We start from the raw sequence: 144179 nt of genomic DNA on the forward strand, positions 1-144179 counted from the left end.
GTGTCTGTTCACACGAGCAGCAGAGTGATTCCCGGGTCATTCCCTAATGCCGGACGTTTACCGTCACCCGTTAATTACATGACCCTTCACAGGGCAGGATTAAGGCTTGTGGGGCTCCCAGGGCAACTAAGTTAGATGTACCCCCTTCAAGCCACACAGAGCCTCCCCCCCTTCCCAAGCCACAAAGAGCTTACCCACCCTTTCCCCAAGCCACACGGAGCCTACACCCTTACCTCCCCTCCCGATTCCAGCAGAGTTGCTCCCGAGTCCCAAATCCCTTCATCAGCATCACGGACGACATGTGTCGTCAATGAGGGGACCCGGGAGCTGCTCTGCGCTGCATGCAGAAAAACAAGCGGTGGGTTAGGATGAGAGCTTACACTCTATAGGGGAGGGGCAGACAGACAGGGGTGACACAGAGGCGAGACAGTGAGTGAGGAGCATAGAGCGGTGGGTTAGGATGAGAGGTTACACTGTATAGGGGAGGGGCAGACAGACAGGGGTGACACAGAGGGGAGAGACAGTGAGTGAGGAGCATAGAGCGGTGGGTTAGGATGAGAGCTTACACACTATAGGGGAGGGGCAGACAGACAGGAGTGACACAGAGGGGAGAGACAGTGAGTGAGGAGCAGGTTAGGATGAGAGCTTATACCATATGGGGGGGAGCAGAGAGACAGGGGTGACACATAGGAAAGAGACAGTAAGTGAGGAGTATAGAGAGCTGGGTTAAGATGAGAGAATACACTCTATAGTGGAGGGGTAGTATTTGGAATAAGGTGTGAAGTATGGAGGTGGAGAGTCTGATAAGAAAAGGGGGAGAGTTCCCGTGGTGGTGAGTAGCAAGGGCAAAATCCTGGGGTGGGAGTGGGAGGAGGCAATCACTAGGGAGGAGAGCTGGCAACCATTGACAAAGCAAAGTTGGAGGGAGATGAGGATGTATTAGCAGAGTGATCAAGGTTAGGACAATGAGTCCATAACCTATTAGTAGAGTTGGGGCTTTTAACAGTACTCTGATCCCTGATAGTGCGTCCTGGATTGGTGAAGTGCGCAGCAAAGGTGCTGGTGCCGGTTACGTAACATTTGTAACAACTTAACCAGTTCTTATGATAATTAACCAGACAGAAATGCAGGTGGCTGTAGACACAGGGATTAAGCAGGTAAAATATAACTGGGTATTAGATGCAGCCTGGAAATATTGGATATGCTGTGTGTTGTTGTACGCCAGGTGGAATCAAAGCATACACCCTAGTGTGTGTGGCGCTGTCCTCCACTAGACAACCAGTGGTAGTATAGGGTGTTTGGGATGGAATGGGTACGGGATCCTGGCGGTCGGGATGCCAGCGGTCAGAATACCACCAACGGCATCCCGACAGTTAGAATCCTGACACCTGCAGGTAAGTCCCCTTACCCCAACCCACCTATCCTGCAGCCTAACCCTAACCCACCTCCCCGCAGCCTAATCCTAACCCTCCCCCGCAGCCTAACCCGTCTCCCCACATCCGAATCCTAACCCTTCCCTGCAGCCAAACCCTAACCACCTCACCTTGCAGCCTAACCCTCCCCATAGTGCCTATCCCTAACCCCTAACCTAAATAGTTACTGTCGGGATGCCGGCAGTCAGGATTCTGGAGCCGGGATTCTAACTGCTGTCGGTATTCCGGTGCCGGTATTTTGAGCTTCGGCATCCCGACCGCCAGGATTGTAACTACATGCCGTTTGGGACACCTGTGTGGCTTTGTATGGCAGAAACACTGGGGAGAGTCTTAGGTCACATTCTCTTAACATGGACGGCGAGGAGAAAGAAGTGCAGACAATCTGCGCATGAACATTAACGCATGTCAGAGATCAGACCTCCTGCTAGAGCCGCGGTGAGTCCCAGAGACCGCCGGCTCCCACTAATGGCTGGAGGCAGCGCAGATCACTCCTTACCCAACAGATTGGAGATGTAGAAGGGAGAGGAATTGGTGAGGAAACTATAGGTGAGTGTGAGGAGTATTAATTAAGGTCTATAGAAGAAGGGGAGAAAGTGTAGGGCCTGGTGGAGAGGGGAGGCAGAAGCACAGGACTGTAGGGAGGTACCTGTTAGCTGTGCCAATCGGGCAGCTCTACACTTTCTCCTGCCCATAGCCTTGCCCTCTCGTGTTATGTTACAGGTTCAGGGGCGGCTTTAAGAGAGAACGATGAGCTGAGCATTGAGGATAGATTGATAAGAAGCGGGGGGAAGGCCAGAGAAGAGGAGGTTACAATAGTCAAATTGGTTGATTCATACCCAGATGCAGCACAGCCCAATCATCTATTAGACACCCTAGGCTCCTGCCTAGGGCCAAGTGGGCACTGAGGGGCTAGAATTCCTCTAACTTGATTTTATGAGTGTGTGACTAGGGGGCTCACACCAGTATCTTGCCTAGAGTCCTAGGGGACAGCAATCAGGCTCAGAGAGGCAGGGCCGCTGATGTCACAGCAACTCAGTCTAAGCTTTTTGACCTGTGTCATATCCATGTTCTTAGTGTAGGGTTAGGTCAGTCTGCAGTCATACCTCTCAATATTAGGAGTCCCGGCACTGAGACATGGAGGCGTAGCTGCAACTTAACTCAGCTGACTAGGGTGCTGACCTATACAGTAGTGGAATTAATTCTGGACACTTTTAATAAAAAAATGTTTTATTTGATATTTTTGCAGAAAATTCATATTCTGCTATACCAAATCAATACTGTAATGTTTTTATTTTAATCTATGATGTTTCTACTTAAATATTTTAACATGATTTGTCAGCGAGAGAGGAAACAGAGAGAAGGGGATGGAGAAATAGAGTGGGAGAAAGAAAAGAGAGAGAAGGTTTTGAAATACACTTACCAGCCTCAGTCAGTGGTGAAGATGCCGGCAGTCACTAGTCACAGCAGGCAGCATCCTGACGGGATCTGGGAGCAGGTCCCACACAGCATCCATGCAGGCTCATGTGCTTTGTTCAGCACTCAATTCATCCAGACTGTGGCAGCCTTTACAATCAATCCTAAAAGCTATTTGCAGCTCTGGTCAAAGTGTGAATAACGACTAAAATGGCTCTGAATACCTCAAAACGTGTTGACTGGTCGCCTGGGAAGAGAGGCAAAGCCATGACGCTTCGTGAGGAAGGGTATACCTATGCAGAAATTGCCAAGAGGTTGGGCAGTGGGGCAATGAAGTCAGGTGTAAGGAAACTCTCAGGGGCTGGCTGGCAACTTTTAGCCTGGGGGGCAAATGCATGCAGGCGGCCCTGGCAGAGGAGTAGTGTGCAGCCAGGGTGCCCGAAAGAACGTGCGTGCTACGGCGCCCCACCCCTCAGGAGAGGACACCCTTATGCAGGCCTCGTAGTGCCCCCAGTAGTGGTCTCCTCCTTATAGTGCCAGACCCCCCGCAGTAGACACACAATATATATATATAAAAAAAAAAAAAACACTTACCTGACACCCGCTCCTGCTCCTGGTCCCGCCGCCGAAATCAGCTCCTCTGTCCGACGCTTTGCATTATGGGAGTGACGTGTCATGGGAGTGACGCGTCACTCCCATTACCCACTGCGGGAGCCGGAAGATGTCCGGCTCTGGCAGTGGGAGCAGCAGCCGATGAGAGTCTGTCTGACTCTCATCAGCTGCTAAAGCAAACACACAGCTGCCGGCTCCGGCGGCTGTGTGTTTGTGCTGTGTAGCGCTGACCGAACTCCGTCCGGTCAGCGCTACACACGCGGTGCAGTCTGTGTCACAGTGACACAGACTGCCCGCGGCCCGCATGACGCTGCGGCCCAGGGGGCACATGGCACCCTGCCCCCCGGCCTAGCCCGCCACTGGAAACTCTGCATAAGGGTTGCGAGCAGTAGATCGACGAAATCAGCCACAAGAACAGGGAGAAAGCCCACGCTTACAAAACAAGATGAGCGCAGAATCTATGGCCTGGCCCTGCAGGACCGTCGAAGGTCTGCAAAAGCCATCAACAACATAATGAAAACATCTGGTGTCCATGTTTGTGACCAAACCATACGAAAAAAACTTTGTGACAATGGTTTGCGAGCTAGGACCCCGAGAAAGAAGCCGTATCTAAACCAGAAACAGATGCAGAAATGTATAGATTGGTTCTGATACACAATGAGTGGACAGTAGACTGGGACAAGATTATTTGGAGCGACAAGACCAAAATCAGCATCTTCGGGAGTGATGGAGTGAAATTTGTTCGGCGTTGGCCTGGGGAAGATCTTTTGCCCGAGTGCACCACAGCAACTAGGAAGCACACAGTGAGTGTGATGGTGTGGGGCAGCATGGCGAGCCATGGTGTGGGACGTTTGGCTGTCGTTGATGGCAATATCACTGATAAAAAGTATCATCAGTGCTGGAGGCGAAACTGTTGCCCACAATCGAGGATTTGTTCGAAGGTGACCCACGGAAGTGTATCTTTCAACAGGATAGAGCGTCATGCCACACCGCCAATAGTTCCATGAAGTGGTTCGGTGATCACCAAATCACTGTCTTGCCTTGGCCAGGAAATAGTCTGGATTTAAATCCGATAGAAAATGTTTGGTGAAGGCTTAAAGTGATGGTATAACAAAAAAATCCAAGTAACAAGAGAGAGCTGGTCGAGGCCATAATCCAGGCCTGGTGCCACGTGATTTCACCTAGAGGTCTAGTTCACTCGATGCCTTGACAAATCAAAGCTGTTCTTAAAAACAGAGGATATCCAATGAAATATTAATTTTGTGTATTGCTGAAATTGCATATTTGTTTTCCGTAATAACAGCATACCTGGAAAACTGTGGTTTTACTGAATTTTTTCAATGGATATTTGACAAATGACAACTTAAAAATAAATAGTAATGATTATACTCACATATACTTCGATTGGAATATAAATTATGAGTGATTATAATGTAAAAATAATGACTAAATGCAAAATTTTAAAAATTTCCTAAAATTGTCCAGAAATAATTCCACTAGTGTACGTTATGGCTGCCATGGAGTGGATAAGGAAAATGGAGTTGCTACCAGTGAAACCAAGGTCATTCCTGCCAGTAGTCTATACTAGCCAACACTCCCCGAACTTCCGTGAGACTGGCAAATTTGGGGAGTGGCTCCCAGTAAAGTGGACAGCCCTCCATGTTCACAGCAACATCTTGGGTGAGGTGGGCGCGGCAGGAGGCCATGAAGATGCAATATGATCTGCATCGTGTAACCATTGCCTGTCGCCATACGCAAAATATTGCGTGGGCTGCGATGATGCAATTCACGCCCCCCCCCCACACACTTGTACGTCTCTCTCACCGAACTTCAGAGAGATGAGTCATACAAAGGCGGTAAGTATGCTGTAAGCACTTAAGTAAAACCTTATCCCAGTCAACAGCCCTTCTTGGCCTTAACATTCTTTACTAAATACTCATGAAAGTCATGAAAGAAATATATATGGAGGTACAATAGAAATAATACATCACCACCGCCCGCACTCACTCTCTGCATCTATCACTTTATATAAGCCATAGATGCCTACTGTCCCGGACTCCCAGAACATAACGATAACCCCCCTGATGTGTGCTACAAGAAAATGGCTGCTGCTCCAGACAGGGCCCCAGGAGAAGTAGCCAGGATTACTGACCCTCCAACATGACCCCTTCCACCATGTACAAATTGCTCTGCTCCTGGACTTCCCACCTAATTTAGGATTGCAGACACCTGTGCTGAACTAGGTAATTGATGAGACAGATTTTTCAACACAGGTGTTTGCAATCATAATTTAAGAGGGAAGTCCAGAAGCAGAGTATTTTGTACCTGATAGAAGGGGTCATGTTGGAGGGTCTGGAAATAATGTTTACAAAGTAAACAAATACGGGCAAGTTAACGCTTTTCACCACCAATGGAGATGATATGGGAGGGTCAACAGGTCTCTCTAGAAGTTAACTTTGGGCAGAGCTACAAAAGCACGACAAAAAACACATGAGAGTATATATATATATATATATATATAATCCCAGGATGTAGTCAGAATACAGACGAACGGGCATCAAAATCCCGATTTAGATTTAAATCCTGACGCCTATCTTTAGCCCGATGCCGGAATCCTGACAGATGGCTTCCCAAATAAAGGCAAGCGGGGACAGGGTTAGGGTTACCCGCTGAGGGTGAGGGTTTGGTTTAGGCACCACTGGGGGAATTAGGGTTAAGCACCACCCTGGGGAGGGTTAGGGTTAAGCTAGGGGAAGGGGGCGTTAGGTGCCACCGAAGAGAGGTTAGGGTTAGGCAGCACCCCGGGAGGGTTAGGTAAAGGGTGCGGGAAGGGGGGGGTTAGGTTTAGGCACCACTGGGGGAGACATAGGGTTAGGTACCACTCCGGGAGTTGTAGGGTTAGGCACCCCTAAGGGAGGGTTAAGGGGGGGAGAGAGGTGGCATAGGGTACTTACCTTAGCCGTCGGGATTCTGATTGTTTGGGCTTCCGGCGTCGGCATTTCACCAGGTGGCTATAATTCCTACTGACGTGGAGGTAGCCATTGTGTAAGTGAAACCAGTACTCCTGAGAATGGCAGCGATGCCACGTGACACTAATTGAGCGTATAGCTCACTGCACAAAGTCTAAAAACTTGTAAAACATAATAAATTTACTCCATGTTGGTGCACTCAGAAGGAAAAACTGAAAATGATCATTATCCCTATGGTGCAATCATCACAACTATGAGCACATCCCAAAAAGAAGATGCATAACACATTGTATGGTAAATATATATTACAGCCAGATTACAGAGTACAACTAGAAAAAAACTACATTCTGAAAAATACATAGACCGTAAAGTATGGGCAGGCGTGCCAGTTACCATCATGGCGGATGCTGAATCACCAGCTGCCCTGATCCAGCATGGCTGCGTCCCGGTGACAGAGGGAAGAGAGTGACGTGACCTATGCGACGAGCATGTCCAATGAGGGGACCGGAGTAGGCGGGGTCAGGGCTGCCTGTGTCCCACGTGTGCGGCTGGTGAGGAGATGACGGGAAAACGGAGCCAGGTACTGGGGACGGGAACCGGGGACACCTGGAGCGGAGAGGGCGGAGCCTGGGTCCCGGCAACAGGATGCGCTGTACAGCTCATTTATACATGTTATCATTTTATATATATACATTATACTACAGCTCCACACTGTATCCTTCCCCTATATACTGTACTACAGCTCCACACTGTATCCTTCCCCTATATACTGTACTACAGCTCCACACTGTATCCTTCCCCTATATACTGTACTACAGCTCCACACTGTATCCTTCCCCTATGTACATTACTGCAGCTCCATACTGTATCCTTCCCCTATATACTGTACTACAGCTCCACACTGTATCCTTCCCCTATATACTGTACTACAGCTCCACACTGTATCCTTCCCCTATATACTGTACTACAGCTCCATACTGTATCCTTCCCCTATATACTGTACTACAGCTCCACACTGTATCCTTCCCCTATATACTGTACTACAGCTCCACACTGTATCCTTCCCCTATATACTGTACTACAGCTCCATACTGTATCCTTCCCCTATATACTATACTACAGCTCCATACTGTATCCTCCCCTATATACTGTACTACAGCTCCACACTGTATCCTTCCCCTATATACTGTACTACAGCTCCACACTGTATCCTTCCCCTATATACTGTACTACAGCTCCACACTGTATCCTTCCCCTATATACTGTACTACAGCTCCATACTGTATCCTTCCCCTATATACTATACTACAGCTCCATACTGTATCCTTCCCCTATATACTATACTACAGCTCCACACTGTATCCTTCCCCTATATACATTACTGCAGCTCCATACTGTATCCTTCCCCTATATACTGTACTACAGCTCCACACTGTATCCTTCCCCTATATACATTACTGCAGCTCCATACTGTATCCTTCCCCTATATACTGTACTACAGCTCCACACTGTATCCTTCCCCTATATACTGTACTACAGCTCCACACTGTATCCTTCCCCTATATACTGTACTACAGCTCCACACTGTATCCTTCCCCTATATACTGTACTACAGCTCCACACTGTATCCTTCCCCTATATACTGTACTACAGCTCCATACTGTATCCTTCCCCTATATACTATACTACAGCTCCACACTGTATCCTCCCCTATATACTATACTACAGCTCCATACTGTATCCTTCCCCTATATACTGTACTACAGCTCCACACTGTATCCTTCCCCTATATACTGTACTACAGCTCCACACTGTATCCTTCCCCTATATACTGTACTACAGCTCCATACTGTATCCTTCCCCTATATACTATACTACAGCTCCATACTGTATCCTTCCCCTATATACTATACTACAGCTCCACACTGTATCCTTCCCCTATATACATTACTGCAGCTCCATACTGTATCCTTCCCCTATATACTGTACTACAGCTCCACACTGTATCCTTCCCCTATATACATTACTGCAGCTCCATACTGTATCCTTCCCCTATATACTGTACTACAGCTCCACACTGTATCCTTCCCCTATATACTGTACTACAGCTCCACACTGTATCCTTCCCCTATATACTGTACTACAGCTCCACACTGTATCCTTCCCCTATATACTGTACTACAGCTCCACACTGTATCCTTCCCCTATATACTGTACTACAGCTCCATACTGTATCCTTCCCCTATATACTATACTACAGCTCCACACTGTATCCTCCCCTATATACTATACTACAGCTCCATACTGTATCCTTCCCCTATATACTGTACTACAGCTCCATACTGTAACCTTCCCCTATATACTGTACTACAGCTCCACACTGTATCCTTCCCCTATATACTGTACTACAGCTCCACACTGTATCCTTCCCCTATATACTGTACTACAGCTCCATACTGTATCCTTCCCCTATATACTATACTACAGCTCCATACTGTATCCTTCCCCTATATACTATACTACAGATCCACACTGTATCCTTCCCCTATATACATTACTGCAGCTCCATACTGTATCCTTCCCCTATATACTGTACTACAGCTCCACACTGTATCCTTCCCCTATATACATTACTGCAGCTCCATACTGTATCCTTCCCCTATATACTGTACTACAGCTCCACACTGTATCCTTCCCCTATATACTGTACTACAGCTCCACACTGTATCCTTCCCCTATATACTGTACTACAGCTCCACACTGTATCCTTCCCCTATATACTGTACTACAGCTCCACACTGTATCCTTCCCCTATATACTGTACTACAGCTCCATACTGTATCCTTCCCCTATATACTATACTACAGCTCCACACTGTATCCTCCCCTATATACTATACTACAGCTCCATACTGTATCCTTCCCCTATATACTGTACTACAGCTCCATACTGTAACCTTCCCCTATATACTGTACTACAGCTCCACACTGTATCCTTCCCCTATATACTGTACTACAGCTCCACACTGTATCCTTCCCCTATATACTGTACTACAGCTCCATACTGTATCCTTCCCCTATATACTATACTACAGCTCCATACTGTATCCTTCCCCTATATACTATACTACAGCTCCACACTGTATCCTTCCCCTATATACATTACTGCAGCTCCATACTGTATCCTTCCCCTATATACTGTACTACAGCTCCACACTGTATCCTTCCCCTATATACATTACTGCAGCTCCATACTGTATCCTTCCCCTATATACTGTACTACAGCTCCACACTGTATCCTTCCCCTATATACTGTACTACAGCTCCACACTGTATCCTTCCCCTATATACTGTACTACAGCTCCACACTGTATCCTTCCCCTATATACTGTACTACAGCTCCACACTGTATCCTTCCCCTATATACTGTACTACAGCTCCATACTGTATCCTTCCCCTATATACTATACTACAGCTCCACACTGTATCCTCCCCTATATACTATACTACAGCTCCATACTGTATCCTTCCCCTATATACTGTACTACAGCTCCATACTGTAACCTTCCCCTATATACTGTACTACAGCTCCACACTGTATCCTTCCCCTATATACTGTACTACAGCTCCACACTGTATCCTTCCCCTATATACTGTACTACAGCTCCATACTGTATCCTTCCCCTATATACTATACTACAGCTCCATACTGTATCCTCCCCTATATACTGTACTACAGCTCCACACTGTATCCTTCCCCTATATACTGTACTACAGCTCCACACTGTATCCTTCCCCTATATACTGTACTACAGCTCCACACTGTATCCTTCCCCTATATACTGTACTACAGCTCCACACTGTATCCTTCCCCTATATACTGTACTACAGCTCCATACTGTATCCTTCCCCTATATACTATACTACAGCTCCATACTGTATCCTTCCCCTATATACTATACTACAGCTCCACACTGTATCCTTCCCCTATATACATTACTGCAGCTCCATACTGTATCCTTCCCCTATATACTGTACTACAGCTCCACACTGTATCCTTCCCCTATATACATTACTGCAGCTCCATACTGTATCCTTCCCCTATATACTGTACTACAGCTCCACACTGTATCCTTCCCCTATATACTGTACTACAGCTCCACACTGTATCCTTCCCCTATATACTGTACTACAGCTCCACACTGTATCCTTCCCCTATATACTGTACTACAGCTCCACACTGTATCCTTCCCCTATATACTGTACTACAGCTCCATACTGTATCCTTCCCCTATATACTATACTACAGCTCCACACTGTATCCTCCCCTATATACTATACTACAGCTCCATACTGTATCCTTCCCCTATATACTGTACTACAGCTCCATACTGTATCCTTCCCCTATATACTGTACTACAGCTCCACACTGTATCCTTCCCCTATATACTGTACTACAGCTCCACACTGTATCCTTCCCCTATATACTGTACTACAGCTCCATACTGTATCCTTCCCCTATATACTATACTACAGCTCCATACTGTATCCTCCCCTATATACTGTACTACAGCTCCACACTGTATCCTTCCCCTATATACTGTACTACAGCTCCACACTGTATCCTTCCCCTATATACTGTACTACAGCTCCACACTGTATCCTTCCCCTATATACTGTACTACAGCTCCACACTGTATCCTTCCCCTATATACTGTACTACAGCTCCACACTGTATCCTTCCCCTATATACTGTACTACAGCTCCATACTGTATCCTTCCCCTATATACTGTACTACAGCTCCATACTGTATCCTTCCCCTATATACTGTACTACAGCTCCATACTGTATCCTTCCCCTATATACTGTACTACAGCTCCATACTGTATCCTTCCCCTATATACTGTACTACAGCTCCATACTGTATCCTTCCCCTATATACTGTACTACAGCTCCACACTGTATCCTTCCCCTATATACTGTACTACAGCTCCACACTGTATCCTTCCCCTATATACTATACAGCTCCACACTGTATCCTTCCCCTATATACTGTACTACAGCTCCATACTGTATCCTTCCCCTATATACTGTACTACAGCTCCACACTGTATCCTTCCCCTATATACTGTACTACAGCTCCACACTGTATCCTTCCCCTATATACTGTACTACAGCTCCACACTGTATCCTTCCCCTATATACTGTACTACAGCTCCACACTGTATCCTTCCCCTATATACTGTACTACAGCTCCACACTGTATCCTTCCCCTATATACTGTACTACAGCTCCATACTGTATCCTCCCCTATATACTGTACTACAGCTCCACACTGTATCCTTCCCCTATATACTGTACTACAGCTCCATACTGTATCCTCCCCTATATACTGTACTACAGCTCCACACTGTATCCTTCCCCTATATACTGTACTACAGCTCCATACTGTATCCTTCCCCTATATACTGTACTACAGCTCCATACTGTATCCTTCCCCTATATACTGTACTACAGCTCCATACTGTATCCTTCCCCTATATACTGTACTACAGCTCCATACTGTATCCTCCCCTATATACTGTACTACAGCTCCACACTGTATCCTTCCCCTATATACTGTACTACAGCTCCACACTGTATCCTTCCCCTATATACTGTACTACAGCTCCACACTGTATCCTTCCCCTATATACTGTACTACAGCTCCACACTGTATCCTTCCCCTATATACTGTACTGCAGCTCCATACTGTATCCTTCCCCTATATACTGTACTGCAGCTCCACACTGTATCCTTCCTCTATATACTGTACTACAGCTCCACACTGTATCCTTCCCCTATATACTGTACTACAGCTCCACACTGTATCCTTCCCCTATATACTGTACTACAGCTCCACACTGTATCCTTCCCCTATATACTGTACTACAGCTCCATACTGTATCCTTCCCCTATATACTATACTACAGCTCCACACTGTATCCTCCCCTATATACTATACTACAGCTCCATACTGTATCCTTCCCCTATATACTGTACTACAGCTCCATACTGTAACCTTCCCCTATATACTGTACTACAGCTCCACACTGTATCCTTCCCCTATATACTGTACTACAGCTCCACACTGTATCCTTCCCCTATATACTGTACTACAGCTCCACACTGTATCCTTCCCCTATATACTATACTACAGCTCCATACTATATCCTCCCCTATATACTGTACTACAGCTCCACACTGTATCCTTCCCCTATATACTGTACTACAGCTCCACACTGTATCCTTCCCCTATATACTGTACTACAGCTCCACACTGTATCCTTCCCCTATATACTGTACTACAGCTCCACACTGTATCCTTCCCCTATATACTGTACTACAGCTCCACACTGTATCCTTCCCCTATATACTGTACTACAGCTCCACACTGTATCCTTCCCCTATATACTGTACTACAGCTCCATACTGTATCCTTCCCCTATATACTGTACTACAGCTCCATACTGTATCCTTCCCCTATATACTGTACTACAGCTCCATACTGTATCCTTCCCCTATATACTGTACTACAGCTCCATACTGTATCCTTCCCCTATATACTGTACTACAGCTCCATACTGTATCCTTCCCCTATATACTGTACTACAGCTCCACACTGTATCCTTCCCCTATATACTGTACTACAGCTCCACACTGTATCCTTCCCCTATATACTGTACTACAGCTCCATACTGTATCCTTCCCCTATATACTGTACTACAGCTCCATACTGTATCCTTCCCCTATATACTGTACTACAGCTCCACACTGTATCCTTCCCCTATATACTGTACTACAGCTCCACACTGTATCCTTCCCCTATATACTGTACTACAGCTCCACACTGTATCCTTCCCCTATATACTGTACTACAGCTCCACACTGTATCCTTCCCCTATATACTGTACTACAGCTCCACACTGTATCCTTCCCCTATATACTGTACTACAGCTCCACACTGTATCCTTCCCCTATATACTGTACTACAGCTCCACACTGTATCCTTCCCCTATATACTGTACTACAGCTCCACACTGTATCCTTCCCCTATATACTGTACTACAGCTCCATACTGTATCCTTCCCCTATATACTGTACTACAGCTCCATACTGTATCCTTCCCCTATATACTGTACTACAGCTCCATACTGTATCCTTCCCCTATATACTGTACTACAGCTCCACACTGTATCCTTCCCCTATATACTGTACTACAGCTCCACACTGTATCCTTCCCCTATATACTGTACTACAGCTCCACACTGTATCCTTCCCCTATATACTGTACTACAGCTCCACACTGTATCCTTCCCCTATATACTGTACTACAGCTCCACACTGTATCCTTCCCCTATATACTGTACTACAGCTCCACACTGTATCCTTCCCCTATATACTGTACTACAGCTCCACACTGTATCCTTCCCCTATATACTGTACTACAGCTCCACACTGTATCCTTCCCCTATATACTGTACTACAGCTCCACACTGTATCCTTCCCCTATATACTGTACTACAGCTCCACACTGTATCCTCCCCTATATACTGTACTACAGCTCCACACTGTATCCTTCCCCTATATACTGTACTACAGCTCCATACTGTATCCTCCCCTATATACTGTACTACAGCTCCACACTGTATCCTTCCCCTATATACTGTACTACAGCTCCATACTGTATCCTTCCCCTATATACTGTACTACAGCTCCACACTGTATCCTTCCCCTATATACTGTACTACAGCTCCACACTGTATCCTTCCCCTATATACTGTACTACAGCTCCACACTGTATCCTTCCCCTATATACTGTACTACAGCTCCACACTGTATCCTTCCCCTATATACTGTACTACAGCTCCATACTGTATCCTTCCCCTATATACTGTACTACAGCTCCATACTGTATCCTTCCCCTATATACTGTACTACAGCTCCATACTGTATCCTTCCCCTATATACTGTACTACAGCTCCATACTGTATCCTTCCCCTATATACTGTACTACAGCTCCATACTGTATCCTTCCCCTATATACTGTACTACAGCTCCACACTGTATCCTTCCCCTATATACTGTACTACAGCTCCACACTGTATCCTTCCCCTATATACTGTACTACAGCTCCACACTGTATCCTTCCCCTATATACTGTACTACAGCTCCACACTGTATCCTTCCCCTATATACTGTACTACAGCTCCACACTGTATCCTTCCCCTATATACTGTACTACAGCTCCACACTGTATCCTTCCCCTATATACTGTACTACAGCTCCACACTGTATCCTTCCCCTATATACTGTACTACAGCTCCACACTGTATCCTTCCCCTATATACTGTACTACAGCTCCACACTGTATCCTTCCCCTATATACTGTACTACAGCTCCACACTGTATCCTTCCCCTATATACTGTACTACAGCTCCACACTGTATCCTTCCCCTATATACTGTACTACAGCTCCACACTGTATCCTTCCCCTATATACTGTACTACAGCTCCACACTGTATCCTTCCCCTATATACTGTACTACAGCTCCACACTGTATCCTTCCCCTATATACTGTACTACAGCTCCACACTGTATCCTTCCCCTATATACTGTACTACAGCTCCACACTGTATCCTTCCCCTATATACTGTACTACAGCTCCACACTGTATCCTTCCCCTATATACTGTACTACAGCTCCACACTGTATCCTTCCCCTATATACTGTACTACAGCTCCACACTGTATCCTTCCCCTATATACTGTACTACAGCTCCACACTGTATCCTTCCCCTATATACTGTACTACAGCTCCACACTGTATCCTTCCCCTATATACTGTACTACAGCTCCACACTGTATCCTTCCCCTATATACTGTACTACAGCTCCACACTGTATCCTTCCCCTATATACTGTACTACAGCTCCACACTGTATCCTTCCCCTATATACTGTACTACAGCTCCACACTGTATCCTTCCCCTATATACTGTACTACAGCTCCACACTGTATCCTTCCCCTATATACTGTACTACAGCTCCACACTGTATCCTTCCCCTATATACTGTACTACAGCTCCACACTGTATCCTCCCCTATATACTGTACTACAGCTCCACACTGTATCCTTCCCCTATATACTGTACTACAGCTCCACACTGTATCCTTCCCCTATATACTGTACTACAGCTCCACACTGTATCCTCCCCTATATACTGTACTACAGCTCCACACTGTATCCTTCCCCTATATACTGTACTACAGCTCCACACTGTATCCTCCCCTATATACTGTACTACAGCTCCACACTGTATCCTCCCCTATGTACATTACTGCAGCTCCACACTGTATCCTTCCCCTATATACTGTACTACAGCTCCACACTGTATCCTCCCCTATGTACATTACTGCAGCTCCACACTGTATCCTTCCCCTATATACTGTACTACAGCTCCACACTGTATCCTTCCCCTATATACTGTACTACAGCTCCACACTGTATCCTTCCCCTATATACTGTACTACAGCTCCACACTGTATCCTTCCCCTATATACTGTACTACAGCTCCACACTGTATCCTTCCCCTATATACTATACTACAGCTCCACACTGTATCCTTCCCCTATATACTATACTACAGCTCCACACTGTATCCTTCCCCTATATACTGTACTACAGCTCCACACTGTATCCTTCCCCTATATACATTACTGCAGCTCCATACTGTATCCTTCCCCTATATACTGTACTACAGCTCCACACTGTATCCTTCCCCTATATACTGTACTACAGCTCCACACTGTATCCTTCCCCTATATACTGTACTACAGCTCCACACTGTATCCTTCCCCTATATACTGTACTACAGCTCCACACTGTATCCTTCCCCTATATACTGTACTACAGCTCCACACTGTATCCTTCCCCTATATACTGTACTACAGCTCCACACTGTAACCTTCCCCTATATACTGTGGAGCTGTACTACAGCTCCACACTGTATCCTTCCCCTATATACTGTACTACAGCTCCACACTGTATCCTTCCCCTATATACTGTACTACAGCTCCACACTGTATCCTTCCCCTATATACTATACTACAGCTCCACACTGTATCCTCCCCTATATACTATACTACAGCTCCACACTGTATCCTTCCCCTATATACTGTACTACAGCTCCACACTGTAACCTTCCCCTATATACTGTACTACAGCACCACACTGTATCCTTCCCCTATATACTGTACTACAGCTCCACACTGTATCCTTCCCCTATATACTGTACTACAGCTCCACACTGTATCCTTCCCCTATATACTATACTACAGCTCCACACTGTATCCTCCCCTATATACTGTACTACAGCTCCACACTGTATCCTTCCCCTATATACTGTACTACAGCTCCACACTGTATCCTTCCCCTATATACTGTACTACAGCTCCACACTGTATCCTTCCCCTATATACTGTACTACAGCTCCACACTGTATCCTTCCCCTATATACTGTACTACAGCTCCACACTGGTTCCTTCCCCTATATACTGTACTACAGCTCCACACTGGTTCCTTCCCCTATATACTATACTACAGCTCCACACTGTATCCTTCCCCTATATACATTACTGCAGCTCCATACTGTATCCTTCCCCTATATACTGTACTACAGCTCCACACTGTATCCTTCCCCTATATACTGTACTACAGCTCCACACTGTATCCTCCCCTATATACTGTACTACAGCTCCACACTGTATCCTTCCCCTATATACTGTACTACAGCTCCACACTGTATCCTCCCCCTATATACTGTACTACAGCTCCACACTGTATCCTTCCCCTATATACTGTACTACAGCTCCACACTGTATCCTTCCCCTATATACTGTACTACAGCTCCACACTGTATCCTTCCCCTATATACTGTACTACAGCTCCACACTGTATCCTTCCCCTATATACTGTACTACAGCTCCACACTGTATCCTTCCCCTATATACTGTACTACAGCTCCACACTGTATCCTTCCCCTATATACTGTACTACAGCTCCACACTGTATCCTTCCCCTATATACTGTACTACAGCTCCACACTGTATCCTTCCCCTATATACTGTACTACAGCTCCACACTGTATCCTTCCCCTATATACTGTACTACAGCTCCATACTGTATCCTTCCCCTATATACTGTACTACAGCTCCATACTGTATCCTTCCCCTATATACTGTACTACAGCTCCATACTGTATCCTTCCCCTATATACTGTACTACAGCTCCATACTGTATCCTTCCCCTATATACTGTACTACAGCTCCACACTGTATCCTTCCCCTATATACTGTACTACAGCTCCACACTGTATCCTTCCCCTATATACTGTACTACAGCTCCACACTGTATCCTTCCCCTATATACTGTACTACAGCTCCACACTGTATCCTCCCCTATATACTGTACTACAGCTCCACACTGTATCCTTCCCCTATATACTGTACTACAGCTCCACACTGTATCCTTCCCCTATATACTGTACTACAGCTCCACACTGTATCCTTCCCCTATATACTGTACTACAGCTCCACACTGTATCCTTCCCCTATATACTGTACTACAGCTCCACACTGTATCCTTCCCCTATATACTGTACTACAGCTCCACACTGTATCCTTCCCCTATATACTGTACTACAGCTCCACACTGTATCCTTCCCCTATATACTGTACTACAGCTCCACACTGTATCCTTCCCCTATATACTGTACTACAGCTCCACACTGTATCCTTCCCCTATATACTGTACTACAGCTCCACACTGTATCCTTCCCCTATATACTGTACTACAGCTCCACACTGTATCCTTCCCCTATATACTGTACTACAGCTCCACACTGTATCCTTCCCCTATATACTGTACTACAGCTCCACACTGTATCCTTCCCCTATATACTGTACTACAGCTCCACACTGTATCCTTCCCCTATATACTGTACTACAGCTCCACACTGTATCCTTCCCCTATATACTGTACTACAGCTCCACACTGTATCCTTCCCCTATATACTGTACTACAGCTCCACACTGTATCCTTCCCCTATATACTGTACTACAGCTCCACACTGTATCCTTCCCCTATATTCTGTACTACAGCTCCACACTGTATCCTTCCCCTATATACTGTACTACAGCACCACACTGTATCCTTCCCCTATATACTGTACTACAGCTCCACACTGTATCCTTCCCCTATATACTGTACTACAGCTCCACACTGTATCCTTCCCCTATATACTGTACTACAGCTCCACACTGTATCCTTCCCCTATATACTGTACTACAGCTCCACACTGTATCCTTCCCCTATATACTGTACTACAGCTCCACACTGTATCCTCCCCTATATACTGTACTACAGCTCCACACTGTATCCTCCCCTATATACTGTACTACAGCTCCACACTGTATACTTCCCCTATATACTGTACTACAGCTCCACACTGTATCCTCCCCTATATACTGTACTACAGCTCCACACTGTATCCTTCCCCTATATACTGTACTACAGCTCCACACTAAATCCTTCCCCTATATACTGTACTACAGCTCCACACTGTATCCTCCCCTATGTACATTACTGCAGCTCCACACTGTATCCTTCCCCTATATACATTACTGCAGCTCCACACTGTATCCTTCCCCTATATACTGTACTACAGCTCCACACTGTATCCTTCCCCCTATATACTGTACTACAGCTCCACACTGTATCCTTCCCCTATATACTGTACTACAGCTCCACACTGTATCCATCCCCTATATACTGTACTACAGCTCCACACTGTATCCATCCCCTATATACTGTACTACAGCTCCATACTGTATCCATCCCCTATATACTGTACTACAGCTCCATACTGTATCCATCCCCTATATACTGTACTACAGCTCCACACTGTATCCTTCCCCTATATACTGTACTACAGCTCCACACTGTATCCTCCCCTATGTACATTACTGCAGCTCCACACTGTATCCTTTCCCTATATACTGTACTACAGCTCCACACTGTATCCTTCCCCCTATATACTGTACTACAGCTCCATACTGTATCCTTCCCCTATGTACATTACTGCAGCTCCATACTGTATCCTTTCCCTATATACTGTACTACAGCTCCATACTGTATCCATCCCCTATATACTGTACTACAGCTCCACACTGTACTACAGCTCCACACTGTATCCATCCCCTATATACTGTACTACAGCTCCACACTGTATCCTTCCCCTATATACTGTACTACAGCTCCACACTGTATCCTTCCCCTATATACTGTACTACAGCTCCACACTGTATCCTCCCCTATGTACATTACTGCAGCTCCACACTGTATCCTTTCCCTATATACTGTACTACAGCTCCACACTGTATCCTTCCCCCTATATACTGTACTACAGCTCCATACTGTATCCTTCCCTATATACTGTACTACAGCTCCATACTGTATCATTTCCCTATATACTGTACTACAGCTCCATACTGTATCCATCCCCTATATACTGTACTACAGCTCCACACTGTACTACAGCTCCACACTGTATCCATCCCCTATATACTGTACTACAGCTCCATACTGTATCCTTCCCCTATATACTGTACTACAGCTCCACACTGTATCCTTCCCCTATATACTATACTACAGCTCCATACTGTATCCTTCCCCTATATACTGTACTACAGCTCCATACTGTATCCTTCCCCTATATACTATACTACAGCTCCATACTGTATCCTTCCCCTATATACTGTACTACAGCTCCACACTGTATCCTTCCCCTATATACTGTACTACAGCTCCATACTGTATCCTTCCCCTATATACTGTACTACAGCTCCATACTGTATCCATCCCCTATATACTGTACTACAGCTCCACACTGTACTACAGCTCCACACTGTATCCATCCCCTATACACTGTACTACAGCTCCACACTGTATCCTTCCCCTATATACTGTACTACAGCTCCACACTGTATCCTTCCCCTATATACTGTACTACAGCTCCATACTGTATCCTTCCCCTATATACTGTACTACAGCTCCATACTGTATCCTTCCCCTATATACTGTACTACAGCTCCATACTGTATCCTTCCCCTATATACTGTACTACAGCTCCATACTGTATCCTTCCCCTATATACTGTACTACAGCTCCATACTGTATCCTTCCCCTATATACTGTACTACAGCTCCATACTGTATCCTTCCCCTATATACTGTACTACAGCTCCATACTGTATCCTTCCCCTATATACTGTACTACAGCTCCACACTGTATCCTTCCCCTATATACTGTACTACAGCTCCATACTGTATCCTTCCCCTATATACTGTACTACAGCTCCATACTGTATCCTTCCCCTATATACTGTACTACAGCTCCATACTGTATCCTTCCCCTATATACTGTACTACAGCTCCATACTGTATCCTTCCCCTATATACTGTACTACAGCTCCATACTGTATCCTCCCCTATATACTGTACTACAGCTCCACACTGTATCCTTCCCCTATATACTGTACTACAGCTCCACACTGTATCCTTCCCCTATATACTGTACTACAGCTCCACACTGTATCCTCCCCTATATACTGTACTACAGCTCCACACTGTATCCTTTCCCTATATACTGTACTACAGCTCCACACTGTATCCTTCCCCCTATATACTGTACTACAGCTCCACACTGTATCCTTCCCCTATATACTGTACTACAGCTCCATACTGTATCCATCCCCTATATACTGTACTACAGCTCCATACTGTATCCATCCCCTATATAATGTACTACAGCTCCATACTGTATCCATCCCCTATATACTGTACTACAGCTCCACACTGTATCCTTCCCCTATATACTGTACTACAGCTCCACACTGTATCCTCCCCTATGTACATTACTGCAGCTCCACACTGTATCCTTTCCCTATATACTGTACTACAGCTCCACACTGTATCCTTCCCCCTATATACTGTACTACAGCTCCATACTGTATCCTTCTCCTATGTACATTACTGCAGCTCCATACTGTATCCTTTCCCTATATACTGTACTACAGCTCCATACTGTATCCATCCCCTATATACTGTACTACAGCTCCACACTGTACTACAGCTCCACACTGTATCCATCCCCTATATACTGTACTACAGCTCCACACTGTATCCTTCCCCTATATACTGTACTACAGCTCCACACTGTATCCTTCCCCTATATACTGTACTACAGCTCCACACTGTATCCTCCCCTATGTACATTACTGCAGCTCCACACTGTATCCTTTCCCTATATACTGTACTACAGCTCCACACTGTATCCTTCCCCCTATATACTGTACTACAGCTCCATACTGTATCCTCCCCTATATACTGTACTACAGCTCCACACTGTATACTTCCCCTATATACTGTACTACAGCTCCACTCTATCCTTCCCCTATATACTGTACTACAGCTCCATACTGTATCCTTCCCCTATATACTGTAATACAGCTCCATACTGTATCCTCCCCTATATACATTATACTACAGCTCCACACTGTATCCTTCCCCTATATACTGTACTACAGCTCCATACTGTATCCTTCCCCTATATACTGTACTACAGCTCCACACTGTATCCTCCCCTATGTACATTACTGCAGCTCCACACTGTATCCTTTCCCTATATACTGTAATACAGCTCCATACTGTATCCTTCCCCTATATACTGTAATACAGCTCCATACTGTACCCATCCCCTATATACTGTACTACAGCTCCACACTGTATCCTTCCCCTATATACTGTACTACAGCTCCACACTGTATCCTTCCCCTATATACTGTACTACAGCTCCACACTGTATCCTTCCCCTATATGCTGTACTACAGCTCCATACTGTATCCATCCCCTATATACTGTACTACAGCTCCACACTGTATCCTTCCCCTATATACTGTACTACAGCTCCATACTGTATCCTTCCCCTATATACTGTACTACAGCTCCACACTGTATCCTCCCCTATGTACATTACTGCAGCTCCACACTGTATCCTTTCCCTATATACTGTACTACAGCTCCACACTGTATCCTTCCCCCTATATACTGTACTACAGCTCCATACTGTATCCTTCCCCTATATACTGTACTACAGCTCCATACTGTATCCTTTCCCTATATACTGTACTACAGCTCCATACTGTATCCATCCCCTTTATACTGTACTACAGCTCCACACTGTACTACAGCTCCACACTGTATCCTCCCCTATATACTGTACTACAGCTCCACACTGTATACTTCCCCTATTTACTGTACTACAGCTCCATACTGTATCCTCCCCTATATACTGTACTACAGCTCCACACTGTATCCTTCCCCTATATACTGTACTACAGCTCCACACTGTATCCTTCCCCCTATATACTGTACTACAGCTCCACACTGTATCCTCCCCTATGTACATTACTGCAGCTCCACACTGTATCCTTTCCCTATATACTGTACTACAGCTCCACACTGTATCCTTCCCCCTATATACTGTACTACAGCTCCACACTGTATCCTTCCCCTATATACTGTACTACAGCTCCATAATGTATCCATCCCCTATATACTGTACTACAGCTCCATACTGTATCCATCCCCTATATACTGTACTACAGCTCCATACTGTATCCATCCCCTATATACTGTACTACAGCTCCACACTGTACTACAGCTCCACACTGTATCCTCCCCTATATACTGTACTACAGCTCCACACTGTATCCTCCCCTATATACTGTACTACAGCTCCACACTGTATCCTTCCCCTATATACTGTACTACAGCTCCACACTGTATCCTTCCCCTATATACTGTACTACAGCTCCACACTGTATCCTCCCCTATGTACATTACTGCAGCTCCACACTGTATCCTTTCCCTATATACTGTACTACAGCTCCACACTGTATCCTTCCCCCTATATACTGTACTACAGCTCCATACTGTATCCTTCTCCTATGTACATTACTGCAGCTCCATACTGTATCCTTTCCCTATATACTGTACTACAGCTCCATACTGTATCCATCCCCTATATACTGTACTACAGCTCCACACTGTATCCATCCCCTATATACTGTACTACAGCTCCACACTTTATCCTTCCCCTATATACTGTACTACAGCTCCACACTGTATCCTTCCCCTATATACTGTACTACAGCTCCACACTGTATCCTCCCCTATGTACATTACTGCAGCTCCACACTGTATCCTTTCCCTATATACTGTACTACAGCTCCACACTGTATCCTTCCCCCTATATACTGTACTACAGCTCCATACTGTATCCTTCCCTATATACTGTACTACAGCTCCATACTGTCTCCTTCCCCTATATACTGTACTACAGCTCCATACTGTATCCATCCCCTATATACTGTACTACAGCTCCACACTGTACTACAGCTCCACACTGTATCCTCCCCTATATACTGTACTACAGCTCCACACTGTATCCTCCCCTATATACTGTACTACAGCTCCACACTGTATCCTTCCCCTATATACTGTACTACAGCTCCACACTGTATCCTTCCCCTATATACTGTACTACAGCTCCACACTGTATCCTCCCCTATGTACATTACTGCAGCTCCACACTGTATCCTTTCCCTATATACTGTACTACAGCTCCACACTGTATCCTTCCCCCTATATACTGTACTACAGCTCCATACTGTATCCTTCTCCTATGTACATTACTGCAGCTCCATACTGTATCCTTTCCCTATATACTGTACTACAGCTCCATACTGTATCCATCCCCTATATACTGTACTACAGCTCCACACTGTATCCATCCCCTATATACTGTACTACAGCTCCACACTTTATCCTTCCCCTATATACTGTACTACAGCTCCACACTGTATCCTTCCCCTATATACTGTACTACAGCTCCACACTGTATCCTCCCCTATGTACATTACTGCAGCTCCACACTGTATCCTTTCCCTATATACTGTACTACAGCTCCACACTGTATCCTTCCCCCTATATACTGTACTACAGCTCCATACTGTATCCTTCCCTATATACTGTACTACAGCTCCATACTGTATCCTTTCCCTATATACTGTACTACAGTTCCATACTGTATCCATCCCCTATATACTGTACTACAGCTCCACACTGTACTACAGCTCCACACTGTATCCATCCCCTATATACTGTACTACAGCTCCATACTGTATCCTTCCCCTATATACTGTACTACAGCTCCATACTGTATCCTCCCCTATATTCTGTACTACAGCTCCATACTGTATCCTTCCCTATATACTGTACTACAGCTCCATACTGTATCCTTTCCCTATATACTGTACTACAGCTCCATACTGTATCCATCCCCTATATACTGTACTACAGCTCCACACTGTACTACAGCTCCACACTGTATCCATCCCCTATATACTGTACTACAGCTCCATACTGTATCCTCCCCTATATTCTGTACTACAGCTCCATACTGTATCCTTCCCTATATACTGTACTACAGCTCCATACTGTATCCTTTCCCTATATACTGTACTACAGCTCCACACTGTATCCTTCCCCTATATACTGTACTACAGCTCCACACTGTATCCTCCCCTATGTACATTACTGCAGCTCCACACTGTATCCTTTCCCTATATACTGTACTACAGCTCCATACTGTATCCATCCCCTATATACTGTACTACAGCTCCACACTGTACTACAGCTCCACACTGTATCCATCCCCTATATACTGTACTACAGCTCCATACTGTATCCTTCCCCTATATACTGTACTACAGCTCCATACTGTATCCTCCCCTATATTCTGTACTACAGCTCCATACTGTATCCTTCCCCTATATATTGTACTACAGCTCCATACTGTATCCTCCCCTATATACATTACTGCAGCTCCACACTGTATCCTCCCCTATATACTGTACTACAGCTCCATACTGTATCCTCCCCTATATACTGTACTACAGCTCCACACTGTATACTTCCCCTATATACTGTACTACAGCTCCACTCTATCCTTCCCCTATATACTGTACTACAGCTCCATACTGTATCCTTCCCCTATATACTGTAATACAGCTCCATACTGTATCCTCCCCTATATACATTATACTACAGCTCCACACTGTATCCTTCCCCTATATACTGTACTACAGCTCCATACTGTATCCTTCCCCTATATACTGTACTACAGCTCCACACTGTATCCTCCCCTATGTACATTACTGCAGCTCCACACTGTATCCTTTCCCTATATACTGTACTACAGCTCCACACTGTATCCTTCCCCCTATATACTGTACTACAGCTCCATACTGTATCCTTCCCCTATATACTGTACTACAGCTCCATACTGTATCCTCCCCTATATACTGTACTACAGCTCCATACTGTATCCTACCCTATATACTGTACTACAGCTCCATACTGTATCCTTCCCCTATATACTGTAATACAGCTCCATACTGTACCCATCCCCTATATACTGTACTACAGCTCCACACTGTATCCTTCCCCTATATACTGTACTACAGCTCCACACTGTATCCTTTCCCTATATACTGTACTACAGCTCCACACTGTATCCTTCCCCCTATATACTGTACTACAGCTCCATACTGTATCCTTCCCCTATATACTGTACTACAGCTCCATACTGTATCCTTTCCCTATATACTGTACTACAGCTCCATACTGTATCCATCCCCTTTATACTGTACTACAGCTCCACACTGTACTACAGCTCCACACTGTATCCTCCCCTATATACTGTACTACAGCTCCACACTGTATCCTTCCCCTATATACTCTACTACAGCTCCACACTGTATCCTTCCCCTATATACTGTACTACAGCTCCACACTGTATCCTCCCCTATGTACATTACTGCAGCTCCACACTGTATTCTTTCCCTATATACTGTACTACAGCTCCACACTGTATCCTTCCCCCTATATACTGTACTACAGCTCCATACTGTATCCTTCCCCTATATACTGTACTACAGCTCCATACTGTATCCTTCCCCTATATACTGTACTACAGCTCCATACTGTATCCTTTCCCTATATACTGTACTACAGCTCCATACTGTATCCATCCCCTATATACTGTACTACAGCTCCACACTGTATCCTCCCCTATGTACATTACTGCAGCTCCACACTGTATCCTTTCCCTATATACTGTACTACAGCTCCACACTGTATCCTTCCCCCTATATACTGTACTACAGCTCCATACTGTATCCTTCCCCTATATACTGTACTACAGCTCCATACTGTATCCTTTCCCTATATACTGTACTACAGCTCCATACTGTATCCATCCCCTATATACTGTACTACAGCTCCACACTGTACTACAGCTCCACACTGTATCCATCCCCTATATACTGTACTACAGCTCCATACTGTATCCTTCCCCTATATACTGTACTACAGCTCCATACTGTATCCTCCCCTATATACTGTACTACAGCTCCATACTGTATCCTTCCCCTATATACTGTACTACAGCTCCATACTGTATCCTCCCCTATATACTGTAATACAGCTCCATACTGTATCCTCCCCTATATACATTATACTACAGCTCCACACTGTATCCTTCCCCTATATACTGTACTACAGCTCCATACTGTATCCTTCCCCTATATACTGTACTACAGCTCCACACTGTATCCTCCCCTATATACATTACTGCAGCTCCACACTGTATCCTTCCCCTATATACTGTACTGCAGCTCCACACTGTATCCTCCCCTATATACATTACTGCAGCTCCACACTGTATATTTCCCCTATATACTATACTACAGCTCCACACTGTATCCTCCCCTATATATTATACTACAGCTCCATACTGTATCCTCCCCTATGTACATTACTGCAGCTCCACACTGTCTCCTTCCCCTATATACTGTACTACAGCTCCATACTGTATCCTTCCCCTATATAATATACTACAGCTCCATACTGTATCCTTCCCCTATATACTGTACTACAGCTTCATACTGTATCCTTCCCTATATACTGTACTACAGCTCCACACTGTATCCTCCCCTATATACTGTACTACAGTTCCATACTGTATCCTTCCCCTATATACTGTACTACAGCTCCACACTGTATCCTTCCCCTATATACTGTACTACAGCTCCATACTGTATCCTTCCCCTATATACTGTACTACAGCTCCACACTGTATCCTCCCCTATATACATTACTGCAGCTCCACACTGTATCCTTCCCTATATACTGTACTACAGCTCCATACTGTATCCTCCCCTATATACTGTACTACAGCTCCATACTGTATCCTTCCCCTATATACTGTACTACAGCTCCATACTGTATCCTCCCCTATATACTGTAATACAGCTCCATACTGTATCCTCCCCTATATACTGTACTGCAGCTCCACACTGTATCCTCCCCTATATACTATACTACAGCTCCATACTGTATCCTCCCCTATATACATTACTGCAGCTCCACACTGTATCCTCCCCTATATACTGTACTACAGCTCCATACTGTATCCTCCCCTATATACTGTACTACAGCTCCACACCATCCTTCCCCTATATACTGTACTACAGCTCCACACTGTATCCTTCCCCTATATACTGTACTACAGCTCCACACTGTATCCTTCCCCTATATACTGTACTACAGCTCCACACTGTATCCTCCCCTATGTACATTACTGCAGCTCCACACTGTATCCTTCCCTTATATACTGTACTACAGCTCCACACTGTATCCTTCCCCTATATACTGTACTACAGCTCCATACTGTATCCTTCCCCTATATACTATACTACAGCTCCATACTGTATCCTTCCCCTATATACTGTACTACAGCTTCATACTGTATCCTTCCCTATATACTGTACTACAGCTCCACACTGTATCCTCCCCTATATACTGTACTACAGCTCCATACTGTATCCTTCCCCTATATACTGTACTACAGCTCCACACTGTATCCTTCCCCTATATACTGTACTACAGCTCCACACTGTATCCTTCCCCTATATACTGTACTACATCTCCATACTGTATCCTCCCCTATATACTGTACTGCAGCTCCACACTGTATCCTCCCCTATATACTGTACTACAGTTCCACACTGTATCCTTCCCCTATATACATTACTGCAGCTCCATACTGTATCGTTCCCCTATATACTGTACTACAGCTCCATACTGTATCCTTCCCCTATATACTGTACTACAGCTCCATACTGTATCATCCCCCTATATACTATTCTACAGCTCCACACTGTATCCTTCCCCTATATACATTACTACAGCTCCATACTGTATCCTCCCCTATATACAGTACTACAGCTCCACACTGCATCCTTCACCTATTTACATTAATACAGCTCCATACTGTATCCTCCCCTATATACTGTACTACAGCTCCACACTGTATCCTTCCCCTATATACTGTACTACAGCTCCACACTGTATCCTTCCCCTATATACATTACTGCAGCTCCACACTGTATCCTTCCCCTATATACATTACTGCAGCTCCACACTGTATCCTTCCCCTATATCCTGTACTACAGCTCCACACTGTATCCTTCCCCTATATACTGTACTACAGCTCCATACTGTATCCTTCCACTATATACTGTACTACAGCTCCACACTGTATCCTTCCCCTATATACATTACTGCAGCTCCATACTGTATCCTTCCCCTATATACTGTACTACAGCTCCATACTGTATCCTTCCCCTATATACTGTACTACAGCTCCACACTGTATCCTTCCCTTATATACTGTACTACAGCTCCACACTGTATCCTTCCCCTATATATTGTACTACAGCTCCACACTGTATCCTTCCCCCTATATACTGTACTACAGCTCCACACTGTATCCTTCCCCTATATACTGTACTACAGCTCCACACTGTATCCTCCCCTATATACTGTACTACAGCTCCACACTGTATCCTCCCCTATATACTGTACTACAGCTCCACAGTGTATCCTTCCCCTATATACTGTACTACAGCTTCACACTGTATCCTCCCCTATATACATTACTGCAGCTCCACACTGTATCCTTCCCCTATATACTGTACTACAGCTTCATACTGTATCCTTCCCTATATACTGTACTACAGCTCCACACTGTATCCTCCCCTATATACTGTACTACAGCTCCATACTGTATCCTTCCCCTATATACTGTACTACAGCTCCACTCTGTATCCTTCCCCTATATACTGTACTACAGCTCCATACTGTATCCTTCCCTATATACTGTACTGCAGCTCCACACTGTATCCTTCCCCTATATACATTACTGTTGCTCCATACTGTATCCTTCCCCTATATACTGTACTACAGCTCCATACTGTATCCTTCCCCTATATACTGTACTACAGCTCCATACTGTATCATCCCCCTATATACTATTCTACAGCTCCATACTGTATCCTTCCCCTATATACATTACTACAGCTCCATACTGTATCCTCCCCTATATACAGTACTACAGCTCCACACTGTATCCTTCCCCTATATACATTACTACAGCTCCATACTGTATCCTCCCCTATATACTGTACTACAGCTCCTTACTGTATCCTTCCCCTATATACTGTACTACAGCTCCACACTGTATCCTTCCCCTATATACTGTACTACAGCTCCACACTGTATCCTTCCCCTATATACATTACTGCAGCTCCATACTGTATCCTTCCTTTATATACTGTACTACAGCTCCATACTGTATCCTTCCCCTATATACTGTACTACAGCTCCATACTGTATCCTTCCCCTATATACTGTACTACAGCTCCATACTGTATCCTTCCCCTATATACTGTACTACAGCTCCACACCGTACTACAGCTCCACACTGTATCCTTCCCCTATATACTGTACTGCAGCTCCACACTGTATCCTTCCCCTATATACTGTACTACAGCTCCACACTGTATCCTTCCCCTATATACTGTACTACAGCTCCACACTGTATCCTTCCCCTATATACTGTACTACAGCTCCACACTGTATCCTCCCCTATATACTGTACTACATCTCCACACTGTATCCTTCCCCTATATACTGTACTACAGCTCCATATTGTATCCTTCCCCTATATACTGTACTACAGCTCCACACTGTATCCTTCCCCCATTTACTGTACTACAGCTCCACACTGTATCCTTCCCCTATATACATTACTGCAGCTCCATACTGTATCCTTCCCCTATATACTGTATTGCAGCTCCATACTGTATCCTTCCCCTATATACTGTACTACAGCTCCATACTGTATCCTCCCCTATATACTGTACTACAGCTCCACACTGTATCATCCCCCTATATACTGTACTACAGCTCCATACTGTATACTTCCCCTATATACTGTACTACAGCTCCATACTGTATCCTTTCCCTATATACTGTACTACAGCTCCACACTGTATCTTTCCCCTAAATACTGTACTACAGCTCCACACTGTATCCTTCCCCTATATACTGTACTACAGCTCCACACTGTATCCTTCCCCTATATACTGTACTACAGCTCCACACTGTATCCTTCCCCTATATACTGTACTACAGCTCCACACTGTATCCTCCCCTATATACTGTACTACATCTCCACACTGTATCCTTCCCCTATATACTGTACTACAGCTCCACATTGTATCCTTCCCCTATATACTGTACTACAGCTCCACACTGTATCCTTCCCCTATATACTGTACTACAGCTCCACACTGTATCCTTCCCTATATACTGTACTACAGCTCCACACTGTATCCTTCCCCTATATACTGTACTACAGCTCCATACTGTATCCTCCCCTATATATTATACTACAGCTACATACTGTATCCTTCCCTATATACATTACTGCAGCTCCATACTGTATCCTCCCCTATATACTGTACTACAGCTCCACACTGTATCCTCCCCTATATATTATACTACAGCTCCATACTGTATCCTTCCCCTATATACTGTACTACAGCTCCATACTGTATCCTCCCCTATATACTGTACTACAGCTCCATACTGTATCCTCCCCAATATACTATACTACTGCTCCGTACTGTATCCTCCCCTATATACATTACTGCAGCTCCATACTGTATCCTCCTCTCTATACTGTACTACAGCTCCATACTGTATCCTCCCCTATATACTATGCTACTGCTCCATACTGTATCCTCCCCTATATACTATACTACTGCTCCATACTGTATCCTCCCCTATATACTATACTATTGCTCCATACTGTATCCTTTCCTATATACTGTACTACAGCTCCATACTGTATCCTTCCCCTATATACTGTAATACAGCTCCATACTGTATCCTCCCCTATATACTGTACTACAGCTCCATACTGTATCCTTTCCTATATACTGTACTACAGCTCCATACTGTATCCTTCCCCTATATACTGTAATACAGCTCCATACTGTATCCTCCCCTATATACTATACTACAGCTCCATACTGTATCCTTCCCCTATATACTGTACTACAGCTCCATACTGTATCCTCCCCTATATACTGTACTACAGCTCCACACTGTATCCTTCCCCTATATACTGTACTACAGCTCCATACTTTATCCTTCCCCTATATATTATACTACAGCTCCATACTGTATCCTTCCCCTATATACTGTACTACAGCTTCATACTGTATCCTTCCCTATATACTGTACTACAGCTCCACACTGTATCCTCCCCTATATACTGTACTACAGCTCCATACTGTATCCTTCCCCTATATACTGTACTACAGCTCCACACTGTATCCTTCCCCTATATACTGTACTACAGCTCCATACTGTATCCTCCCCTATATACAGTACTACAGCTCCACACTGCATCCTTCACCTATTTACATTAATACAGCTCCATACTGTATCCTCCCCTATATACTGTACTACAGCTCCACACTGTATCCTTCCCCTATATACTGTACTACAGCTCCACACTGTATCCTTCCCCTATATACATTACTGCAGCTCCACACTGTATCCTTCCCCTATATACATTACTGCAGCTCCACACTGTATCCTTCCCTTATATCCTGTACTACAGCTCCACACTGTATCCTTCCCCTATATACTGTACTACAGCTCCATACTGTATCCTTCCACTATATACTGTACTACAGCTCCACACTGTATCCTTCCCCTATATACATTACTGCAGCTCCATACTGTATCCTTCCCCTATATACTGTACTACAGCTCCATACTGTATCCTTCCCCTATATACTGTACTACAGCTCCACACTGTATCCTTCCCTTATATACTGTACTACAGCTCCACACTGTATCCTTCCCCTATATACTGTACTACAGCTCCACACTGTATCCTTCCCCTATATACTGTACTACAGCTCCACACTGTATCCTTCCCCTATATACTGTACTACAGCTCCACACTGTATCCTCCCCTATATACTGTACTACAGCTCCACACTGTATCCTCCCCTATATACTGTACTACAGCTCCACAGTGTATCCTTCCCCTATATACATTACTGCAGCTCCATACTGTATCCTTCCTTTATATACTGTACTACAGCTCCATACTGTATCCTTCCCCTATATACTGTACTACAGCTCCATACTGTATCCTTCCCCTATATACTGTACTACAGCTCCATACTGTATCCTTCCCCTATATACTGTACTACAGCTCCACACCGTACTACAGCTCCACACTGTATCCTTCCCCTATATACTGTACTGCAGCTCCACACTGTATCCTTCCCCTATATACTGTACTACAGCTCCACACTGTATCCTTCCCCTATATACTGTACTACAGCTCCACACTGTATCCTTCCCCTATGTACTGTACTACAGCTCCACACTGTATCCTCCCCTATATACTGTACTACATCTCCACACTGTATCCTTCCCCTATATACTGTACTACAGCTCCATATTGTATCCTTCCCCTATATACTGTACTACAGCTCCACACTCTATCCTTCCCCCATTTACTGTACTACAGCTCCACACTGTATCCTTCCCCTATATACATTACTGCAGCTCCATACTGTATCCTTCCCCTATATACTGTATTGCAGCTCCATACTGTATCCTTCCCCTATATACTGTACTACAGCTCCATACTGTATCCTCCCCTATATACTGTACTACAGCTCCACACTGTATCATCCCCCTATATACTGTACTACAGCTCCATACTGTATACTTCCCCTATATACTGTACTACAGCTCCATACTGTATCCTTTCCCTATATACTGTACTACAGCTCCACACTGTATCTTTCCCCTATATACTGTACTACAGCTCCACACTGTATCCTTCCCCTATATACTGTACTACAGCTCCACACTGTATCCTTCCCCTATATACTGTACTACAGCTCCACACTGTATCCTTCCCCTATATACTGTACTACAGCTCCACACTGTATCCTCCCCTATATACTGTACTACATCTCCACACTGTATCCTTCCCCTATATACTGTACTACAGCTCCACATTGTATCCTTCCCCTATATACTGTACTACAGCTCCACACTGTATCCTTCCCCTATATACTGTACTACAGCTCCACACTGTATCCTTCCCTATATACTGTACTACAGCTCCACACTGTATCCTTCCCCTATATACTGTACTACAGCTCCATACTGTATCCTCCCCTATATATTATACTACAGCTACATACTGTATCCTTCCCTATATACATTACTGCAGCTCCATACTGTATCCTCCCCTATATACTGTACTACAGCTCCATACTGTATCCTCCCCTATATATTATACTACAGCTCCATACTGTATCCTTCCCCTATATACTGTACTACAGCTCCATACTGTATCCTCCCCTATATACTGTACTACAGCTCCATACTGTATCCTCCCCAATATACTATACTACTGCTCCGTACTGTATCCTCCCCTATATACATTACTGCAGCTCCATACTGTATCCTCCTCTCTATACTGTACTACAGCTCCATACTGTATCCTCCCCTATATACTATGCTACTGCTCCATACTGTATCCTCCCCTATATACTATACTACTGCTCCATACTGTATCCTCCCCTATATACTATACTATTGCTCCATACTGTATCCTTTCCTATATACTGTACTACAGCTCCATACTGTATCCTTCCCCTATATACTGTAATACAGCTCCATACTGTATCCTCCCCTATATACTGTACTACAGCTCCATACTGTATCCTTTCCTATATACTGTACTACAGCTCCATACTGTATCCTCCCCTATATACTATACTACAGCTCCATACTGTATCCTTCCCCTATATACTGTACTACAGCTCCATACTGTATCCTCCCCTATATACTGTACTACAGCTCCACATTGTATCCTCCCCCTATATACTGTACTACAGCTCATACTGTATCCTTTCCCTATATACTGTACTACAGCTCCATACTGTATCATCCCCCTATATACTGTACTACAGCTCCATACTGTATCCTCCCCTATATACTGTACTACAACTGCATACTGTATCCTCCCATATATACTGTACTACAGCTCCATACTGTATCCTCCCCTATATACTGTACTACAGCTCCATACTGTATCCTCCCCTATATACATTACTGCAGCTCCACACTGTATCCTTCCCCTATATACATTACTGCTGCTCCATACTGTATCCTCCCCTATATACTATACTACTGCTCCATACTGTATCTTCCCCTATATACTATACTACTGCTCCATACTGTATCCTTCCCCTATATACTGTACTACAGCTCCACACTGTATCCTTCCCCTATATACTGTACTACAGCTCCACACTGTATCCTTCCCCTATATACTGTAATACAGCTCCATACTGTATCCTCCCCCTATATACTATTCTACAGCTCCATACTGTATACTTCCCCTATATACTATACTACAGCTCCACACTGTATCCTCCCCTATATACTGTACTACAGCTCCACACTGTATACTTCCCCTATATACTATACTACACCTCCATACTGTATCCTTCCCCTATATACTGTAATACAGCTCCATACTGTATCCTTCCCCTATATACTATACTAGTGTTAATTCTAGCACCCTGCACCTGTTAAAACCTGTGCAGTTCCTCTTTCCTGACTGGGGTATAAAGGTGCCCATCCACTAAGCGATTAAATTGAGCGATTGAACGATAAAGTTATCGTTCAATCATCGTTTGCAAATCGTTTAAAAAATGTCTAAAACGACCAGCGATGCGCGGTCCCGCTTGTCGTTGTAGACATCTATCATCGAGCAAACATGATGGACAACCTGACGATAACGTCAGGTTGAGCATGTTTGCCGATGATTGATGAGCCTGCGCTGAACGACCGCTCGTAGGCCCATCACAGACTGACAAGCGACTGCACCATCACAATGTCATAATTGTGCAGTCTTGTGCCTGTCTTCTAGTGGATGGCTGGCATAACTCTCTGCTTCTGGTGTATCCTGTATCTCTCACCCTAAGCATATATACTACAGCTTTATCCTGTGTCCTCCCCCTATACATACTATACTACAGCTCTATTCTAAATCTCCCCCTGTGTAATCCTCGCCCCCCCCCCTGTGCATTACACATAGAATGACTGAGACGATTCTGAACGTTCTTCTGTCGGCTGCAGGGGTTATACAGAGGGAGGATTGCTAGCAGGGAGATGGAACACGGCAGAGGAGCCAGCTGCATCCTCATGTCTCATGTATTGGGGATACATCCATTATTGCTGTCCTAAGGGCTCTTCTCCTAATTACAGAATGACCGTGTTGAGGGGAGTATCATGTCTAAGGATCCCAAAGTTTTGGTTGACCCTCCAGGGCTCAAAAAGAGCAAGAAAGTCAAGAGAGCTCCGAAGGCTGATAATCCGAGACCGGCAAAGCTGAGGAAGTCCAATGAGAGCAAACCGCTGACTACGGAGGAGCTGGTCCGGATGAAGGAGGCCGAGCAGTTGTACCACACCAGCCTCCTCCGCATGCAGGTAACCTCACAGCCTCCTGCCTACCGTCCTCTAACAATATAGAGGCTGTTAAATTAATGGGGAGTGTACAAATAAAACGAAGTTTATATATTTGCTTCAAATATTGGGATAGGTTTTCGCTCGTCCCATTTGCGGCAGGCTGACTTTAGGCTTTACACCCGCGTAACGTGACGTGCTGAGAGTAGAGCGTTCCCTGCTAGTGGGCAACATCTTATCGCCCTCTAACGCCACTTAAGACTTTTCTTATGGATTCTTACAGACCCCATTCCTTCCTGAGCGCAAGCATGGCCGTTCTTCTCGTGAATGCTGACGGAAAGTGGAATGAGCCCCCTTTAGCTCCTTTTGTGCAGCCTGTAGCTAAACTGCATAGAGAATGTGCTGTGTCCCTGGCGTTCCGCCATGCTAAGCGCTCACTTCTATCACTTACAAGTTGCGTACGATTGGGGGGTCCCGTTTAATCGCTCTCCAGGTTTTTTGGTCTCTGTGAGTTCCTGGATGACTTTCTTCCTTTCCCAGATTGAGGAGCTGCTGCAGGAAGTTAAGCTGAAGGAGAAGAGGAGGAAGAACATTGATGAGTTCCTGCAGGAGATCAGCGACCTTATCGGGAAGATCCCTCAGACCGCGGAGACAGACGTAAGGACTGAAATCCATCGTGTAGCCGCTTTCTTACCCCTTGTTGTGTTTTCTTATGACTTCCGTTTACTTCCCCTGCAGCTGATGGACCAGTCCTGGGTTCCCAAATCTGTGAAGGTTCCGTTCCTGCAGGTTCCATACCAAGTGAAGGGCAAGTTCCACTTCCTGCCACCATCCTCCATCAAGGTGGTGGGCAGTTACCTGCTGGGCACATGTATCAAGCCAGAGATCAACGTGGATGTAGCTGTCACCATGCCGCGGGTAAGCTTTGTTCATATTTGCCCTTTTGGGTTTAGTTTTGTGAGTATTACACCCTGGGAATTGTTTATGCTTCTCCTGCAGATGGTGGGCGTTGGGTTCCGTCTAGAGGAGAAGACTATCTGGCTCGCCCTCATTTTTTTTTTCATGCCATTATGTACGATGCTGCTTTATTAGCCCTTTAATCAAGGGGCACCTATGAATTACACAGGTTCTGATCCTGAATAAAACCAGGTGAAATGCAGACTTTGAAGTCAGCCAGCTCCAGAACCTGTGCAATTCATACGTGCCTCTGATGAAAGGGATATTTTAGCAACCCTAATGAAGGGAATTTTGTCCGAGAGCCACGACCGTCCCCAGAAGTTTGTCAGAGTGCTGTAAAATCCTCTCTCTTACCATTCGGAGCGGGTGAAACGAGCTTTACATGTCACTTTAATCTGACATAATGTGACTTTGTGTTCTGGGCGATGTTCAACACCTTAATTAATAAATGGGGGGACTGATTTTGAAACCTTAATTTAACGTTCATTTCTTTGCCCTGTGGTCATATTAACCATTTATTCCTTGCAGGATGTCCTACAACACAAAGATAACCTGAACCAGCGATACCTGCGGAAGAGGGCCCTGTACCTGGCGCACATCGCTACTCACCTGGCAAAAAGCGAGATCTTCGGCAGCGTGAAATTCACGTATATGAACAGCAACCATTTGAAGCCAGTTCTTTTGCTGCGGCCCAGTGGTGAGTGGGAGAGTATTGTCCTTCGGGTGGGTGGGAGAGCAGAGTGGTTCTTAGCACTGGATCCCCTCCTCCCCTCCTCGTCTCTCCCTTTCCCTCCTGCCTTGTACATGGACGAGGCTGGTTCTTCTTTCCAATGTCGCTAGACCTTGGTAAAGCCATGAAGCACAGCGGGGAATGAATGTCTGAGCGTAACTAACTTGTCTGATTTGTGTCCATTTATCTGGGGAGTAGTAAATTTTGTTACATTATAGTGAATCCTCTGTCTCCTGGTCTACATTGTCTTCTTGTTGTTGTCCTTCAGGTAAAGATGAGAAGCTGGTGACTGTTCGTATTCACATTTCTCTCCCTCCCGGGATGTTTAAATACAGCCGACTGTACCCCAGCAAGAACAACGTGAGGAAGGCTTGGTACTCGAACGAGAAGACCGGCCAGAATGGTGAGTGGTGAATAGGGAGTACTCAGTGTCTATATGGGGGCATCCGTATGTTATGAGCCGATCTAGTGACTTTGGTGACCCTCTTTAGCTTGTCCTGCGGAAGCCCTTAGGTCTCCAGGCACAGGGAGCTCCATACAGAGTGTGTGTAGTAACCTAGGCTGAGTTTTAGGACATCCTGTGGCTTGATGTGATATAAAGGGCAAGGAGCAAGCCGTACAAACAAGTCGAGTTTGAATTTCATGCCTGTTCTCTGTTTGGCGCCCCCTACACCCCAGGGTATAGCAGTGTACCCCAGTTTGGATACAGTGAGGCTAGTGGATGTATCATCCTAACTCCCTGCTACCTTCTTCCCCGTCTGCCCCATCGGTGTCACTCCTGTTTGTCTGCCCCTCCTTTTTTGAATGTAAGCTCTTACGAGCAGGGCCCTCTACCCTCTTGTGCTACTCCCTACTTTAATTTCATCTACTTCTTACTCCCCACTAGGGCACATAGCACTTGGCTGTTCATGCTCTGCTGCTAATGTAGCAATGTGTATTATCCCTGTCCTTATCCTGCATTGTATTGTATTGTACTGTAAGTCGCTGGTCACTTATTTGTTTATGTACTTTGTAAAGCGCTGCGGAACACTTGTGGCACCATATAAATAAGTGATAATAAAATGAATGTATAGATGAAGTTGTGCTGTGATATACATGAAAACTAATAGGAGCTGCGTTTTTCCATCTAACCACTAGAGAGCGTCATTGAGCCACCAACGCCACATTACAACAATGTCCTGCTGAGTGACCTGGTACTGGAGCAGCATCTGCATCACCTGTCCAGCTGTGCCAGCGACTTCCCTGCCATGAAAGACGGGATCGCTATTCTGAAAGTCTGGCTACGGCAGCGGCAGCTTGACAAGGTAACTAGAGGAGGGGGCGATGTTCCATCCCCCTTAATCACGTGCACATCACGCATCCATATGGCTAATAAAGAGGGGTACTCCCCTGCCTGGGATCCTCCCGTTACATGAGCTCTGCTGATATGGATGGAGTCCAGCAGCTTCAGGTTACAGAACCGTACTAATTACTGTGTGTGTTGTTGTGTGTGTTTGTGTGTTGTTGCATGTGTGGTTGGTGTGTGTGCTGTTTGTTTAAGCAAGTGTTGTCCGAAATGGAAAACCCCTTCAACATTGGTGACTTCAGCTTAGATTGCAAGCTCTATAGGAGAGGGCGGTTGCTTATTCCTAAGGGGCACCATAGAATAAATGTGTCATTGACTTGTTTCCCCAGGGTTACGGCTGCTTTAATGGCTTTGTGGCCTCCATGCTTGTGGCCTATCTGCTCTCCAGGAACAAGATCAACAAGATGATGAATGGTCACCAGGTGCTGAGGAACACGCTGCAGTTCCTGGGTAAGGGCTCCGCAAAACACACATGGGTTCATTATACCCGGGAGGGGGCTCTGCGGGTTCCACACGATCACTGGCCTCGTGGGGAAATGTGATACTAAATCCAGTCCCTCAATTACTGGTTTATGTCTATAAGAACAAGGGACACAGGGCCTGATTCAGAGCCGCTCGTAAGCGGCCGCTCGTTCACTCCGAGCGATGTTCGCACATCTGCGCATGCGTATGGGTCGTAATGCACATGCACCAACCAGTCAGTGCGGTCGGAAATCGAGTGCTCGCAAAATAGCGAGTGCCTGCTAATTTGAGTGACAGGATGAGGCGTTTGTGGGTGGTAACAGGGGAAGGTGCTTGAAAACGGGGAGTGGAGATCCGAACGCAGGCGTGCCAAACGGTCAAAACGGGCGTTTCAAGGGTGTGCATAATTAACAAAGCAGCGTCATCGGCCACGTCACTTGGTTGTTTCTTAGCCTGAACTGTTCGCATGATTGGGGTAGGAAAATGCTAACACAAGAATAGCGAGCAGTTCATACGCCTTTCGATGTACTCGATTAATCTAACAAATAGCGGAGATGACGTATGATACGAGCGGCCAAGGGGCGTCTTTACAAAATAGCGAGCGCATGGATCATGGCAGCCGAGAACTGGTTGCAGAATAAGGGAAGGTTTAATTTGTGGATTCCCTCTGGGTGGGGTTCAGTGAGGTTCTCTCCCTCTCCCCCTCTCCTTCTCTCTCCCCCCCTCCTTCTCTCTCCCCCCCTCCTCTCTCCCCCCCCCCCTCTCTCCCTCTCCCCCCCTCCTCCTCTCTCTCCCCCCCCTCTCTCCTCTCCCCCCCTCCTCTCTCTCCTCCTTCTCTCCCTCTCCCCCCCTCTCTCCTCCCCCCCTCCTTCTCTCCCTCTCCCCCCCTCCTCCTCTCTCCCCCTCCCCCCCTCCTCCTCTCTCCCCCCCCCCTCTCTCCTCTCCCCCCCCTCCTCCTCTCTCCCCCCCCTCTCTCCTCTCCCCCCCTCCTCTCTCTCCCCCCCCTCTCTCCTCTCCCCCCTCCTTCTCTCCCTCTCCCCCCCCTCTCTCCTCTCCCCCCCCCTCTCTCCTCTCCCCCCTCCTTCTCTCCCTCTCCCCCCCCCTCTCTCCTCCCCCCCTCCTTCTCTCCCTCTCCCCCCCTCCTTCTCTCTCTCCCCCCCTCTCCCTCTCCCCCCCTCCTTCTCTCCCCCCCCTCTCCCTCTCCCCCCCTCCTTCTCTCCCCCTCCCCCCCTCCTTCTCTCCCCCCCCTCTCTCCTCTCCCCCCCTCCTTCTCTCCCTCTCCCCCCTCCTTCTCTCTCCCCCCCCTCTCATAATATAGTGCGTATGGTCTGTGCAGCTTTTGCTTCGTCTCATTAGTAATCCATACATTGCTGGTTTCCTTTCTTTCCTTCACCGCAGCTATAGGGCCTTGCCGTGTGACCGCAGCTATAGGGCCCTGCCATGTGACCGCAGCTATAGTGCCCTGCCATGTGACCGCAGCTATAGGGCCCTGCTATGTGACCGCAGCTATAGGGCCCTGCCGTGTGACCGCAGCTATAGGGCCCTGCTGTGTGACCGCAGCTATAGTGCCCTGCTATGTGACCGCAGCTATAGTGCCCTGTTATGTAACCGCAGCTATAGTGCCCTGCCGTGTGACCGCAGCTATAGTGCCCTGCTATGTGACCGCAGCTATAGTGCCCTGCTATGTAACCGCAGCTATAGGGCCCTGCTGTGTGACCGCAGCTATAGGGCCCTGCTATGTGACCGCAGCTATAGTGCCCTGCTATGTGACCGCAGCTATAGTGCCCTGCTATGTAACCGCAGCTATAGGGCCCTGCTGTGTGACCGCAGCTATAGGGCCCTGCTATGTGACCGCAGCTATAGTGCCCTGCTATGTGACCGCAGCTATAGTGCCCTGCTATGTGACCGCAGCTATAGTGCCCTGCTTTGTTACCGCAGCTATAGGGCCCTGCTGTGTGACCGCAGCTATAGGGCCCTGCTGTGTGACCGCAGCTATAGGGCCCTGCTGTGTGACCGCAGCTATAGGGCCCTGCTGTGTGACAGCAGCTATAGGGCCCTGCTATGTAACCGCAGCTATAGTGCCCTGCTATGTGACCGCAGCTATAGTGCCCTGCTATGTGACCGCAGCTATAGTGCCCTGCTTTGTTACCGCAGCTATAGTGCCCTGCTATGTGACCGCAGCTATAGGGCCCTGCTATGTGACCGCAGCTATAGGGCCCTGCTATGTGACCGCAGCTGTAGTGCCCTGCTATGTGACCGCAGCTATAGTGCCCTGCTATGTGACCGCAGCTATAGTGCCCTGCTATGTGACCGCAGCTATAGTGCCCTGCTATGTAACCGCAGCTATAGTGCCCTGCTTTGTTACCGCAGCTATAGTGCCCTGCTATGTGACCGCAGCTATAGTGCCCTGCTATGTGACCGCAGCTATAGTGCCCTGCCGTGTGACCGCAGCTATAGGGCCCTGCCGTGTGACCGCAGCTATAGGGCCCTGCCGTGTGACCGCAGCTATAGGGCCCTGCCGTGTGACCGCAGCTATAGGGCCCTGCCGTGTGACCGCAGCTATAGGGCCCTGCCGTGTGACCGCAGCTATAGGGCCCTGCCGTGTGACCGCAGCTATAGGGCCCTGCCGTGTGACCGCAGCTATAGGGCCCTGCCGTGTGACCGCAGCTATAGGGCCCTGCCGTGTGACCGCAGCTATAGGGCCCTGCCGTGTGACCGCAGCTATAGGGCCCTGCTATGTGACCGCAGCTATAGGGCCCTGCTGTGTAACCGCAGCTATAGTGCCCTGCTATGTAACCGCAGCTATAGTGCCCTGCTTTGTTACCGCAGCTATAGGGCCCTGCTATGTGACCGCAGCTGTAGTGCCCTGCTATGTGACCGCAGCTATAGTGCCCTGCTATGTGACCGCAGCTATAGTGCCCTGCTATGTAACCGCAGCTATAGGGCCCTGCTATGGTCAACCCAATTTAAGGTTCTCACACTCACTTACAAAGCCCTCACCCATTCCTCTACCATTTACATCTCTGATCTCCTCTCCCTTCACTCTCCTGTCCGCCCTCTTCGTTCAACTAATGCACGCCACCTCTCATGCCAGCTGATTATTTCCTCCCACTCCCGCCTCCAAGATTTTGCCCGCACTGCTCCCCACCTCTGGAACTCTCTCCCACTCCCCATCAGACTCTCCACCTCTTTGCAATCCTTCAAACGGGCTCTCAAGACCCACTATTTCATCATAGACTTCCAGCTATCATTCTAACTCCCTGATACATACCCCTTCCTCTCCACCTACCCCATCTGTGTCACCCCTGTTTGTCTTCCCCCACCTTTTTAGATTGTAAGCTCTCACGAGCAGGGCCCTCTACCCTCTTGTGCTTCTCCTTACTATAGTGTAATTTACTTCTTACTCACCACTAAGGCACCTAACACTTGGCTGCTTATGCTCTGTTGCTTATCTGGGTTATATGGTCACTAATGTAGCAATATATATTATCCATGTCCTGTATTGTACTGTTCTGTAAGTCACTTGTATACAATTTGTTTTTGTACTATGTAAGGCGCTGCGGAACACTTGTGGCGCCATATAAATAAATGATGATAATAATAATAATAATAATAATAATGTGACCGCAGCTATAGGGCCCTGCTATGTAACCGCAGCTATAGGGCCCTATGTGACCGCAGCTATAGGGCCCTGCTGTGTGACCGCAGCTATAGTGCCCTGCTATGTCACCGCAGCTATAGTGCCCTGCTATGTGACCGCAGCTATAGTGCCCTGCTATGTAACCGCAGTTATAGTGCCCTGCTATGTGACCGCAGCTATAGGGCCCTGCTGTGTGACCGCAGCTATAGTGCCCTGCTCTGTAACTGCAGCATTAGGGCCCTGCTGTGTGACCGCAGCTATAGGGCCCTGCTGTGTGACCGCCGCTATAGGGCCCTGCTGTGTGACTGCCGCTATAGGGCCCTGCAGAGTGACCGCCGCTATAGGGCCCTGCAGAGTGACCACTGCTATAGGGCCCTGCTGTGTGACCTCAGCTGTAGGGCCCTGCTGTGTGACCGCCGCTATAGGGCCCTGCTGTGTGACCGTTGCTAGTTTCATACATCAGTGTTGCAGAACTAATCATTTTGAATCAACATGTATTGTTATCCTGCAGCGAACACAGATCTGACCGTGAATGGAATTACAATGTTACAATCCACAGACACGTCTTTGGTAAGTGCGGGTTGTCCGGGAGGCTGGCTGTGGGCAGATCTTCATGTACTTCCCAGATACTTCCAATCCTCTCCTATGTACATCACTGACCTTATCTCCCTACACACTCCCACCTGCCCTCATCCCTCCACAAATGCCCCTCTCCTCTCCTCCCAGCTGATCACCTCCTCCCTCTCCTGCCTCCAAGACCTTGCCCCATGCTGCTCCCTACCTCTGGAACTCTCTCCCTCTCCCTATCAGACTCTCCTCCTCTTCACAAAATTTCAAGTGTGCTCTTACGATCCGCTTCTCTATTAAAGCCTACCATCTCTCATCCTAACCCGCTGCTCCATGCCCCCTGCTCACGGTATTCCCCCATCCGTGGAACCCGTCTGTCTGTCTGCCCCTCCCCTCCCCCCATATTGTAAGCTCTCAACCTAACCCACCGCTCTGTGTCACCCCTGCCTGTCTCCCACTCTCCTTTAGTTTGTACGCTCTCGCGAGCACGGCCCTCTTCCCTCTATTCCTTCCCGCAATTATACTATCATATCCTTCTTCCAACAACCGCACCTCACCTTTGGGTTCTGCCTCCCCCTGCTGCGTACTTGGGTCCTATGACAGCTGATGCAGCAATGTGTATATACCTTGTCCATGTCCTGCAGTGTTCTGTACTGTAAGTCACTTGTCTTGGTTTGGTCATACAGATTCTGTTTATGTACTGTGTAAGGTGCCGTGGACCCCCACTGGTGCCTGAACCTAGCCTCCCTCTCTCTGCACCCTAAGCCTAACCCTCTCCCTAGTGCCTAATCCCGCATCCTAACACTCCTCCACACCCCACTACTTATCTTCGGTATCCCGGAGGTCGGGATGTCGGCGCCGGGATTGTGATAGGTGCCGGTAATATCATCGCCAGCACTGCGGCCGCCGGGAAACTGACTGTGTCCCGCTATATGTGGTAATGTTAGTGTCACTTTTAGTTTCTCTGCCTGTAAGTCAGAGGTGCCTGTGTTTGGCTGTGACCGCAATGCATTATGGAGGATGTAGTTTCATGGACGCTGGCGCACAGCCACCATGAGCGCCCTTATCAGTATTTTCATTCCAACCAATCAACTAGTTGGATGGTTGGACAGAAAATCTTTACGTGTGTATGCAGCTTAACATGGATACACAGCTATAGCAACAGTGACCCCTTCAGTCGAAGAGAAGCAACTACACAGCAATAAAGAAATATAATCCCACATAGGAGGGTCAAAATCTGAAACTGATCATAACTTTTACTTTCCAATACAATTTAAGTTTCACTTAAACTTTTTAATCATAATCAATCCGTTTTGTTCACCCCCCACCCGCCCCCCATAGCTCTATTGTGGTTCTTACCATCCTCTTACTGTTTCCCAGCCCACAGTTGCTGATTTCCATCAGGCTTTTGAAGTCGTTTTCATTGATCCGCTGGGCGTAGTCAATCTCTGCGGGGACATGACGGCTGCCAAATACAGACAGGTGAGCGCGGAGGCCACGGCGTGGGTTGGAGTGTGTGTAAGCGTGGCAAGGGTAAGCGTGGCAAGGAACTGGTAGTCACAGTAAAGGGCGCGGTGTGAACGTGTGTGGTCCTGACTTGACATCTTTGCGATTACGTTTGCGTCCAACTGTCAATAAAGCCCCGCGAATGAAGGCTGGGTGGACGCGGGACGCCATGTTGTGTCACCTTCATGGTCTGTCCAACGCTCACTCTAGGTGCCTTCTTCACAGGGTTCAATGGAAGTGAAGGCAAAGCTGCATTAGCTAAGCACCGAGCACAGCTGGGGCGCATTAGTGTCCACGCTGACAATCCCACGACTGTAGAACTACATATTCCGGCATCTTTTGCAGTCAGTGCTGGGAATTGCAGTCCTCACAGCTGCCGGAACGCCCAGGTTTTCGGCTTTTGGGCTGAGCAATTGGAATAACTTGGCAGATATATGGTTCAAACGCTCATTGTTACCATTATACTTTGTAGGTTCAATTTGAAGCAAAAGAGTCTCTAAAGGTCCTAGATGACGCCAGCTCCAATGGGTTCCTCCTTCTCCTCATGGTCTCCAAACCCTTTGTGAGGACCTTTGACCACGTCTTACAGTGAGTATCTTGCCTTATAGGCATTATACCAGACTCCCCCTGCCTGGTATAATGGTGATGTCCTCCCCCCCTGTAACCTGCCGGCTGCCCGATGCCCCAGCTCCCACAACTCTGGGCCAGTCTCTGTGTTATTCATGTCAGATGATTGCTGAACACACGCCCCCTTAAGGTTCAGCCGATTGGGGTAGTAGGACCTTACGTTGTATTGCACCAATGTACTCTTTAAAGCGTGCAGTCACCAAGGGTTGAATGGTGCATTGAAATGACTGTTATCACATACATCCATTTATTCCTGAATGCTTGTTTTTTGTATAATTATCATTGTTAGTAATATGCGCTGAATAATGCGCCCTGGCGTTATGGTCACGGGCGCACTGGAGTCCTTGAAGCGCTGTCTTCATTCAAGGCCCCCCTCCGTTATTCTGCTCGTCTGCCACACATCAGGCGTGATTGGTGCATTTCGCTCATTATATTGATTACAGGACCCTGTCGTATATTGTCATGACGATGCACTTTCTAATATCGCCTGTTTATAGGCTGCTGCTTATAGTTTCAGACGGGGAGAGCAAAGCTCTAATGCTAAGTAATGCAGCAAATGTATTATTATAATTATATTCAATTTTATTTATAAAGGTGTCACAAAGTGTACGCAGTGCCATACAGAGCAAACCTATAAAATAGTGACAGGGCATCAGAAGATAAAACCCCCAATGGCAGACCATACCATAAGTGCCAAACATTAATATCACACCACAGACAGCGTAGGACAGATAACGGGGAGGGGTAGCGCTGAAGATAGTTAGGCGTAAGCAGGGGCGCGGTGAATCCGTGCTCATTGATCCTGTACCCAATATATATAGGAGATGAGGAGACGAGGGAGCAGAGCACTGGTGACCTGGATAGTGCGAGGAAAGAACAAGAGTGTGGAGGGCCCTGCTCGTAAGAGCTGACGTACTAATGTAACTTGTCTGTGCACAATAGCTGCTGTGTAGGACATTATACAATACAGAGCAATAGTGAATAATGAAAGACACACTGAGACATATATACAATATCAGTTTGACCTAATCTGGTTTGTCATATTTCATGTAAATAGTTATGGGGAGGTATAGAAAGTCCAGCAAAGGAAGAGGGGAGGGGAGGAAGAGGGAAGGAGGGGAGGGAAGGAAGAGGGAAGGGGAGGAAGAGGGAAGGGACGGGGGAGGGGAGGGAAGGAAGGAAGAGGGGAGGGAAGGAAGGAGGAGGGGAGGAAGAGGGAAGGGAAGGAAGAGGAGAGGGAAGAAAGAGGGGAGGGGAGGGAAGGGTAAGAAAGAGGGGAGGGAAGGGGGAGGAAGAGGAGAGGGGAGGAGGAGGGGTTGGGAGGAAGAGGAGAGGTAAGGAGGAGGGGAGGGGAGGAAGAGGAGAGGGAAGGAAGAGGGGAGGGAAGGAAGAGGGGAGGGGAGAGGGAGGGGAGGAAGAGGGAAGGGAAGGAAGAGGAGAGGGAAGAAAGAGGGGAGGGAGGGGAGGAAGAGGGGTTGGGAGGAAGAGGAGAGGGGAGGGAGGAGAGGGAGGAGAAAGAGGAGAGGGAAGGAAGAGGGGAGGGGAGGAAGAGGAGAGTGAAGGAAGAGGGGAGGGAAGGAAGAGGGGAGGGGAGAAAGAGGAGAGGAAGGAGGAGGAGAGGAAGAGGAGAGGGGAGGAAGAGGGAAGGAAGAGGAGAGGGAAGAGGGAGGGGAGGGGGAGGAGGAGGGGTGGGGAGGAAGAGGGGAGGAGAGGGAAGGAGGAGGGGAGGGAGGAGAAAGAGGAGAGGGAAGGGGGAGGGGAGGAAGAGGGAAGGAAGAGGGGAGGGAAGGAAGAGGAGAGGGAAGGAAGATGGGGAGGGGAGGAAGAGGGGAGGGAAGGAAGAGGGGAGGGGAGGGGAGAAAGGAGAGGAAGGAGGGGAAGAGTAGAGGGGATGGGAGGGAAGGAGGAGGGGAGGAAGAGGGGAAGGAAGGGGGGAGGGGAGGAGGAGAGGGGAGGGGAGAAAGAGGGGAGGGAAGGAAGAGGAGAAAGAGAGAAGGGAGGGGGAGGGAAGGAAGAGGAGAGGGGAGGGGAGGAGGAAGAGGAGAGAAGGAAGGAAGAGGGGAGGCAATGAGGAGGGGAGGGGGAGGGAAGGAAGAGGGGTGGGAAGGAGGAGGGGAAGGAAGAGGAGAGGGGAGGAAGAGGAGAGGGAAGGAAGGGGAGAGGGGAAGGAAGGGGAGAGGGGAAGGAAGAGGGGAGGAGGAAGGAGGAGAAAGAGGGGAGGGGGGAGAAAGAGGGGAGGGAAGGAAGAGGGGAGGGGAGAAAGGAGAGGGAAGGAGGAGGGGAGGAAGAGGGGAGGGAAGGAAGAGGGGAGGGGAGAAGGAGGAGGGGAGAAAGAGGAGAGGCAAGGAGGATGGGAGGAAGAGGGGAGGGGAGAAAGAGGGAAGGAGGAGGGGAGAAAGAGGGAAGGAAGAGGGGAGGGAAGGAGGAGGGGAGGGGAGGAAGAGGTGAGGGAAGGAAGAGGAGAGGGAAGAAAGAGGGGAGAGGGAGGGGAGGGAGAGGGAGGGGAGGAAGAGGAGAGGGGAGAAAGAGAGGCGGAAGAGGAGAGGGGAGAAAGAGAGGAGGAAGAGGAGAGGGGAGGGGGGGAGGAAGAGGAGAGGGAAGGAAGAGGGGAGGGAATGAGGAGGGAGGGGAGGGGAGGAAGAGGGAAGGAAGAGGGGAGGGAAGGAAGAGGGGTGGGAAGGAAGAGGGGAGGGAAGGAAGAGGGGGGAGGGAAGGAGGAGGGGAAGGAGGAGGAGGGGAGGGAAGGGGGAGGGGAGGGAAGGAGGAGGAGGAGGAGGGGAGGGGAGGAAGAGGGGAGGGAAGCTTTCTGCTAGGATAGGATAGTAAGCCCAGGGCAAAAATACTCTAAATCAAAAAGTAGGGGTGTGCAGGCTCGGATAGGTTCGAATCTCCACGCCGAGTTCGGATATTTTCCTCCAAAAATCGGGTCTCAGAAAGAGGCAACACGTCATCTTTCATGGACAAACATCATCTTCCATGGTCTTTTGTCCAGGATTGATGATGTTTGTCCATGAAAGATGACGTTTTGCCTCTTTCTGAGACCCGATTTTTGGAGGGAAAAATCCGAACTCGGCGTGGAGATTCGAACCTTTCTGAGCCTGCACATCCCTATCAAAAAAGCTACCAAGGGGATCAAACCAGAATGAGTAAAATCATTGTGGCCCAGGTGTGGGGCGACCATTATACCATGTATGGGGGCGACCATTGTAAGTGTGCCGTGGATTCCATGTACTATTTCATGATGGAGCCCTGTGATACATGCCATGCCGCCCTTTTCCCCTTAGTCCAGTTCCGCTAAGCAACAAGAGCGCGATATGTGCTAATCCGTACACAGTGATGTTTTTTTCAAATGTATAAGGGACCCTGACCATAGTATTTGTCATCCATTTCCTGTGGGTGGTCCAGCACACAATCCATGTTCTGCCATTTGCGCGCAGCTCCTCCGCCCCCTGACTGGTCCCTGTTTTTCTCATGGCAGCATAACACCCATCACCAAGCTGCAAGGTGCCTGCCGGAAGATGAAGCTGCAGAACGAGCTGATGGACCGGGGCGGAGATTATGTGTCGGTCTCCCTGCCCTTCATCTTGTCCGTTCTCCAGAGAGGCCTGGACCAGCGGCTCGTCCTCCTGTCGCACACATTGCCACAGAGGCCGGAGGTAACCTCGCTCAGGTCTTGCCCCTAACAACACTGTCCCCCCGCCCCCCCTTAAACAAAGAGCTGGGAAATGGCCGGAGAACACAGAAGCCTTTGTAGCAGTTTTCTCTGATAAGATAATTCTTTCTCTGTCTTTTCAGTGGGGGATAGAAGAGTGCCCGGCAAAGCACCATGACGTTGGCCCCCTGTCTGTGGGCCTCCTGCTCACTGCTGGGTTTTACACCAGCACCCTGGAGAAAGGGCCAGCGGCGGACAGCCCAGAGGTGAGGGCTCCGGGATCTGATGTTTGCCAATCAGTGCATCTTCCTCTTGTTATATCATACGGTTCAGATTGTAACTTGTAGAGTTACATTTAAAGAACAACTGACCGAGTGTTGGACATCAGTATATTAGTGGGCTAATTTACAATGACGGAAAGAATTGGTAAAACCCAAATTACAGCTTCAAAAGAAGAAAAGAGGAGCCTTAGGAACATCTAAAGAGGATGTATTTGGGGTACCCATGCCCTGATTAAGAGAGTATTTACTATCAAAACGATGATTTATTCTCGAGATGCTAATACTGTTTTGTTAAACGCAAATAACAAAGACATTAATACGCTAATTTTGCAGCCCGGAAATGGCGAATTGACCTCCACACAGATACCCGTGACCCTGTGATACACCACACGGTCTGAGTGTAGCTCCGGTATTGTCATGCTTCCAGATATGGCGTTATTGTGTTCATACTCACCTAGGAACGGCGGTATCTTCAGCTACAGAACCTTCTGAGTCTCTTGTGTATTTTTAGGCTGCCGACTTCCGAAGGTTCTGGGGTAAGAAGTCCGAGCTGAGGCGCTTTCAGGATGCGTCTATATGTGAGGCGGTGGTGTGGCCGGCAGACACCGTGCAGGAGAAACGCCGGATTCCGGAACTAGTCGTAAAGCACCTTCTGCAGCTGTGAGTGGTGTTGCCTTAAGCGATTTACAACTAATCTGATCTGTGTATAGGATACAACTGATGCGAACGTACAAAATGTTTGTGTTTTCTTAGGCATGCCGACGTACCGGAGTCTGCCGTCAGCTATACCGGTAACCTTCTGGACTGCGTCTTGTCCAAGGGGAAACAGGTAATGGAATCCTTCTAAATTGCAATTACCGTTTTTTTTATTTTTTTTTATTATTATTATTTGCGCAATTCCTGTTCTCCCTAAAAGCTAGACCTATAGGCCGTGTCTTTCCATCTATAATGAAAGCTCATGCAGGTCTCCTGGCTAATTGTCCTGCTTCATACAGGCCGGTACAGGGGAGGAGCAGATGGTCCGTGTCATTCAGTCCTACGATGATCTGAGCAGGAAGCTTTGGGCCCTGGAGAATTTGCCCCTGAGTGTCACCTCTGTACAGGGTACTCACCCGTCGCTCCGCTACACAGACGTAAGTACTGCTGGCGCCTTGTCGGTGTGTGCCGCCTGGCTGTTCTGGTGGCAGAATATATCACCATGGAATAAGTGCAGTTTATAGGTTATCTCATGACTTGCTTCCTAGGTGTTCCCTCCCGTCCCGGTAAAGCCGGAGTGGAGCTTCTTTGAGACGCTGCCTGATAAGTGTCTCGCCCCCTTGTTGGATAAGCCCAGCCCGGTCTACACCCCCTCTATGAAAGGTAATTCCACCACGTTTGTCTTTCTCATAGGCCATGCACGGATAGGCATTTAGTTTGGCAGGAAAAGAAAAAACATCCTTTGGGCAGGGCGGGGCGTGGGGCAACCAGTGGTTTCCCAATAAGCACTGCTGCCATTTTGCCCCGTAATTATGTGTTACCCCAGAGAGTACAATGTTACCCAGAACCGTTGAGCCGAAGTGAGTAGAGATCTGTGGTGTCACAGCGCCCCCTACCGTGATTCACTGCAATTACTGACTGACCTCTATTGATGAAGCCTATTGTTGTTGCGTCCTTTTTATCTGCAGTGATCTGTCACATCGAAGGGAGCGGGAAGTGGCCGCAGGATAAAGATGCCATTAAGCGCGTGAAGGCTGCGTTCCAGATCAAGCTGGCGGAGCTGTTTAGAGACCAGTATGAGTTACCGTGCAAAGCCGCCGCCACTTACACCGACGTTTATAAGGTGAGGGAACCCCTACCCCAGTATTCGTCCCCTGACAGCCTACTCTGGGCCTGGTTCTGAGGTCGGGGTAAAGCAAAAAAAAGAGCGAGTAACTCTGCACCTGGGCAAACTATGCTGCTAAACAGGATTGGGGCAAATATGTGTGTTGTATGTGCAGGAGAGGGTAAATACTGGCTGCTTCTGCATGTAGCTCACAGATGCTGGGCAACTGTATTCTTAGGGGTAAATTTACTAAAGTGAGAGTGTTTAGAAGTGAGTTTTAGAAGAGATGTTGCCCAAAGCAACCAATCAGATTCTAGCTATTATCTTCTAGAAGGTGCTAGTTAAATGTTAAGTAGAATCTGATTGGTTGCTATGGGCAACATCTCCACTTCTAAAACCTCTCACTTTAGTAAATTTACCCCTTACCCTGTCATTTCGATATCTCTATAATTACCCTGTCAAGCGCTTTGATTTGCGACAATTGTGGCGCCACCTGCTGTTATGAGTGATGTAGTCCATCCTCCTGCCGCAATTTATTCCATGTTCCTGCTCTGACGTGTTGAATGCATGCCCCCCGAGGATGGGCTCCCCCAAACATCTGTATGACCCACGTGTTACTAATATGGTTTCTCTCTCTCTCGTCATTAGGACGGCTACGTTTTCCGCCTTCAAGTTGCCTATCACAGAGAGATGCAGTTGGCAATGGAGCACGTCACTCCCGAGGGGATGCGGAAGTCGCAAGAGACAGAGGAATCTCTCCAGCTCCAACTGGAGACTGTCCACCTGCCCGCCCTGACGAGCACGCTGCACGGGTAGGCCTCAGTACCCAGCAGACCCTTACCCTGCGCAGGCTTTTTGATTTATGACTAATATTTCTATACAGTATATAAAATATTAAGGCACAATTCTGAGACCCGGTATCATATATTAGGGCCCGTAATTCTGTCTGCATGCAGTGTACTTGCCAACAGTGGGTTCTAATCGTGGTTCTAATCTCTGCGCTTCTCCGCCCAGTCTCCAACAGCAGCTGCCGGCGTTTGGGAGCACCTCGCGCCTCGCCAAGCGATGGATCAGCGCTCAGCTCCTCGGAGACTGTATCTCGGAGGAGTGTGTGGATCTCCTGGTGGCTCATCTCTTCCTGCATCCGACACCGTTCACCGCACCAAGGTACCGGACACCGCTCCACCCAAACCATTCTCTCCAGCTGCGCTGTACGTTTACGGGGGAATGTAATGACAATTGTCGCAAAGTAAGAAAGGTGCTGTTACACGTAGTTGCCAGTCAGATGGCTGCTTTCCTTTTTTCGAATTTTGTAGAAATAAAAAAGAAAAGCCCACCGTCTTGTTTTATCCCTGTGTGTCCATTATCGTAACGGTCTCCCTTTTATCACTATAGAGTATGTAGACCATTTGAAAGCGGCTTTCTGATTGGCTACTTTAATTGCAGGCAGCAGGTTTGGGTGTGCAAAATTAATAGAACTAATAAAACTTAATGCCACTTTAGAATACAGAAATGTTCCTGGTGTCTGGTGTAAGGGGTGAGAGGAGCAGGATTTTAGTTGCCACCACACGCAGCAGAATTACTCAGCTCACCCCTGAACATTGAGTCTAATAGTATTTGTGCAAAGAATCTAGCGCGAGATGGATGCTATAAGCAGCGTGTGGGGGGGGGTATTGGCAGCTGGCTATCTGTATACATTGTATAGCACATTTCCAGGTCTGCACTAGTACAAGGCGTGGTAATGCGGGCGCCCGTCACATGACCACAGTTATTCTCCTTGCTGACCCGTAATCTCCCCTCTCTCCCCAGTTCCCCTCAGGTGGGCTTCCTCCGCTTCCTCAGTCTCTTGGCCACATTTGACTGGAAAAACAGCCCCCTCATAGTGAATCTGAATGGAGATCTGACAGGTAAGTGTTCCACCCACCTGGAATCAATGACCCCCGCCCAGATATAAACTTCATTTATTGCCGTTCCGTTGGGTCTGACATAATAGTGTAGTATCAGATAGTGAATATGGAGGGACTACGGGGCGATTCCATAAATAAAATCATGAATATTGTATATAATAAATAGAAGTGAAGTTCTAAAGCAACAACCTGACGTGTGATATATAAAATTACAGTGTTGGGTGTAACGTGTGATATACGTGCAGTGTCAGGGATATATAGGTGTAACGTGTGATATACAGCAGTGTCAGGGATATATATAGATGTAACGTGTGATATACAGCAGTGCAGTGTCAGGGATATATAGATGTAACGTGTGATATACGTGCAGTGTCAGGGATATATAGGTGTAACGTGTGATATACAGCAGTGTCAGGGATATATATAGATGTAACGTGTGATATACAGCAGTGCAGTGTCAGGGATATATAGATGTAACGTGTGATATACGGCAGTGCAGTGTCAGGGATATATAGATGTAACGTATGATATACGGCAGTGCAGTGTCAGGGATATATATAGATGTAACGTGTGATATACGGCAGTGCAGTGTCAGGGATATAGTTGTAACGTGTGATATACAGCAGTGCAGTGTCAGGGATATGTAGATGGAACGTGTGATATACAGCAGTGCAGTGTCAGGGATATATAGATGTAACGTGTGATATACAGCAGTGTCAGGGATATATAGATGTAACGTGTGATATACGGCAGTGCAGTGTCAGGGATATATAGATGTAACGTGTGATATAAGGCAGTGCAGTGTCAGGGATATATAGATGTAACGTGTGATATACGGCAGTGCAGTGTCAGGGATATATAGATGTAACCTGTGATATACGGCAGTGCAGTGTCAGGGATATATAGATGTAACGTGTGATATACAGCAGTGTCAGGGATATATAGATGTAACGTGTGATATACAGCAGTGCAGTGTCAGGGATATATAGATGTAACGTGTGATATACAGCAGTGCAGTGTCAGGGATATATAGATGTAACGTGTGATATAAGGCAGTGCAGTGTCAGGGATATATAGATGTAACGTGTGATATACGGCAGTGCAGTGTCAGGGATATATAGATGTAACCTGTGATATACGGCAGTGCAGTGTCAGGGATATATAGATGTAACGTGTGATATACGGCAGTGCAGTGTCAGGGATATATAGATGTAACCTGTGATATACGGCAGTGCAGTGTCAGGGATATATAGATGTAACGTGTGATATACGGCAGTGCAGTGTCAGGGATATATAGATGTATCGTGTGATATACAGCAGTGCAGTGTCAGGGATGTATAGATGTAGCGTGTGATATACGGCAGTGCAGTGTCAGGGATATATAGATGTAACGTGTGATTTCTACTTCAGGGTCCATAGGGGGTCCACAGGGTTGACCTTGGGGGTATAGCTGGATCTGGATCCACGGGCACCACGCAGTTAAAGCTTTGCTGCTCCCAGGATGCACTTGGGTCCGTCCTCCTCTATACCCCGCCCCCGACCACAGGCACCTCAGTTTTAGTTGGTGCCCGGCCGGAGTCGGGTCACCCTGTCGCAGTGGGGCTGCAGGAGCAGCCCCATAGCTTTATTTTAAAAGAGAAATGTTTTATTTTTTTCTACTTTTTTTTACACTTTTAGAGCGGCAGCATCAGACTGTCCTTTAGGACGTCCACGCTGCCGCTCCTTCTCCCCACTGGCGCCGCGACGCCAATACAGCTCTGGGGATCGCGGCGGGACCCCAGAGCCTGTACTAGCCGGGCTCTGGGGACTCCCTTGACTGCTGCCGGACGCGACGGGGATCAGGTAAGTCGCGGGTCGCGTGTGCGGTGGCCCGCGGATACTTTATATGCAGTCAGAAGCCTCCGGTCTCTGGGGACAGACCGGAGGCGCTAGCGGCCGCGGCGGGCTCCCCCTCTATAGAGGAATACCCCGCGTGTCCGCTAGACCACCAGGGTAACAGGCTGGTAGCGGGACCGGCAACCCGGGGGTTAATTGCTATCCAGGGGAGGCAGCCTTCCCTGTCTAGCGGCTCCTCCCCTCAGCTCAGCGCGCCTTTCAACTAGCAGTCTGGCGTCGCTGAGCTGCTCTTATCTCTCGGCCACTCCTCCTCTGAGGTCTCCGGCGGCCATCTTTACTGGCAGGCATCGCAGACTCCCAGGCGGTATCAAGTGGACCGGTCCCCCTGTGTACCTCTCCCCTGCTAAAGGACAGTGTACACAGCGCTATAGCCCTCCCAGACACTGAATCTGGGCGGTTGATTGTAGCGGAAGGTGCAGTGAGTACTAACTTTTCTGCATTGTATGTGACTATTGCTAGTGCTGCCTGTCTGTGACTTATTCTCCTTACTGTCAGCTTATAACTATCCCTTTCCTTCTCCTACGGCCCGGCAGGTGTGTGGGGGAAGGGCGTTTTCTACTTCAGGGTCCATAGGGGGTCCACAGGGTTGACCTTGGGGTATAGGTTGGGAACCAAATCCAGGCACCACGCAGTTAAAGCTTTTAGCTCCCAGGATGCACTTGGGTCCACTCTCCCTATAACCCCTCCCCCCAGCCAGAGGCACCTCAGTTTAAGTTGGTGCCCAGCCGGAGTCGGGTTACCGTTGCTGCAGGGGGGCTGCTTAGCAGCCCCTAAGCTTATGATTTATTTTAAAGAGTTTTATTTTATTATTTTTTTACTACTCTTCAGAGCGGCAGCATCAGACTGTCCAATGGACGTCTAAGCTGCCGCTCCTACACCCCGCCGGCGCTGCGACGCCAGTACAGATCTGGGGATCGCAGCGGGACCCCAGAGTCTGTACTAGCCGGGCTCTGGAGGACTCCCTGGGCTGCTGCCGGATCGACGGGGACAGGTAAGTCGCGTGGTCACCGCTTGCGGTGACCCGCGTGTACATGCAGCCTTATGCCTCCGGTCTCTGGGGACAGACCGGAGGCGGTGGCGGCGGGCTCCCCCTCCATGGAGGCATACCCCGCGTGTCCACAGCCCACCAGGGATTATAGCGGCAGCGGGAGCCGGCATCCCGGGGGGTTAATTGCTAGCCAGGGGAGGAAGCCTTCCCTGTCTAGCGGCTCCTCCCCTCAGCTCAGCGCGCCTTTCAATGCTACAGTCTGGCGTCGCTGAGCTGCTTCCTCCGCGGGCCATGCTTCTTCTGAGGTCTCCAGTGGCCATTATCTCTCGGTGGTGCTGCAGAACTCCTAGGATGACAGTGAGCCCAGTCCCCCTGCGTACCTGGCCATTTTGGGTGAGTGTACACAGCGCTATAGCCTTCCCAGACACTGAATCTGGGCAGTTGAATGTAGCGACATTGTGCAGTATATTATATGTCATGCTTATGTATGTACAGTATATATGTCTGCATTGTATGTGACTTATGCTAGTGCTGACTGTCTGCTTTTTCTCTCACCTGTCAGTGTATATCTATCCCTTTTCTTTATCTGCCCTAATACAGGTGTACCTGGGGTGGTTCTGAGACCTCACATATATATATACTTGTTAACATTTGTGAGGTTTGTCACATACTGTTGCGTGCTGCACGTTGCCATATTTTAGATGGAACTGTGTGTTGCATACGCTGATAATGGGTCCCTGCAGCTACTCTTAGCGTTAGTCAGGACCGGTATGGCGCTGCTTAATATTTCCGTCAAGATAGTCAAATATATCTGACCAGGAGATTGCACACGATACTGCACCCATTATTGCTATCCTGCAAGTCGTAGCCTGCAGGACTTAGTGCGGAGGATTTTAACTCAGAAAGGTTTATGTATGCGGCGCCATCTGGTGTCGGGCCCCTTGCACGACCCCCTTAAAGGGCGGTTTATTTCTCAGGATCCTCTCCTTTGAGGATCGCCGGGCGGGCCCCATTGTCGTCACTCGCTTGGAGTTACTTCACCATACTGCCCTTTTCAACTCGGGGTATCTCGCAATTTCTTGCAGTTTACCCCTGTGTCACAGACTATCGCTCCCTGCCGGGGTTTTTCACAGTACATGAATTACCTCCGATACCACATCGGTCTGTCATTCCCCTTGCAGGGATTACCACAACGGCCACCCTGGTGGATGTCGTTTTCTACGAAATACTAAATGGCGTGATATACGCCCTGTGGTTACTTCCCAGGGGCTCTGCCGTGAACTGGAGGGTGTATTCGGCTCTTTCCCTCTCACATGGGGGGAGCCGAGTTCAAGTATTATTATCCCTGCTTTGGGGCTGGTAGCCAGGTTCATTCTGGATATAGAGAATGTCGATCCTGCACCTGTATCATACATTTCCCGTTTCTGCCCAGCGGCTGGATCTCATGGCGGGAGTCTGGCTGTCGCCAGATACGAGGAGTCACAAAGGCCTCCTGTTTCCCATTCCCTGAGGGTCCTCACAAGTAATGGAATCTCCTTCTGGGGTGGATTTGTATGTTCATCATCGGATTACAGGCATTAATACGCCTCCCATCCCAGCCTGGACGGATTTTACGGATCCGTAGGTGGTAGCTTTGCCTGATATCAATGTACTCGTTTTCAGGGCCTGTTGCCCGTCCTACCATGGCCATCGCATGGTGATGCTTTTGTAATGTTTTTCCCCTCCAACACGTCTGGGGTTCAAATGTCTTTTGCCGCTCACATAAAATATGCAGTGGTCATATGTGAGATTACCTACATGGGATGCTGGTCTTCTAACTTTCAGGGTTTCGGCTGCGACTGTATCCGCCGCAATACCCTATGGCTACGTTATGGGAAAGCAGAGGTGCAGACTCCTTCCATGGGGAAGATTTTGTTTTGTCCTGACCTTGACAAGATTGTTGCATCATTGGCAGTATCACTAATGGAAAGATACTGTCTTTAGCTACTCCCACTACATTCGGACTAACTCTGTTAAGTCTTTTTGTCCTCAGGGTCAGCCTAAAGGACTGTTTTTTCCTAGGCTGTCGGCCTCCACGGGGGCCACCATATCCAGTACCGAGCAGTCCTGGACTTACGGACGACCCTGCTTCTACGCCTGAGGATAAACCTTCAGCCTGACGGGACAGGTCTACATCTGGGGAATTCCAGAGTGAGGTACTGATTCTCAACGGCCTCTCATTGCTCAGGCGGCCTCCTCACAGGCGTTGTTCCACGGGCCCTTCTTCAGACGATCAGGGCCTTACATTCCAAGAAAGCTATACAGTCTTTGCGGTAAGCAGAGCTATTTCGGCCAGCCTCACTATCTCAGAGAGGGACTGGTTGTTCTACTTTCTTTCTGGGGCAGTGACCGACTGGTCCTCATTTGCCTATACTCTGTCTCAAATCCCTGAATCAGATTCCAAGGGTGCCTGGACTCAGGTGGAATCCTTCATGCTCCATCATCCGACATTTGGAACCTGGGGATTTTATGGTATATCTGAGTATTCAGGATACGTACCTACGGGTACATACAGAGCCCTCTCATCAGCATGGGTTCAGGTTTGCTGTGCCACAGCAACATTTGCAAGTTTCGGGCTCTGCCTGTTGGGACTGTCCTCAACTCCACCGGGGTTTACAGGCTTTATGGATTTTCTGACAGTTCACCTGTTCAGTGTATCCGAATGCTCCTTTATCTGGGCGGCAGGATCACCGGGGTACTTTACCGCTAGGTCAGGCTAACCGTGGTTTCTTCTCGGCACAGATAAGTAGTCAACTGAGAAAAAGTCCTCCCTGCATCCCTCACAGGGTATTCTTCATCTGGGAGCGCTGCTGGATTCTCAGAATCTTAGAATTTTTCTGGCGTAAGACAAGATCTCAGCTCTTCAACTTGGAGTGTGTTGATGTCTACGCAGTCGACATATGTCATTACTCTTGGTGATGCGCGGTCTACCAGAGTGTCTACCTTTTGGTAGGGTGGAATGTGCTCAGTTACATTCCAGGCCTTGCCATAATTGACTCCTCTCCGGATGGATCGAGTTTTTTCCATCGGATCGCTGTTCGCACGATGATGCTCTCTCTGGAGGCGAGTCGGTTTCTGTCCGGGTGGCTATGGCCATCTCGTCCAGGGTATTCTTTGCTACAGACAGTGTCTGGTCCGCATTCGTTTCGGGGCAGCTGGACGTCTGTCGCTTCCGCCCTGCCACTTAACTTGTTGGTACTTTAGGCTGTCTTGGGCCTTCACTCTGGCCTAACCCATATGTCACGGTAAACCTGAATAGGTTCAGTCCGACAGTGTCACAACAGTGGCTTCCATCTAGGCAACATTGGTAGTTGGGTGGCAATGACAGGAATGTCATACATTCTTCTCCTGGCCAACTCTGCAATGTTCATTCCGGGAGCTCTCCGTTGGGAAGCGGGCTTCCTCAGCCGTCACGACGTGCATTCCGGGGACTAGTCTCTTCTCCAAGACAGGTTTCAACTCCTGGTGAGCAGAGGGGGCCTCCCTGAGGTGATTGATCCTCATGGCCTTCTGACTCTATCACACATTGCCGGTGTTACAGTCCAGCTCTAGGAGTACTGAAGCTACCTTCAGTGACTCTTTGTCAGTGAAGTGGTCTTTCCACTTTGTGTACCTGTGTCCTCCGGTCTCCCTTCTTCCTCGAGGTCTTCGGAAGTTTAATTAGAGACGGAAGGGCTTTCCTTCTGGGGGCTCCAGTTTGTCCCAGACATCACTGGTACTAAGATTTTCGGAGTCTCCTCATCGATGCTCTGTTCCTACTGCTTCACTATCTGGACCTGTTGTCTCAGGGTCCTTGTTTTTCCCTAGACCTGGATCGTTTGTCTTTGACTGCGCCCCTACTGTGGTCCTAGGGCTTCCCTGGCTCTGTCTTCATTGAGATGTTTAGAGCAGATAGGCCAGACTTTGCTGGCATCTGCCACGGACTGTGGCATACATAATTCTTATGGTATCGTACCTGTCGATACGATTCTCCGGTGTCCAGGATTTCCAGATATTCTGGCATTCCTGCCGGCTGGCTTGGGTTTCACCCTCGGCATGGCCTTCCTGACAGTGCGGATCTCTACACTGTCAGTATGGTTAAGATGTGGAATTGCTCCACTCTGGTATCCAGTTCATCCTTTGGAGTGTTTTTCTGGATTATGCTTCCATTTATCCTCCCTAGGGGCTCCTTGGGAGTTAGTAGTGGTTATTCATTCCCTCCGGGGACAGTCAATGGAACCGCTGGTTGTGATAGCCATTACATGGTCTATTGCTTTGGCTCTCTCTTTCTCTCAGGGTGTTTATATCGACCAGGTGAGTGTCGGAATTGGGAGCGTTCTCATGTGGCTCCCTCTTCTGGAGGGCATCATGTCAGGGTGTGAGTTGTTCTCGCCCTGTGTTTCTTCTTAATGTGGTTTTTAGGTTCCATATTATTCTGGAACTTATGGTACGGCCATTCAGTCCCCAGTCCTCTCGGCTGGTTTGGCCTCATTGACTGTGGTCCGGCCTCTGTGGGTTTATGTGATCCGTTCAAGTTACTTACGGAAATCGGACTCCTTATTGGTGGTCTGAGATTTCTGGTTTTAACAGGAAAGGATGGCCGGCCTATGGCCAAATGTTGGCTGGATGGCCTCGTATGTCTTCTTCAGGGGCCTACACATGGGTAGGCCTTTCTGTTGTTGATGCTTGTTTTTTCTCGGGCCATGTAACCCTTGTGGGCGGCTCGCTGTGGCGCCTTGGCTGTTTTGCCTTGCTAGGTGGCCACGTGGTCTTCTGTCCACACCTTTTTTTAAGGTTCTAGGCATTGGTTTCCTTTGCCTCTCAGGATGCTTCCTGTTTGGCGGCGGATTCTCCTCTCAGCACAGGAGCGTCCCCACCCTTGGTTGAACTGCTTTGGGACATCCCCAAGGTCAACCCTGTGGACCCCCTATGGACCCTGAAGTAGAAAACAAGAGATATGGTAAGAACTTACCTTTGTTATCTCTGTTTCTACGAAGTCCATAGGGTCCACAGGGCGCCCGCCCTGACGCACCTGGCTTCATATGGGCTGTGTTACTGGTCACCGGTTTCCCGTCTCCTTTTCTGTGAGAATGGTTCTTGAGTGTTCCAGTTTTCTCTCTCTTTTTCTCTCCTCCTCCGGCCTTTGGCTACTTACAAACTGAGGTGCCTCTGGCTGGGGGGAGGGGTTATAGGGAGAGTGGACCCAAGTGCATCCTGGGAGCTAAAAGCTTTAATTGCGTGGTGCCCGGATTTGGTTCCCAACCTATACCCCAAGGTCAACCCTGTGGACCCTATGGACTTCGTTGAAACAGAGATAACATCTCTTGTTTTTCTGATACCCTCACTTATATAAATCACGTATTTGTGGGGTCAGTCACATACTGTTGTGTGCTACACAGTACCATATCTGGGCTGTTGTGTCGCATACTGGTGAGTGCGCGGGTGTTAAAACCGTAATTCCTCTGGTGATACGTATTTCTTGTGTATTTACGGTATCATGTCTGATGAGGAGACTGAGCGCTCTGTGGCTCCTGTGTTGTTTTCCTGCAGACGCTGTGCTGCTGGAGTTGATGGGGAGGACTTATCTCAGGATGGTCTGTGCGGGCGGTGCCAGCTGGTACCGGGCCCCTCCAACCCCCCTTTGTCACAGGACCCTCCTTGGGCGATGTTTTCACAGGTGCTGGCGTCTATTGTGGACCGGTTATCGGTCCCATCAGCGGTCCCTTCTAGGGCGTTGCCTCAGCCCACCATCTCCCATTCCCCGGGTGCTCCGCAAATATTGCGGTCTCCCCCCGGGGCCCAGACTGTGGGTCCTTACTCGGGACTGCCTGTGTATGTGCAGTCTCCCCCAGTGACGCGTCAGTCTGTAGTGCCTTTGCAGAGTTTTGCTCCGACGGCTCCTACGCCTTGGGTGGTTGTTCTCTCCAGCTCCGTACAGAGTCTGGCGGCTTCATCCTCGGCGTTTCAGTCGATGTTGCAAAGTGATGTGCCACCAAGGGCGTCTAAACGTCCGGTTGTGAGTTCACTAGCTGCGCAGTTGTCGGACTCGGAAGTGTCCTCAGATGATGGAGAAATTCATGAGGACTCTGACTCTGATGCCAAAGGGCAGGAGGTGGAAGCTAAGTCCTCCATTAATGTTCCAGCCTTAGTTAGGGCGGTGCGGGCTATCCTACATGTTGAGGATGATGCGCCGGCTCCTAGGTCGAAGTTTCCTAATTTTAAAAAGGCCAAGGTGACTTCAACTGTGTTCCCCCTGTCTGATCAATTAACGGATCATATGGCGGCGGCCTGGCAATTACCCAGTAAGAGGTTCCATCCACAGAAGAGGTTGGCGGCTAACTATCCTTTTCCTGAAGCTCATTGCAGGAAATGGGAGACTCCGCCGGCGGTGGATTCCCACGTTACCCTCTTGATCAAAAGCGCGACGCTGCCATTGCCGTCTATCTCCTCTTTGAAGGATCCCACGGACAGGAAGGTGGAGACTTGTTTAAAGTCCATTTATTCTCTTTCCGGGGCGGTGGCTCGCCCGTCCATGGCTATCTCCTGGGTGGCTAAAGCCATTGAGGCCTGGGCCAATGCCTTGGAGGATACCTTTCCTGATGAGGCTCCGGATAGCCAGAGAGCGTTAGTGGGACAGATGCGGGATGCAGCTTCCTATATCGGGGAAGCGTCTTTGGATGCCAGCCTGCTCACTTCTAGGGTGTCGGCTGCAGCGGTGTCTGCTCGGCGCTCCCTGTGCCTGAGGTCCTGGAGGACTGATGCAGATTCAAAAAAGGGTCTGGAGGCCTTGCCTTTTAATGGTGATTTACTATTTGGTCCGGATTTGGACAAAATAGTGGATACTTTGGCTAAGTCCAAGTCGGCTTTCCTCCCTTCGGCCTCTGCGCCGGCTAAAGTGAGGAGCTCTGCCTTTCGGTCCTTTCGGGTTCAGGGTAAGGCCAAGGGCCAGTCCTTCCCGAGACATTCGGTGACCAAGGCCGCACCCAAGCCCAAGAAGCAGGCATGGAGTGCTCGGCGCCCTTCTTCCAAGCAGGAGAATAAGCCTGCTGCCTGATGGGACGGGCCTCTCTCTGGGGGACCCCAGAGTGGGAGGCCGACTTCTCCAATTCGCCCAGTGTTGGCACAATACCACCACGGATGCCTGGGTTCGAGAAGTAGTCTCTCAGTGGTACGCCCTGTCTTTTCGGTTCAGTCCGCCCCACCAGTTTTTCTGCACGAGTCCTTCTCTGGCCAAGACCAAAGCAGGCCAGATTCAGGTAGCTATAGAATCCTTGCTACAAGCAGGGTCATTGTTCCCGTTCCGCAGTCTCAGCGCGGGACGGGGTACTATTCTACTCTGTTTCTGGTGCAGAAACCCAATTGTTCTCATCGCCCTATCCTGAATTTGAAGTCTCTGAACAGATACCTCAGAGTTCCCAAGTTCAGGATGGAAACGTTACGTTCCATCATTCTGGCGATGGAACCCGGGGATTATATGGTCTCCCTCGATATCCAGGACGCCTATCTCCATGTGCCCATAGCACCGGCACATCAGCGGTATCTGAGGTTTGCTATCCTGAACCATCACTACCAATTTCGGGAGTTGCCTTTCGGCCTTTCCACGGCTCCGAGGGTGTTCACCAAGGTGATGGCAGTTATGGCTGCCCACCTTCGGGGTCAGGGTATACGTCTGTTGCCATACCTGGACGATCTGCTGCTGCTGGCGAGCTCCCCGGAGGTGCTTCTTCGACATCTCCACCTGACCATTGCTTGTCTTCAAGCACACGGGTGGTTGATAAATTGGAAGAAGTCCTCCCTGATTCCATCACAGCGGATGGTTCATTTGGGAGCCCTGCTGGATTCTCGTTAGCAACGGATTTTCCTGACTCCGGAGAAGGTCTCCTCCCTGCAGCTGCGGATACACAGTTGCCTGAGCAGTTGCCGCCTGTCGGTCCATTCAGCTATGAGAGTTCTGGGGTCCATGGTGTCGACATTCGACATGGTGGAAATTGCCCAGTTCCATTCCCGGCCCCTGCAGGGGCTGATTCTATCAGAATGGAACGGGTTACCTCACCGGATCCGCTCTCAGATGCTGGTGTTGTCCCCGGAGGTTCGGCAGTCTTTGGCTTGGTGGCTTCAGACAGCGCATCTGGTCGAGGGGCGCCCCTTTTGGATCCCGGACTGGGTCCTGCTCACGACGGATGCCAGTCTCCGGGGTTGGGGGGCAGTGACCGGCTCATTATCGCTTCAGGGTCGTTGGTCCGCGGAAGCAGCACTTCTCCCCATCAACATCCTGGAACTGCGGGCAGTATACAGGGCCCTGCAGTCTTCCGGCCCCGCTCTTCATGGAAGGGCGGTTCAGGTGCAGTCCGACAACGCCACCACGGTGGCGCACATCAACCCCGGAGTCCTCAATTGGGAGGCGGACTTCCTCAGCCGTCACGACGTGCATCTCGGGGAATGGTCGCTTCACCCAGAGGTGTTTCAGCTACTCGTGGACAGGTGGGGGCTGCTGGAGCTGGACTTGATGGCCTCCCGTCACAATCACAAGTTGCCCGTTTACGGGTCAAGGACAAGAGACGCAGACGCCTGTCTGGTAGACGCACTGTCGGTGAAATGGACGTTTCACCTGGCATATCTATTTCCTCCGATATCCCTGCTTCCTCGGGTTCTGCGGAAATTCAAGCAGGACGGCGGCACGCTCGTGCTGGTAGCTCCGGCGTGGCCCAGACGTCCTTGGTACTCCGATCTGAGGTGCCTCTCCATCGACGCTCCATACCTTCTCCCTCAGCGTCGGGACCTGTTGTCTCAAGGGCCCTGCCTTTACCTGGATCTGGGTCGGCTGTCTTTGACGGGGTGACTCTTGAGACAGCCGTCTTGAGGTCTAGGGGTTTCTCCAGTTCGGTCATTGGTACCATGCTTAGGGCACGCAAGCCTGCTTCCGCGCGGATTTACCACAGGGTGTGGCGCACTTATTTTCAGTGGTGTGAATCCAGAAACTATGATCCGCAGGTGTTCCGGGTTTCCAGAATCTTGGAGTTTTTTCAATCGGGTTTGGACCTCGGCTTACGCCTGGCCTCTCTGAAGGTTCATGTGTCTGCTTTGTCCGTGTGGTTTCAGCGACGGATTGCTACACTGCCAGATGTTCACACCTTTTTCCAAGGTGTTCTCAGGATCCAGCCTCCCTTCGTGCCTCCGGTGGCTCCTTGGGACTTGGCGGTGGTACTGCGGGTCTTGCAGGGTCCTCCTTTTGAGCCGCTTGAGTCGGTGGAGCTCAAGTGGCTGACGGTTAAGACCATTTTTCTCCTGGCAATTGCTTCTGCCAGGAGGGTGTCAGAATTGGGGGCGCTTTCCTGTCGCCCTCCTTTTCTGTTTTTTCACCAGGACAGGGAGGTGCTCCGCACGCGTCCTGAGTTTTTGCCCAAAGTGGTCTCAAAGTTCCACATTAATCAGGAACTTGTTGTGCCAGCTTTTCAGTCACCTGATCTTTCAGCTGGTGAGGCTTCCTTAGATGTAGTCCGGGCACTTAGAATCTATGTGGACCGGACTGCTTCGGTTAGGAAGTCGGATTCTTTGTCTGTCCTCTTCGGTTTTCACAAGAGGGGTTGGCCTGCCAACAAGCAAACGTTAGCCCATTGGCTTCGTTCCGTTATTTGTGAGGCTTATGCACAGGAGGGTTTACCTGTGCCAGCCTCTGTTAAGGCTCATTCCACTCGTTCTGTGGGTCCCTCTTGGGCTGCTAGACGTGGCGCCTCCGCGTGTTCAGCTGTGTAAGGCGGCCACTTGGTCTTCAATTCAAACGTTTTTGAGGTTCTATGCGTTTGACACCTTCGCCTCTCAGGATGCATCCTTTGGGCGCCAGGTACTCCTTTCAGCACAGGAGCGTCCCCGCCCTTAGTTGAACTGCTTTGGGACATCCCCAAGGTCAACCCTGTGGACCCCCTATGGACCCTGAAGTAGAAAACAAGAGATATGGTAAGAACTTACCTTTGTTATCTCTGTTTCTACGAAGTCCATAGGGTCCACAGGGCGCCCGCCCTGACGCACCTGGCTTCAAATGGGCTGTGTGGCTGGTCACCGGTTTTCCGTTTCCCATTTCTGTGAGTATGGTTTCTTGTGTGTTCCAGTCTTCCTTCTCTCTGTTTAGTCTCCTCCTCCGGCCTTAGCTGCTTACCAACTGAGGTGCCTGTGGTCGGGGGCGGGGTATAGAGGAGGACGGACCCAAGTGCATCCTGGGAGCAGCAAAGCTTTAACTGCGTGGTGCCCGTGGATCCAGATCCAGCTATACCCCCAAGGTCAACCCTGTGGACCCTATGGACTTCGTAGAAACAGAGATAACAAAGGTAAGTTCTTACCATATCTCTTGTTATACGGCAGTGCCAGGGATATATAGGTGTAACATGTGATATACGGCAGTGCAGTGTCAGGGATATATAGATGTAACGTGTGATATACGTGTAGTGTCAGGGATATATGTAGATGTAACGTGTGATATACGTGCAGTGTCAGGGATATATGTAGATGTAACGTGTGCTATACAGCAGTGCAGTGTCAGGGATATATAGATGTAACGTGTGATATAAGGCAGTGCAGTGTCTCAGGGATATATAGATGTAACGTGTGATATACGGCAGTGCAGTGTCAGGGATATATAGATGTAACCTGTGATATACGGCAGTGCAGTGTCAGGGATATAAAGATGTAACGTGTGATATACGGCAGTGCAGTGTCAGGGATATATAGATGTAACGTGTGATATACGTGCAGTGCAGTGTCAGGGATGTATAGATGTAACGTGTGATATACAGCAGTGCTGTGTCAGGGATATATAGATGTAACGTGTGATATATGGCAGTGCAGTGTCAGGGATATATAGGTGTAACGTGTGATATACGGCAGTGCAGTGTCAGGGATATATAGGTGTAACGTGTGATATACAGCAGTGCAGTGTCGGATATATAGGTGTAACCTGTGATATATACGGCAGTGCAGTGTCAGGGATATATAGGTGTAACCTGTGATATATTTGGCAGTGCAGTGTCAGGGATATATAGATGTAACTTGTGATATACAGCAGTGCAGTGTCAGGGATATATAGATGTAACTTGTGATATACAGCAGTGCAGTGTCAGGGATATATAGATGTAACGTGTGATATACAGCAGTGCAGTGTGAGGGATATATAGATGTAACGTGTGATATACAGCAGTGCAGTGTCAGGGATATAAAGATGTAACGTGTGATATATGGCAGTGTAGTGTCAGGGATATATAGATGTAACGTGTGATATACGGCAGTGCATTGTCAGTGATATATAGATGTAACGTGTGATATTCGGCAGTGCATGCAGAGTCAGGGATATATAGATGTAACGTGTGATATACGGCAGTGCAGTGTCAGGGATATATAGATGTAACGTGTGATATATACGGCAGTGCAGTGTCAGGGATATATAGATGTAACGTGTGATATACGGCAGTGCAGTGTTAGGGATATATAGATGTAACGTGTGATATACTTCCTACCTATATATCTGTCTGTTATTACCCAGTTTTGTTCTATTAATGTTTACAATTGTAAAGCGCAACGGAATATGCTGCGCTATATAAAAAACTGTTAATAAATAAATAAATAAATATAGTGCAGTGTCAGGGATATATAGATGTAACGTGTGATATACGGCACTGCAGTGTCAGGGATATATATAGACGTAACGTGTGATATACGGCAGTGCAGTGTCAGGGATATATATAGATGTAACGTGTGATATGCGTGCAGTGTCAGGGATATATATAGATGTAACGTGTGATATACGGCAGTGCAGTGTCGGATATATAGATGTAACGTGTGATATATACGGCAGTGCAGTGTCGGATATATAGATGTAACGTGTGATATACGGCAGTGCAGTGACAGGGATATATAAATGTAACGTGTGATATATACGGCAGTGCAGTGTCAGGGATATATGTAGATGTAACGTGTGATATACGTGCAGTGTCAGGGATATATGTAGATGTAACGTGTGATATACAGCAGTGCAGTGTCAGGGATATATAGATGTAACGTGTGATATACTGCAGTGCAGTGTCAGGGATATATAGATGTAACGTGTGATATACAGCAGTGCAGTGTCAGGGATATATATAGACGTAACGTGTGATATACGGCAGTGTCAGGGATATATAGATGTAATGTGTGATATGGCAGTGCAGTGTCAGGGATATATAGATGTAAGGTGATATACGGCAGTGTCAGGGATATATAGATGTAATGTGTGATATGGCAGTGCAGTGTCAGGGATATGTAGATGTAACGTGTGATATACGGCAGTGCAGTGTCTGGGATATATATATTTCTACTTCAGGGTCCATAGGGTCCACAGGGTTGACCTTGGGGTTATAGCTGGAACAGGATCCATGGGCACCACACAGTTAAGCTTTTAGCTCCCAGGATGCACTTGGGTCCTCCTCTATACCCCGCCCCCGAGCCACAGGCACCTCAGTGTAAGCTGGTGCCCGGCCGGAGTCGGTCACCGCGCAGGGGGGCTGCAGGAGCAGCCCCCAGAAGCTTTTTATTTTAAGTTAGATTTTATTTATTTTTAATCTCTTTTTACTACAGACTGCAGCGAAGGGCTGTCTGTACAGACGCCTACGCTGCCGCTCTGATCCCCGACTGGCGCCGCAACGCCAGTACTGATCTGGGGATCGCGGCGGGAGGGCAGAGTCCGTACTAGCCGGACTCTGTCTACCTCCCAGGACTGCTGCCGGAGTCGCCGGGGATTCAGGTAAGCCGCGCGTCGCTGGCTAGCGGCGGCGCGCGGAATGCCTTAAATGCAGTCCTTTAGCCTCCGGTCCTGGGGACAGACCGGAGGCTGCTGGCAGTGGCGGCGGGCCCCCCCCATAACCCGTGGGACCACTAGACCACCAGGGATAAAGGGGCAAGCGGGAAGCCAGCATCCCTGGGGTTATGGCCAGCCAGGGGAGGAAGCCTTCCCTGTCAGCGGCTCCTCCCCTCAGCTCAGCGCGCCTTTCAGCACATAGTCTGGCGTCGCTGAGCTGCATCTACTCGGCCACTCCTCCTCTGAGGTCTCCAGCGGCCATTTTCCCAGTGGCAGCCCAGATCTCAGGGAGCACGCGGACCGGTCCCCCTGTGTAACTCTCCCCTGATTAAGGACAGCGTACACAGCAATATAGCCCTCCCAGACACTGAATCTGGGCAGGTTGATTGTAGTGTAAAGTTGCAGTGAGTATTACTTCTGCATGGTATGTGACTTTTGCTAGTGCTGCCTGTCTGTGCTTATTTTCCGCTTACTGTCAGCTTATACCTATCCCTTTACTTCTCCTACAAGCCCTACAGGTGTGTGGGGGAGGGTCGTTTCTACTGACCTCACTTATATAGATCACGTATTTGTGAGGTCCGTCACATACAGTTGTGTGCTACTCAGTGCCATATTGTGGGCTGTTGTTCAGCACACCGGTGAGTGCGTTTTACTTCTACCCTGGTGCCAGATATATAATATATTCTGTCATGTCAGACGAGGAGGTTGAGCGCTCAGTGGCTCCGGTAGATAGGGAGGATTTGTCACAGGATGGCCTGTGTAGTCGATGCCAGGTGGCTCCTGGCCCATCCAGACCTTCTCTGGCGCAGGAACCACCGTGGGCGATGTTTTCTCAAGTGCTGGTGTCTATTGCGGACCGTCTGTCGGTCCCGACTGCTCTCCCTACTAGGGCGGTGCCCCAGCCGACCATCCCCCATTCCCCGGGTGTCCCGCAGTTATTGCGGAGTCCTCCTGGGTCTCAATCAGTAGGTCCCTATGCGGGGTTGCCTATGTATATACAGGCTTCCCCTGTGCCGCAGCAGCCTGTGGTACCTTTTCAGGCCCCTATGGCGACTCCTCCACCATGGGTGGATGTGCTCTCCAACTCCGTGCAAAATTTGGCGGCCGCTTCCTCGGCTTTTCAGTCAATGTTGCAGACTGACATGCCTTCTAGGATTTCAAAACGCCCACTCATGACACGGGCTGCTCAGGTATCGGACTCAGAGGGTTCCTCAGATGATGGGGAGGTCCCTGATGACACTGACTCGGACGCCTCGGTCCAGGAAATGGATACCAAGTCGTCCATTAATGTGCGAGCTATTCTTCTTATAGAGGATGAGGCACCGGTTCCTAAGTCGAAGTTTCCTAGTTTCAAAAAAACTAAGGTGGCTTCTGCGGTGTTTCCCCTGTCGGATCAGTTGACGGATCATATGGCGGTAGCTTGGCAGGCGCCCAGTAAGAGATTCCTTCCTCAGAAGCGGTTGGCTTCTAATTACCCCTTCCCTGAGGCACATTGTAAAAAATGGGAAACTCCACCGGCGGTGGATTCCCATGTCACCCGTTTAACTCGGGGCGCCACCTTACCATTACCGTCGATATCCTCGCTGAAGGATCCCACGGACAGGAAAGTTGAGACTTGCTTAAAGTCTGTTTACTCCCTCTCCGGGGCAGTGGCCCGACCGTCCATGGCCATCTCCTGGGTGGCCAAGGCCATTGAGGGATGGGCCAATGCATTGGAAGATACCTTCCCAGACGACGCTCCGGATGTCCAGCGGGCGTTGTTGGGACAAATGAGGGACGCTGCTTCTTACATTGGTGAAGCTTCTTTAGATGCTAGTCTGCTGACCTCGCGGGTATCGGCTGCAGCGGTGTCTGGCCGCCGATCCTTGTGGTTGCGGTCCTGGAGAGCGGACTCTGATTCAAAGAAGGGTCTGGAGGCCTTACCTTTCAATGGGGAATTACTATTTGGTCCGGACTTGGACAAAATAGTGGACACCCTGGCTAAATCCAAGTCGGCCTTCCTCCCTTCGGCGGCACTGCCTGCTAAGGTTCGGAGTTCGGCTTTTCGTTCCTTTCGGGTTCAGGGTAAGGCGAAAGGTCAGTCCTTCCCGAGACAGTCTGCGAGTAAGACTGCCTCTAAACCCAAGAAGCAAGCCTGGAGTGCTCGGCGCCCTTCTTCCAAGCAGGAAGATAAACCTGCGGCCTGATGGGACGGGCCTCCCTCTGGGGGACCTCAGAGTGGGAGGCCGACTTCTTCTATTTGCCCAGTGCTGGCACAATACCACCACGAATGCCTGGGTTCGAGAAGTGGTCTCCCAGGGGTACGCCCTGTCTTTTCGGCACAGACCACCCCACCAGTTTTTCTGCACAAGTCCTTCTCAGGACAAGGCCAAGGCGTTACAGGTTCAGGAGGCTATAGAGTCCTTGCTGAAAGCAGGGGTCATTGTTCCCGTTCCTCTATCACAACGAGGGACGGGGCATTATTCGTCTCTGTTTCTGGTGCAGAAACCCAATGGTTCTCATCGCCCTATCCTCAACTTGAAGTCTCTGAACAAATTCCTCAGAGTTCCCAAGTTCAGGATGGAAACGTTACGTTCCATCATTCTGGCGATGGAACCGGGGGATTACATGGTGTCCCTGGACATCCAGGACGCCTACCTCCATGTTCCGATAGCATCTTCACACCAGCGGTATCTGAGGTTCGCTATCCTTCAACGCCACTATCAGTTCCGGGCGCTACCCTTTGGTCTCTCCACGGCACCGAGGGTGTTCACGAAGATTATGGCGGTCATGGCCGCACATCTTCGGAACCAGAATGTACGGCTGCTGCCGTATCTGGACGACCTCCTGTTGCTGGCGAGCTCCCCGGAGGTACTGCTTCAACATCTCCACCTGACGATCGCTTGCCTGCAAGCACACGGGTGGTTGATAAATTGGAAAAAGTCCTCCCTGATTCCATCACAGCGGATGGTTCATTTGGGAGCCCTGCTGGATTCGCGTCAGCAAAGGATCTTCCTGACTCCGGAGAAGGTCGCCTCCCTACAGCTGCGGATACACAGTTGCCTGAGCCGTTGCCGCCTGTCGGTCCATTCGGCTATGAGAGTTCTGGGGTCCATGGTGTCGACATTCGACATGGTGGAATTTGCCCAGTTCCATTCCCGGCCCCTGCAGGGGCTGATTCTATCAGAATGGAACGGGTTACCTCACCGGATCCGCTCTCAGGTGCTGGTGTTGTCTCCGGACGTTCGGCAATCTTTGGCTTGGTGGCTTCAGACAGCTCATCTGGTCGAGGGGCGCCCATTTTGGATCCCGGACTGGGTCCTGCTCACGACGGATGCCAGTCTCCGGGGTTGGGGGGCAGTGACCGGCTCTTTGTCGCTTCAGGGTCGTTGGTCAGCGGAAGAAGCACTTCTCCCCATCAACATCCTGGAACTGCGGGCAGTATACAGGGCCCTGCAGTCGTCCGGCCCCGCTCTTCACGGAAGGGCGGTACAGGTGCAGTCCGACAACGCCACCACGGTGGCGTATATCAACCACCAAGGCGGAACTCGCAGTCAGGCAGCGATGTCGGAGGTGTCTCGTATCCTGACTTGGGCGGAGGGTCACATTCCGGCGATCTCGGCGGTCTTCATCCCCGGAGTCCTCAATTGGGAGGCGGACTTCCTCAGCTGTCACGACGTGCATCCCGGGGAATGGTCGCTTCACCCAGAGGTGTTTCAGCTACTCGTGGACAGGTGGGGACTGCCGGAACTGGACTTGATGGCCTCCCGTCACAATCACAAGTTGCCCGTTTACGGGTCAAGGACAAGAGACGCAGGCGCAAGTCTGGTGGACGCGCTGTCGGTGAAATGGACGTTTCACCTGGCGTATCTGTTTCCTCCGCTATCCCTGCTTCCTCGGGTTCTGCGGAAATTCAAGCAGGACGGCGGCATGCTCGTGCTGGTAGCTCCGGCGTGGCCCAGACGTCCTTGGTACTCCGATCTCAGGAGCCTCTCCATCGACGCTCCGTACCTTCTTCCTCAGCGTCGGGACCTGTTGTCTCAGGGGCCCTGCCTTTACCCGGATCTGGGTCGGCTGTCTTTGACGGCGTGGCTCTTGAGACAGCCGTCTTGAGGTCTCGGGGCTTCTCCAGTTCGGTTATTGGTACCATGCTCAGGGCACGCAAGCCTGCTTCAGCACGGATTTATCACAGAGTGTGGCACACTTACTTTCAGTGGTGTGAGTCCAGACATTATGATCCTCAGGTGTTCCGAGTTTCTAGGATCTTGGAATTTCTTCAGTCAGGATTGGATCTCGGCTTACGCCTTGCATCTCTGAAGGTTCATGTGTCCGCCTTGTCCGTGTGGTTTCAACGGCGGATTGCAATACTACCAGACGTTCACACCTTTTTCCAGGGTGTTCTCAGGATCCAGCCTCCCTTTGTGCCTCCTGTGGCTCCTTGGGACTTGGCGGTGGTGCTACGGGTCCTGCAGGGTCCTCCGTTTGAGCCTCTTGAGGCGGTGGAGCTCAAGTGGCTGACATTTAAGACGGTTTTTCTCCTGGCAATTGCTTCGGCCAGGAGGGTGTCTGAATTGGGGGCGCTTTCCTGTCGCCCTCCTTTCCTGATTTTTCACCAGGACAGAGCGGTGCTCCGCACTCGTCCTGAGTTTTTGCCCAAAGTGGTCTCGAAGTTCCACATTAATCAGGAACTTGTTGTGCCAGCTTTTCAGTCCCCTGATCTTTCAGCTGGTGAGACTTCCTTAGATGTGGTCCGGGCGCTTAGAATTTATGTAGACCGGACGGCTTCGGTTAGGAAGTCTGATTCCTTGTTTATCCTCTTTGGTTTTCACAAGAGGGGTTGGCCTGCCAACAAACAAACGTTAGCCCGTTGGCTTCGTTCCGTTATTTGTGAGGCTTATGCACAAGAGGGTTTACCTGTGCCAGCCTCTGTTAAGGCTCATTCCACTCGTTCTGTGGGTCCCTCTTGGGCTGCTAGACGTGGCGCTTCTGCTGTTCAGCTGTGTAAGGCCTTGGTCTTCTATTCAAACGTTTTTGAGGTTCTATGCGTTTGACACCTTCGCCTCTCAGGATGCTTCCTTTGGGCGCCGGGTGCTCCTTTCAGCACAGGAGCGTCCCCGCCCTTAGTTGAACTGCTTTGGGACATCCCCAAGGTCAACCCTGTGGACCCCCTATGGACCCTGAAGTAGAAAACAAGAGATATGGTAAGAACTTACCTTTGTTATCTCTGTTTCTACGAAGTCCATAGGGTCCACAGGGCGCCCGCCCTGACGCACCTGGCTTCAAATGGGCTGTGTGGCTGGTCACCGGTTTTCCGTCTCCTATTGCTGTGAGTATGGTTTCTTGTGTGTTCCAGTCTTCCTTCTCTCTGTTCCATATTCTCCTCCGGCCTAGGCTGCTTACCAACTGAGGTGCCTGTGGCTCGGGGGCGGGGTATAGAGGAGGACCCAAGTGCATCCTGGGAGCTAAAAGCTTAACTGTGTGGTGCCCATGGATCCAGATCCAGCTATAACCCCAAGGTCAACCCTGTGGACCCTATGGACTTCGTAGAAACAGAGATAACAAAGGTAAGTTCTTACCATATCTCTTGTTATATATATAGATGTAACGTGTGCTATACGGCAGTGTCAGGGATATATAGATGTAATGTGTGATATGGCAGTGCAGTGTCAGGGATATATAGATGTAACGTGATATACGGCAGTGTCAGGGATATATAGATGTAACGTGTGCTATACGTGCAGTGTCAGGGATATATAGATGTAATGTGTGATATGGCAGTGCAGTGTCAGGGATATATAGATGTAACGTGATATACGGCAGTGTCAGGGATATATAGATGTAATGTGTTATATGGCAGTGCAGTGTCAGGGATATATAGATGTAACGTGATATACGGCAGTGCAGTGTCAGGGATTGTAGATGGAACGTGTGATATACGGCAGTGCAGTGTCAGGGATATATAGATGTAACGTGTGATATACAGCAGTGCAATGTCTGGGATATATAGATGTAACGTGTGATATACAGCAGTGCAGTGTCAGGGATATATAGATGTAACGTGTGATATACAGCAGTACAGTGTCAGGGATGTATAGATGTAACGTGTGATATACGGCAGTGCAGTGTCAGGGATATATAGGTGTAACGTGTGATATACGGCAGTGCAGTGTCAGGGATATATAGGTGTAACGTGTGATATACAGCAGTGCAGTGTCAGGGATATATAGGTGTAACGTGTGATATACAGCAGTGCAGTGTCAGGGGTATATAGATGTAACGTGTGATATACGGCAGTGCAGTGTCAGGGATATATAGGTGTAACGTGTGATATACGGCAGTGCAGTGTTAGGGATATATAGATGTAATGTGTGATATATATTTAGCAGTGCAGTGTCAGGGATATCTAGATGTAATGTGGCAGTAATATATTGTAGCATGCGAAGTTCAATGTAACATGCTAGCGAATTAAATAATAGGAGCTGCCATCACGAACGCTGATTGCTGAAATAGACCCTGTTTAGGTTTTGCTTTATTAATAGATAAGAAAAATATGTGCCTTAATCTATAGCGCCCAGCGCACAAGCCTGACGTCTCCATTTGTGTCTTGCTCAGACGCTGAGATCGCAGAGATTCAGAATGACTTCACGTCGTCGCGGGCTCAGCTCCCAGTAATGTTCATCGCAACCCCTAAGGACAAGACTATATCACTGTGGACCAAGAGGCAGCCGTCTGCCCAGGTGAGGGGGTGATCACATGATCTGTCACATGGCGTCCCTGCGGTGTCCATACTACAGCAATATGGAGAGGGGTTTGGTGGTAGAAGGTACTAGGTAGAGTATTGCATTTTGTATATACTTTTTCCTTTCTGCAGGATTAATATTATAGAATATTTTATTTTTCTGTAGATAATTGTAGTGATGTTTGTGCAGTATGTAATAGTACAAATGTATCCAGCTTGCTGCCTCCGCCCTGCTCATCCCCCACCCCGCTCACAGTATTGCCACCACCTAGAAATCCTGAGGGCCTGCGAGTTTCCCATTTCTCCTGTGGCAAAGCCGGTGTTATACCAGGGAGTGTGCAGATTAATCTCCTCTACTTGTACAGCCCACAGGGATAAACCTATAAGTAGCCCCGTCAGTCTGGTGATCTGCGACGTGTTGAACAGACCAGAAACATTTATTGAGATCTGCATCAGGTTTGACGTGACCCTGTTGGGGTTAAGATGAGAGGGACCGCTCGTCCCTGTGACTGCAAAAATCAGACCTGGGCATGCAGTTACTTGGCACTGTAATCTCTGCCAACCTGGGTAATGAAGGGCGCTGCATTGTAAAGGATAAGAAACCTCAGGCCGGAGGCTCCTACCTGTCTTAGCTCGCTGAATCCTTTCTGGCAAAGGTGTGAGCGCTACTGTTCTGGCTGACTGGAAATTTACATTAATTATTGGTGCAGCAGCCGTCGTTAGGAGAACAAGTCTGTGCAGACAGGTGGCAGATTGGTGCCAGCAGATGGGCATTTTCCTGTGCAGAGGACGGTGCCCGGGGGGCGGTTAGTGTGTGTATCCTCTGCTGACTGTATGGAAAGCAGCAATGTAAGGTATACAGCCGTGTAAGTGACTGCTGGTCCCTCAGTATGACTAAAGTCTTCATCTCCGAAATTGGTTATTTTCTGATTTTAAATGGGCTGTTTTATCATCTGAAATATTCGCCAGGACTCTGTAGCTGAGAGTAGTTGGACGATGAATGACACGCCAGTTGCGTACATGTTGCATTGCTTAGCGTTACAGTGCGCCCATCGGCAGTTTGTGAGATGCTCCTGCGAATTCACTAGGAACTGTGGCATCACTTAAGCTGGGTACACACTAGACGATATCTTAAAACAATTTGGTCGATTCCGACGCATCAGAATGACAAATCGTTCATATCGTCCAGTGTGTACGCTCTATCACGGTGCCAATGCGTGTTCCGGCGGGTTGTTGGACGCATCCTCAAATCTTTTGTACATGCAGGAAGATCTAGCGTTCTCGTTAACAATTCGCCACAAATCGTGCAGTGTGTAAGCTCTACCGAGCGACAAACGATATGTCGTTCCGACCTGGACGATGCGGTTGTCACTTGACGGACATTCCCTGGACACTCCCCTCCCATACCTGCTTCATACTGGTGATTTTAACATGAGCAGGTATGAATGACACAGATGCATGCACAGGTCAGTGAGATACCTCCATGCATCTGTGTGTAAAAAAGCTTGTTAGAGTGTTAAAATAAAATAAAAATTACGTGGGGTCCCCCCCTAAAAGCACAACCAGCACCGGACTTTTCAGAGCCAGTCCTGGGGGACTAAAGCCATAGGGGTCCCCAGGCCTGGGGGACTAAAGCCATAGGGGTCCCCAGGCCTGGGGTGCCCTGGAGAGGGGGAACCCTTTTATTGGTGGGGTCCACACCTCCCCAGGGATCCCCGGCCTGGGCTGACAAGCGGGCAGGTATAATGCTTTGGCCGGGGGACCTGGTGAAAGGGTTCCCCTGGCTATGGCATTACACCCCTGCTAAAGAGAGTCCGGTGCTGGTTATGGAAAATACAGGGGATCCTTACTCATTTTGTCCCCTGTATTTACACAACCAGCACTGGCTCTAAAAAGTCCGGTGCTGGGTATACTGTTAGGGGGGGACTCAATGTAATTTTTTTTAAGGTTAATACTTGACAAGATTTTTACACACACATGCATGCACGGATCTCACTGATCTGTGCATGCATCTGTGTCATAGTACAGCCTATTATTTAAATTTTTCTGATATCTTTAAGATGTTCGTCAGGTGTTTTGGAAAACAAACGAAATATCATTAGTGATTTGGAATTTGTTAACGACGCATTATATCGTTTGGTCGTTGGTAAGATTGCACAGTGTCTATGCGTTATATCGTTTGTCCGGGAGTTCCGGGGAAAACGTTGACGACGGAGCAGCGTTTGTAAGTCGTAGTGTGTACCCAGCTTAAGTGCTGTTTACCACCTTCCAACAATTCAAATTCCTAAATCAGAGCAAGGTCACGTCCCCCTCCAAAGAGTGCAGGTGCATGTTAGGGGTGTGGCATGTCACAGTGGGAGTTGCCACAGAGATGTGTTTAGCGCTTATGAAGCACATAGGGCGGGTATTCTTCAAAGAAAGCACCAGCCATTCAGCTCCTAACTGTCATGTTACAGGCTGTGTTTGAAAAATGAAGGGAGCTGATTGGTTGGTGCATTATCTTTAGCCACTTTATATTTCTCTCTCTCAGAGCTTTGATGGATACCCCCCTAAAACTGTCCTCAACTTTTCTTTGGACATTTGAAATTGACCGTTGAATTGCAGCGCTCATCAGAGGCGCCCCCCTGTTGCGTACCGGACCCCCCCTCACCGTGGTCAGCAGTGGGATATATTGCTTATTGTATGTGATACAGGCAGCGAGGGATTTGCTAGGACACTGCTATAATGACTACGGCTGATTGTGTTTCTGAGGGCACTACTGGGGCACTGCATAAGGGGCATTTTTGGGGGCACATTATATAACATGTGTCTATATTTCCCCAGATACTGCAGCGTCTCATCATCCTCGCCGCAGAGTCCCTACTTACCCTGGAGAAGCAGCTGATGGCGCCCTCTGAGATCGGCGACATGAAGGTAAGTGACACGTTCTGCGCCGACGGGTTAGAGATCTGTCACCTACTTATATTGCGGAGCGTAACAATGGCCGTTTCGTGTCTGACACCTGTAGACACCGTGGTAAGACCTCTTCGCTACACGCGGGCGTCATGGCGTCATATCTGGGCTAGTGATGAATATCGGCATGTGAACGTTTCTGGTGCTAATCAGTGATAATGAAATAGAGAGAACGATGATTACGTCAGTATTACACATCTCTCGCGTCACGGTCTGCTATCTGCTCCATCACATTATAATGGGGCCATAGAGCCTAATGTAGTAGCCTCCCAGATGCAGGTACGGGTGTGATTCTGGCGAGAGGGTCTGTTTTTTTAGCACTAAAAATACGGACACTTGGGTTCATTTACAAGCCAACCTGGTTTTGCCTTGTAAATTCTTGCCTCTTTAAAAATACGGGCAGTCCCGCTGAAATGCCGGCCTTGCCCGCGTGCCGCAGGCTGTGACATAAGACCCATAGTCAGTCACTGCGGTGTGGATACGGACTGCGAGTCTCCTCTTCCCACCTGCTATAGACGGACACAGGCGCTGAGATACTTATAGTGTATTGTATTATAGTTCCCGGACCACATTTCATATAAAACAATGGTGCCAGAAAATACAACAAAACCCCCCTCCCCTCGTGGTCACACCACTATCCCTCTGAAGCCGCCATGCATAGACCCTACTACCGGAGAGCTCTATGCAACCGGAAATAGGAGACAGTAGACAGCCGAGACATACAGGAGGATCAGCGTAGACTGGGACAGACAGCAGGGGTCAGAGCAGGCCAGGATGGAGAGGAGTCATCAGTGCAGGCCGGGACGGACACAGGCACAGCAGTCACAGCAGGCAACACTCAGCACATGCACTCCTGTGCATGATATGAACGCTGCAATACTATAGGCACGAATCTCCGCCAGAGCTGATGAGGATCTGCTTCCTCCCTCACTGCAAAATCTAGTAGCCAGGCAGCAAAATCTGGTAGCCATGGCGACCTGGCCCCCGGGATTTGTCGAGCTCTGGCTTACAGTCTAAAGGGGGGCATCCACTAGACGATTTTAGCAGGCGATTGAACGATATCGTTCAATCGTTTAAAAATCGTTTGCAAATCGTGCAGTAATTGTTTCTAACGATGAATGATGCGCGCTCCCGCTACTCGTTTGATCGTCTCCTCCATCGACTGAACATGCAGGTCAATTTCACTTGATCACTTTCATATCGCTTGGAGATCGCTTACAAATCGTTTACACATCGTTTACACATCGTTTACACATCGTTCATGCTGAACGATCAAATGATGAACCACTCCCTGACACTCCCAAACCTCCCAAACCCACTATAGCTGGAAGCTGTCAATCACAGATTGAAACGACATCGTTTATCGTTAGATCGTTTGCAAATCGTTCAGAATGGAAGATCAAATTTCAAGGGAAAATCGTTTAGAGGTTGGACAGGGATAAAATCGTCTAGTGGATGCCCCCCTTAAGGGAGATTATTTGGCGTATGGTGTGTACACACTAGACGATATGCTGCCTGAGCGATATCGTCTAGTGTGTCCCCGGCAGGGTGTGCTCAATGTCGTTCATGACATTGAGCACACCCGCTGAACGATATCATTAACGATATCGTTCAGTGCCGGGCTCTCTTCCCCCATTCCCCAACATGCAGCAACCTGACGACATCGTCAGGTTGGCCTGCATGTTAACCCGATGATGACGAACGACCCGCGGGAACACACGTCGTCGTTATCATTCATCGTTTTTGTGATAAAAATGGACGATAAAGTGGACGACTGAACGATAACGATATCGTTATCGTTCAGTCGTCCACTTTAATCGCCCAGTGTGTACGCACCTTTAGTCTTTCTACTTCAGGGTCCATAGGGGGTCCACAGGGTTGACCTTGGGGTTATAGCTGGAACAGGATCCATGGGCACCACACAGTTAAGCTTTTAGCTCCCAGGATGCACTTGGGTCCTCCTCTATACCCCGCCCCCGAGCCACAGGCACCTCAGTGTAAGCTGGTGCCCGGCCGGAGTCGGTCACCGCGCAGGGGGGCTGCAGGAGCAGCCCCCAGAAGCTTTTTATTTTAAGTTAGATTTTATTTATTTTAATCTTTTTACTACAGACGGCAGCGAAGGGCTGTCTGTACAGACGCCCACGCTGCCGCTCTGATCCCCGACTGGCGCCGCGACGCCAGTACTGATCTGGGGATCGCGGCGGGAGGGTAGAGTCCGTACCTTCCGGACTCTGTCTACCTCCCAGGACTGCTGCCGGAGTCGCCGGGGATTCAGGTAAGCCGCGCGTCGCTGGCTAGCGGCGGCGCGCGGAATGCCTTAAATGCAGTCCTTTAGCCTCCGGTCCTGGGGACAGACCGGAGGCTGCTGGCAGTGGCGGCGGGCCCCTCCCATAACCCGTGGGACCACTAGACCACCAGGGATAAAGGGGCAAGCGGGAAGCCAGCATCCCTGGGGTTATGGCCAGCCAGGGGAGGAAGCCTTCCCTGTCAGCGGCTCCTCCCCTCAGCTCAGCGCGCCTTTCAGCACGCAGTCTGGCGTCGCTGAGCTGCAGTTACACGGCCACTCCTCCTCTGAGGTCTCCAGCGGCCATTTTCCCAGTGGCAGCGCAGATCTCAGGGAGCACGCGGACCGGTCCCCCTGTGTACCTCTCCCCTGATTAAGGACAGCGTACACAGCACTATAGCCCTCCCAGACACTGAATCTGGGCAGGTTGATTGTAGTGTAAAGGTGCAGTGAGATATCTTCCTGCATGGTATGTGACTATTGCTAGTGCTGCCGTCTGTGCTTATTTTCTACTTACTGTCAGCTTATACCTATCCCTTTACTTCTCCTACAAGCCCTACAGGTGTGTGGGGGAGGGGCGTTTCTACTGACCTCACTTATATAGATCACGTATTTGTGAGGTCCGTCACATACAGTTGTGTGCTACTCAGTGCCATATTGTGGGCTGTTGTTCAGCACACCGGTGAGTGCGTTTTACTTCTACCCTGGTGCCAGATATATAATATATTCTGTCATGTCAGACGAGGAGGTTGAGCGCTCAGTGGCTCCGGTGTTGGCCTCCTGCGGACGCTGTTCTGCAGGAGTAGATAGGGAGGATTTGTCACAGGATGGCCTGTGTAGTCGATGCCAGGTGGCTCCTGGCCCATCCAGACCTTCTCTGGCGCAGGAACCACCGTGGGCGATGTTTTCTCAAGTGCTGGTGTCTATTGCGGACCGTCTGTCGGTCCCGACTGCTCTCCCTACTAGGGCGGTGCCCCAGCCGACCATCCCCCATTCCCCGGGTGTCCCGCAGTTATTGCGGAGTCCTCCTGGGTCTCAATCAGTAGGTCCCTATGCGGGGTTGCCTATGTATATACAGGCTTCCCCTGTGCCGCAGCAGCCTGTGGTACCTTTTCAGGCCCCTATGGCGACTCCTCCACCATGGGTGGATGTGCTCTCCAACTCCGTGCAAAATTTGGCGGCCGCTTCCTCGGCTTTTCAGTCAATGTTGCAGACTGACATGCCTTCTAGGATTTCAAAACGCCCACTCATGACACGGGCTGCTCAGGTATCGGACTCAGAGGGTTCCTCAGATGATGGGGCGGTCCCTGATGACACTGACTCGGACGCCTCGGTCCAGGAAATGGATACCAAGTCGTCCATTAATGTGCGAGCACTAGTTAGGGCGGTGCGAGCTATTCTTCTTATAGAGGATGAGGCACCGGTTCCTAAGTCGAAGTTTCCTAGTTTCAAAAAAACTAAGGTGGCTTCTGCGGTGTTTCCCCTGTCGGATCAGTTGACGGATCATATGGCGGTAGCTTGGCAGGCGCCCAGTAAGAGATTCCTTCCTCAGAAGCGGTTGGCTTCTAATTACCCCTTCCCTGAGGCACATTGTAAAAAATGGGAAACTCCACCGGCGGTGGATTCCCATGTCACCCGTTTAACTCGGGGTGCCACCTTACCATTACCGTCGATATCCTCGCTGAAGGATCCCACGGACAGGAAAGTTGAGACTTGCTTAAAGTCTATTTACTCCCTCTCCGGGGCGGTGGCCCGACCGTCCATGGTCATCTCCTGGGTGGCCAAGGCCATTGAGGGATGGGCCAATGCATTGGAAGATACCTTCCCAGACGACGCTCCGGATGTCCAGCGGGCGTTGTTGGGACAAATGAGGGACGCTGCTTCTTACATTGGTGAAGCTTCTTTAGATGCTAGTCTGCTGACCTCGCGGGTATCGGCTGCAGCGGTGTCTGGCCGCCGATCCTTGTGGTTGCGGTCCTGGAGAGCGGACTCTGATTCAAAGAAGGGTCTGGAGGCCTTACCTTTCAATGGGGAATTACTATTTGGTCCGGACTTGGACAAAATAGTGGACACCCTGGCTAAATCCAAGTCGGCCTTCCTCCCTTCGGCGGCACTGCCTGCTAAGGTTCGGAGTTCGGCTTTTCGTTCCTTTCGGGTTCAGGGTAAGGCGAAAGGTCAGTCCTTCCCGAGACAGTCTGCGAGTAAGACTGCCTCTAAACCCAAGAAGCAAGCCTGGAGTGCTCGGCGCCCTTCTTCCAAGCAGGAAGATAAACCTGCGGCCTGATGGGACGGGCCTCCCTCTGGGGGACCTCAGAGTGGGAGGCCGACTTCTTCTATTTGCCCAGTGCTGGCACAATACCACCACGGATGCCTGGGTTCGAGAAGTGGTCTCCCAGGGGTACGCCCTGTCTTTTCGGCACAGACCACCCCACCAGTTTTTCTGCACAAGTCCTTCTCAGGACAAGACCAAGGCGTTACAGGTTCAGGAGGCTATAGAGTCCTTGCTGGGGTATTATTCGTCTCTGTTTCTGGTGCAGAAACCCAATGGTTCTCATCGCCCTATCCTCAACTTGAAGTCTCTGAACAAATTCCTCAGAGTTCCCAAGTTCAGGATGGAAACGTTACGTTCCATCATTCTGGCGATGGAACCGGGGGATTACATGGTGTCCCTGGACATCCAGGACGCCTACCTCCATGTTCCGATAGCATTTTCACACCAGCGGTATCTGAGGTTCGCTATCCTTCAACACCACTATCAGTTCCGGGCGCTACCCTTTGGTCTCTCCACGGCACCGAGGGTGTTCACGAAAATTATGGCGGTCATGGCCGCACATCTTCGGAACCAGAATGTACGGCTGCTGCCGTATCTGGACGACCTCCTGTTGCTGGCGAGCTCCCCGGAGGTACTGCTTCAACATCTCCACCTGACGATCGCTTGCCTGCAAGCACATGGGTGGTTGATAAATTGGAAAAAGTCCTCCCTGATTCCCATCACAGCGGATGGTTCATTTGGGAGCCCAGCTGGATTCGCGTCAGCAAAGGATCTTCCTGACTCCGGAGAAGGTCGCCTCCCTACAGCTGCGGATACACAGTTGCCTGAGCCGTTGCCGTCTGTCGGTCCATTCGGCTATGAGAGTTCTGGGGTCCATGGTGTCGACATTCGACATGGTGGAATTTGCCCAGTTCCATTCCCGGCCCCTGCAGGGGCTGATTCTATCAGAATGGAACGGGTTACCTCACCGGATCCGCTCTCAGGTGCTGGTGTTGTCTCCGGACGTTCGGCAATCTTTGGCTTGGTGGCTTCAGACAGCTCATCTGGTCGAGGGGCGCCCATTTTGGATCCCGGACTGGGTCCTGCTCACGACGGATGCCAGTCTCCGGGGTTGGGGGGCAGTGACCGGCTCTTTGTCGCTTCAGGGTCGTTGGTCAGCGGAAGAAGCACTTCTCCCCATCAACATCCTGGAACTGCGGGCAGTATACAGGGCCCTGCAGTCTTCCGGCCCCGCTCTTCACGGAAGGGCGGTACAGGTGCAGTCCGACAACGCCACCACGGTGGCGTATATCAACCACCAAGGCGGAACTCGCAGTCAGGCAGCGATGTCGGAGGTGTCTCGTATCCTGACTTGGGCGGAGGGTCACATTCCGGCGATCTCGGCGGTCTTCATCCCCGGAGTCCTCAATTGGGAGGCGGACTTCCTCAGCCGTTCACGTCGTGCATCCCGGGGAATGGTCGCTTCACCCAGAGGTGTTTCAGCTACTCGTGGACAGGTGGGGACTGCCGGAGCTGGACTTGATGGCCTCCCGTCACAATCACAAGTTGCCCGTTTACGGGTCAAGGACAAGAGACGCAGGCGCAAGTCTGGTGGACGCGCTGTCGGTGAAATGGACGTTTCACCTGGCGTATCTGTGTCCTCCGCTATCCCTGCTTCCTCGGGTTCTGCGGAAATTCAAGCAGGACGGCGGCATGCTCGTGCTGGTAGCTCCGGCGTGGCCCAGACGTCCTTGGTACTCCGATCTCAGGAGCCTCTCCATCGACGCTCCGTACCTTCTTCCTCAGCGTCGGGACCTGTTGTCTCAGGGGCCCTGCCTTTACCCGGATCTGGGTCGGCTGTCTTTGACGGCGTGGCTCTTGAGACAGCCGTCTTGAGGTCTCGGGGCTTCTCCAGTTCGGTTATTGGTACCATGCTCAGGGCACGCAAGCCTGCTTCAGCACGGATTTATCACAGAGTGTGGCACACTTACTTTCAGTGGTGTGAGTCCAGACATTATGATCCTCAGGTGTTCCGAGTTTCCAGGATCTTGGAATTTCTTCAGTCAGGATTGGATCTCTGCTTACGCCTTGCATCTCTGAAGGTTCATGTGTCCGCCTTGTCCGTGTGGTTTCAACGGCGGATTGCAATACTACCAGACGTTCACACCTTTTTCCAGGGTGTTCTCAGGATCCAGCCTCCCTTTGTGCCTCCTGTGGCTCCTTGGGACTTGGCGGTGGTGCTACGGGTCCTGCAGGGTCCTCCGTTTGAGCCTCTTGAGGCGGTGGAGCTCAAGTGGCTGACATTTAAGACGGTTTTTCTCCTGGCAATTGCTTCGGCCAGGAGGGTGTCTGAATTGGGGGCCCTTTCCTGATTTTTCACCAGGACAGAGCGGTGCTCCGCACTCGTCCTGAGTTTTTGCCCAAAGTGGTCTCGAAGTTCCACATTAATCAGGAACTTGTTGTGCCAGCTTTTCAGTCCCCTGATCTTTCAGCTGGTGAGACTTCCTTAGATGTGGTCCGGGCGCTTAGAATTTATGTAGACCGGACGGCTTCGGTTAGGAAGTCTGATTCCTTGTTTATCCTCTTTGGTTTTCACAAGAGGGGTTGGCCTGCCAACAAACAAACGTTAGCCCGTTGGCTTCGTTCCGTTATTTGTGAGGCTTATGCACAAGAGGGTTTACCTGTGCCAGCCTCTGTTAAGGCTCATTCCACTCGTTCTGTGGGTCCCTCTTGGGCTGCTAGAAGTGGCGCTTCTGCTGTTCAGCTGTGTAAGGCAGCCACTTTGTCTTCTATTCAAACGTTTTTGAGGTTCTATGCGTTTGACACCTTCGCCTCTCAGGATGCTTCCTTTGGGAGCCGGGTGCTCCTTTCAGCACAGGAGCGTCCCCGCCCTTAGTTGAACTGCTTTGGGACATCCCCAAGGTCAACCCTGTGGACCCCCTATGGACCCTGAAGTAGAAAACAAGAGATATGGTAAGAACTTACCTTTGTTATCTCTGTTTCTACGAAGTCCATAGGGTCCACAGGGCGCCCGCCCTGACGCACCTGGCTTCAAATGGGCTGTGTGGCTGGTCACCGGTTTTCCGTCTCCTATTGCTGTGAGTATGGTTTCTTGTGTGTTCCAGTCTTCCTTCTCTCTGTTCCATATTGTCCTCCGGCCTAGGCTGCTTACCAACTGAGGTGCCTGTGGCTCGGGGGCGGGGTATAGAGGAGGACCCAAGTGCATCCTGGGAGCTAAAAGCTTAACTGTGTGGTGCCCATGGATCCTGTTCCAGCTATAACCCCAAGGTCAACCCTGTGGACCCTATGGACTTCGTAGAAACAGAGATAACAAAGGTAAGTTCTTACCATATCTCCTGTTTTCTCTAGGTATCAGAATGGGGAACAAAGGATACATGTGGGGTATAGATTGCAGAGACAGGAGATTCGACAAACGCTCAAGCCCCTCCCCCTTTATACTCCCATTGGCTGCCTGGGAACCTCAGTCTAATGAGTGATCTTATTATTATCACTAGTTACTAATCTTAAATGGTGCTCCAACCAATCAGCTCCTAACTGTCACTTTTCTAAACATGACTGTTAGGAGCTGATTGGTTGGAGCAGCATTTAAGATCTGTAACAAGTGATAACAAGACTAACGAGATATCACTCATTGATAAATCTGGGCCTAAGTGTCCGCTGAGGCTTTGGTGCATTTAATCTTCTGAGGTTAATTAATGGATAACTTCACTTTTGTGAGGTCATTTGAAGAAGAAATAACATTTTATCAGATAGTTTCTGCTTCCTGGCCCCATGGCTGCGCTCGCCTAAGTGCAGCAACTAATCCACATTCCTATAAATTCAACTCCCAGCAGAGAATGATCTGACTGCATTGTTGCTAATGGAAGAAAATGTCCTCCGCAAGTGCAGTGTATTTAATCCATGTGCGGTTAGTATATTGTGCTGATCGCTTTCTTTATTAAAGGGGAAAATATAAGTTCCAGGTGTTGCAGCCATGTTGTTGTAGCCACGTGACTGAGCGACGCTTCCCCTCTGTCTGTGTGTACTGGTCCCTATCAGTAGGAACTTTGGCCCTCATTCAGAGCCGGACGCTCTGAGCAGAGCGCACGCTCTGAATGAGGGCCGTCCTCCATAAAAATGGAGCGTCCTCCTGGACGCTCGTATAGCTGTGGGTCACCACCCACAGCCTATACGAGCGTGCAGGTTGATGGTCGCGATGGTCTTGACCATCGCCACTGAGAGCCGGAGCCTGCGGTTGAGTTCCTCAACCGCAAGGCCTGAAGTGATTTTGGCTCTATCAGAGCCAAAATCACTCCCACTGACATCACTAGTGATGTCAGTGGGCCGGCTTCTGACGGTAGGCGTTCCCTTGGGAACGCCCCCGTCTGGGAGGCACGCCCCCGGCACGCCCACCAAAGGGGGCGTACTGTCAATCAACATCGACAGCACGCCCCCTTTGATCAGACACAACGAGCGAAGGAAAGTCCTTCGCTCGTCGCGTCTGGCGCATGCGCACGACGGAGCTCCCTCCATCGTGCGCATGCTCAGTGCACACCATCGACCCACTTGCGAGCGGACAGCCGCTCGCGAGTGGGTCTGAATCAGGCCCTTTGTTACATTCCCAATAGGGTGACTGGTATGTGTTCTCCCCAGTAGTCTGAAACGGCGTAGTTTTGAGCGCAACGCTTATATAAAATATATTAGAATTTCAGAAGCCATTATGGAGCTTTTAAGTTACAGCCTCAGAGTACAGCACTCTTATATATTCCCTTGTGGTTGTTCCTCGCCATGTCTACTGAATACTCGGATACAGCATTCCTTATCATTTTCCCAGTCGTTACAGGGGGAGCGTTGGGCTGTGCTCCAGATAAGTAATAATTACAGATAACTGGATGACCACCGGTAATCTCCCAATCAGTCTATACACAGGGAATGGAGAATTTGGGACCCAGTGTAAATCAACAATCAAATTAATTGTCAATAATTAAATGCAGACGTGCTCAGCTGAGAACTGTATAAAGTGTCCGGCGTCCTGTGTGTAAATTCACGAATGTTTTGAATCCTAAAGCAAATGGGTCTCTCCTCCCATGATGGTTTTGGTTTACAGTGCATCTGGAAAGTATTCACAGCGCTTCACTTTTTGTACATTTTGTTATGTTACAGCTATATTCCAAAATGGAATAAATTCATTTTTGCCCTCAAAATTCTACACACAATACCCCATAATGACAACGTGTAAAAGGTTTTATTTGAGATTTTTGCTAATTTAATTAAAAAAAAAAAAAAAACACTAAAGGTGCATACACACAACAATTTTTTGAATGATTATCTATAAACTATATCAATTATCGTTCATCGTTTAAAAAATCGTTAATTTTGTAAGTTAAAACGGTGAACGATTATCGTTCATGCGCGTTCACGTTTGTAGTTCACACAACACAACGATTTTGTAAATGAATGAATTTAGTAAACTATTTTCGTTCATTTTTTAAAGGGAAAAATTAACGAAAATTGTTTACTAAAATCGTTCATTTACTAAATGTAATGAACGATTTTTTTTTAACTAAACGATTATTGCATATTCCCTTACTGAAAATCGTTGAGTTGGTCAGTCTGACTGAACTACAAACTACAAATGTGAACGCGCATGAACGATAATCGTTCATCTTTTTAACTTAGAAAATTAACGTTTTTTTCAACGAAGGCCGATAATCGACATCGTTTACCGATAATCGTTCAAAGAATCGTTGTGTGTGTATGCACCTTAAGTATTCACGACCTTTGCCATGAAGCTCAAACTTGAACTCAGGTGCATCCTGTTTCCACTGATCATCCTTGAGATGTTCCTACAGCTTAATTGGAGTACACCTGTGGTAAATTCCGTTAATTGGACATGATTTTGAAAGGCATATACCTGTCTATATAAGGTCTCACACTTGACAGGGCATGTCAGAGCACAAACCAAGCATGAAGTCCAAGGAATTGTCTGTAGACCTCCGAGACAGGATTGTTTCGAGGCGCAAATCTGGGGAAGGGTACAGAAAAATATCTGCTGGTTTGAAGGTCCCAATGAGCACAGTGGCCTCCATCATCTGTAAATGGAAGAAGTTCGGAACCACCAGGACTCTTCCTAGAGTTGGCCGGCCGTCTAAACTGAGCGATTGGGTGAGAAAGGCCCTAGTCAGGGAGGTGACCAAGAACCTGATGGTCACTCTTTCAGAACTGCAGCCTTCCTCTGTGGAGAGAGGAGAACCTTCCAGAAGGACAACCATCTCTGCAGCAATCCACCAAATCAGGCCTGTATGGGTAGAGTGGCCAGACGGAAGCCACTCCCTAGTAAAATGATTGAACTCTTTGGCGTGAATGCCAGGCGTTATGTTTGGAGCAAACCAGGCACCGCTCATCGCCAGGCCAATACCATCCCTACAGTGAAGCATGGTGGTGGCAGCATCATGCTGTGGGGATGTTTTTCAGCAGCAGGAACTGCTAGACTAGTCAGGATAGAGGAGAAAGATGAATGCAGCAATGTACAGAGACATCCTGGATGAAAACCTGCTCCAGAGCGCTCTTGACCTCTTGACTGGGGCGACTGTTTATCTTTCAGCAGGACAACGACCCTAAACACACAGCCAAGATATCAAAGGAGTGGATTCAGGACAACTCTGTGAATGTCCTTGAGTGGCCCAGCCAGAGCCCAGACTTGAATCCGATTGAACATCTCTGGAGAGATCTGAAAATGTCTGTGCACCGACGCTTCCCATCCAACCTGATGGAGCTTGAGAGGTGCTGCAAAGAGGAATGGGCGAAACTGCCCAAAGATAGGTGTGCCAAGCTTGTGGCATCATATACAAAAAGACTTGAGGCTGTAATTGCTGCCAAAGGTGCATCAACAAAGTATTGAGCAAAGATTGTGAATACTTATGTACATGTGATTTGTTAGTTAATTAAATTTGCAAAAATCTAAAAAAAACTTTTTACACGTCATTATGGGGTATTGTGTGTAGAAGTTTGAGGACAAAAATGAATTTATTCCATTTTGGAATAAGGCTGTAACATAACAAAATGTGGAAAAAGTGAAGCGCTGTGAATACTTTCCGGATGCACTGTATGCAGACTTTTTAATTGATCTGAATTCTTCGTGTGAGATCAGTTTTCCCGGCACGTTTGTTGTAGGTGATGCCGCACGTTTGTTGCAGGTGATGCCGTGGTTGGGATTCATGGTTTCACAGTGGCGCCTTGTAACGCAGGGGCTGTCGTAGTGCTGGACGTATGCCTACGTTTCTGGGGCAGGCTACGCGTTCTGTACTGTGCATGCGTACAACAAAATTCCTATGCGTCCATCTTTGTGTAGATTCAGGCGTATGCTGCCCTCACAGCGGAGGAGGCATGCGTTAGCTGAGTACAGAAACGCGGCTCCTGCAGACCACAAGAAAGGCGCCTTTCGCTAGGTTTATAGCCTGCCGGTGCTCATCCTCTGGCGCAGAATACGCACTGATGGTAATGTCGGCAGCGGCTGCTTGCGCTTGCGTCTTCATCCCTTGCACTGATCCCATTACTATTATTAGGATGGCTGCTGCCATCTGTTACATTTATTTATTAGATATTTGCAATCGTCCTTCGGCACAAATGCAGATTCCCTACGTGGGAATGACGATACGCAATGAGCAAGTCTGTTATGGTAGTAAGTGCAGCTTGTGCGGTCTGTTGATCCTGACAGCAGGTGGCACTACAGCTACACGCCATCAGTGATATATTCATATTATCTCTCATCATTGGCTTGGCTGTATGTACATTCATGCAGCGAGAGCCAAATTTGCTGGCGATGTTTTAGGATTATTAATTATAGTAATTAGATTTGAACTCTTTAAAAAAAAAAAAAAAAAATTAAAAATAAAACCCAGTTGCAATTATGTGATTTTGTAACTGTTTTGCCAGTGGTGTGAAATGTGGTGCGTGCTTGTCCTGAGATCACACGTATGGAATAGCTGCCGTATCAGCCTGATAACCGCTGTTACATAGAATACTAGGTGTTTGTACTCGGTAAGTCCAGCACAATTCACGTACTCTGAGCGGGTTTCCATGTTAGGATGGAGGGGCTTCTATAACAGAGCAGATCCATGACTGACCGGCTTGCAGACATTCTCAAGTGTGAATTCGTAGATCGATACACGGAAGCTGGGCCAGTGATGTCACAGCAGCTTAAGTGACTGCAGTCTTGGCTCAGTCACCTGTCTCACCAGATGTGGGAAGGGCCTTAGCTCTATGAAATGGGGGGGAACACTTTATTTTCTAACAAATCTGCTGTACGAATGCCGTGTTAACATTCACCAAATGACTTTGATATAAACTGGATTGTAGCTAGAGAGAGTATTAAAGCTATTATCTAAGTCCGTATGCTTTTATCTTGTCTTTGTAATTGTTAACATGTAAATATTACTGGATGAGTGTAACATTAATCTGGCCATAGGACGTTCCCTGCACGATTACAGGTACTAGGCAGGGTACTTGTAAGACTCAGCATTCACTACCAGATCCTTTATTCTCCTTGGTGATGTCTCCTGTCAGCGTTACGTTATTATTGAGGTGTAATAATCATTTTATAGTACAGTAGCTTGAGGGTCTGGTCCAGCGGCAAAGCATGTGTGTGACGTCATTGTGCGTGTGGTGGGGGAGAGAGAGCACGTGTTATGTGACATCATTGTGTGTTATGTGACAGCATTGTGTGTTGTGTGACAGCATTGTGTGTCATGTGACATCATTCTGTGTGATGGGGGCAGAGCAGGTAGAGAGTTTGCAGCATTGTTGTCAGATTTAAAGTGGGGAATCAGAATGTTTATGTGAATGATGCTGCAATAAGTACATGTTTAGGATCATTTCTGACAATCCAAGATAAAGTCATCAATTCATCAGCGTCTCTCGCCTCATGGTCACCATTAGAATCCCGGCCACCTGCTGCTGCAATATTAGGCTGATGGATGACCTCGCTGCGTGGCCCAAAATAGCGCAGTGCCTGACGATGCGTTCATTATGGAAGGCATCGCTATCGGGAATGCTGGGAAATGTGGTTGGACTCTTCACGCTACGTGGTGGTCATCTTCAGTGAGGCTGAAAGGGATCTGGCTGCTGGGTCCAAGAGCCGAATGGTCCAGCCAGTTTGGCCAAAGTGTACTTTAATCCCAGCGCTCAGGCTGAGCACCGGGATCGGCCTGTGTGTAGCCGGCTGTGGTGTTAGTGTTTGTATGAAAGGATCGTGGTCAGCTCTACCAAAGTAAGCTGGCAGGGCCTCAAGCACCAGCAAAGAGTATTGACCTCTGGCAGCTGGACAGCTGGAGACTTTGGGGGATGAATCATTGAAGTTCAATGGCCCAAAACTATATATTAGATGTTTTTTACATACTGAACATTATATGGAGTCACCGGGTAATGGTTTTATCTATTCCTTGCTGGTGTTTTTCCAGATTAGGCGAACGCAGCCTTAGCAAAGCCTACACAATGCTGCATGCTCTATGTTCTCTCCCTGGCAGCGCATTGTGCAGCTCTACCCGGCGGCTGCATCGGCTTTACCAAGTGACAGACACATGGGGCCACAGAGGAACACCCAACTCTATATACTTGTACATTATATATAAGGCAGCAATGGGCACAGTGAGAACCCAGAACTCAGGGACAGCTGCTCTTTAAATCAACCTGGACCTGGAACTGCAGATCTGTTTGGATTGTTTTTTTTTCTGTTGCAGTTTTCTGATTAAGACTAGAGGCCCGATGCAATTAGGTGCGAAGGGGGCAATTTGCCGTTGCAACAGCATAGAAATGCCGGCAACAACCACCCCTCCCGCCTTACCCTAACCTTCCCTAGTGCCTAACCCTCCTGTAGCTTAACCCTCCCACTAGTGCCTACCCCTCCCTTTGTGCCTAACCCACCCCTCCTGTAAACTAACCCTCTCCTCCTGTAGCTTAACCAGCCCCATAGTGCCTAACCATAACCCTCCCCTCCTGCAGCCTAACCCCATCCCTCCCCCTAGAACCCTCCCCTCCCGTAGCCTATCACTAACCCTCCCCCTAGTGCCTAACACTAACCCTCCTGTGGCTTAACCCTCCCCTAGTGCCTAACCCTCCCCTCCTGCAGCATAACCCTCCCCCTAGTGCCAAACGCTAACCCTCCCCCTAGTGCATAACCCTAACCCTTCTGTTGCTTAACCCTCCCGCTAGTGTCTAACAATAACCTTCCCCCTAGTGCCTAACCCTTCCCTCCCATAGCCTAACTCTAGCCTTCTCCCTGGTGCCAACCCCTAACCCTCCCCTCCCGTAGCCTAACTCTAACCCTCCCCCTTGTGCCTAATCCAAACTTCCTCTCCTGTAGCCTAACCTTCCCCCTAGTGCCTAACCCTAGCCTTCCCTCCAGTGCCTAACACTAACCCTCTCCCTAGTGCCTAACACTAAGCTTCCCCCTAGTGCATAACACTAATCTTCCCCCTAGTGCCTAACACTAACCTTCCCCCTAGTGCCTAACACTAACCTTCCCCCTAGTGCCTAACACTAACCTTCCCCCTAGTGCCTAACCCTAACCTTCCCCCTAGTGCCTAACACTAACCTTCCCCCTAGTGCCTAACACTAACCTTCCCCCTAGTGCCTAACACTAACCTTCCCCCTAGTGCCTAACACTAACCTTCCCCCTAGTGCCTAACACTAACCTTCCCCCTATTGCCTAACACTAACCTTCCCCCTATTGCCTAACCCTAGCCTTCCCTCCAGTGCCTAACACTAATCCTCTCCCTAGTGCCTAACCCTAACCTTCCCCCTAGTGCCTAACACTAACCTTCCCCCTAGTGCCTAACACTAACCTTCCCCCTAGTGCCTAACACTAACCTTCCCCCTAGTGCCTAACACTAACCTTCCCCCTAGTGCCTAACACTAACCTTCCCCCTAGTGCCTAACACTAACCTTCCCCCTATTGCCTAACACTAACCTTCCCCCTATTGCCTAACACTAACCTTCCCCCTATTGCCTAACACTAACCTTCCCCCTATTGCCTAACACTAACCTTCCCCCTATTGCCTAACACTAACCTTCCCCCTATTGCCTAACACTAACCTTCCCCCTAGTGCCTAACACTAACCTTCCCCCTAGTGCCTAACACTAACCTTCCCCCTAGTGCCTAACACTAACCTTCCCCCTAGTGCCTAACACTAACCTTCCCCCTAGTGCCTAACACTAACCTTCCCCCTAGTGCCTAACACTAACCCTCTCCCTAGTGCCTAACACTAACCTTCCCTCTAGTGCCTAACCTAACCCTCTCCCTAGTGCCTAACCCACTCCCTAGTGCCTAACACTAACCCTCTCCCTAGTGCCTAATCCTCTCCCTATTGCCTAACACTAACCTTCCCCCTAGTGCCTAACACTAACCCTCTCCCTAGTGTCTAACCCTAACCCTCTCCCTAGTGCCTAACCCTAACCCTCTCCCTAGTGCCTAACCCTCTCCCTAGTGCCTAACACTAACCTTCCCCCTAGTGCCTAACACTAACCCTCTCCCTATTGCCTAACCCTCTCCCTAGTGCCTAACCCTAACCCTCTCCCTAGTGCCTAACCCTCTCCCTAGTGCCTAACACTAACCTTCCCCCTAGTGCCTAACACTAACCCTCTCCCTATTGCCTAACCCTCTCCCTAGTGCCTAACCCTCTCCCTAGTGCCTAACCTTCTCCCCAGTGCCTAACACTAACCCTCTCCCTAGTGCCTAACACTAACGTTCCCCCTAGTGCCTAACCCACTCCCTAGTGCCTAACACTAACCCTCTCCCTAGTGCCTAATCCTCTCCCTATTGCCTAACACTAACCCTCTCCCTATTGCCTAACCCTCTCCCTAGTGCCTAACCCTCTCCCTAGTGCCTAACCTTCTCCCCAGTGCCTAACACTAACCCTCTCCCTAGTGCCTAACACTAACCTTCCCTCTAGTGCCTAACACTAACCCTCTCCCTATTGCCTAACCCTCTCCCTAGTGCCTAACCCTAACCCTCTCCCTAGTGCCTAACCCTCTCCCTAGTGCCTAACACTAACCTTCCCCCTAGTGCCTAACACTAACCCTCTCCCTAGTGCCTAACCCTCTCCCTAGTGCCTAACCCTCTCCCTAGTGCCTAACCTTCTCCCCAGTGCCTAACACTAACCCTCTCCCTAGTGCCTAACACTAACGTTCCCCCTAGTGCCTAACACTAACGTTCCCCCTAGTGCCTAACACTAACCTTCCCCCTAGTGCCTAACCCTAACCTTCTCCCTAGTGCCTAACCCTAACCTTCTCCCTAGTGCCTAACCCTAACCCTCTCCCTAGTGCCTAACCCTCTCCCTAGTGCCTAACACTAACCTTCCCCCTAGTGCCTAACACTAACCCTCTCCCTATTGCCTAACCCTCTCCCTAGTGCCTAACCCTAACCCTCTCCCTAGTGCCTAACCCTCTCCCTAATGCCTAACACTAACCTTCCCCCTAGTGCCTAACACTAACCCTCTCCCTATTGCCTAACCCTCTCCCTAGTGCCTAACCTTCTCCCCAGTGCCTAACACTAACCTTCCCCCTAGTGCCTAACACTAACCTTCCCCCTAGTGCCTAACACTAACCTTCCCCCGAGTGCCTAACTAACCTTCCCCCGAGTGCCTAACACTAACCTTCCCCCGAGTGCCTAACACTAACCTTCCCCCGAGTGCCTAACACTAACCTTCCCCCGAGTGCCTAACACTAACCTTCCCCCGAGTGCCTAACACTAACCTTCCCCCGAGTGCCTAACCCTAACCTTCCCCCTAGTGCCTAACACTAACCTGCCGGTCCATGCAGAATGTCTGCATTTCACATGTCGACATTCTTCAGCATGCTCAGTGTCGACATTTCAAGAATATCGACATCAGAACTGGTGACTATACCCCTGACAATGTGCATCTATCACCCTTCTATTTGCACCGAGTCTTTGGGATTAAAAAAACTAACTAAAAAAAATCTAGGAACTAATTGAGATTATTTAAAAATATATATATATACGTCAGTCGGTTGAATCAAATTCCTGTACATCAATTGGTCAGGTTGCCCAGCAGCAACGGGCAGTGACTCCCAAGCAGCTGCTACTAAGGCTCCTTCCCAACTCTCCTACTAAATGTATGAAAAACAGCAGCTCTAGACATCCAGCCCCCTAACATCTGAGCGGCCTCTCCAGCGGACACTAATGAAGCAGCTCCCACGGAACATTAGAATGGCACAGACTGAAAACATGGTAGTGTCATGCTGGCCACACACACAGCGATATTTTACCCGATCTGGCCGATTCCGACAAATTGGAACGACAGATCGTGTAAAATATGGCCAAATTCTGAGTAAATGGTGAGTCTCCACTCACGATGCGATGCGCGTCCCCGCTGGTCGCACATTGCATCGTCAGATCTGCCGTGCAGTAGGGCAGATCTGACAATCTAGGAGGCGACGCACTGTGACAGTCTGACTGCAGGAGAGATCGTATGAAGATTGGGCACCAAATTTTGTGCAGATCGTGTGCTGAGCTGCCGGGGAGAGTTTCAGGGGAAATCGTACACAAATCGTACACATCGGCTGATCGTGTGCACGTCGCCATGTGTGTGGCCAGCTTCAGTGTGCGGTACAGTAATACTCATGATTGTACAGCTGTTCTGTCCAGCAGAATCTACAGCTGCCAACTCTCGCATTTATAACGAATAACTATTTCATGTGTGCGCTCGTCTCAGGTGATGCAGAACTCATCAGAGGGCATTTGCCCTGACACACTAGAACCTCAGCACAAACGCTGGGCAAGCAGAGAACACTTATTCTGATGCCCCAACCTATTGGTTCAGCCCACTCCTGGCTGCTGTGGCACTTCTAGGTATCCTGCAGACGTGCCCGCACAGGGAGAGACTTGTGGTTTGTGCACCTGGGCCGTTATATGTTGGCAGATTGTGCAATGATTCATGGTCATACATGGGATTATCACCCTCCCCGCGTGTGCGTGTGTTCAGCGTGGTCTTATCCGCAGACCTGAGACACCTGCTCCTGGGAAAGAGACCGTTACATGCATAGCAGCCATTAGAGAGAGGCTTTTTCTGATCACCCGGCAGAGAGGGCCTGTGGGCGTTTGTTCTACAACTTAAAGCGACTCTTTCATCCGACAGCAACTTGTGTGTACATGAAAATAACAAACAATTATCCTCCACAATTTGAAGGTTTACAACATTTTCCAGCTACGTAATAATATAAAGTGACTTTATGGATACCAAAAATAAACACACATGCCAGCTCCTGCTCTCACCAGTGTAGACACTGCTTGTTCCATATCCGCGCAATTGGAGCGTTTAAATGCATCGAAACTCCCTTCTGTGGTTTCCCCAAAAGTTTTTGCTATTTGCCGATTTCGCCTCTTTGCCTTTTCGCGTCTTTCGGAATTGAACACGGAGATAAGAAGGAGCGCGCGTGGAAAAAGTATCGCCTAAAAATAGGCAAATACGGCGAAAACATCGCGGCTCAGCTTTTCGCGGCTAATTGAATTCGGCCCTTAATTACAAAGCGGACGGCCCAATGTACGCTCATCTGATACAGTGTAGCAGCCAGTGGTGGCCGGGATGTGGGGAAAATGAGAGATATGGTAAGAACTTACCTTTGTTATCTCTCTTTCTTTGAAGTCCATAGGGTCCACAGGGTTGACCTTGGGGGTTATAGGTTGGGAACCAAATTCGGGCACCACGCAGTTAAAGCTTTCAGCTCCCAGGATGCACTGGGTCCACTCTCCCTATAACCCCACGCCCAGGGCCAGAGGCACCTCAGTTTGTAAGTAGCCAAAGGCCGGAGAAGGAAAGAAAGAGAGAGAAGACTGGAACACTCAAGAACCATACTCACAGAAAGGGAGACGGAAAAGCGCTGACCGGTAACACAGCCCATATGAAGCCAGGTGCGTCAGGGTGGGCGCCCTGTGGACCCTATGGACTTCGAAGAAAGAAAGATAACAAAGGTAAGTTCTTACCATATCTCTCATTTTCTTCTTCAAGGTCCATAGGGGGTCCAAAGGGTTGACCTTGGGGATGACCCAAAGCAGTCCTTTAAAGGGTGGGGACGCTCCTGTGATGAGAGGAGAATCTATCGCCCAAAGGAAGCATCCTGAGAGGCGATAGATTCCAATGCATGGAACCTTAGAAATGTGTGGACAGAAGACCACGTGGCCACCTAGCAAGGCAGAACAGCCGAGGCGCCACAGCGAGCCACCCACGAGGGGCCCACAGCCCGAGTAGAATAAGTATCAACAGAAACAGAAAGGCCTACCTATGAGGAGGCCCCTGAGATAGACACACGAAGCCATCTAGCCAATGTCTGTTTATCGGCCGGCCATCCTTTCCTGTGAAATCCATAGACCACAAAAAAGGAGTCTGTAAATCCGGAGAGGCCGGACCACAATCAAAGAGGCCACCCCAGCCGAAAGGACTGGAGATTGAAATGATGGTACAATAAATCCCTGAATAATAAAACCACTTAAGGAAGAAACATAGGGCGAGTGCGACTCACAACCCTGTCTTGGTGAAATATCCAGAAGAGGGAGCCACATGAGAACGCTCCCAATTTCGACACTCTCCTGGCACCGCCAAAACCCAAGGAGCCCCTAGGGGGGACAAAGGGAGGCAGAATTCAGAAAAGACCCTGAAGGAGGGTTTGAATACCCGAGACTGGAGCAATTCCACATCCGAACCATACTGACAGTGCAGAGACCCACACTTTCAGGGAGTCCAGGCGGAGGCCCAGACCCAAGTCAGCGGGAAGGAATGCCAGAACTTCTGGAAATCCTAAACACCTGAGGAGCGTAGCTATAGGTACGATACCCTAAGAATTATGCATGCCACATTCTGTGGTAGATCCCAGTAAAGGCTGACAAACACGCTCCAAACATACCGATGATAACTGAGCCAGAGAATCCGTAGGACCACAGTAGGGACGCAGTCAAAGATAGGCGATCCATATCCAGGGAAAGGCAAGGACCCTGAAACAACAGGTCCGTATATTGAGGTAGCTGGAACGGAGTGTCGATGGAGAGACTCCGAAAACTAAGAATCAGTGACGACTGTGTCAATCTGGAGCCACCAGCAGGACAGTACCTCCGCCTAGATTGAACTTCCGAAGAACTCAAGGAAGAACGGAGACCGGAGGAAACAGGTACACAAATTAGAAGGACCACTCCACTAACAACGCGTCACCGAAGGTTGCTTCAGTACCTCCAGCTCTGGACCCTAACACCGGCCCCGTGCGTGATAGAGTCAGGAGGCCATGAGGACCACCTCTGGGACGCCTCATCTGCTCACTAGGAGTAGAAACCTCTCTTGGAGAAGAGACCAGTCCCCAGGATGCACGTGGTGACGGCTGAGGAAGTCCGCTTCCCAACGGAGAACTCCCGGAATGAACACTGTAGAGATGCCGGGAGGAGACCCTTGGTCAGAATGTGTGACATTGCTGCCCAACTTCGAGTGTCTCCTAGATGTAAGCCACTGTTGTGACATTGTCGGACTGAACCTTTGCAGGTTTACCGAGAAGTATATGTTAGGCCAGAGTGAGGGCCCAAGACAGCTTGAAGTTCTAATAAGTCGAGTTGCAGGGTGGAATCGATAGATGTCCAACTCCCCCGAAAGGAGTGCGGACCTGTCACTGCGCCCCAGAGACTGGCGTCCGTTGTAAGGATTACCCAGATCGGGATCCAAAAAAGGGGTGATGTGAGATGGCCATAGCCACCCATATAGAGACAGACGCACCTCCGGAGAGAGCATCTGAATAGTGATCCGACGGAGAAACCCGTTATCTGGAGAGGATCAGTTTTTGCACAGGCTTGGAATGGAACTGAGCATATTCCACCCTTCCGAAGGTAGACCCCCTGGATACCAGAACCCGCATTACTGAGTGTAATGACACTTGTCGACTGTGGAGACATCCTCAGAAGGATTCTCTGAATCCAGCAGGGCTCCCAGAGGAAAAATACCCTGTGAGGGATGCAGGGAGGACTTTTTCCCAGTTGATTAACCATTCGTGCTTGTGAATGAAAGCAGTGGTTAACTGTAATAGGCTTTAAAGTACCCTGGTGATTATGCAAAGAGCTGGAAGCCATCCGGATACAGGATCAGTCGAATACCCTGAACAGGTGGGCTGTCATAAATCTGGTAAACCCCGGTGGGGCTGTGGCCATCCAAAGGGCAGAGCCCGAAAATTGAAAGTGTTGCTGTGGCACAGCAAACCTGAGCTAACGCTGCTGAGCGGGCTCTATAGGTACCTGTAGGTATGCATCCTGAATATCCAGCGAAACCATAAAGTCCCCAGGTTCCATAGCTCGGATGATGGAGCGTAGGGGTTCCCTCCTGAACCTAGGCACCTTTTAGGAATTGGTTCAGGGATTTCAGATAGAGGATAGGCAAATGAGGACCATTCGGCCTCTGCACCAGAAAGAACGTAGAATAACCAATCCCCCGCTGAGATAGTGGGGCTGGCATAATTACCCCTGCTTACCGCAAAGACTGTATAGCTTTCTGGATTTGTAAGACCTTGTTCGGGTCTGAAGAAGGGCCTCTATAGCAAAACATGTGGGGAGGCCGTCTGAGCAATGAGAGGGCGTACCCGTGAGAGACTTCAACTCTTACCCAAGCATCCGAGGTGACTTGACACCAGCACTGGGCGAACTGAAAAAGTCGGCATCTCACTCTGGGATCCCCCAGATGAAGGCTTGTCCCGTTAGCTGAAGGTGTATCCTCAGGATTAGAAGCAGGGCGTCTGGAGAGCCAGGTCTGCTTGGTTCTGGGTATGGTGGCCCTCGTGGAGACCGACAGTCTAGGAAAAGACTGGCCTTTAGGCTTTCTCTGAGGACAAAAGGACTAAACAGATGTAGTCCGAGGCCTTGTAGTGGAAGTAGCTGAAGGCGGAAATTTCGTTTGTGATACTGCAAACGTTGCTCCAATCTTGTCAAGGTTAGGGTCAAAAGAGATCTCCCCATTATAGGGTAATCCATTTTAAGGCCTATCTTGGAGTCCACCTCTGCCTTCCAGGAGCGCAGCCATAGGGTATGGTGGGCAGATACATTCGCGGCCGAAACCCTGAAGTTTAGGAAACTAGTATCCAAAGTTGTTACTCCAACATATGAAAACTTCATCTTGAATGTGAGCAGCAAGAGACATCTGATCCCCAGAGGTTTTTGAGGGAAAAAGGTCTACAAATGCATCAGCCCAGCTCTCAATAGCATTAGCCACCCAAGTGATAGCCATGGTTGGACGGGCAACAGCCCCTGAAAGCGAGTATATTGATTTCAGGTAAAGCTACCACCTACGTATTCGTAGAATCCATCAGAGTTGGGACGGGAGGCGTAGTAGCCCTCTTAACCAGACAAGTAACATGAGAATCCACCCAAGGTGGTGATTCCTAATACTTGCAATGACCCTCAGGGAATGGGTCACACGAGGCCAAATGCTTTTGTGATACCTCCTATCCAGCGATTGCCAGACCCCTGCCATGTGATCCACCCGCTGGTCAGAGAGGGGGAAAAAATCCAAAGACACTTTAATCTTTAAATCTAGGGTGATTTGACTTAGGTGCAGGTTCAACATCCTCTATAACTAGGATAGAGATGACCGCCAGCACCCAAGCAGGGATAATAATACTTGTTTTAGGCTCCCCCTCATGTGAAAGGAATAGGGGTCCGAAACATCATTCAGTACTCCCTTGGCTGACAATCTGTGTTAGACAGCAGTGCAGACTGGGACGTAACCACAGGGCGTTTATTACGCCATTTTGTGTTTCCCATGGTGGCTGTTGTGATAATCCCTGCAAGGGGAATGACAGACTGTTGTGGTGCCTGATGGAATTGCCTGTACTGTGTAAAACTCCGGTAGGGAGCGACAGTCTGTGTCACAGGGGTAAACCGCAAGAACTGCGAGCTACACTGAGAGGGAAGGGTAGCATGTTGAGGTAACCCCAAGTGGGTTACAACTATGGGCGCCACCAGGCGATCCGCAATGGAGGCCTGGGTCTTGAGAAAACAAACCGCCGAAAGGGGTCCTGTAAGGGGCCCGGCACCTGATGGCACCTTAGACATAACCCTTCCTGAGTCAAATCCTCCGTACACACACCTGCAGCACATGACTTGCAGGATAGCAAAAAGTGCAGTATCGTGCTCTATTTCCTGGTCAGACATATCTGACTAACAATCATCGTGGAAATATCAAACAGCGCTATACTGGTCCTGACTGATGCCAAAATTAGCTGCAGGGACCCATTATCAGCGTATGCAACACACAGTTCCTCCTAAAATATGGCAACGTGCGGCACGCAACAGTATGTGACCAACCTCTGAGTTTGTTTGCAGTCAGCTCAGCCACCTACATGACGACTTCATCTTTCAGTGTCTCCTTTTCCTTTATTCAATCGCTCAGTGTGCTGGACGGTGATGGATCCCTTCAATGTTTGCTAGTAATGCAGCTGGAATGATATTACAGGGAGGGGTGTAATGTGTCATGCGATGCTTTATAACTTTTATAGCAGGAAGGAGCCGGGGGCGGGGGGTTGGTGTTTGCCTAAATTTTGTTTTTGTGTTTGTTTTTTATGTTTTATTGCAATCAAATTGGTCTACAGCCGACGAAGGCCGGGAGATGGGGTTCAGGGCTTTGCTTTTATTGGGACTGGGTGCATTTTAAATTTTTTTTCCTGCTTTGTAAATATTGTTATTCAAAAGCGCAAGGCGGTTGTGTGACGTGTATAATGGACAAGAGGTCAGTAACGTGAGTATGTCCGTAGCCTGAGAGTGGCCAGCAAAGTACAGCCATGTCTGATCCCCATGTTACTGGGCCTGTAGATCGCAGCTTGTTACGATATCGCTGACGCGGCAGTGTGTGCCGGACATCGGGCTGATAATGGCGGAGGAGAGCAGTCCTTTCTCTCCTGGCTTTTTCCTATCGTGTTTAGCATTTATGCAGACGCAGTACTGACTCCCAAAGGAGATAACCTGAAGCTTTGTCAGGGAAAGTGGAGAAAAATTGTGTTCTTCAAGCTGGACCTGGTACCAGGTGGCAGAGCAGCTTTGCCACACAGCGACGTGTCTGTAGGAAGCCTTACCTTTACCCTTCGTCTGCACAGAGTGGAAGCTGCCATGTTGCTGTCTTAAGAATTATCACTGAGAGTGCAGACAAATAATTCAGTGACAACATGGAGGCACGAGGCATCGCGCGCCTCACTCGTGCTTCTGTGATGTCACTGGCCCCTAGTGCACTGACAGGCTAGTTATTGATTAAGGCACGACCTGACTGCCTCCATCTGACTACCTCTAAGATATACACTTACAATTAGACGTCTCCCCCCAGATTCGCATTCTGCCCTCACTTGGGGATTGTGCAGCCATGACACATATATAAGGAATAGATAATAAGGACGTTACTGATAGAGGCCTATAGACAGGCTGCTACTGATTATATTACTGGTATGAGGTGCTGCCCCTCTCTCTCTCCCGCTGGCATCACCGTACGTACAGCGGATCAGACTGTGTTACCTGGAACGCAGAACAAAGTACTGAGCCGTCGAGTCTGGACTCGCTCGGTCGCTGTTATGAAACACTTGGTACATGGGTGTCTCTCGTCTCGTAACATTCCAGACCGGGGGTGAGAGAGAGCCGTGTTTGCACTCCTTTTGTGTGGAGGAGAGAGGGGTGCTGCGATCTCTGCACATGAGTGAAAGCCGGGGGGGGGGGGGGGGCTTATTGCTTTGTTTAGAGGGAGGACATATCTGCTATTACCTCTGTGTGTCTTGTTTTTTCCTCATCTAACTCCCCAGCAGGGGTGGGACACATTGCCCCCCGGGTTTCTTCCCATGAAATAATCTATTTACACCGCACGTGCCTAATGGGAAAACCTGAGCAATCGCTGCTATGTAATATTTCTGGGGGTGGCTGAACACTTGTGACCTTACAGAGTTGGCGTCACGCACAGGAAACAATTGTGCTACCTGTCCGTTTCCCAGTGTACTTTACAGCCTGATAATAAACGGCTGGTTGCTATAAGTTACAGCAGATTTTTCTGTGAAGTCGAAAAGTGAAAAAAAAAGTAGAGACTATTTCCATTGTATTCAGATAGATGCCCCTGTGCCCCTATGCCAGGTCTGAGCTTAGGGCCCCCCGTTACTCATTGCACCGTCTATTACCCCCTCTATACTCCAGGCTAAGGTACTGCCCCAGACTCTGTACCGTTCTGTCCCCATTTGCACAGGATCAGAGCGCTGTCATACATGGTACAGGTTTTGTAGGAGGGGGAGGATCGTCTAACAGGCCCACTGGCGGAAGAAGCCACGCTGACTATGGTGTAGTCATACCCACAGCGTGCCAGTCACAAGGCTGAGTCTTAATTCTTTTACTAATGTTGGGAGACATGAATTACACAGATACTTTCCAAATTAAGGCTAGCCCTAACCCCATCCATACACCGCAGAGATTGCCCTCCTGCCTGCCATAGCTACTCCTTTACCAGCCTCTTCACCCACGAACTGCCCCATTGGCAAATCGCTAACGCTGGTAACGTCATGTACGGAAGTGATGATCTCTGACAGCGCCCCCTAGTGGTAGTGCCCGTGAATAGAGTACTCTACAAGAGTTATAATATCACATGGTAATGTATGCTATACAGATGTAACCCATGGACGTTATTACTAAGCCTCGCCACGCGTCCCACCGCGCACTTTTATATAAAGTATGTGTCTTATTCGCATCACCAATGCAACAAAAGTGCCCCGGATACTGGCGCTGGCACTGCGGGTAGTTGCTGTGCTCACCTGGGCGAAAATGCAAAAGGCTGAGGACCGACGCGAGTGCGACATTTGTAAAATGCGCTCACAATCTGCTCTTTGCCTCCCGCACAGGTGGTTTTCCGGCCTCCGATGGACCTTTATGATGTCCTCATCCACTTGAACCCCAAACACATCCCACGCCACAGAGAGGCCGTGGACCAAGCAGCGAAGTCTTTTCTCCGCGGGGTCCTGAGGGAGGAAGCTGCGGTCAAGGCGTTGCGCTTCCCTGTGGTGAATTATGATCCAGTCCAGCTGTACGTGACTGAACTGAGGGTGAGTCTCCATTCTGTCTCTACCCCCTGGGACCCTTCCCATATTGACTTCTTATTGAGTTAGTCCATAGCGAGGGTCCTCAACGGCATCCAAATGGGGATTATGTTGGGGACAACGGCTATAAATGGGGATTATGCTGGGTACAACGGCTATAAATGATTATTTTACACTTTATCTAAACATGGATTTACTTTTCCCAAATTACTGAAGTCAGTGTCACTATACTAGTTATGAAAGGGGGAGGGGGCTGTACTGCATAACCTATTTTACACCTAATAAGAGGTGCTGAGACTTGTAGTGCCATGCGGGTCTATACTCTAAGCACTAAGAATACTGATAATCACAACATTTATAATAAACTGTAACAATTAACATGGAGTATAAATAAGGTTCTTGCTGGCTAAGGATTGATGATAGGCGTCTAAATACCGACGCCTATCATAATCCCGACGCCGGAATCCAGCAGGACGCCAGCCCGAATGAGGTAAGTACGGGCCACGCATCCCAATAGGTGCTGGGGGGGGGGGTTAGGTTTAGCGGAGTTAGCGTTTTGGCGGGGGATGTTAGGGTTAGGCACCTCTAGGTGGGGGGAGGGTTAGGGTTAGGCACCCCCAGGGAGAGGTTAGGGTTAGGCACCCCCAGGGAGAGGTTAGGGTTAGGCGCCCCCTGGGTTTTTGGAGCGATAAGGAAGGGGGGGTTAGGGTTAGGCACTAGGGGAGTTAGGTTAGGGTTAGGCACCACTAAGGGAGGGTTAAGGGGGGTAGGACAGGGGAGATTAAGGTACTTACCTGCCTCTGTCAGGATCTCCTAAACAGCCGTTGGCATTTCAATCCCATTCCCTTAGCACACAGCCATAGTGTATATCTACCTACTTCCCAGCTGTCCCCATTTCCCCCGGGAGAATCCCGACTTACAAACCTTGAAAGGGTTATAGCTTATACCACAATGGGCTCTGAAGTGAGCTGACAGTGAGTACAAGTGATGTGCATGGCAGTACAGTGGTGTAATGATTAGACTTACTGTGCTGAAGGGAAGTTTCCTATGTAAGCTGCAGTGGCTGGAGTGTAAGCAGAGAAGTTTCCCTTGTGCACGATTCACCAATCTCCCGCTGCTGAAAGCCCTTACTACACCCTGCACGTGCCCACAATATTGCACTACTGGTCCCAGCGGGTCATGGAAGCAGCAGCGTCACTGAGACACCACGGACATGTACCGTTCATATTGCAGTGAGATTATGCTCATATTCCTACTCTTTTGTTGAACACCACAGGCACTAGCAGCTGATTACGTTACTATTCTAACTTGCGGATCCACTGCTGGGGAACTAAGGCCCTCATTCAGAGCCGGACGCTCTGAGCAGAGCGCACGCTCTGAATGAGGTCTGCCCTCCATAATTATGGAGCGTCCTCCTGGACGCTCGTATATGCTGTGGGTCACCACCCACAGCCTATACGAGTGTGCAGGTTGATGGCCGCGATGGTCTTGACCATCGCGACCATCGCCACTGCGAGCAGAAGCCTGCGGTTGAGTTTCTCAACCACAAGGCCCGGAGTGATTTTGGCTCTATCAGAGCCAAAATCACTCCCACTGACATCACTAGTGATGTCAGTGGGCCGGCTTCTGACGGTAGGCGTTCCCTTGGGAACGCCCCCGTCTGGGAGGCACGCCCCCGGCACACCCACCAAAGGGGGCGTGCTGTCAATCAACATCGACAGCACGCCCCCTTTGATCGTCGCCTCTGGCGCATGCGCACGACGGAGCTCCCTCCGTCGTGCGCATGTGCAGTGCACACCATCGACCCACTTGCGAGCGGACAGCCGCTTGCGAGTGGGTCTGAATCAGGCCCTAAGACGCTGGTTCATTGCCGGATTGCCATTACTAGCTGGCTGTGTAGAGACTGAGGGTAACATCTGAGAGTCCCCACAGCCTCTGGCAGGATTAAATATTGTTTCTATTAAGGAGCTCTGTAACACGCTGACCGCTACTGCGACACATTAATGTAACTGCGCAGATCAGGACTTTAGTATCTTTATAAAGTTGAGATTTTAAGAATTTATATGCTGGAATTTTATTCATTCTAAAGTCTGTTTTTATGAATCACATTTTTATAGTGTGGATGTTGGTTGCTGAATTGTTTTATCCTCCTCTTCCGGGAGATTTATTATTGGTTTATTTACTTTGTAATATTTTTATAGTATTTTAGTGTCATTTTTGTGCAATTAAGCGCTACCTGTGCTTCTATATTCCCTTTGGTTATCTTTAGAGGATTGGGGCAGTCCCCTTACAGGCTCGGCTGCTCCATTGCACTCTTAGGGCCGTATTCAATTAGGTGCAAATAGTCCCGGGCTTTTCGCCGTCATCGCTGGTTTTCCATGCGAAAAAATATTGCGCGTGTCCCCGCTTATCCCCATATTCAATTAGAAAGCGGCGAAAACGGCACCCGGCAAAATGCAAACATGCAAAAAGTGCTGTCAGATATGGTGAAATCAGTCTGACACCCCCAAAAGATGCACTAACATTGGGGATCAATGTAGATGCCCCCGAATAGCCCTGCTGAAGGTATTTGGGGTCCTTAAATGGTCTCATTAGCTGCTAATTAGTGTCTTTGCACAAGTGATGAAGAATAGAATTTAGGAGTTTTTTTGGGTGAAAATAACTTGTCCCAGTAAATTTACATGAAAATGGGTACAAGTAGGGCTAAAAGTCGCAAAGTGAGGTTTTGAAAAATGCACCTTCAGCAAGCACCTGCAATACAAAAAAACCCACCCCCATACTTGTAGACACCCCCAAAGTTTTTTGCTAGTTTTTAAGTTTGTACCCCAACTTTGAACTTTTTCGCCCCCTTTTTCAAAGTAACTTTTTGGGGTGCTCTTTACATATTTTAGGGGTTTTTTTTTTTTACACCGTTTACCTTTGGGGACCTGTCCTAAGGGTGCAGGGTGGTTTTCTCACCTTTGCACCCCAAAACTGCAATTCTACACTTTTTTTCGGCTATTCATAGGCAAAACTTTTCCGCCGGGTTCAATGCATTGGGTTTCCGCACCGGCGACAAGTCGCCAGAATTGAATACGGGGATAAGTTTCCGCTGGCGAAATGACGTCACCGGCGAAACTTTTTCACCGAAAACGGCTTTTCGAACTTAATTGAATACGGCCCTTAGTGTTAAAGTGTCTGGTGCCAGGAATTTCTTTTTTTGTTTTTTGAACCGTCCTGAGTGCTAAGCGCCCCCCTCTGCTATTAGCCTAGACCTCTTCAGCTTATCCTCATATAAATGTCTCTTGTTCCAGGAATCCTATGGGGAGTTTGCACTGTTTTTGTACGATACATTCGGAGGAGAAGTGATCGGTGTTCTCTGGAATCCCACCAGCTTTACCCCCCAGCCCTTTAAAGTGAGTATCATCGGCGGTAATGCGTGGTGCAAATCCATAATAGTGTAAGACTTGCTACACAGCTAAATATAAGAGCAGGGACAGTGTCATTAGGGCAGGTGAGATGATCTGTACAGAGGAACTTACTGTATAATGCAGTGTTTTCCTAAGACCATGGTAATGTCCCCGTCACCTATGCACAATTTCAAGGCTTGTTCCTGTATTTTTGTCTATTGGAGATGAGGAAATGAGAACATTTATTCTATACAAGCGTTGTGCAGAATCCGGGGCCCCACCATTCTGCCAGCCGTGGGTTCTAGGACCTAATACAGGAAGACAAAGGATCCTCCATGTGTGGATGGTGTTTACCCCCAGACTAAGCATTTTATAAAGCAGGGTGGGGCGGGATATATGCCTCATTGCATGCATATACAGGGTTGTTATAGACTATAATCTCCTGTATGCAATGATGATCAATGTCATGTATCATTAGGCAGGCTGAATGATACATTTCCATGGGGTGAATAACACATCTTCAGCTTTCTGCAAAGGGTATAAAAATAGGTTGGTCTCATCAGATTCGTTTCTTTTTTTGTTCAATGGTCACGCAGGCGACCCAAAATCTGAATGGGTCTGGGGGTGATATTGGCACGTGATCTAATTCACCCTACAGGTCATGAGAGGAGCAGACAGGATATCGTTATATTTGGGTGCTGTATGTAGGGTTGTGGCTGCTTTTTATGGACAAAATGCCCATTTACACCAAACGTTGGTTATGTTTGTGCCTTGTGACCCTATGTTTCCTTTAGTGCAGAAATGCTTATCTCTGATTGGCTGGAAGCATCTTTGCGTCCACGTCGTCTTTACTTAAACTGACACTAAAAATAAACATTGTAAACATAACGCTAGCATAACGAGCGATGGGCAAAGTGATCTACATCCGTTCTGCGAGGTCACCCATTGGCTGGTGAATGCCGGGGTATTGAGCAAAGTGCGCCGGACGCAACGATGACCATGGGAACACGATCCACTGATTATAATTTAATGAACGTGTCATATTAACAGATAGTGGGCCTGATTCAGACCCACTCGCGAGCGGCTGTCCGCTCGCAAGTGGGTCGATGTTATGGACTGAGCATGCGCACGACGGAGGGAGCTCCGTCGTGCGCATGCGCCAGACGCGACGAGCGAAGGAAAGTCCTTCGCTCGTTGTGTCCGATCAAAGGGGGCGTGCTGTCAATGTTGATTGACAGCACGCCCCCTTTGGTGGGCGTGCCGGGGGCGTGCCTCCCGTCAGAAGCCGGCCCACTGACATCACTAGTGATGTCAGTGGGAGTGATTTTGGCTCTGATGGAGCCAAAATCACTCCGGAGCTTGCGGTTGAAAACCTCAACCGCAGGCTCCGGCTCGCAAATTCGATGGTCGCGATGGTCTCGACCATCGCGACCATCACAATGCACGCTCGTATACCCTGTGGGTGGTGACCCACAGCTATACGAGCGTCCAGGAGGACGCTCCATGAAAATGGAGCCCGGCCCTCATTCAGAGCGTGCGCTCTGCTCAGAGCGTACGGCTCTGAATGAGGGCCAGTGATTGGCAGTTTGCATTATTGTTACATATATTAGGTTGATAGGCCAGTTTATTTTGTTGATCCAAGTCAGTGGTAGAACGTGTGACAGTCTCTGACAGAAATATGGCAATATGTAAGCACTTAATAATCAAAGAAAGGTGAGACGACACAAACTTACCCTAATCTAGTTTGCATAAATGGGTGCAGTAACTCGCAGCTATATTTCCCATTAGTTTATCGCCTGGAAGCGAGTACCTGGAAGATATCGGCTGCGTTACCTAACTTCAGTTATCGGTTATTAAAGATGCATCCCATCATTTTATCAGTTAGGTCTGTGGTTCCCAAACTCTGTCCTCAAGGCACCCTGACAGTTCAGGTTTTCAGGATATCCATATTTAAGCACAGGTGACTTAATTAGTACTTAATTAGTACTTAATTAGTACTTCAGTCAGTTTGATTATAACACTTATCCACAAGCATGGATATCCTTAAAACCTGGAATGTTAGGGTGCCGTGAGGACAGAGTTTGAGAACCTCTGAGTTAGTTCAATGTTTCCCAAACTTTGTTCTCAACCCTCCTAACAGTCCAGGTTTTAAGGATATTCATGTTTATTTACTACCTTAGTCATTTTGATTTAACCAACTGTGCTTATGCATGGATATCCCGGAAACTTGGACTTATATGGGGGCTTATGGAGGAAGTTTGGGAATGAATGATTTAGGTTGTTTCTTAGTTAGGAAAGCTATTACAGTGCAGCGTGTGTAGTTACTCATTACTCATCCAAATAGTGTCCTGCACTAATGAGAGTTCTGGAACTTTTTGCCCTATCTATCAAACCCCCGGCCCTCACCCATGTCCAACAAACAGTATAAAATGATGCCAAAAATGGCAACATAAACTATGGCGAGACGCACCTGTCATAGACGTGTAAGCCTCCTCCGATCGTCACAGAACACCGCTTCTCATTGTCAGCTTTCAGTGCTAGAGACGGGTAACGATTTGCGCTGGTTAGTTGGATATCATTTCTAGTGTATGTATAATATCTTCTCTCTTTCCTTACAGACGACCAACATTAACGGAAGGATAATAGACCGTAAAAGTAACAACTTGTTACTGGTGCCCAATGTAGAGGCGATGTTGGAGGACTTTCAGATTTTGGGGAGGGGTTTGGTCAGTAAAATAGAACCTCGGTCTGAGAGATGGAATATCTGACATGGCGGCTGCAGCTCGGAAATCCAGCAGCGAGGATTAGATATGACCACCACGGTGCTATGGAGCAATCCTACTGCAGGACTGAGGGCCTTATTCAGACCCGGTCGCAAGCGCTGAGCGCTCGCAACCGGGTCGATGGTGGCCAACAGCGCATGCGCGCGACGGAGCCGGCTCCGTCGTGCGCATGCGCGAGACCCAGCTAGCGACGTGCAATCCGTCGCTCCGGGTCTCGCACCAAAGGGGGCGAGCTGTCGATGTTGAGTGACAGCTCGCCCCCTTTGGTGGGCGGGCCGGGGGGGAGTGGCTGCCCAAACGGAGGCGTACCCATGAGAACGCCTGCCGTTTGGGGGCGGCCCCACTGACATCACGAGTGATATCAGTGGAGAGATTGCGGCTGTGTCTCTGGGGCTCGCGGCCACGAGACCTTACCAAGACCATCGCGACCATCATCATGGCCGCTCGCAATAGCTGTGGGTGGTCACTCACAGCTATGCGAGCGGCCAAGAGGCCGATCCAAAAATAAAAAAAAGCCCGGCGCTGATTCAGAGGACGAGAAAACCCCAAACTGCTATGGAGCAATCCTACTGCGTTACTGCAAGACTGTTATAGCAAATGATCCCTGGAAATAATACGTTTTATACTGTTTTGTAATGATTGCGGCAGGTGTAACATATTCTATATCACACAGAACACACCTGAGGGTGTAACGCCTGATCATACAACCATAGACAATAAACATTCAGCTTCTCTACAGGTTTTTCCTTGTGTTTATCATTCGTCTCCATCTGTGTTTCTAGATTTGTCTCCATAAGATTTATTCACATTTAACAAACACATTCGTACAGCATCCTCCAGCCAATCAGAGCATTGGAATAGTCACAATACATGACAAACTTAGTTTCAGGTTAGGTTTAGACACCTGGGAGGGAGGGGGAGGGTTGGGATACCGTCCGACAGATGTAGATAACCTAATCCTGTTGGCATGCCTATAAGCCTGTATAGATGGCATGCGCAGTGGTGATTGCGGAATGTAAGTGTAAGGACAGGTCTCCCAACACCAGCACCACCTTCTCCGTGCCGGACTCAGCGTGCTGCGCTGCGGTGAGCTGGTAAGGCTTTACTGCTGCAGCTATGTGACTGGTAGACAGACCAGTATTTTCCAGCCGCTGGCAGCCGTCAGTGGTTTCCATGCCACGCGGGCAGAGTGACGTATCCTTGTATAGGACGGAAGTGACAGGTGATGGAGGAAGAGCTTTATTCTCCCCAGAACATTTTGCCAGCCGGGTGGCATCTAGAAGTAGCCGGGTGGGAACCTTCGCAATAATGAAATGATAAAATCCTGACCTTTATATTGATTTAAATTTGAGTTTAACATTATAATATATATATATGTGTATATATATATATATATATATATATTTATTATTATTAAATTTTATTTATAGGGCGCCACAAGTGATCCGCAGCGCCGTACTTACAGTAAAGGGTACACAGAACATTACATTACAATACAGTAACCAACTTATAAACAGAACACAAGTAACAATTAGCAACACAATTCTCCATACACAGTACAGCTGGGAAGGTGAAGGCTGTCATAGAAGTGCTAGAGAAGAAGGCTGTGAGACAGTTCCCTCCCTCGGTCGTGCGCATGCGCAGTGGGGCAGCATCGACCCGCTTGCGAGCGTCCTGCGCTCGCGAGCGGGTCTGAATGACCCCCATAGTCTAATCTTATGGTGCCCCACAGTTGACTGGTGCCCCTGGTGGGCGTCATCCTTACCTGCTTGTTTTGGAACATATAGGGTCGGACTCTGAGCTGGATGCAGCTGTTCAGCCGCGGTAGCCTACCTCCTGTCTTATGCGAATGTGCGAATCCACCACTGCACACAAAACAGCTGTGCGTCTGTCTGTCCCGCCCACCGCTCTTAAAGCCGAAGTCGCAACCGTCGTCATTCATGTCTGGACATGCACCCGCCTCATGCTGTGTGCAACAGATCTGTTTGACCCAGGCGCACGCTGTCTGCGCGCTGTGCTTTAGCACGGAACTCTGGCGTAGTCACCCATGACACCTCCACCAGACGGATCAGTTCCGTACGTTCACATGGCTGCTGCCCAGAAATGGATCGTGTGCTCATGTGACCGGCTGGGCCTGATTCAGACCCGCTCGCTAGTTGCGGCCGCTCGCTCCCAGCGTATGGAAATTCAGCTAAGTGACGTCAAGGCAGCTGATCGCACGGCAAGGCATAAGCACGCTCACTATATCTGGGCGAGCAATCACTTTGTGTTTATAGACACCCACCAGCCTGTCTTTAGCCGCCCACTAGCGTACGTCATCTCCAGGAAGTATATACAACCATCGGTACATCGGGCTCCATCGAATCTGACCGCAGCGCTTGTGGTTGTCTGTAACCTACCGCCAGCACTGCGAGCACTTCATTGTATAATACAACCAGCCGACGTTTACTATGACGCTGCCTGTTAATTATGCACTCCCCAGAAACGGCGTGAAAACACTCTGGCACGCCTGCGTCCGCAACTCCACTCCCCCGTTACTACTGCCCTGCCCCTGTCACCACCCACAAACGGCCTCTCCTGTCACTCATTCCACTGGGCTGTCTTTGCAGAGCGAGCGAGAAGTTTGCGATCCCTCATACTAGTTTGCGCACGCACACTGCGAGCAACACGCATGCGCACATTAGTGAACATCGTCTGCAACGAGCGGTCGTCTGCTAGCGACCGGCTCTAAATGAGCTCCTCTGTCCGTATGCCTGATCCATGTGCAGACACTCATTTCTTTCTTTGGCGCGTGTTCCTGCCTCATTTCCACTTGCTCAGACTCCGAATCAGGGCCCATAGTGTTACCTCTATTGTGGATGATGTCACATTTTTATCTATAGAGCAGTGGTTCTCAACTCCCAGCAGGTCATGTTTTCTGGGTTTCCTTAATCATGCACAGGTGAGTTAAACTGCTTTGTTGGGTCAGTAATTATCCCACCCGCTTCCACAGACAGAAATGCTGAAAACATGGCCTGTTGGAGGTGTTTGAGGACTGCAGATGAGAAGCACCACCTATAGAGCATTATTTGTATACTAGCCACATTGCCCCTGTTTTATTTATGCCCCACTCCCCTTCCCCAGCTTCCTGTCTATGGACGGCTTGTTTACACCGTCACGCTCGTCTGCTGGTAGAGACCGCGCTGAAGGATGATCTATCTGACGGTGTCAGCTTCCTCAGCTGCTCTGTAGCCCATTGTCTGAGCTCGGAGCTCGCAGACGCGCATCGACAGGGTGATGAGCGGTTTATTCTCTGAAACCTGACTCTGACATCCTGCCTTGCGGCGTTCCTGATGGGCCGTGTGTGATGAAATTGGCTGAAGTATGCAGTAATGTCATCTGCATCTTCTCACTTCAGATATCGCAGAGAGACTGCGATTCTGGTGTGTGCGGTTCCGGCCAGTGTCGCTGTATGCCGATAACGATTATCCCTGACCCATGTGGACATCACTTAGACACCGATGCAGGCAAACATCCCCCCCTCCTCTTCCCAAGTCACTGAGTGGCTCTTGTAGCCATGCTAGCCGTAACCATAGGCAACCGATGCAGCTCAGGATTTCATACCTGATTCGGAAGGCCCCCATACATCAGAGATGGATTGCAGCAATCGTGCAATTTGCAATCGATTGTGTATAAAAATCTTTCCCTTTTTCAATCGATTGCAAATTGCACGATTGCTGCAATCAATCTCTGATGTATGGGGGCCTTCACTCTGCTGGAAAGTTATTTGCTTAATTAATGTTTAATCCACAATGTGTCTGGAGGGTTTCAGTATAGATGTCTGACACTTACAATGTCGATAGTGACCTGTCAACGCTGGTATTTTGTTGGCATTGTTAGAATGTTGACATGCTGGTTTTCTACTGGTTTGGGGGGGGGGGGGGGGAGATGTATCAAGTATTGGAGAGAAAGAAAGTGAAGAAGTTGCTAAAAACAACCAATCAGCTCCTGTCATTTATCTAGCACAGTCCATGAAATGACATTTATAAGCTGATTGGTTGGTACTTTATCTCTCTCCATGGCTTGATACATCTCCCCTTCTGTCCCTAACCATAATGAGAACCCAGAGTCTTCTGGAAGTGCTGACATTATGATAATGCTGACATTCTATCAATATCAAATATTTTGTAGGTGTTGGCATTCTAACTATATCGACATTATCAATGTGACCTGTGTGAAGTAAACACTGACGGCGTACCGTCTGGAAGCCCTTGCTTTCTATATACTTGGCATCCCCCTTTTTCATTTGTTACCTTTGCCTTGGACACTACCTGTGTATTTTAATTCCTGTCAACAAAATTTTTGTCATAGTTACTAGTTGTCATAAGACTTATTCTGCAGAATGTCATCCCCCTCATCAGTATCTCTAGCACTGCAGAATGTCGTCCCCCTCATCAGTATCTCTAGCACTGCACACTGTCATCCCCCTCATCAGCATCTCTAGCACTGCAGAATGTCGTCCCCCTCATCAGTATCTCTAGCACTGCACAATGTCATCCCCCTCATCAGTATCTCTAGCACTGCAGAATGTCATCCCCCTCATCAGTATCTCTAGCACTGCAGAATGTCGTCCCCCTCATCAGTATCTCTAGCACTGCACAATGTCGTCCCCCTCGTCAGTATCTCTAGCACTGCACAATGTCGTCCCCCTCGTCAGTATCTCTAGCACTGCACAATGTCGTCCCCCTCACCAGTATCTCTAGCACTGCACAATGTTGTTCCCTCATCAGTATATGTAGCACTGCACAATGTCGTCCCCTCATCAGTATCTCTAGCACTGCACAATGTTGTCCCCCTCATCAGTATCTCTAGCACTGCACAATGTCGTCCCCCTCATCAGTATCTCTAGCACTGCACAATGTCGTCCCCCTCATCAGTATCTCTAGCACTGCAGAATGTCGTCCCCCTCATCAGTATCTCTAGCACTGCACAATGTCGTTCCCTCATCAGTATATGTAGCACTGCACAATGTCGTCCCCTCATCAGTATCTCTAGCACTGCAGAATGTCGTCCCCCTCACCAGTATCTCTAGCACTGCAGAATGTCGTCCCCCTCATCAATATCTCTAGCACTGCACAATGTCGTCCCCCCTTGTCAGTATCTCTAGCACTGCACAATGTCGTCCCCCTTGTCAGTATCTCTAGCACTGCACAATGTTGTACCCCTCGTCAGTATCTCTAGCACTGCACAATGTCGTCCCCCTCACCAGTATCTCTAGCACTGCACAATGTCGTCCCCTCATCGGTATATGTAGCACTGCACAATGTCGTCCCCTCATCAGTATCTCTACCACTGCACAATGTCGTCCCTCTCGTCAGTATCTCTAGCACTGCAGAATGTCGTCCCCTCCTCAGTATATGTAGCACTGCACAATGTTGTCCCCTCATCAGTATCTCTAGCACTGCACAATGTTGTCCCCCTCATCAGTATCTCTAGCACTGCAGAATGTCGTCCCCTCATCATTATCTCTAGCACTGCGGAATGTCGTTCCCTCATCAGTATCTCTAGCACTGCACAATGTCGTCCCCTCATCAGTATCTCTAGCACTGCACAATGATGTCCCCCTCATCAGTATCTCTAGCACTGCACAATGTCGTCCCCCTCATCAGTATCTCTAGCACTGCACAATGTCATCTCCCTCATCAGTATCTCTAGCACTGCACAATGTCGTCCCCCTCGTCAGTATCTCTAGCACTGCACAATGTCGTCCCCCTCACCAGTATCTCTAGCACTGCACAATGTCGTCCCCTCATCAGTATATGTAGCACTGCACAATGTCGTCCCCTCATCAGTATCTCTAGCACTGCACAATGTCGTCCCCCTCATCAGTATCTCTAGCACTGCACAATGTCGTCCCCCTCATCAGTATCTCTAGCACTGCACAATGTCATCCCCCTCATCAATATCTCTAGCACTGCACAATGTCGTCCCCCCTTGTCAGTATCTCTAGCACTGCACAATGTCGTCCCCCTTATCAGTATCTCTAGCACTGCACAATGTTGTACCCCTCGTCAGTATCTCTAGCACTGCACAATGTCGTCCCCCTCACCAGTATCTCTAGCACTGCACAATGTCGTCCCCTCATCGGTATATGTAGCACTGCACAATGTCGTCCCCTCATCAGCATCTCTAGCACTGCACAATGTCGTCTCTCTCATCAGTATCTCTAGCACTGCAGAATGTCGTCCCCTCCTCAGTATATGTAGCACTGCACAATGTCGTCCCCTCCTCAGTATATGTAGCACTGCACAATGTTGTCCCCTCATCAGTATCTCTAGCACTGCACAATGTTGTCCCCCTCATCAGTATCTCTAGCACTGCAGAATGTCGTCCCCTCATCATTATCTCTAGCACTGCGGAATGTCGTTCCCTCATCAGTATCTCTAGCACTGCACAATGATGTCCCCCTCATCAGTATCTCTAGCACTGCACAATGTCGTCCCCCTCATCAGTATCTCTAGCACTGCACAATGTCGTCTCCCTCATCAGTATCTCTAGCACTGCACAATGTCGTCCCCCTCATCAGTATCTCTAGCACTGCACAATGTCGTCCCCCTCATCAGTATCTCTAGCACTGCACAATGTCATCCCCTCATCAGTATCTCTAGCACTGCACAATGTCATCCCCTCATCAGTATCTCTAGCACTGCGGAATGTCATCCCCCTCCTCAGTATATGTAGCACTGCAGAATGTCGTCCCCTCATCATTATCTCTAGCACTGCACAATGTCGTCCCCCTCATCAGTATCTCTAGCACTGCACAATGTCGTCCCCTCATCAGTATCTCTAGGACTGCACAATGTCTTCCCCTCATCAGTATCTCTAGCACTGCACAATGTCGTCCCGCTCATCAGTATCACTAGCACTGCACAATGTCGTCCCCTCATCAGTATCTCTAGCACTGCAGAATGTCGTCCCCCTCATCAATATCTCTAGCACTGCACAATGTCATCCCCCTCATCAGTATCTCTAGCACTGCACAATGTCGTCCCCTTCATCAGAACTCTCGAGCACTGCACAATGTCGTCCCCTCATCAGTATCTCTAGCACTGCGGAATGTCGTCCCCCTCATCAGTATCTCTAGCATTGCACAATGTCGTCCCCTCGTCAGTATGTCTAGCACTGCACAGTGTCGTCCCCCTCATCAGTATCTCTAGCACTGCACAATGTCGCCCCCCTCATCAGTATCTATAGCACTGCACAATGTCGCCCCCCTCATCAGTATCTATAGCACTGCACAATGTCGTCCCCCTCAGTATCTCTAGCACTGCGGAATGTCGTCCCCTCATCAGTATATCTCTAGCACTGCACAATGTCGTCCCCCTCATCAGTATCTCTAGCACTGCACAATGTCGTCCCCTCATCAGTATGTCTTGCACTGCACAGTGTCGTCCCCCTCAGAATCTCTAACACTGCACAATGTCGTCCCCCTCATCAGTATCTCTAGCACTGCACAATGTCGCCCCCCTCATCAGTATCTCTAGAACTGCACAATGTCGTCCCCCTCATCAGTATATCTAGCACTGCACAATGTCAACCCCTCATCAGTATCTCTAGCACTGCGGAATGTCGTCCCCTCATCAGTATATCTCTAGCACTGCACAATGTCGTCCCCCTCATCAGTATCTCTAGCACTGCACAATGTCATCCCCTCATCAGTATCTCTAGCACTGCACAATGTCGTCCCGCTCATCAGTATCACTAGCACTGCACAATGTCGTCCCCCTCATCAGTATCTCTAGCACTGCACAATGTCGTCCCCTCATCAGTATCTCTAGCACTGCACAATGTCTTCCCCTCATCAGTATCTCTAGCACTGCACAATGTCGTCCTCATCAGTATCTCTAGCACTGCGGAATGTCGTCCCCCTCATCAGTATCTCTAGCACTGCACAATGTCGTCCCCCTCATCAGTATCTCTAGCACTGCCCAATGTCGTCCCCCTCATCAGTATCTCTAGCACTGCAGAATGTCGTCCCCCTCATCAGTATCTCTAGCACTGCAGAATGTCGTCCCCCTCATCAGTATCTCTAGCACTGCACAATGTCGCCCCCCTCATCAGTATCTCTAGCACTGCACAATGTCGCCCCCCTCATCAGTATCTCTAGCACTGCACAATGTCGTCCCGCTCATCAGTATCTCTAGCACTGCACAATGTCGTCCCGCTCATCAGTATCTCTAGCACTGCACAATGTCGTCCCCCTCATCAGTATCTCTAGCACTGCAAAATGTCGTCCCCCTCATCAGAATCTCTAGCACTGCACAATGTCGTCCCCCTCATCAGTATCTCTAGCACTGCACAATGTCGCCCCCCTCATCAGTATCTCTAGCACTGCACAATGTCGCCCCCCTCATCAGTATCTCTAGCACTGCAGAATGTCATCCCCCTCATCATTATCTCTAGCACTGCAGAATGTCATCCCCCTCATCATTATCTCTAGCACTGCAGAATGTCATCCCCCTCAGTATCTCTAGCACTGCACAATGTCACCCCCCTCATCAGTATCTCTAGCACTGCACAATGTCGTCCCCTCATCAGTATCTCTAGCACTGCAGAATGTCGTCCCCCTCATCAATATTTCTAGCACTGCACAATGTCGTCCCCTCATCAGAATCTCTAGCACTGCACAATGTCGTCCCCCTCATCAATATCTCCAGCACTGCACAATGTCGTCCCGCTCATCAGTATCTCTAGCACTGCACAATGTCGTCCCCCTCATCAGTATCTCTAGCACTGCACAATATCGTCCCCCTCATCAGAATCTCTAGCACTGCACAATGTCGTCCCCCTCATCAGTATCTCTAGCACTGCACAATGTCGTCCCCCTCATCAGTATCTCTAGCACTGCACAATGTCGTCCCCCTCATCAGTATCTCTAGCACTGCACAATGTCATCCCCCTCATCATTATCTCTAGCACTGCACAATGTCATCCCCCCCTTAGTATCTCTAGCACTGCGGAATGTCGTCCCCTCATCAGTATCTCTAGAACTGTGGAATATTAGGGCAACGATTTTACCTTACATTAGATAAATTCACAGCACTGAGGTTTTGGGTTTGATGCCTACCTGTGTGGAGTTTGAATGTTCTCCTGCGTTTGCATTTCTTTCCTCCGGGTGCTCTGGTTTCCTCCCACACTCCAAAAATATACTGGTGACTTCATTGGCTTCTAACAAAAATATGAACCCTAGTGTGTGTATACATGTGATATGGTGTAATATAGATTATAAGATAAACCTGGGTAGGGACTCGTGACTGACTGAATTGTTCTCTGTACAGCGCTGCAGAATATGTGTGCGCTATTTAAGTAACTGGTAATAAATAATGAATTACCTGGGAAGGGGATATCTAGCTTTTAACACCTTATCACGTACAGTAATTACTTGTTTGTCATCCTAGGGCAGATTTACTAAGCCTTGGATAGAGATAATGCAGAGAGAAAGTACCAATCAATCATCTCCTAACTGTCACTTTACATGCTGCCAGTATATCTTATTGACTGTTTTATTGTTATGGCCCCTACAAACCTTAATCCGGCTCTATCTAGAACACCCACTATTACTATGTACACTCAGTATACGTTCGGGGTAGTATATAGCCTTTGTCATGAATAAATCTCTTACCTGACAAGAGGTCACGTTGGCGTTACATCTATTGGTGTACATTGGTAACGGTTCACGTGTGACTGTGGGTGGTATATAAGGGAGCGGCTAGTTACAATATATGGTGATTGCCAGTCTGTAATGTATCATACTATAAATAGCTGGTAACTGACAATGTGGTCTGGTTATCTGATAGGTAACATTATACCGCTGTGTGTACACACTGGAGTGAAGGACAATTGGTATCAAACTAGATCCTTCGCTGAGATGAACGTGACGCTCACTGTTCTGTACATTCACATCTTTCATAGGCTTCAATCATGGGGTGGAAGGGAAAGGCCGCATTGTATCAGATATCGCACACATATAGCATGGACAGATTATCAGGGGAACGGTTAGATAAGGCTTCAATCACGGGGTGGAAGGGAAAGGCCGCATTGTATCAGATATCGCACACATATAGCATGGACAGATTATCAGGGGAACGGTTAGATAAGGCTTCAATCACGGGGTGGAAGGGAAAGGCCGCATTGTATCAGATATCGCACACATATAGCATGGACAGATTATCAGGGGAACGGTTAGATAAGGCTTCAATCACGGGGAGGAAGGGAAAGGCCGCATTGTATCAGATATCGCACACATATAGCATGGACAGATTATCAGGGGAACGGTTAGATAAGGCTTCAAATCCAAAAATAGCTCAACCAAAAACACAAATCCTTCTGCTCTGTCCCTTATCAGAGACCTTTCCGCTCCCGGAAGTCTCAAAAGAGAGCGCCACTCTCCTCCCTCAGTGGTAGATATGGCTACAGTGTATCATTACTCAGTGTGACAGCAGTGATTTCTGTCACATCCTTATGCGTCTCTCATTGTAATTCCGGGAACATTTTCAGTATATAAGCTGGGATTTCCTGCCCTGGTTTTGATACTTGTACCTGTTTGATAAACTATGAAGTTTAACACTCAAGCAAGGCGGCACAGTGGTTAGCATTGCTGTATAATAGTGCGGGGGTGATGGGTTTGATTTCTGACCTATCTGTGTTTGTGTATACTCCGGTTTCCTCCCATCCCACGATTGTTAATTGGCTGTTGACTAAAAAGGACCCTAGGGGGTAAATTTACTAAAGTGAGAGTTTTTAGAAGTGGAGATGTTGCCCATAGCAACCAGTCAGATTCTAGCTATTATCTTCTAGAAGGTGCAAGTTAAATGATAAGTAGAATCTGATTGGTTGCTATGGGCAACATCTCCACTTCTAAAAACGCTCACTTTAGTAAATTTACCCCTAGATGTCTCCTTATGCCATCCGGCTGAACTAAAGGTCGCTGGCAATGGAACTGCTGTGCCGATAAAGCCGGTCATACTTCTTTCAGCTGCTCACAATTGGCCAACTTCTTAAATTAATCTGTGAATTGTTCATTGGTCACATAATTTGTGCTCATAAAGGCATGACTCTCTACTGACTGCTTTTCTGCCGGTAAATAGATAAAAATGTTGTATAGGTTGAATTTTGATGGAGTTTTTTTTTTTTAACCTCCCTTATCCAAGCTGATAGTCGCTAGGCAACCAGAATGCCACTCTGTGTTCCTATAGATCATGTGACAGCAAAACCATTCCTGCTTGGAGGAGTCACTTTGAAGGAGTGGTCTGATTGGTTGAGGGGTGTGTAGGTGGCATAGATAGCATTTATGCTGCCCTCCTTCTGCAGGGTGAGAATATCAGTTATGTTGTTCTTTATCCATTTCTTATTTTGGCTTATTAACTGACCTCTTTGCTGCCTGCCCTGACATTTGACTCATCTTGTGGATTAGGTTTGCTGCCTGCACTAACCTAACCTTTGACACATCTTGGGGACTATGTGGTTTGCTGCCAGCCCTGACCTTTGCTTGTTTTACTGCAGGGGTAAGCAACCTGTGGCACTCCAGATGATGCAAAACCGCACATCTCAGCATGTCCTACCATAGTTTTAGCATGCCCTAACAGCAAAATGGTGTCAGGGCATGCTGGTATGTGTAGTTGCACAACTGCTGGAGAGCAACAAGTTGCATACCCCTTTTCTACTGCATCCTTCTTGCATGCCGTCAGCCCTGACCTTTGCTTTGTTCCTAATTATCCTTCAATTACCAACATTTTGGTTCTCCGCTCTACCTGCTGTTCGTCTAGAAGACCCCCTACACCAGGGGTGGGGAACCTTTTTTCTTCCGAGGGCCAGTTTGATATATAACATTATTCGCAGGCCACGCCCCTCTGATGTCATATGGGGTGGGGCCACAATCGCCGGTGATTACAGCAATGCTCAAAGCATCTTAAGTATGTTCCGGGGAACTGTAAGGGCAGCGGTGTGACCGTCTGAAGTGTCCTAGGGACGCTGCAGGTGGCACTGCTGCATAGATTCTGGCTGCAGGGTGCCAGATGAGGCTAGCAGAAAAAAGCTCAGAGGGCCAGACCAAATGATTCTGCGGGCCTTATACTGCCGCGGGGCCTGAAGTTCCCCATCCCTGCCCTACACCTTCTGAAGTTCAACATTCATTTAAATGTTGCAAAATAAGTATTGTATCAGAATGTAATCATAACTCCATAATAATCTAATAAAACATTACAAAATGTAGTCAGCAGCCTAAATACTACAGTAAAAAGGAAACAAGTAACCGCTCTTATATAACCCTCCATCTAGCTCCAAAGACACAATGGCAGGTGGCAGGCCAAAAAGTCCTGAGAGATCACTGGTCCCAGGATTGTGTCTCTGCCTCATTTTTAGCGTAAAGGAGAGTTGTGACCATATTACAGTAACCATTCCAAGTAATCAGCACAGTCCTGGTGTTAGCGGGAAGATGCATCTCATTGGACGTAATGATGAAGAAATTGTCATTATTAAACATCTGTGCTGCCGACAGTCCAAATCACTTTTTTGGAGAGAGAGAAAGTGGAGAGAGAAAAAAGGACCAACCAATCAGCTTCTGTCATTTTTCAAACACAGCCGGTAACATGACAGTTAGGAGCTGATTGGTTGGTGCTTTATCTCTCTCCAAGCTTTGTTAAATATCTCCCTTGGTGATGTAGGCAGCCGGAACAGGGCTCTATGTTGCCCTGTGGAGGCCCCACCCCTTAAACATGTGACGCCATGCTAGGGATTGGGCCTGCTGGATCTAGAAAGTAGAGCACTGGCAGGAGCCTCCTGGGTGATTAAAGACATTCAGGAGGCATGTTTACCATGGACACTTGCACCTGCATATGGCAGGTGCAGTGTCTCCATCTGAACGCCATCTAAACACGGCCTCTCTGGCTGCAGCTCTGCATCTGAGAACGCAGCCGCCTTCACTGACATGCCTGCCACGCTCCCATAACACGACCACGTGATTTTTTTTTTTTGCGATCACAGTTCTGAAACCAGCATTCCCGTGTGCAACAGCGCATTTATGCTTATACTCAGGGCAATGCAATATTTTGCACGTGCGCAATCTACTATATAAAAGCGAAAATTTGTCGTCCTGTCTTTCTATACAAATCCACAGTTTACAAGCCACGATCGTGAAATTTTACATACGAGCGTATTAAAACACGGCGGAGGCAACTAAAAAAAATTTGAAATCGAAAAAAATTACTGTTAATTTTGAATTAATGAAAACCACAATTTTGGAATAGCATTCGCCCTCTACTGGTCAGGTACGGAATTACAAAAGGATTTAGCTTATCTACTATTTTTTCTTTTCTATCTTCTCTACTATATCAAAGCGAAAATTTGTCCTTCTGTCTTTCTATACAAATCCACAGTTTACAAGCGAAGATCATAACATTTTACATACGAGCATATTAAAACATGGTGGAGGCAACTAAAAAGAATTTAAATTGAAATAGATTACTGTTCATTTTTTAATTAATTTAAAACCACAATTTTTGCTGGACGCTCATTGTGGGGCCTCACGGCATATGGGTAGGGCCTCGGAGCAAGCGTTTTGTGTTAATGTTTATTATCGAAGAGAGCTTTAGCAGGCTTTGCCAGCATTCTCAGCTCTCTGACTATACCAAATTATGCAACATTTACTTCCTTCTTCCAACTGTGTCAAAATGATGACTTTGCATGGACCCTGCTGTACTGTGATCTGCCAAAATATTACACATGGAATGCGTCTCCAAAAGTTTTTCTGCGCAGAAAACAGGGAGTCGCTGTAGATGGTCATCCTGGTATCAGAGCAACAGAAGCTCTTGGCCGTGTTTACACTGTACATCCTACAAATTTTTAATTCTTCTATCTCCGAAGTTTGCTTTACACCGTTACAGGTCCTACTTCCTTCAAAAACCTTAGGACTGTTGATGGGGAAGTTTGTCACACTTTTCGTGAGGCCTGCCTAAGGAGAGGTTGATTGGAGAATGATGTGTAAACAAACATTCTTAAAATCACGGGCAACGCCGGGTACTCCAGCTAGTAGTAAATAATCGCTCAACTATGTGAAGATTGTATTGCATTGAAAATTTGGACTCATGCACTTCTTATGCCATTACTGATCCGATAAGATCCCTTCTACTCCAATGGAGGTTTTTGTCCTTGCTGACCTCACCTTACAGTTATAGAGAGTGCAGCAACTGATAGGGTCACGCCAGATCTGAGTGCTGACCCCCTAAACAGACTTTATGCGTGTTTCACAGAGGGATTTTTCAACAGTAAATAAATGTATATGCCCCCCCCCCATCATACATTACAATATAGTTTGCCCTGTTGCAAAGTTAATTGCTTTCCTCCCAACACAGAATAAGCCCCATTGGCTGTGGGAGTGGTCAGTATTCTGCACCGGGTGGGAACCCGACTCCACATCAACATTAACGCAAAGTAGGTTCATGGTCACGTGACAAACAAAACGCTTTACATTCAATTGCGCCCAGTTACACTGTTGCATTGTCTAGTGCGGATTGTGAGACAGAATTCCTGCACTCGTCTTGGCATTGGGTCAATGAGACTGGAATAAAGTAGTTGAGGTAACAAGTTACACTAGAACGATTGCCAAAAGCACTTGGAGAGAGAGATTGCTCAATTTTTACAACCTATAAAACACAGACACGCTCTGAGATCTTATTAATTTGGGTGATGCGGATCCTGCAGATGTCAGGGGTGAGGCGCAGACCCAGCTGCTGCTGGCTCAGGGACACTTGTGATGGTGGAGCCAGTGTGTGCGCCGTACGAGGCTCCTGGAGAATTCCGCACACGTTTGGTTTTAATGCAGGATGGGCAACAAACACTTACATCCTGGGTGCAGTAGCTGAGATGGGTCTGTGCCGGCTGCTGTCATTTATGCAGTAATTATCACATGCTACAATATACAGGCGCATTTGTACTTTATATATCTCAGCGCTTTATTACATGAGGGGGTGACCTCTGTGTAATAAAATGTAAAATATTTTTTTTCCTTTATAGTTTTGACAATGTATCTTTATTCAATTCCTCGTTCTTATGCATTATTCACGTGGAAAACAGTGATACATTTTTGCCTACATGCCATTCAGAAATTCCTTTTTTATTATTATTATATTGTTACTATTTTTTATTTATATTTATACAGTATATTACTGTCAGTATTTTCTAGTTGTGCACATAGGCCCTCATTCAGAGCCGCTCGCAAAAAGCGAACGCTCGCTCTGAATGAGGGCGGACGCTTTTTTTTTTTTTAGAGCCAGCCTCCTGGCCGCTCGCTAAGCTGTGGGTGACCACCCACAGCTTTAGCGAGCGGCCAGGTGATGGTCGCGATGGTCGCGACCATCGGGCTTGCGACGAGACCCTTGTGGTAGGGTCTCGTCTGCCGTAAGACCCAGTGAGCTTCCTGCTCTAATAGAGCAGGAAGCTCGCTACTGACATCACTGGTGATGTCAGTAAGGCCGCCCACAAACGGCAGGCGTTCCTTTAGGAATGCCTCCGTTTGTCCAATCACCCCCCCCCCAACATCGACAGCCGCCCCATTTGTAGCGAGCCCCGGAGCAATGCACAACCACCGAAACGCTTGCGGGCGGGTCTGAATGAGGGCCATAGTGTATAGCACATACAAGAAAGTTGCATAATCACCAAGTCAGACAATGTGAGGGAGGACACTAATGCTGGCCATACACCTGCATGACCAGCTTAAGATGAGATTCACATACGATTCCCCGGAGCTCCCTGGCAGTCCCAATGGCACAATTTGTTGTTTTTCATTGCACACGATCTGTCGTACAATCGATCGTGTGCCTCACTCGCTCATCAGGGAAAAGTAATTGAAATGTCATGAATGGATGCACGATGCATGACATGCACAAAATACACGGTACGATATGCACACGATACGATGGATAGTATGGGCTGCACATCTGATCATACGATACGTTTTAGGAGCAGCGGGAGCGCGCATCAGATCGTATCCTATTCCAAAAATACACGATTTGTACACGATTCATCGCAAGACTCGTCGAAAATCGGGCAATCGGCCCGAAATCGTGCAAGCGTATGGCCAGCATTAGGGATCGATTCAATTGCCGGTGATTACTGTGATCTGGTGTGCACATAAGCCGCCCTTACAATAGCCCCGGAGATTGTGTATTTTTGTACACACTCCTGTGGTGCCATTGCTGATGTTCCAACGTCATTGCAATGGCACATCTCGGGCATCGTCTGCAAATGAAGCGACTCCAAAGTTGGAGAGGGGTGCAGAGTAGGGGAGAGCAGAGGCTGGAGAGTTATGAGGAGGGGAGGCGGCCTTGAAAGAAGAGATGGGTTTCAAGAATGTGTTTAAGGGCTGGATGACCAGGTGGAAGTCTGGGCATGGAGGGGCATTCCAGAAAGTGGGTGAAGCCTGGGGGCAGTCCTGAAGGTGTGAGTGGGCGGAGGTCATCAGGTAGAAATGCAGCAGTTATTGGCAGAGAAGAGTGGGCAGGAAGGTTCTGTGTGGTTATGAGGCTGGAGGTAAGAGGAGAAGAGGCGGCAGTCATTGGCAGAGAAGAGTGGGCAGGAGGGAGTGTGTGTGGGTATGAGTATGGAGGTAAGAGTGGAGAAGAGGTGTCAGTCAATGGCAGAGCAGAGTGGGCAGGAGAGAGTGTGTGTGGGTATGAGAGGAGAAGAGGAGGCAGTCATTGGCAGAGCAGAGTGGGCAGGAGGGAGTGTGTGTGGGTATGAGGCTGGAGGTAAGAGAGAAGAGGCAGCAGTCATTGGCAGAGCAGAGTGGGCAGGAGGGAGTGTGTGTGGGTATGATGATGGAGGTAAGAGTGGAGAAGAGGTATCAGTCATTGGCAGAGCAGAGTGGGCAGGAGGAAGGGTGTGGGTATGAGGCTGGAGGTATGAGAGGAGAAGAGGAGGCAGTCATTGGCAGAGCAGAGTGGCAGGAGGTAGTGTGTGTGGATATGAGGATGGAGGTAAGAGAGGAGAAGAGGCGGCAGTCATTGGCAGAGCAGAGTGGGCAGGAGGGAGTGTGTGTGGGTATGAGGATGGAGGTTAGAGAGAAGAGGTGGCAGTCATTGGCAGAGCAGAATGGGCAGGAGGGAGTGTGTGTGGGTATGAGGCTGGAGGTAAGAGAGGAGAAGAGGTGTCAGTCATTGGCAGAGCAGGGTGGGCAGGAGGGAGCGTGTGGGTATGAGGATGGAGGTAAGAGAGGAGAAGAGGTGTCAGTCATTGGCAGAGCAGAGTGGGCAGGAGGGAATGTGTGTGGGTATGAAGATGGAGGTAAGAGTGGAGAAGAGGTGTCAGTCATTGGCAGAGCATAGAGGGCAGGAGGTAGTGTGGGCATGTGGCTGGAGGTAAGAGAGTAGAAGAGGTGGCAGTCATTGGCACAGCAGAGTGGGCAGGAGGTAGTGTGCGTTGGTATGTGGCTGGAGGTAAGAGAGTAGAAGAGGTGGCAGTCATTGGCAGAGCAGAGTGGGCAGGAGGTAGTGTGGGTATGTGGCTGGAGGTAAGAGAGGAGAAGAGGTGGCAGTCATTGGCAGAGCAGAGTGGGCAGGAAGTAGTGTGGGTATGTGGCTGGAGGTAAGAGAGGAGAAGAGGCGGCAGTCATTGGCAGAGCAGAGTGGGCAGGAGGGAGTGTGTGTGGGTATGTGGCTGGAGGTAAGAGAGGAGAAGAGGTGGCAGTCATTGGCAGAGCAGAGTGGGCAGGAGGGAGTGTGTGTGGGTATGAGGATGGAGGTAAGAGAGGAGAAGAGGTGGAAGTCATTGGCAGAGCAGAGTGGGCAGGAGGGAGTGTGTGTGGGTATGAGGATGGAGGTAAGAGAGGAGAAGAGGTGGCAGTCATTGGCAGAGCAGAGTGGGCAGGAGGGAGTGTGTGTGGGTATGAGGATGGAGGTAAGAGAGGAGAAGAGGCGGCAGTCATTGGCAGAGCAGAGTGGGCAGGAGGGAGTGTGTGTGGGTATGAGGATGGAGGTAAGAGAGGAGAAGAGGTGTCAGTTATTGGCACAGCAGAGTGGGTAGGAGGGAGTGTGTTTGGGTATGTAGCTGGAGGTAAGAGAGGAGAAGAGGTGGCAGTCATTGGCAGAGCAGAATGGGCAGGAGGGAGTGTGTGTGGGTATGAGGCTGGAGGTAAGAGAGGAGAAGAGGTGTCAGTCATTGGCAGAGCAGGGTGGGCAGGAGGGAGCGTGTGGGTATGAGGATGGAGGTAAGAGAGGAGAAGAGGTGTCAGTCATTGGCAGAGCAGAGTGGGCAGGAGGGAATGTGTGTGGGTATGAAGATGGAGGTAAGAGTGGAGAAGAGGTGTCAGTCATTAGCAGAGCAGAGAGGGCAGGAGGTAGTGTGGGCATGTGGCTGGAGGTAAGAGAGTAGAAGAGGTGGCAGTCATTGGCACAGCAGAGTGGGCAGGAGGTAGTGTGCATTGGTATGTGGCTGGAGGTAAGAGAGTAGAAGAGGTGGCAGTCATTGGCAGAGCAGAGTGGGCAGGAGGTAGTGTGGGTATGTGGCTGGAGGTAAGAGAGGAGAAGAGGTGGCAGTCATTGGCAGAGCAGAGTGGGCAGGATGTAGTGTGGGTATGTGGCTGGAAGTAAGAGAGGAGAAGAGGCGGCAGTCATTGGCAGAGCAGAGTGGGCAGGAGGGAGTGTGTGTGGGTATGTGGCTGGAGGTAAGAGAGGAGAAGAGGTGGCAGTCATTGGCAGAGCAGAGTGGGCAGGAGGGAGTGTGTGTGGGTATGAGGATGGAGGTAAGAGAGGAGAAGAGGCGGCAGTCATTGGCAGAGCAGAGTGGGCAGGAGGGAGTGTGTGTGGGTATGAGGATGGAGGTAAGGGAGGAGAAGAGGTGTCAGTCATTGGCACAGCAGAGTGGGTTGGAGGGAGTGTGTTTGGGTATGTAGCTGGAGGTAAGAGAGGAGAAGAGGTGGCAGTCATTGGCAGAGCAGAATGGGCAGGAGGGAATGTGTGTGGGTATGAGGCTGGAGGTAAGAGAGGAGAAGAGGTGGCAGTCATTGGCAGAGCAGAATGGGCAGGAGGGAGTGTGTGTGGGTATGAGGATGGAGGTAAGAGAGGAGAAGAGGTGTCAGTCATTGGCACAGCAGAGTGGGTAGGAGGGAGTGTGTTTGGGTATGTAGCTGGAGGTAAGAGAGGAGAAGAGGTGGCAGTCATTGGCACAGCAGAGTGGGTAGGAGGGAGTGTGTTTGGGTATGTAGCTGGAGGTAAGAGAGGAGAAGAGGTGGCAGTCATTGGCAGAGCAGAATGGGCAGGAGGGAGTGTGTGTGGGTATGAGGCTGGAGGTAAGATAGGAGAAGAGGTGTCAGTCATTGGCAGAGCAGAGTGGGCAGGAAGGAATGTGTGTGGGTATGAGGCTGGAGGTAAGAGAGGAGAAGAGGTGGCAGTCATTGGCAGAGCAGGGTGGGCAGGAGGGAGCGTGTGGATATGAGGATGGAGGTAAGAGAGGAGAAGAGGTGTCAGTCATTGGCAGAGCAGAGTGGGCAGGAGGGAATGTGTGTGGGTATGAAGATGGAGGTAAGAGTGGAGAAGAGGTGTCAGTCATTGGCAAAGCAGAGTGGGCAGGAGGTAGTGTGGGTATGTGGCTGGAGGTAAGAGAGTAGAAGAGGTGGCAGTCATTGGCACAGCAGAGTGGGTAGGAGGGAGTGTGTTTGGGTATGTAGCTGGAGGTAAGAGAGGAGAAGAGGTGGCAGTCATTGGCAGAGCAGAATGGGCAGGAGGGAGTGTGTGTGGGTATGAGGCTGGAGGTAAGAGAGGAGAAGAGGTGTCAGTCATTGGCAGAGCAGAGTGGGCAGGAGGGAATGTGTGTGGGTATGAAGATGGAGGTAAGAGTGGAGAAGAGGTGTCAGTCATTGGCAGAGCAGAGTGGGCAGGAGGTAGTGTGGGTATGTGGCTGGAGGTAAGAGAGTAGAAGAGGTGGCAGTCATTGGCACAGCAGAGTGGGTAGGAGGGAGTGTGTTTGGGTATGTGGCTGGAGGTAAGAGAGGAGAAGAGGTGGCAGTCATTGGCAGAGCAGAGTGGGTAGGAGGGAGTGTGTGTGGGTATGTAGCTGGAGGTAAGAGAGGAGAAGAGGTGGCAGTCATTGGCAGAGCAGAATGGGCAGGAAGGAGTGTGTGTGGGTATGAGGCTGGAGGTAAGAGAGGAGAAGAGGTTGCAGTCATTGGCAGAGCAGAGTGGGCAGGAGGGAGTATGTGTGAAATGGGTTTTGGATAGTTTTTACTTTTTTTGGAGTATGCCAAGGCAGTTGGGTATCATTTGGCTGCATTTAGGCCAATTACACACATCAGTGATTAAAGAATTTGACCTCCACAGGCCCATTGTATAAGAAAGTCGGGTGTTGGTGAGAGCGTTGTTGGTTCAGAATTCAGCAGCAACTCTCCAGACAGATTCTGATGACCAATAACGTGACAAATAGCAGCACTTGGATTAGGTGATTGAAGGGACGGTGTGACCCGCTGTGGCCCGCACCGCTTAGTGATACCACTGGATTGAAGGTACGGTGAGAAAAAGGCAAATTAGTTATGGAGTAGGGAAAATGGGCAGCGTAGGACAATGACAATAATTAAGTTCAAGCTTGGACACAAAGGGCCTTCTTGGGACCTTTACTCTTAAGCCGCCGCCGCTGTTACGGATGTGTACGCTGCTGATGTGCAAATTTATGCAAATGTTGCAGACGCCAGGAGATGATTCGAGCCACCCACCTGCGGATTTGCAAAGCCAAGCATCTGCCTATAGCGTCGCAGATCATTTGAATATTGCAGACCTGAGTGAGTTTATCCAGCAGAATGGCCGGCGGGAACTTAGATGCTGAAGCCATATTTCTTTTTTATGGAATCGCAGACACAGGGTCTCACACGTCCCGAAAATGAGACCCCTGCGTTCTCTGCTGCCACTCCGTGTTACCTCCCCCAAACCTCCCTGACTGTCAATCACATTGAGAGTAAAAAGTTGTTATATTTCTGCGTACGATTACGGTAATGTACCTTGACGCATGTGCAGTGACACTTCTGGAATACAGTGAGTGAGATGCTTCTATCAGAGCTCCTGTCATAAAAAGTCTTCTACATGCAAATAATTAGTAGAGATGAGCGGGTTCGGATCTCAGAAATCTGAACCCACCCAAATTTCGGGGATCCGGGGCGAGGAGAAGAGGTGTCAGTCATTGGCACAGCAGAGTGGGTAGGAGGGAGTGTGTTTGGGTATGTAGCTGGAGGTAAGAGAGGAGAAGAGGTGGCAGTCATTGGCACAGCAGAGTGGGCAGGAGGTAGTGTGCGTTGGTATGTGGCTGGAGGTAAGAGAGTAGAAGAGGTGGCAGTCATTGGCAGAGCAGATTGGGCAGGAGGTAGTGTGGGTATGTGGCTGGAGGTAAGAGAGGAGAAGAGGCGGCAGTCATTGGCAGAGCAGAGTGGGCAGGAGGGAGTGTGTGTGGGTATGTGGCTGGAGGTAAGAGAGGAGAAGAGGTGGCAGTCATTGGCAGAGCAGAGTGGGCAGGAGGGAGTGTGTGTGGGTATGAGGATGGAGGTAAGAGAGGAGAAGAGGCGGCAGTCATTGGCAGAGCAGAGTGGGCAGGAGGGAGTGTGTGTGGGTATGAGGATGGAGGTAAGAGAGGAGAAGAGGTGTCAGTCATTGGCACAGCAGAGTGGGTAGGAGGGAGTGTGTTTGGGTATGTAGCTGGAGGTAAGAGAGGAGAAGAGGTGGCAGTCATTGGCAGAGCAGAATGGGCAGGAGGGAATGTGTGTGGGTATGAGGCTGGAGGTAAGAGAGGAGAAGAGGTGGCAGTCATTGGCAGAGCAGAATGGGCAGGAGGGAGTGTGTGTGGGTATGAGGCTGGAGGTAAGAGAGGAGAAGAGGTGTCAGTCATTGGCAGAGCAGGGTGGGCAGTAGGGAGCGTGTGGGTATGAGGATGGAGGTAAGAGAGGAGAAGAGGTGTCAGTCATTGGCAGAGCAGAGTGCGCAGGAGGGAATGTGTGTGGGTATGAAGATGGAGGTAAGAGTGGAGAAGAGGTGTCAGTCATTGGCAGAGCAGAGAGGGCAGGAGGTAGTGTGGGCATGTGGCTGGAGGTAAGAGAGTAGAAGAGGTGGCAGTCATTGGCACAGCAGAGTGGGCAGGAGGTAGTGTGCGTTGGTATGTGGCTGGAGGTAAGAGAGTAGAAGAGGTGGCAGTCATTGGCAGAGCAGAGTGGGCAGGAGGTAGTGTGGGTATGTGGCTGGAGGTAAGAGAGGAGAAGAGGTGGCAGTCATTGGCAGAGCAGAGTGGGCAGGAGGTAGTGTGGGTATGTGGCTGGAGGTAAGAGAGGAGAAGAGGCGGCAGTCATTGGCAGAGCAGAGTGGGCAGGAGGGAGTGTGTGTGGGTATGTGGCTGGAGGTAAGAGAGGAGAAGAGGTGGCAGTCATTGGCAGAGCAGAGTGTGCAGGAGGGAGTGTGTGTGGGTATGAGGATGGAGGTAAGAGAGGAGAAGAGGTGTCAGTCATTGGCACAGCAGAGTGGGTAGGATGGAGTGTGTTTGGGTATGTAGCTGGAGGTAAGAGAGGAGAAGAGGTGGCAGTCATTGGCAGAGCAGAATGGGCAGAAGGGAATGTGTGTGGGTATGAGGCTGGAGGTAAGAGAGGAGAAGAGGTGTCAGTCATTGGCAGAGCAGGGTGGGCAGGAGGGAGCGTGTGGATATGAGGCTGGAGGTAAGAGAGGAGAAGAGGTGTCAGTCATTGGCAGAGCAGAGTGGGCAGGAGGGAATGTGTGTGGGTATGAAGATGGAGGTAAGAGTGGAGAAGAGGTGTCAGTCATTGGCAGAGCAGAGTGGGCAGGAGGTAGTGTGGGTATGTGGCTGGAGGTAAGAGAGTAGAAGAGGTGGCAGTCATTGGCACAGCAGAGTGGGTAGGAGGGAGTGTGTTTGGGTATGTGGCTGGAGGTAAGAGAGGAGAAGAGGTGGCAGTCATTGGCAGAGCAGAGTGGGTAGGAGGGAGTGTGTGTGGGTATGTAGCTGGAGGTAAGAGAGGAGAAGAGGTGGCAGTCATTGGCAGAGCAGAATGGGCAGGAAGGAGTGTGTGTGGGTATGAGGCTGGAGGTAAGAGAGGAGAAGAGGTTGCAGTCATTGGCAGAGCAGAGTGGGCAGGAGGGAGTGTGTGTGAAATGGGTTTTGGATAGTTTTTACTTTTTTTGGAGTATGCCAAGGCAGTTGGGTATCATTTGGCTGCATTTAGGCCAATTACACACATCAGTGATTAAAGAATTTGACCTCCACAGGCCCATTGTATAAGAAAGTCGGGTGTTGGTGAGAGCGTTGTTGGTTCAGAATTCAGCAGCAACTCTCCAGACAGATTCTGATGACCAATAACGTGACAAATAGCAGCACTTGGATTAGGTGATTGAAGGGACGGTGTGACCCGCTGTGGCCCGCACCGCTTAGTGATACCACTGGATTGAAGGTACGGTGAGAAAAAGACAAATTAGTTATGGAGTAGGGAAAATGGGCAGCGTAGGACAATGACAATAATTAAGTTCAAGCTTGGACACAAAGGGCCTTCTTGGGACCTTTACTCTTAAGCCGCCGCCGCTGTTACGGATGTGTACGCTGCTGATGTGCGAATTTATGCAAATGTTGCAGACGCCAGGAGATGATTCGAGCCACCCACCTGCGGATTTGCAAAGCCAAGCATCTGCCTATAGCGTTTGCAGATCATTTGAATATTGCAGACCTGAGTGAGTTTATCCAGCAGAATGGCCGGCGGGAACTTAGATGCTGAAGCCATATTTCTTTTTTATGGAATCGCAGACACAGGGTCTCACACGTCCCGAAAATGAGACCCCTGCGTTCTCTGCTGCCACTCCCTGTTACCTCCCCCAAACCTCCCTGACTGTCAATCACATTGAGAGTAAAAAGTTGTTATATTTCTGCGTACGATTACGGTAATGTACCTTGACGCATGTGCAGTGACACTTCTGGAATACAGTGAGTGAGATGCTTCTATCAGAGCTCCTGTCATAAAAAGTCTTCTACATGCAAATAATTAGTAGAGATGAGCGGGTTCGGATCTCAGAAATCCGAACCCACCCAAATTTCGGGGATCCGGGGCGACGCTCGGATCTCCCTGCCTGCCCCGGATCCCTCACCCGAGGCACAACCTTGTGATCCCGCTGTCAGGTCGTGAGGTTTTGTATTGAGCGGACTTAACGCTGATTGGCTGAGAGAGCCGTCTGTCACGGCTCTCAGACAATCAGCGTTAAGCCCATTGAAAATAAACACTAAAGAAGAAGAACATGGCGCCCGCCGCCCCCCGTTGCTGACACCGCCGGCACCCCCACTGGCAGCATCCCCCGCTGCCGACACCGCCAGAACCTCTGCACTGCTGCTCCACGTACTGAGGACACAGTCAGCGACCCCCACACTGCCAAAACTGCCGACACTCCCACACCGAGGACACCACCAGCACCCCTGCACTGCCAACACTGTCAGTACACCGCTGGCACCCCCGCTCTGCTGACACCGCCGACACCCTGCGTTGAGAACACTCCTGCACTGTGAACACAGTCAGCAAACCTGCACCGAGGACACCGCTGGCACCCCCGCTTTGCCGACACCGCCGGTACCCTTCACTGAGAACACTGCCAGCACTGCAGCACTGCCATTCCATGTACTGAGGACACCGCCAGCAGCCCCCGCACTGCCACCACAGCCAGCAAACCTGCACTAAAGGCACCGCTGGCACCCCCGCACTGCCGACACAGCCAGCAAACCTGCACTAAAGGCACCACTGGCACCCCCGCACTGCCGACATCACCGGTACCCTTCACTGAGGACACTGCCAGCACCGCAGCACTGCCATTCCATGTACTGAGGACACCGTCAGCAACCCTGCTCTGCCGACACTGCTGTCACAGTAAGTGCACTATTGGTGTATCCAACTCACACTGTATAACCCACTGTATCCGTGTTGGAAATTAGAAGCTGAACTGCCACATGTTAGTGCCGCCCACTGTGTCACTTAGCTTAGTCAGCCAGCTAGCTGGATGCAACCTTTTGGCCTTAACTAGATGAAAAAATAATGTTGTGAGGTGGTCAAAATTGATTGGAAATGACTGGAAATTAATGTTATTGAGGTTAATAATACTGTAGGAACAAAAACAGGCCCATTTTATATGATTTTAGCTGTTTTTATGATTTTTTAAGAAAAAATCCAGATCCAAAATCAAAAGACGAAAACTAAACACGGAGGTGAGATTTTGGCAAAACCAATCCAGATCCAAAACCAGGGGGATCCAAAACCAAAACCAAAACATGAGGGTTGGCGCACATCTCTAATAATTAGTAATGAACATTTTTTACTAATTAATGTTACCAAGACTTGGCATAAACAGTGTCGTTTACATTGGTCTACAGTAGGACAGCTGGTATTTGCATATCTTATTAGATTTTTACTAACCACTCATACTGATTGTAAGCTTGCGAGCAGGGCCCTCTTACCTCTGTGTCTGGTTGTTATTACCTAATACTCAGACTTGTCTTATTACTGATTTGTTCCCGATTGTAAAGAACAAAGGAATTTGCTGACACTATATAATATTGATGAAAGATATTTAAAAGGAAGCACTGTGCCCAAGGAAGACTGCCCACCCTGATCAATTGTGCCTTATACTGTATACTCAGTAGCTGTTTTATTAGGTACCGTCCTAGTGCTGGGTACGTCTTTTGCCTCCAGACCAGTCTGAATTTTTTATGGAATGGATACAAAAAGATACAGGAGCCTTTCCTTATAGACTCTGGCCCTATACAAAGTCCTGGGGACCCCTACGGCCAGGGGTGGATTAGCCTTATAATTTACCAGCTGGGCAGAGGCTGCTGTGGGTGCGTTGGGCCAGGCATGCTGTTTACTACAGCAACAAGACCAGGTCAGTGCTCCCATACCCCCAAGCCCAGTGCCCCATTCTCCCCCCAGCCCAGTGTCCCCCATCCCAATGCCCCCTCCATCCCTTTGCATCCTCCTTCTCCAGCCCAGTGTCGCCACCATCTCACTAACCCCCCCCATCGCAGTGTCTCCCGCCCAGCCAGCACAGTGTCCCCCCACCTAGAACCCCCCAGCCATTTCCACCCATTCAGCCCAAGGTCCTCCCTTCTCTCTTGGAGGGAGTGGCTTGCAGGCATGGAATTTCATACAAGGCCACGCCTCTTGCCACAAGGCCACATCCACTTTTTCGGGCACTTAGAGCCCCTTTCCAAAAATTTACCAGGGCCACTTTTAATTCCCACTCCGCCCCTGACTATGGCGCATATGTACCACTGAGTATCTGCAGAGAACGCTGTTGCGTACGCGAACGCTCCAATTTGAGCTGATGGCGGCCAGCTATGGGCATTGCTGGGAGGTGGACTGAAGTGAATGCAAAAAAGGACTTCTCATGGGCGTGTTTTGGGAGAGTCATGGGCATGTCAGTGAATATACAGCTGTGTTCTCAAACGTGGAGTTACAGCCACAGAGGCCATGTGTAGAGAAAGTTCAGAAGGAGACACTGTGCCAGCTAAAGGGCGATAAGTGTCAGTGGTGATCGCATTTGTGCGCCGTTGGTGGAATTTTTAGTAAACCCGGTGGATTTTGCACAGTCCATGGGCATTGAAAGGGGACGTCTCAGGGCTGGCACTCACTGGCGCACATAAGTACACAAGGGGAAGACTGAAACTGGCATTCGCATATTACCGCCACACTGTAACTGCGCAAAGATTTGCAACTGTGAATGTATTAACGTACACCTCTTAATTAGGCCCTCTGGCTCATTGTGACGCGATCAATATATCATTAAACACCTGGCAGAGCACCTGTCCCTACATGTGTTTAATGATATATTTGGGTGGTACATAGGGGGTCATTCAGACCCGCTCGCGAGCAAAGTTCGCTCGCTAGCTGGTCGATATTGTTAGACTGCGCATGTGCACGATGGAGGGAGCTCCGTCGTGCGCATGCGCGAGACCCGGAGGACGCTCCATTTTCATGGAAGAGGGCCCTGATTCAGAGTGAGCGCTCTGGTCAGAGCGTCCGGCTCTGAATCAGGCCCATAATTCCTTATTGCCGCAAATAGTGGCGATAAGAATTTATAGTTATCAGGCCAAAAACCTAATTAATAAATGGGCCCCATTATGTTGCTCTATAAAAGAGAAATATATTGAATGTTTTGTTTTTAACAATGTAACACTATGACGCATTAGCCATATATATTTCCCAACAGATTCTTACAGTAAAAACAGAACTTACACAATTGTGCAATTAAGATCTTTTTGTTTTGTTAGAAAGTTATTTTGTTTTCCTGTTGTTTCTAAAAATAGTATAACGGTCACTTCACACGCTGACTTCCCGTTCGCAAATGTCCCTTATAGGAAAGCAAGATAAACATTGTATACAAGTATAATGGGAGCCTCGCTCTCAGGAAGGGACGTGACTTATGAATTACTTTGTTTTAACTGTATCTGAGACCATTTACACAGCACTACCAGCCATATATTGCATAAACTTTATCAGCATATAGGGGTCTATGGGCCTGATTCAGAGCCGCTCGTAAGCGGCAGTACGCTCGTTCCGAGCGATGTTTGCCCAACTGCGCATGTGTACGGATCGTAATACGCATGCGCGAACCAGTCAGTGCGGCCGAAAATCGTTTGTTCGCTAAATAGCGAATGCCTGCTATTTTGAGTGACAGAAAGAGGCGTATGTGGGTGGTAACAGGGGAAGGTGCTTGAAAACTGGGAGTGGAGATCCGAACGCAGGCGTGCTTAAAGGTCAAAACGGGCGTTTTATGGGTGTGCATATTTAAAACAGCAGCGTCATTGACCACGTCACTGGGTTATTTTATAGCCAGAACTGCTCGCAAGATTGTGGTAGGAAAAACCAACCACAAGAATAGCGAGCAGTTCATACGCTGGTCGATGTACTCGATTAATAAATAGCGGACATGACGTAGGATGCGAGCGGCCAGGGGGCGTATTTATCCAAAAAATGACCGCAAGTTTTGTTCGCTCGACCTAGAGGCGTGAACAGACCGCAAAGAGCGAACGGTTCATTTGAATAGCCACCCCTATTTTTTGGACGAGCGAGCGCTAATTGCGTCCGGCTCTGAATCAGGCCCTATGTACTAAGCCTTGGAGAGAGATAAAGTACCAACCAACCAATCAGCTCCTGTCATTTTTCAAACATAGTGACAGCTAGGAGCTGATTGGTTGGTACTTTATCTCTCTCCAAGGCTTAGCAAATAGATCCCATAATCTGATGCCAGGAAATCACAATGTCGTTCCAGACTCCCAGCCCTGCCCTCCTGCACTGCTCTCAGTGGGCCTCAAGTGGATGCTCAAATCAGGCCTATGCACAGCTCCCCCGAGGTCAGAGCGGGGACTTGGCATACCCGCACGCATCTGTGCCCTATTGCGGCCATGGTGGTAGTTCTGCCACTAGTAGGAGGTACATGAGGCCATATGCATTTTGGTTCTGTATCTTAGAGGAAGCATATATATATATATATATATATATATATATTTATTAGGGGTGTGCACCGGCCACTTTTCGTGTTTTGGATCTGGATCTTTCGTCGTGTTTTGGATCTGGATTGGTTTTGCCAAAAAAAAAGTTCCGTGTTTTGGGTTCTGGGTTTTGTGTTTTGGATCTGTATTTTTTTGAAAAAAAGCATAAAAACAGCTAAAATCACAGAATTTGTAGGTTTTTCTGCTCCTATGCTATTATTAACCTCAATAACCTTAATTTCTACTCATTTCCAGTCTATTCTGAACACCTCACACCTCACAATAGTGTTTTTATGTCCAAAAGGTTGCACCGAGGTAGCTGGATGACTATGCTAAGCGACACGAGTGGGCGGCACAAACACGTGACCCATCTAGGCGTGATACTGCAGTGGCAGACAGGATGGCAGTTTGAAAAACTAGGCCCCAAACTGTACATAATGCAAAGAAAAAAAAGAGGTGCAAGATGGAATTGTCCTTGGGTAATGTTGTATAAACAGGACATGCACACTTTAACAAACCAATCATTTCAGCGCCAGGGTCTGCCACACAACTGTGGCTGAAATGATTGGTTCGTTTGGGCCCCCACAAAACAAGCTGGCAATTAATGTGTCACTGCACAAACTGGCTCTACGGAGGCAAGATGTCATCCTCATCCTCCTCATCCACCGATTCCTCACCCTCTTCAGTGTGTACATCCTCATCCTCACAAAGTATTAACTCGTCCCCACTTGAATCCACCACCACAGGTCCCTCTGTACGTTCTGGAGGCTGGTCTCCCTGGAAGAGCTGATAATTCATTTTGATGAACATCATCTTCTCCACATTCTGTGGAAGCAACCTCCTACGCCTTTCGCTGACAAGGTTCCCGGCTGCACTAAACACTCTTTCGGAGTACACACTGGAGGGGGGGCAACTCAGGTAAAATAGAGCCAGTTTGTACAGGGGCCTCCAAATTGCCTCTTTTTCCTGCCAGTACAGGTATGGACTGTCTGACATGCCTACTTGGATGCTGTCACCGATGTAATCCTCCACCATTCTGTCAATGGTGACAGTATCATATGCAGTGACAGTAGACATGTCAAAAATTGTTGCCAGGTCCTTCAGTCTGGACCAGATGTCCAAACTTGGTCCTGCCTGCCCTGCATCACCGCCAGCGGGTTGCTTAGGATACCTAAGTTTTTTCCTGGCAGCCCCAGTTGCGGGAGAAAATGAAGAAGGAGCTGTTGACATGTCACGTTCCGCTTCAGCTGACAGTGTCTTTGCACCTCTGCAGGCTTGTGTTGGCCGGAAAGAGAGACACCACATAGGCTTTAAACCTAGGATCGAGCACGGTGGCCAAAATGTAGTGGTCTGATTTCAACAGATTGACCACCCTGGAATCCTGGCAAAGCGAATGAAGGGCTTCATCCACAAGTCCCACATGCCGAGCGGAATCGCTCCGTCTTAGCTCCTCCTTCACTTTCTCCAGTTGCTTCTGCAAAAGCCTGATGAGGGGAATGACCTGACTCAAGCTGGCAGTGTCTGAACTGACTTCACGTGTGGCAAGTTCGAAGGGCTGGAGAACCTTGCACAACACGGAAATCATTCTCCACTGCGCTTGAGTCAAGTGCATACCCCCTCCTTTGCCTATGTCATAGGTGGATGTATAGAATGAATGGCCTTTTGCTGCTCCTCCATCCTCTGAAGCATATAGAGGGTTGAATTCCACCGCGTCACAACCTCTTGCTTCAGGTGATGGTGGGGCAGGTTCAAGAGTGTTTGCTGGCGCTCCAGTCTTCGGCACGCAGTCGCTGAATGGCGAAAGTGGCCTGAAATTTTTCGGGCCACCCAAAGCGTCTCCTGCACGCCCCTGTCGCTTTTCAGAAAATTCTGCACCACCAAGTTTATTGTGTGAGCAAAACATGGGACGTGCTGGAATTTGCCCAGATGTAATGCCCGCACAATATTGGTGGCGTTGTCAGATATCACAAATCCCCAGGAGAGTCTAAGTGGGGTAAGCCACTGGGCGATGATTTCCCTCAGTTTCTCTAAGAGGTTGTCGGCGGTGTGCCTCTTACTGAAACCGGTGATACACAGCGTAGCCTGCCTTGGAACGAGCTGGCGTTTCTGAGATGCTGCGACTGGTGATGCTGTTGCTGTTGCTGCGTAAGGTGATACATCTACCCAGTGGGCTGTCACAGTCATATAGTCCTTAGTCTGCCCTGTTCCACTTGTCCACATGTCCGTGGTTAAGTGGACATTGGGTACCACGGCATTTTTCAGGACATTGAGGACACTTTTTCTGACGTTTCTGTACAGTCTCGGTATCGCCTGCCTAGTGAAGTGGAATCTAGACGGGATTTGGAACCGGGGACACACTACCTCCATCAATTGTCTAAATCCCACTGCACTAATGGCGAATACCGGACGCACGTCTAACACCAACATAGCAGTCAAGGCCTCAGTTATACGTTTTGCTTCAGGATGACTGCTGTCGTACTTCATCCTCCTCGCTAAGGACTGTTGGAGGGTCAATTGTTTAGTAAAAGTAGTGGTGTTCCTACTTCCTCTCTGGGATGATGAACGACTCCCAGCAGCAGCAACAGCAGCACCGGCAGCAGGAGGCGTAGCAATGCAGGATCCTCCGGAGGAATCCGGGATAGGAGAGTCAGTCATGCCAGTGACATGGCCTGCAGGACTACTTCTGATCCTGACTAAGGAGGAAATTGACGAGGAGGCAGTTGACGGTGTGGTTTGCAGGCGCTTGGATACAACAGGACAACGGGATTTAGGTGTCCCTGGACTGCTTACGGTCTTAGCCAAAGTTTCTGAACTTGACAGTAACTTATTATGAATGCGCTGCAGGTGCCGTATAAGGGAGGATGTTCCTAGGTGGTTAACGTCCCTACCCCTACTTATTCCACCTTTACATAAGGTACATATGGCAAGACAGTTGTTGTCCGGATTTGGATAGAAATATTGCCAGACCAAAGAGGTGGAATGTTTGGTCTTCTGCCCAGGCATAACCGTGATGGGCTTTTTCATCCCACGGACAACAACTGTCTCCCCCGGAGCCTGATTTAAACAAACCACATCACCATCAGAATCCTCCTCGCCAACTTCCTCCTCAGCGCCAGCTACACCAGTATCCTCATCCTGTTGTACTTCAACAGTGACATCTTCAATTTGCATATCAGCAAGTGGACTGTGGGTGCTCCTTTCAGCACTTGCAGGGGGCGTGCAAATGGTGGAAAGAGCCACCTCTTCCCGTCCAGTGCTGGGAAGGTCAGGCATCGCAACCACCACCACACTTGGACTCTCCTTGGGGATTTGTGATATCTTCTTAGAAAGCACAGTTCTTCGCTGTGCTTTTGCCAGCTTAACTCTTTTGATTTTTTTAGTGGGAGGAGGGCTTCCATCGTCATGTGAAGCTGAACCACT

General features: G+C 48.8%; 1 protein-coding gene across 2 annotated transcripts; it reads left to right on the plus strand.

The window, feature by feature from the left end:
- Nucleotides 1–6854: 6854 nt before the first annotated feature.
- NOL6 (nucleolar protein 6) lies at nt 6855–112975 on the plus strand. Of its 2 annotated transcripts, none has more exons than XM_088442407.1 (26): nt 6855–7007; nt 36378–36599; nt 37116–37232; nt 37314–37493; nt 38061–38229; nt 38531–38665; nt 39400–39566; nt 39937–40057; nt 44221–44279; nt 45657–45758; nt 46255–46370; nt 49888–50065; nt 50205–50327; nt 50854–51002; nt 51096–51171; nt 51338–51475; nt 51587–51701; nt 52007–52161; nt 52792–52955; nt 53158–53310; nt 53953–54050; nt 76364–76488; nt 79314–79403; nt 105869–106069; nt 109357–109458; nt 112071–112975. In XM_088442407.1, exons 1-26 carry the CDS (start codon nt 6987–6989, stop codon nt 112218–112220), a joined length of 3426 nt encoding a protein of 1141 aa, XP_088298533.1. In that variant the 5' UTR covers nt 6855–6986; the 3' UTR covers nt 112221–112975. The 2 variants fall into 2 exon arrangements, with proteins under 2 accessions (XP_088298533.1, XP_088298534.1); XM_088442408.1 differs by lacking the exon at nt 6855–7007 and adding an exon at nt 7024–7079.
- The last annotated feature ends 31204 nt before the right edge of the window (nt 112976–144179 follow it).

Source organism: Taudactylus pleione, unplaced genomic scaffold (genome assembly GCF_031769625.1).
Source record: "Taudactylus pleione unplaced genomic scaffold, aTauple2 ptg000311l, whole genome shotgun sequence".
Classification (NCBI taxonomy): domain Eukaryota; kingdom Metazoa; phylum Chordata; class Amphibia; order Anura; family Myobatrachidae; genus Taudactylus; species Taudactylus pleione.

Excerpts from the sequence above, each read along its gene's own strand:
- NOL6 (XM_088442407.1), top strand. The coding sequence starts at position 6,987 with ATGACGGGAAAACGGAGCCAG. Across the intron at positions 38,230-38,530 it reads TCTTTTGCTGCGGCCCAGTG|GTAAAGATGAGAAGCTGGTG; the intron begins GTGAGTGGGAGA and ends GTTGTCCTTCAG. Across the intron at positions 51,476-51,586 it reads CGTCGCTCCGCTACACAGAC|GTGTTCCCTCCCGTCCCGGT; the intron begins GTAAGTACTGCT and ends CTTGCTTCCTAG.